Source organism: Cornus florida, unplaced genomic scaffold (assembly GCF_030987335.1).
Source record: "Cornus florida cultivar Cherokee Brave unplaced genomic scaffold, ASM3098733v1 CherokeeBrave_3.0.0_Hap2_Chr09, whole genome shotgun sequence".
NCBI lineage: Eukaryota > Viridiplantae > Streptophyta > Magnoliopsida > Cornales > Cornaceae > Cornus > Cornus florida.
In genome coordinates this window covers 96,727,858-96,838,103 of record NW_026775579.1, presented here as the reverse complement: position 1 = coordinate 96,838,103, position 110,246 = coordinate 96,727,858, and the positions used below count along the sequence as shown (strand labels likewise).

At 38.5% G+C, this 110,246-nt stretch overlaps 4 protein-coding genes and 1 long non-coding RNA gene across 7 annotated transcripts; 3 read left to right on the top strand and 2 right to left on the bottom strand.

Moving 5' to 3' along the window:
- Positions 1–5,016: 5,016 nt before the first annotated feature.
- LOC132275468 (suppressor of mec-8 and unc-52 protein homolog 1) lies at positions 5,017–69,207 on the top strand. Its single transcript, XM_059776972.1, has 16 exons — positions 5,017–5,345; positions 6,313–6,523; positions 7,435–7,587; positions 10,056–10,104; positions 21,415–21,498; positions 40,356–40,459; positions 44,153–44,239; positions 44,334–44,387; positions 47,539–47,634; positions 53,998–54,125; positions 54,332–54,458; positions 54,549–54,608; positions 54,743–54,850; positions 67,365–67,465; positions 68,154–68,205; positions 68,920–69,207. The coding sequence occupies exons 1-16, from the start codon at positions 5,317–5,319 to the stop codon at positions 69,016–69,018; spliced, it is 1,542 nt and encodes a 513-aa protein (XP_059632955.1). The 5' UTR covers positions 5,017–5,316; the 3' UTR covers positions 69,019–69,207.
- LOC132275472 (uncharacterized) lies at positions 65,473–68,952 on the bottom strand. Of its 2 annotated transcripts, XR_009470637.1 has the most exons (3): positions 68,890–68,952; positions 66,542–66,667; positions 65,473–65,685 (listed from the first exon to the last, which is right to left on the bottom strand). It is a non-coding gene; the product is annotated as an uncharacterized LOC132275472 (long non-coding RNA). The 2 variants fall into 2 exon arrangements; XR_009470636.1 differs by lacking the exon at positions 68,890–68,952 and having other exon boundaries at positions 66,542–66,956.
- An 89-nt stretch (positions 69,208–69,296) lies between the features above and the next one.
- LOC132275469 (uncharacterized) lies at positions 69,297–75,402 on the bottom strand. The gene is made up of 8 exons (XM_059776973.1): positions 75,264–75,402; positions 74,942–75,054; positions 73,936–74,009; positions 73,731–73,825; positions 72,209–72,317; positions 70,858–70,871; positions 69,939–70,040; positions 69,297–69,833 (listed from the first exon to the last, which is right to left on the bottom strand). The coding sequence occupies exons 1-8, from the start codon at positions 75,318–75,320 to the stop codon at positions 69,675–69,677; spliced, it is 723 nt and encodes a 240-aa protein (XP_059632956.1). The 5' UTR covers positions 75,321–75,402; the 3' UTR covers positions 69,297–69,674.
- A 150-nt stretch (positions 75,403–75,552) lies between these two features.
- On the top strand, positions 75,553–93,915 carry LOC132275470 (uncharacterized). Of its 2 annotated transcripts, XM_059776974.1 has the most exons (8): positions 75,555–75,753; positions 76,558–76,664; positions 77,517–77,560; positions 77,641–77,726; positions 77,953–78,061; positions 78,293–78,306; positions 91,924–92,025; positions 93,394–93,915. In XM_059776974.1, the coding sequence occupies exons 1-8, from the start codon at positions 75,697–75,699 to the stop codon at positions 93,505–93,507; spliced, it is 633 nt and encodes a 210-aa protein (XP_059632957.1). In that variant the 5' UTR covers positions 75,555–75,696; the 3' UTR covers positions 93,508–93,915. The 2 variants fall into 2 exon arrangements, with proteins under 2 accessions (XP_059632958.1, XP_059632957.1); XM_059776975.1 differs by lacking the exon at positions 91,924–92,025 and having other exon boundaries at positions 75,553–75,753.
- Positions 78,316–83,171, top strand: LOC132275467 (uncharacterized). The gene is made up of 2 exons (XM_059776971.1): positions 78,316–82,034; positions 82,137–83,171. Exons 1-2 carry the CDS (start codon positions 80,700–80,702, stop codon positions 82,950–82,952), a joined length of 2,151 nt encoding a protein of 716 aa, XP_059632954.1. The 5' UTR covers positions 78,316–80,699; the 3' UTR covers positions 82,953–83,171.
- Positions 93,916–110,246: the final 16,331 nt, after the last annotated feature.

Here is a 110,246-nt window from a genome sequence, read left to right as displayed (position 1 = left end):
CACCAATTGGTCCAAATTCTATCCATATCACCACACTGTAGGTCCCAAATGAACCTCATAATCCCTACTTTATTTGCTCCAAGTCAGGGATGCCTAGCCCGCCACCTTCCTTAGGTCTGCACACCTTGTGCTAGGCTATTTTGGAGCAAGTAGATTTCATCTCAGCCCTAGACCAAATGAATGACCTGAAAATTATATTTAGCTCATCAATCACCACTTTTGGAAGTATGGAGATGTTACTCCAGTATATTTGGGTTGAAACTAACACTGATTTGATCAACTATAGCCTGCCAGCATAAGAAATGGACCTTGATGACCAGTGTGTAATTCTGTGTATAATGTTGTTGATGAGTTGGCTGCAATGTGAGACTTTCAAGCAAGTAGTAATGAGTGGCACACCAATATATTTCACTGGGAGCTCAGCTGCATCAATGCCAAGTAGTGAAATGATGGCCTGTTGTGTGTGTTATTCAACTCCTGAAAATAAGACTGAACTTTTGTTGAGATTAATCTCAAGTCCAGACATAGAGCTAAAATGATCAACTGCACATTTAAGTACCGAGACTGAGGAGATGTCTCCATGGTAAAACAAGAACAAATCATCTGCATAAGAGAGGTAGGTGATTTTTTTTATCATTGCATCTCCAGTGAAACTTGAAACTGTGAACTCTGCCCACATAATTCTTGATAATAGATGAGAGTGCATCCATAGCTATGACAAAGAGGAATGGTGAGAGGGGGTCCCCTTGTCTCAGCCCTCTTCTCCCTTTGAAGAACCCTTAGAACTCTCCATTGAGTGCAACAGTGAAAATAGAGGATGTCATGCATGCTTGTATAAGGGAGATGAACTTTTGAGGCCAGTTGTGCAATTTGAGGGAAATGAGGATGAAACCCATTTCATGGAATCAAAGGCTTTCTTTAAGTCAATCTTGATGGCACATCTAGCTGGCCTGGAATATTTATGATAGCCCTTTAGAAGCTCACGAGTGACTAAGATTGGGTCTGTGATTTTTCTCCCATGGATAAAGGCAGCTTGTGATGGATCAATGATCTGTGGTAATGTTCTTTGCAACTTTTGTGCCAGTAATTTAGCAATGCACTTGTAAATGGTATTAACATAGGGAATTGGCCTATAATCATGAAGGGAAGATGGATTTTTGCATTTTGGGACTAGGCAAATGTAGGTATGATTTGCTTCAACCAAAAGCTTCCTATTTCTAAATAACTCTGATATGGCAAGGATTACTGATCTTCCTATTGCATCCCAAGCTTTATGGAAGAATAATGCATTGTAACCATCTGGGCCTGGTGTTTTATTTGTGTTAAGCTTCAGCATACAACTTTGTATTTCAAAGTGCGATGGGGGTTCATCAAGGTAATGATGGAGATCTGAAGGCAACTGCATTGTGATGAATGATGTAAGGTCACTACTATGGTGAGTGCATAAAGGTGTTATTCCAAGCAGGTTCTTGAAGTGAGTCACCACCTCTAGCTTGATAGCTTCATTGTCATGTAGAATATTACCTGAATTAGTGGAAAGCGAAAGTATTTTATTCTTGTTTGTTCTTGAGCAAACAGATTTATGGAATAAATTGGAGTTGCAGTCCCCCAATCTTAACCATGTCATCCTTAACTTTTGTCTCAAGTGGTCCTTCTGAACATTAGCCAATCTTAAATATTTAGTAGTAAGTGCTCTCTCTAGCTGCCTGAGCTTGTGATCCCCAGTGGTATTATCCAGATCAATTTGGCAGGTATCAAGTTCCAACTTTACAGCTTACAGTTTGGCATCAACATCTGAAGAATCCTTCTTGTAATTTGTTCTTAGCACCTTATTCAGCAGTTTTAACTTCTGGACCACCTGGAACATGGTTGTTCATCTGATAAATGTAGACCAAGCTTCATGAACTGAGGAGTGGAATTTGGGGTGAGAGGACTACGTGTTAAAGAATCTGAATGGAACACATCTTATTGGAGTGTTGAGGTCTAATGTTACAAGAATTGGGCTGTGATCTGAAATGTTAGGAGGTAGGAAAGTACATTCTGATAAGGGGAAATTTCCTGTCCACCCTAGGTTAACCAAAGTTCAATCCAGTTTCTTAGCAATGCAGGCATTCCCTGTGCTTTTGTTGCTCCAAGAATACAAAATCCCACAGAATTTGAGTTATTACAATTCAGCTTCTTACAGACATTCACTGAATTCTGTCATGGCACTACTCTACCTCATTGATCCTCCATGTGTTTCCCCAATGTTAAGAAAAACATTGAAATCACCCATAAGTAACCATGGAAAGTGTGAGAATATGTTAGCATGGTAAATTACAGAATCCCACAAAAATTGCCTATCAGTTGCATTGTTGGCAACATAAACAAATGAGGCAAATAAATTAACATTGTGCCCTAAGATTGAAATTGAGCAGTGGATAGCTCGTGAGGTTGTGTTGATGACAAAGAGGTTCGTGATATTGGGTTCCATAACACCCAAATTCTTCCTAAGTCAGAGAATTCGTAATTATGTACCATGTTCCATGATGGAGCCACATAATTGTGAATGGAAGCAATGTTTGTTGGAGACACTTTGGTCTCCACAATTGAGACCATGTCAATTTTATTGTCAGAGATTAGTCTTTTAAGGGGTTGGTTTAACCCCCTAATGTTCCAAGTTAAGAGACTAATCATTTAAAAGGAGGTGAGAAATGACCTCCAGGATGTCTGTGAGACATCAAATCAGTTTCAGTGCAGGGACTCTCCTTCTTCCTTGCAGCTTTCTTCAACACTCTTAATGACTGAATTCCTTGAGAGCCAAGTTGGTGAGAGCTTTCTAGCTCGGAAAGTAAGGAATCAACTCTGTCTTCATTTGTGTTTGCTCTTGGGATAATAGTTGCAGATGATATAAAAGCTGGTATGAGTATCTTTTCATAGCTTGGGCTAAAAACTGAGGTTGTCTGGTGTAATTTCCTGCTGTATTTGTTGTACTGGGGGTGGGTTGTTGGTGTGTATCTTGCTTGCGACAGTGGTGATGTAGGGCAGTATTTTTTTTGGCATGGTTGATTGTGTGGTTATAAGGTTACGTGATATAGCTGGGGAGTTATTTTGGGAAAAACTTAGTTTTCTGCTACAAAAGGGGGAGGCTGGTGTATGGGTTTTGGTGCTGGATAAGGGATTATTAGAGGGGGAGTGGTTTGTGGTTTGATTGTGTCTTTGTTTAGGTGTGTAATGAGAATTTAATAGACATAATTTGACATCACATTGCGTTGGGCTAGTTTTTATTTATTTTTATTTTTTAAATAAATAAATTTGACTAGTTTTATATTACCAAAAGACAATACCCCCTATATTAACAAACGGGCCGGTTTAGATTATTGAGTTTGGGTTTATAAATTGTTAAATTACCTATTATAACAAAAAAATATGAAAATTATACAGGTCTACATATATAGACATTCACACATGGATATAGATGTGTTCACAAACTCAAAACGGGTTTTATTCACGAACGTGTTTACGAACAAATGAGCAGACAAAAGTCACGTTTGAGTTCGGCTCATTTAATAATTGAGTCCAATTATTTGTTTGAGCTCTGCATGTTTAGCAAATAAATAAATACGAATTAAGCTCAACTTGACTCGAGTCAGAGTAGTTCACAAAAGATGCCAGTATGGAAGTTTATTTTGGGAGTATCTGACAGAGTTTATAAAAATCAAGATAACACGTGTTTGCAAGAAAATTGTCAAATTTATGTTTGTTTGTTTGATAAAAATGACGAGGACCGGGTTTGACTCTGATACCGATTCTAACGGGTGAACGATTACCCATTTACTAAAAAAACCTCGAGTTGTTAGGTAATGGAGCATACCCATTTACTTATACACATGTTACTTCCTATCCGGATTCGATGTGGAATAAGTCTCCCCTTGCAACGTAGAGAGTATATAACGTTTGTTTTTTCTTTTAATTAATTTTTTATGTAAAACTCTTTTTTTCACTTTCTTATAATTATACTTTATCAATGTTTTCTCCCATGTTATCTTCTCAGGTCAAAAATTGTAGCATTAACAACAAAACACTGAATTTTTTTCCAACTTTTTTTTTTTTTATTTTCTATTTCGTAAATTCTATTTTGTCTCATTCTAAAAGTAAATAATCTTTTCTATACGTCAAAGTTTCTATTTGAGTAAAATTTTAAAGTTTCTATTAATAAGCTTTTCTATACAACAAAGTTTATATAATTATATGTGATATAGAGTTTGCTTCTAATTCAAGTATGCTTCTTCTAATCAGATACCTTTATTATCTTAATCAGAATCCCAAACTTTTCTATTTTTATTTAAGGATAACACATCTTCCTCATACACGAAGTCTGTTATTCTCATCATGATATCCCAATGAGTAAAATTCATTCTAAAATAAATATTTATAGTTTCATTAAAAAGAAAAAATATTTGCAAATCAACATATTACCATTATAGTGAACATTGATTGATTCAAACATTTTTTGAGATTTCTTCAATACTCATAAATTTTTTAGATTTCTTCAAATAGTAGTCGTCTTAACAAGTTCAACAACCTCATCTGACTCAAACACAGTATCACTTTTAATTTTTGGAGAGAGAAGTATCATTAGTGAGATATTTCATTTTTGGAGTGAAAGAAGGGAAGAGAGAGGATGTGATGGGAAGGTGGGAGAAGTTTTTTTTTTTTTTTTTTAATTATTTTTTTTCCGAGTGGGAGAAGTTCAAGAAACTAGCTTTTGGCCTCATGAATCTAACACGACAATTATGAAATTTTCTGTAAAAAAAAAAAAAAAAAAATTAAAATTATACTATATTTGTCTCATATTAATAATTTATTATTTCATTTTTAGACGTCATTGTCTTTTATATTTTTAAAAAATTTTAAATTTGAGAACTACACATATGACAAATTGATACAGGTAATTTTATAAGACATTGTTCCCTTAAAAACTTTAATTTTTAAACACGGATGGAGTAAAACATAAACTTGGTGTGGGGTGAGAGTCGTAATATAATTTCAATTTAGGATTGAGAAAAAGTGGAGCGCGGTTTGGATTATAATGGAGCGCCAATATGTAAGCTCCCTTTATTTAGTTTTGTTAATAAGCCTGATTTACAATTAAACCGCTGCGCGAAAAGAAAAACCCTAAACTCCCATTTATTCATTCAACCGTACCGTTATCTATCTCTGAATTGGCATACGGAGTGAGTGAATCGTAACAGGAAGGGAAGCATTAGCATTGCTCGTTCAATCGGAGATTAGCATTCTAAGTTTGCTTCGTAGTATTCAGGAGCGTTGCGGACGATGTCTACCCTAGAAATCGAAGCTAGAGAGTAAGATATCTTCCACCACTTTTATTCACTTTTTATATATATATATATATTAGTGTTTTATCTCCCAGAATAACGCAATTGCATCGATTACATATCTTCCTGTATTTTGTATGTTTTTACTTATCAAAAAACATATGTTCTTATATTTTGCTTCCTATGCGAATATGGTTATGCAGCAAGCTGGGGAAAAAGGGAAACGAAAAGAAAGAACATGAATTTAATATTTTTCTGCTGTTTGGTTCACACCCACACACACACACACACACACACACACACACACAAAAAAAAAAAAATCTAACCATGCCAACTCCTTGTATTAGAAGCTTTTGTTTTCTCAGGTTCTAACCTAATCGTACATCTGGATTTTAACAAATTTAATGTTGTTTCCTACATAACTCAACAAAGCTTTTTTCTGAACTGAATTAGTGGTGAGATATATGGAAAGAAAAGAATTTGATAGTCACTGTCTTCTCATAGCTTGTTTGGTTGCATAGCTTTTGAAAAGTAAACTGGATAGCACTGATTCCATGGCATCATGGTACTTAAATTTTACTAGGGCTCTTTTTCCTTTTTTGTTTTAATTCCCCCCTCCCTCCCCCCAAATTTATTTCTTGTTTACAAAAAAATCGTTGAACTCAACAATGCATTGTCCCAACTATTTGAAGTCAGCCGTGTTCCTTTTCCTTGTTTCATAATTCAGTTGAAAAATGCCATTATATATTTCCTTACTATCTCATCCCAGGTTGTTATACTTTTTCTTTTCCACTAGCACTGATAACTTCAATTTATTTTTTCACTAGTATGATTATTGGTCTTTGTTTCACATGGTCAACCATATTATTAGTTAATTATTTATAATTTTGTCTCAAATAGCATGAATTATTTTTCTTAAAGCTACCTTTCCCCCTTTGTAACAGATTTTGTTTGTGATAACAAGAAATCTAATGTAGTTTAATTCATTTTTCAGCGTGATTAAGATCGTTCTTCAGTTTTGCAAAGAAAATTCTTTGCAACAAACTTTCCAGACATTACAGAGTGAGTGCCAAGTTTCACTCAATACAGTAGACAGCCTTGAAACATTTGTTGCTGATATTAATAGTGGAAGGTGGGATGCCATACTGCCTCAAGTAGCACAACTTAAGCTTCCAAGGAAGAAACTAGAGGATTTGTATGAGCAGGTATTTGATACGTGGTTGTCTGAAAAAGGCCTTCTCCTCTTGTTACTTAATAATATTCATTTTGTTTTTTGTTTTGGAACTGTATGATTTATAAGCTTATTCGTCTTAATATTATTATTTCACTAAAACGATAATATGATTTCCATGTTATTGATATATGTATGTTACTCAATGGTAAAAAGTACAACAAAGTTTTGTTTAGTATGCCTTTTCTTGGTGCTAGTAAAGAAACTGTTTGTGTCGAGAATCTTGAATTTAGGCTCCTAGGATGGTTTGGCAATTAGAATGGGATGTGCGTCAGAACAAACATTGATTTTGCTGAGGAGGGCATTGCTACAGTGACATATCCATATGGAGAAAGGTCAATAAGGATGATAATTAAAGCATCAAAAAGTCAGTTAGTCATCACAGGTGTGACAAGAACTTTTTGGTTCAGTTTTTTGAAAACAAATATTAAGAACAACTCAAAAAATAGGAAATATAAAAGATAGTTTTCTAAAACAAGTTCTTTAATTGAGATTTTAAAAAATAATTTCCAGAAAACTGCAATCAAACAAGTTTCTGAAACCAAACAAGCCCAAATGCAATCCTCACGTAACAAAATAAACTAATAAATAGAAAAGATAGATGTTTTTTAATTCTGATTACTCCATTCCAATGTTTTTTAAGAAGACGAAGCAAGAATTAGGCACAGGCCTTAAAAATATGTAGAAAAATTCTTAGCAGCGTTGAGTAAAAAAAGAAATCACAATTTATATGAACATAAATGATGATTGCCTAATCTCAAATGATAATGCACGGTTCTCTTTGTTTAGTGTGTATGAAGTAAATAGATGACGTGTATTGCTGTATGTTGCATTTGCACTTAGAAATGTATTTATGTCTGTATTTGTTCTCTTTTTGTTTTGTAGATTGTTTTAGAAATGATTGAACTTCGGGAGTTGGATACTGCTCGTGCAATTTTGAGGCAGACACAGGCAATGGGCATCATGAAGCAGGAGCAACCTGAAAGATATTTACGACTTGAGCATCTCCTAGTTCGGACTTATTTTGATCCACATGAGGTTTGAATGCTTGCTTTTAGCATAACTGTTTCTAATCTTTGCTTGTTTCTTTACCATGTTTGTGCCCTCAATCGAGAATTTAAGCACCGAAATCGACAAAGCCTCAATTATTGTTCTTTGGAGGAAGAGATCATTGTTCTTTGGAGGAAGTAGTTGATTTTTTAGCCTCTTTGAAGGCTTGAGGCCTTTGTGGTCTTTTGTATTTGCTTGGGTTCCGCTCCCCTTCTGAGCGTTTTTTTATAAAATTTTTACTTATCAAAAAAAAAAAAATGTTTGTGCCATCAATTATTATTGAAGGATCACATGCGTAAGAGTAAGAGTTTGTTTGTTTTCTTATTCTGTGCAAAGAATTTGTGTATTAGTTTCTTACATTGGCTCTTTTCCCATTTAGATCTAGCCTGGGGAAAAATCTAAAAACTTAGGCTTTTTTGAAATATAAAATAAAGTTTCTTCTTTCCTCCTCACAGAGGGGAGGTTGTGATTCTTTAATATCCAGTGATGCTTGAATGGATCCAAAAGTAAATTAGTTTATTGAAGTTTAAAAGGGGTAAATTATACTCACACCTACTGAAGTTAGCTCACGAAAAAAACAGAAAAATATATGAAATGCATATTTGTCCCTTATTTTATAATGCATTTTTAACCAAAAAATCTTACAAGTGAAATAACTAAAAAATCTTCGGTGCATTATGTGATTGCAAAATTTTCCCTCGATTATTCTCTATTGTCTATGGTTTTGGTGTCAAGGACAATTACAATGATGGCTGTGTCCTTTTGAAGCATCCGTTCAAGTGAATCGACCACGACCTTATTAATATGGATTTGGGCGGTGACAATATGGGTCTCATTGCCGGCAATATGGTAGTATTTATGGGGATAGAACTTGGCAAATCGTGCAAGGCACATTGTGGTGAAATCATCATTTAACAATTCAAGGCTTTGAAAACAGAGAAGTTATCTATAAGAGAAATCTTCAATGAAGAAATTAGTGGTTATTTTTCATCCATCAACCTCCCAAATGATAAATAAAGAACGTTTTTCCAATTGAATTCTCCATCTTTTTAGCTTTGTAGTAGTTATCTTTGAACGTTTTTCTATACACAAAGTTTGGTTTTACTTTATTTCATTTAAAATGGCTTCGATTACTAATTCAGCTCAACTTTTACTTATTGTTCTCAATTTTCTTCTTTGCACTTGTCTCTGAATATGGCTTTGCCAAATTTACTACGTGTTTCTAGAACCTCATGCTTGGAGTTGTCACTGTTGCCTGAGAATTATATTTCTCCTGTTGTGGTTGAATACTTCGGTGAACCCTTCAAATTTGCCAGTTGGGGGCAACTTTTGAGGAAGAACATTTTTATTCGTCTCTATCATATATATCATCTGCTGCGGTTGAATTCTCGTCGTTGCCCGAGAATTGTATAACAATTTAATTATGTTATCATTGTAATTTTATGATTCTTAAAAGGCCATCACATCAATTTTTTCTGATTGTTCTAATGACTATTTAAAGCTCCTCGGAAGGGGAGGGGGGGGGGGGGTAAACATGCGTGGAACCTCAGTGGAGTACAATGTTATCGCCAACCGTGTGTAACAAAGGAAAACCCCATGGGGTGTGAGTGTAATTTATCCTTGAAATAAAAAATTAAATTGCGCTCATGCTGGAGAAATAGCTCTGCGAATTTAGTGAAATTCTGAAATAATCAATGAATAGTAATCAACCACAATTTAATGGTCTAAAGTCGGGTATACTATAGCACATGATGCTAGAATTGTTGTGCAGTTGATGGATACTTTACTGTCACAAGGAAAAGCTTTAAGGCGTGGCGGATGAATTACTTATTTTCTTTAGTTCACATTCAGCTTTATTATAGTTTTATATACATTATCCTCATGAGTAGATTCAGTTTCCTTTTTAGTGGATATATGTTTATATGGGTTGTTAAATCTGAAGCTTCAGCTTCGTCAAATATGCAACAAAGCAATTTTTTATTTTTATTTTTTATTGCATCATGTAGCATGCTTACCTAACTGCATATGGTCATTGCTTTTACAATAAGAATTGAACTCTTGCATGTAAGAAGCTTGATTATCTATTTCTCCTTTTCATTCATCAAACTATCTCACCTGAGTTGCCCCTTGTACTTGACACAGAAAATCTGCACTTAAATACACTCCCTCTTTTCAATTTTGTTTTTTTTTGGCATTTTCTTTTAGTTTTTTAATTGTTTTTAGTTGTTACGGTTCCTTCTTGGACTTGGTTGCATTGCTTTCTATAGTAATTGCACGGGCAGGACTCTTGTAATCTACATTCCATATCTCAAGAATAGGGTTAGATTTAGATTTAAAAAAATGATTGTTGTGGAACTAATTGCTTTTAATTTATCACGAATTTGAATGAGAGATAGGTTTTGCTTTAATGAGTTTATGCCTTGTGCTGAAACCACCGTTCTGTGCCTTATGTGCAGGCCTATCAAGATTCAACAAAAGAGAAACGGCGTGCACAAATTGCCCAAGGTTGGTGTCCCCCCTGTTGCTCTGCTAACAAATCAAAATCTTGACACATTTTTATGATTGAAAGTAAAGTTTTTGATTGGGACTAAATAACTGTAATAACTAATTTGGTAAAAGGTCCTATAATAATCAGAACTTGGCACCTCACAATTTATTACTTCTATATTCCAAGATGCGTATGATAAGTGACTTGAAAAGTTGTAACCTAGAAACATGCGCTTTTGTCCAAATTGTATTATTGCTCTCCTTCCAAATTGCTCTAATGAACAGTTGGGACCATCCTCCAAATGTTTTTAGTTTGACATCTGTTGCTGCAGATGTTGGAGTGCCGGGAGGGGAGCACTTTGATAACTGAAGAAAGTGGTGTCCAACTGATCCACATATCACTGTAAAATGGCAGTGGATAAGTGATCCACCGACTTTAGGCCTCGTCTTCACATATCTCTGCTTCTGGACATATGCTATTGTGATGTTGTGGCCCGAATTTGGTGGCAGGTCGCATTGAGACCAGTTGACCTGCTTTTGCTTGCGGGTCGTGGACCCATTTAGTACTCTCTTGTAGCCCGATAATCGATATATAAGGGCATATAGGGTTTGGAGTGGATTATTGAAAGATACTGAAAATCACAGAAAAGAGAGAGAGAGAGCGAGAGCTAGGGTTTGAGGCTGAAACTTATAATCAGCTGATTTTCGCATAGTGAAAACTTTTGCCGGATCTTCACCATGGATGTAGGCTTTGCCGAACCACGCTAAATCTTTGTGTTCTTTGTGTGTTGTGTGTGTATTTTTCTGTCCTGTTTCTTGATTAGTTCTTGGGTTTGTCGTAACAGCTATGAAAGACGATTCTATGGTAAGGACGATTGTGCTTAAATAATGTAAAGAAAATATATGAAGAGGATGAAGAGGAATGGAGGAGAGGCAAAAAAAGAATTAGTTGACAATCATGGTTCTTCTAATACACCCTTCCCAACAAGATTGTGTTTAATTTTTAATAAATTGACCCGAATACCTTTACCTGTGCTTAGAAAAGAAGAGACGGCGTGTAATAGAAAAGAATGGAAAAAGAGAATTCAATTGGCTGACTCCATTTATATGGGATTAAGGCAAGGATGATGATGATCTTTACCCGTGCTTAGAATGATTTGATATAGGTACACACACACACATATATTATATATATATATAAATATATTTTGTGCTTGAAGTACTGTTCTAGTGAGCGCTAATAGTACTGGGACAGCTAATAGTACTGGGACAGTTCGTGGAGTAGTACCATATATACTAGTATTGTTGTATATAGGGTTAGTATGAATTTTAGGCCTTTTGGCTTCTCTTTCTCTCTCTCAGGGAATTGATTTTAGCTAAGCAAGAAATCAAATTGAGGGCTGAGATCATGTTCCTTTTTTGTAGGATACTACATTGAACTAAGAAGATGTGATCTTTTAATGGTTGCCGCTGTTTTCATGTAATTTTGAAGAGGTTACGCACTTTGCATGGCTAACAGTGCATAAGTGCATTCCTGTTGTGTATTTGATCTCAATTCTTCTGCTTTTACTTTCTTTGCCTCGTTAATTTAAATCAGAATTACTTATCAAAAAAAAAAAAAAAAAAAAAAAAAAATTAAGCAGAATTAATTCCCATAATTTAAGTGATCTGCATCACTATATCATTCAATGTGCTTGAAGGGTACAACCTTCACAAGAAATCTGGTAAAATTTCTTGTTTGTCAAGAGTAATTTCTGACTTGCATGGTGATCAGACTATGGTCAACAACTTAACTCAAAAAACCTTATCCCAACTATTTATGGTTGGATACATGAAATCTGTTTTTTCATTCTGCTATAAGGTCCTGACTCTAGTCAAAACACATTCAATCATGTATTTCTTTGTTTTCTCGACTCATGTTAAAACACATTTTATAATATTCTAAAATAATTGTGGTTGGAAGGTTATAAATAATTAAAAAAATTAACGTTTTATAAAATTTACCATTTAACTGTAGAGGTATACATTACATTGTATGGTAGAAAAATTCCTCCATTATTCCCATCCTACACTAAAATTATATGAGGAACATGATCTAAATAATTGTCAATATCTCATTCACTGTGAATAATTGAACCTAGGAACAAAGCTATTTGCCTGTTGATATCTCATAGTTCTCAAATTTTATTGCTTATGTACTCTTGTTTTTCATTCTACTAAATTACATTCTATATATATTTATTTCTAGTCCTACTTATTTTGAATCATTTTTGTTTCTTTAATTTATCTTCTGATCTTTATTTTAGTACTTATCCCTACTTCAGTTTCATCAATTAAAACACAAATATCAATAAATAACATATATCGTGGAACTTTATCTTGAATGAGTTTTTCAGTTCATCCATAGGCAAAATGTTAACATATTGTTGATCCTTGATGTTGGGTTGGGCTATAGTTGAATTGTAATTGTTTCCATTTGATTTTTTCCCACACCAATCCATCATATATGTACTTTATCCTGTCTGTTTATTTGTTTGTTACTATTTCTTTTCTAATGTCCCATCATATTATAAATTTGGGGATCTTATCTAAGTCTTTTCTTATTCTCTTGACATCTTTCATTAGTCTTCTTTCATTAGTCTACTTTTTGTTTCAAGTCTTAGTTGCTACTCAATCAATCCCTCTCGAAGTTTGTAGTTTGACTTATTAATTTAATTTTTTGATAATTTGTACAACTTTGAATACCTCCCTTATTTTTATGTACAGGTACTAAAATATCCTTTCTCCGTTCATAGGGTATTTTCTTAGTTACTACAGTCTTATTTAACAATAGTGATATACCCATCGTCTCCTAAACACTTTCAAAGGTCAATAGGAATGGGAATATGATGCAGCGGATCAATGAATGTATTCTTTAAACACTCGAATTCACGAGAAGAGGTTGAGAGAAACTCTCGATTGTTATTGATAGAAGTAATAATTGATCCCTAAACTATTATAATAGCATGTATTTATAGGCCTAAGCAAACCCTAAACTATATAAGAAATTAAAAGAACGAAAACTTTCTTAGATACTAAACTATTAGGAATTAAAACAATGGAAAAACTTTTCGAAAACAGAAACTAAATTATTAGGGTTCGTTTGGTTAGCGTGGAGTAGGTAGAAAGGAAAAGAAATGGAAAAGAAATTTAATTTTTAGGAGTTTGGTTACTTGGAAAGGGAAATTTTTTGGGAAAGTGAGATTCCCGCATCGATAAATTTTCCCAAAATATTTCCCTGCAAAAAACACAAGAAAGTTAACTTTCTCGCACAAAACTGTCATTTTATTTCCAAAATTCCTATTATGCCTAGTTGTTTCTCCATTTTTTTTCACATAACAAATATAGTGGTTATTAAATTCAGACTTAGAAAATATTCCAACAATTATTATATATTGGGACACATAATTTGATTATATCCAATACATTGTTACCTAAAATTTTTGGAAATAAATTAAGAGTTGAAGGTGGAATATTAAATAATATAACTTTTAATTTTTATCAATATCTTAATAGAAATATGAGAAGAGATTAATTTGAGTCATTATATTATTTATATGACATAACAATTTTACATGAATGGAAATCAATATAATATTTATTTTTTACTATCTACACAACTTTGACTGAATAATGTTTTATACTGTGTAATTTTTGCACAGAAAAATTTGCATAGAAGTGGTTCATATTCATAAAAAATATGAAAGGGGACTGATAAATTATGCATAAACCATAAAATTATTATGCATGAATTATAAAATATGTTACTTTTGCATGACAATTTTTATTCTAGAGTTGCCATTTAATGTTTCTTCGAGAGGGCTTAAAAAAAGATATATTTAATAATTCAATAAAATATGAGTATGTTATCATAAATGAACTATATTCTACATATAAATATAAATAATTATTATTGAAAACACAAAATAAAAAAATCTGGCAACTAAAATGTAGTCGTCCTTAGTTTTTCTAATTTAAATATGAATATAAATAATAATAATAATAATTAATAATCCATTATTTTATGATAAAACATGAATATGTTATGATAAGTGAATTATATTCTACGTATAAATATAAATAATTATTATTGAAAACAGAAAATAAAAAGAATATGACAACTAAAATGTAGTCCTCCTTACTTTGTCTAATTTAAATATGAATATAAATAATAATAATTATTATTATTAATCCATTATTTTACTATTTAATTGCTAAAAATTAATATAAATAATGGGGTATAAAGATGATTCATCCAACACAAAATTAATTTATTTTTTAATATTTTAAATCATGAGGGTAGTTTTGGTAAGTAAATAATTTTCTTTTCCCTTTCATGCTATCCAAACTAATAAAATAATATTTTCCCTAACTTTCTTGAAATTTTTTCTTGCTAACCAAATGCATGCAAGAAACTTGATTTTCCTTTCTTTCACTTCACTTTCTTTCAATTTCACTTTCCATCATAAATTTCTGTCTAATCAAACGGACCCTTAGGAAATAAAAACAATGAAAATAGAAACTAGAAACACAGCACTGTTCATACCGGTTCATTTATGTACTACATCAGGCTCCCCTTCTTTAAAAGAACTTGTCCTCAAGTTTAATTAGCTACGGGTCATATATGAGTATGAAAATATTTTTATATCATTGACGACTTGACCTTGGTGTTTCATAAACTTGCTCCTTACTTGTCCAATCCCAAAAGAACACCAACTGTGACAGATTTCCAATCTCCCTCGGCAACTCAAAAGAAAAGAAATTATTTGAGACATCAAGCCTTTTCAACTTTTGACAATACCCGTTCTCATGAGTAATAAGACCACTGCTAGAGTTGTGAACAGATTTTTCCTTGAACAATAGACAATCGGGAATGCTGAATCCTTTAATGGCAATTCGAGGACGTGCCACTATAGGATTCTGGATATATAATATAAAAAGAAGTTTTTGGAAGGAGTTTGAGAGCGACGGAGAAAGTTTGTCGTGGCAGATATGCGGCTGGAGTCTACTACTCCGACCAGTCACCGGAGTCATTAACTCCGGTGAAATCCTCTGTCATTTTTCTTTTTGAGTCCCCTTTCTCTGTTGGCTCTGTGTGTTCGGTTTACTGTTGTGTGGATCTGCTAATGAAAGTGCTTGAGAGTCAGAAGCAGTCTTATTTGGAGGTTGGTCGTTTACCTCGTCTGGATCTCAAAGGAGAGGTGGAACGGATTCCTTCCTCGAGGGATCATGTGTTTAGAGTGGACAATCGCAGTACTTCCTCTCGAGAACATGTTCTTAGGGCTTGTCTGGTTGGGAGATTTGATAGAGAGGTGGGGTCTTTGGAGAACATTGAAGATTGGGCTACGAAGACTTGGTTGATTTCGGGAGGAGTTAGGGTTAATTCTTTGCCGGACGGACTTCTGTTGTTCCGGTTCCCGTCGGTGTTGGAGGCCCATAAGGTTCTGGATTGAGGCAAGAAATCTTGGGGTGGGGCAAGAAATCTTGGGGTGGGGCAAGAAATCTTGGGGTGAGGCTCAACTTCTTATTGATCCCTGGTACTATAGGGTTGGGTGTTCCGGTTTGAGATTGAGGCACAAATTCCGGCGAGTCATTCTGTATGGTCTGTCGCTGCACCTTTGGTGTCAGAAGCTCTTCGTCACCATTGGTGACGCGTGTGGCGGGTTTAGAGATGTGGAGGCTTTCGAAGTGAGTGATACAAAAAGAATTGTGCTCACTGTGGCTGGGGGTGGTGTGATTCCGGCGAGTGTGGTTGTGGAGGATGGAAGATGGGCGTTCAGAATTTCGCTATCTGAAGAGATTGATCCGACAATGGTTCCGTTGACTAGGACATGTTCCAGAAAAGGGGATTCAGGCTCACCGGCGGCGTTGGCTTACATCTCTCGTTCGGTTTACAGTCATGGAGGTGGGGATGGATCTAAGCCGGATTTCCAACAGATGGAGGTGCAGAGTGACCGGATCCAAGGTCAGGGACGTGTGAACAGCCACGCGCCTAAGGCAAGTGGAAATGGGAAGGCTTCGTCTGGGACACGTGGTTGGAGGAGAAAGGATAACCGTTATGAGTGGAAGACAGCTACCCTTCCTTGTGCCGAGTCACGTGCTTCTCTTGATTTTTTAAACTCAACTTCTTTTAGGCCGGATGGTGTTGGGCCTAGATTACGTGGGACTCATGCAGCGGGATCAAAAGTCACTGGGAAGGATTCTAATGCGTGGGGTGGGCCTGGGTCATCCATTGGGCCGAGGCGGTTCATTAAGTCTATTAAGCGGGATGGACGATCTAAGCAATCTGGGTCTCTCTTTTCCTCTGGACCGGTTCAGGTGAAGACAAGAGTGGATAAAGGAAGATTGGTTAAATGGGGCTCAAACAACCATCTCTCAATTTCCTTCCACAGTGGGCAGCCCATCACATCTTTAGAAGCAGGTCAAAGCCATGGCATTCTAGAACCTGACTTGGTTACGTCACAGAGAGTTTCGACCTCACGTGTTTGGTCGAGGAAGGAGAAGGCGAATTGGGTGAAGGTGAGTTTGAAGGTGTCAAAAGGGGCTGGGGCTTGTTCAAAGAACTTTCGGCATGGGTCGTGCTGTCAGAATCGACTCTTGGGTAACAGATTTGAGATTCTTCAATCTGGATTTTTGGGTGATGACGAGAAAGGCGAATGTGTCTCCATTAAGAAGGATGTTACATCTTGGAGTTTGCTGATAGTTCCCAGTAAGAAATGGACTAGGAAGGACAAACAGAAATGGGTGGCCCGTAAGGTTTCTCATTCGTGCCCAGGTATGTCGAGTTCCTTTCATGCTCGGAAATCTGCATCTTCTTCTATCTTTGCTTCTACTCCCTCTTGCGAGTTGAATAGTAAAGGGGGTAAGATTGTTGATGGGAGGCATCATTTGCTTTCACCTATTGTTGAGGCTGACTTGGTGGAAGGGTTGATCTCTACGGTTGGCTCAGAGTTTGGGATTGTTGGGCCGTCAGAAAGGGATGGGACGGTTTGCTTGTCTGGTGACAGGGATGTGGATCGACACTCTGTAGGGATCGCTGAGACTTGTTTGGAATTTTCCTCAGCCTCTAGGTATGATTCTTCAGGGGAGGAGATGGGTAGGTCGGCTAAACTTCGTTTGGGTGGATCGGAAGGGGTGTGTTCTTCTTTTAAGGGTGATCCAGTGGCTTGTCTGAAGGATCCCGTGCCTGATGTGGTGACTGTTTGTGTGGGTAAAGATATCCGCATTTCCCTCAGCGAGGAATCAGCTTCTATTTTGGTGAAGAAGTTGCAGAAGCACAGATATTCGAACGATGACCATACTGTAGATTGTAACCCGGTCCCGGTCACACAAAATGGTGTGTTGGATTATAGAGAGGATTGGATATCTCTGTTGATGAAGCTGTGGAGGCCAAGGGAGGTATGGCAGATGGGGAGCAGAATGGATCATGGGAGTTCTCTGGATATGATTTTGTGGGAGGAGGGTTTTGCTAATTTGGGGGTGGTGGACCCTTTGGCTGCAGTTCATCCAGAGGAGATGGGCAGCAAGGTGTGTAGGCAGGAAGGTGAGGACACTGGAATGGATTGGGTTAAGGCTAACATTGGGGCTACTAGTGATCTGTTGGGTGTCTCAGGCAAAGGAAAACGTGATCAGGCCTTAGCAATCCTTCAGGCCACGGCAGAGGGGAGAGAAGGGGAGATGATTCAATTTTCCAGAAGGAGGAGTAGGAAGAAGAAGAATCTGACTTAGGGAAAAGGGGAAAGGGAGCTAAGAAATCTGTGCTGTAATGTGAATTATGATAGGGTGGAGGGAGGGGTAGGGGGTGAAGGGGATGATTGTTTCCTTATGAAGTTTCGAATTTTATCGTGGAATGTCCGCGGTCTAAACGATCCGGGCAAGCGAAGGGTGGTGAAGATGGCAGTGAGGAAATGGGGGGTGCACTTGGTGTGTCTTCAAGAAACAAAGATTGATTCTATGTCTGATCGTGTGGTGAAAAGTCTGTGGGGCAACCGCTTTGTTGAATGGTAGGCGTTGATAGATTTTTGATTTCAGGTGAATGGGAGGAGAAATTCCTGGATGTTGTTCAGGCAGTTTTGGCTAGGGTGACGTCGGATCACATTCTCTTGGTTTTGGACTGTGGAGGTTTGAGATCTCGCAGTACTCCTTTCAGATTTGAGAACATGTGGCTTCGTGCGGATAACTTCCAGGAATTTGTCCATTCTTGGTGGGAGGAGAATCTGGTGGTGGGTACATCAAGCCATATTCTTGCAGGAAAGCTTCGAATCCTGAAAACAAATCTTAAAAGGTGGAATAAGGAGGTGTTTGGGAGCTTGGTGTGGAGGAAGAATAGGGCTTTGGCTGATATTGCGGAGATTGATAGATTGGAAGGGGAGGGTGCTATTACGGAATCTCAACGTAGTAGAAGAGCAGCTTGCCAGGCAGAATGTGTGGAGATTGCTCTTTTGGAGGAAATCTCGTGGCGTCAGAAGTCTCGGGCATTATGGCTCAAAGAGGGGGATTGAAATACGAAGTTTTTTCACAGAACTGTTAATGCTAATAGGAGGAGTAATCATATTGGGCGGATGTGTGTGGATGGTGCAGTTTTGCCTTCAGAGGAGGAGGTGCGAAGTGCTATTGTCTCTTTCTATCAAAGACTTTATTCTGAGCCTCTTCGTTGGAGACCTCGTTTAGATGGTCTTCACTTCGATTCTATTTCTGCCTTGGAGAGAGATGGGCTGGAAAATCCTTTTTCGGAGGAGGAAGTGCTGAAAGCTTTAAAGAGTTGCAATGGTGATACGGCCCCAGGTCCTGATGGTTTCACGATGAGATTTTTGTTGGAAAGCTGGGAGGTGGTTCGGTACAAGATTATGGGCACTTTTCATGAGTTCCATTCCACGGGGCAATTTGAGAAATTGCTTAACGCATCTTTTATTGCCCTTATTCCTAAAAAGGGTGGTGCCTCTAATATCAAGGATTTTAGACCCATTAGTCTGATTAGGTGCATTTACAAGATCATTGCAAAAGTCCTTGCCTTTAGATTGAGGGAGGTCCTGGATGGAGTTATCTCTGAGTCTCAGAATGCTTTCGTTGGAGGTAGACAGATTCTGGATTCCGCTCTTATTGCTAGCGAATGTGTGGATTTTAGACTTCGTAGTGGGACTCCTGGTGTTCTGTGCAAGCTGGATATTGAGAAAGCCTATGATCATGTCTGCTGGAATTTCCTGTTCTATCTGTTGGAGATGATGGGTTTTGGTGAGAGATGGAGGAAGTGGATTGTTATGATACTCCTTGATTTCGGAACACGGGTTAATCAAGTCCGCGCACAAAATTAAGGGATATCAAAACAATTAAAGTATTTAAACAAGCACCAAGTACAAAAAAAAATAAAAAGAATAAATAATTCGCTGAATGAAAATCTATTAAATAAAAATTTCATTAATAATTCTCCCAAAAGTTACAATTCGGAAATCCTGTAAATCAAGGATCCCTGATAACATAATCTTTGTCGTCCTTGCTATCCATATGACGTGTACAAATTTTAAGGTTTGGTTCCTCAAGTTTGACTACACTGAAAATTAGCATTTGTATCATTGGGAACTACCTTATCTTCAACAAAAGAAATATTGTTGGCAATAGTCTTGGTCGAATCAGATATACTAGGAGAAGAATTTGCAACACCCACTTTTCGAGTCATGATTGGGCGTTAATTGATGGTTGGAGATGGTGGTAGTTTATTGGAATCGGTTTGTGTAGAAGGAGGACGCCCAAAATTCTGATTACGAACATTCGGTCGATCCAACTGGGCTTCCACTCGAGTGGCCAACTCAACTGCGGCATTGAGGGTGAAAGACGTTTGCAACATCACTCTGTCCTGAATAGCCAGCCGCAAACCGTTATTGAATCGCGCAACTTCTTGTCCTTTTGTGTGTAAAAAATCGTTATGAGATGATAAATGATAAAATTCTTTAGCATAATCACGAATTGAACGATTTCCCTGGCGACAATTTTGGTACTTTTGAAATAAAATTCAATCATAATTAACATGTAAAAACCGCTACTTCATTAGTTGTTTCATTTGAGACCATGATCTAATCGGATTTTTCGTCTGTGAACGTTGTAACTGATCCAGCTGGTACAATAGCCCGGCTGGTACAAAGTACAAACCCACCTCCCCAAAGGAGGGAGGTCGGGGGTTTGAGCCTTGGCGGAGGCATGGGTGTGTAAGTTTGCTTAACCTTCAAAAAAAAAAAAAAAAAAAAAAAAACGTTGTAATTGATCCCACCATGCAGAAGCACCACCCTTAAGACGATAGGAGACTAGTTTAACTTTCTTTTCCTTTGCGATACCGATATAATAAAAAAAATTGTCAACTTTTGAAAGCCAGTCCAGAAACTCTTCGATATCAAGTTGACCATTAAAAGACGGAAGGTTAATTTTCATCCGAAAATCTCGCTGATTTGTTTTGACCACGTGATCTCAATGTGCTAAAACGATACCTTTAATCGCTTGAATCACACCAAACCTCTTGCTGAAACTTGCGTTGATTATTAGCACGTTGAAGATAACCACGTTGATTTTCCAGCCCTTTGTTGATACTGATTCACATCATCAGGTTGGTCCTGATCATGCCTATTACGAACATGCACACGATTCATGGCTTCAATTAGAAGTTCAACTGCCGTTTGAATCTCCTGTTTGAGTTCCTGACGCAATTGTTGGAATTCTCCCATAGTCACCGCACGTTTTCTTTGATCACCGTCCATGGAAAATGGCTCTGATTCCAACTTGACACAGTGGATCAATGAAAGCAATTAAACTAATTAAGAATAACAACGTATTCTTTAAACACTCGAATCCATGAGAAGAGGTTGAGAGAAACTCTCGATATTCTGTTATTGATAAAAGTAATAATTGATCTCTAAACTATTACAATAGCGTGCATTTATAGGCCTAAGCAAACCTTAAACTTTTTAAGAAATTAAAACACTGCAAACTTTCCTAAAACAGACAATAAACTGTTAGGAAATAAAAACAATGAAAAACTTTCCTAAAACAGAAACTAAACTATTAGGAAATTGAAACGATAATAAAAACTAGAAACACAGCGCTTTTCATGTACTTTTCACACGCACTGTTCATACCTGTTCATTCATGTACTACATCAGAATATGCCTAACAATGGTTGAAAACAGCATAATTCTTAATTCATTCTTTGTCTATTAAATGTGTAATTGTGTGTATGTTACATGTGGTTATTTGTTGCCTCTTTGTTTTTCTTTTAATGTATATTTCTTCTATTGCATTATTCAGCTCTTGCTGCAGAAGTTTCCGTGGTTCCACCGTCACGACTAACGGCTCTAATTGGTCAAGCACTCAAGTGGCAGCAGCATCAGGGTTTGTATACTCTATACCGTTATGTTATGCTGACCCTCCTTATGATATTAACTGAATCACTAAATGCCCTATTTCACTAGATCCTTAGTTGAAAAGAAAAAAAGGATAAACTATAATTACACACTATTCATATTTGCCAACTTCTCCAGCACTCTTCCACTACCCATTTTCATGGATTAGAGAAGCTTTGTTTTTTTTTTTTTTTCTTCTCTTCTAAGACCACATTTATCATTCAATGGAAGTCCTTTGAAACAAATGGGAAGAAGTGGGATCAGTTCTGCTTTTGCAGTTATATCTCCTAAATTCTTCGAACTATCAGCTTCTTTTTTTGTTTTTGCTTTGTGGTTTAGTTCTTGTTTTTTGATTGGTTTTACACAAGAAGATGGAGAGGCATTCAACCATTCTATTCAAGTTGCAGAAATGCAACTTTTTTTCATTTTCTTTTTCCTCTTTTCTCTAATTTATTTTTTTATTTTTTGATAAATAAGCAATTCATTAAAAAAGCGTTCAAAAGGGGAACGCGTCCCTACAAAACCACAAAAACCTGGGTACCCTAAGGCACCAGGAAAGCCAAAAACTCAACAGTCTTCTCAGCAGAAGAGTAGAGTCTACCCGAACCCCAAAAACAGAGAGAGCTAATAACAGAAGATTTCAGAACACTGCTTGAAGATTCCTCTCCTTCAAAGGATCTTCTATACCCTTCACACATGGCCTCTTCTATTTCCCTTCACACACTTGTGTCGACATGGCATGACATAGGTATGGCCATATGGGTACAAGATATGTGCCGACATATGAACCCAAATTGGACACCGTGATCCGTCACATGCATGGTTGGAGGAGAAGAAAAAACTCAAACTTAATAGCAGAGATGAGTTTCTGAAAGTACAAAGAATTTCCCCCAATTACAGAGAGAGAATTTCTTCACTCTCAATGCTTTCTAACCTTTTTTCCCTCTCGATTTCCCTTATTTATAGACGGTTACAACCTCCTTTGGCCTTGGCCTTATTTGCTCCCTTTTGTCTGAACTCAACTTCTCTCATTTTAATATGGGCTTCTGTAATGACTTTATGGATCTGGGTCCATCCCGCGTGAACTTGCTCCATCTTGTCTGTCCATACCCGACTAGTCCTTTGCAATACGGATCATACCAAGCCTGGGTCATTTTGGTGTCCTCATCTGCCCCCAATAATCTCTCTCCTCATTAATGAGGGTGAGATTATTGAAAAGACACGATCTTGATCTGACGGCTCGGAGCAATGACACGAGGAATCGAACGGCTGGCACAAAAACCCAAGCTTCGAGATCTGCAGCGCCACTTTTTGTCTTGACCTTTTGAGTTCCATGTTGCCTTTACTTTTCCTCTTTATAAATTCCGGTCTTTCAACCTTCACCCTTCTTCTTATATCTCGCTTCTACTCTCTGCTGCCTTCCTGCACATTCCGGCGATCCTTTTCAGTTTCTCCGGCGAGCTTTTCCTTTTCGATTTTTAGCTACTGTGCCGTTGCTACATTCATCACAAACTTTCAAGGTCAGTTTCTTTTACATCTCTCCTTAAAAAGACGCCTTTACTGCCTAGGACTCTTCCCCTTCTCTATGGCTCCCCCTAATCTGAACGCCATTCGATCCAAGGATTACATTCCTCGCAATGTTTCTCTCAGAGTCTATCCAATAAAATTAGACGGAAGATTTGGTGAGGGTCTCCTTCCTGGGGAAGTTTTATTCTCCGCCGTTCACTTGAACGTCATTAGGTTCCCCCTACACCCATTCTTTTGTTATGCTTTCAACAAATTTGGACTCTGCCCCCTACAAGTTAACCCAAACTTTCTTAGGGTAATTTCAGTCCTCCTGCTCTTGAATCGTGATAGGAGTCTCAATCTTGACATTATTGACCTTCTCCTCTGCTATCGGATTAATAAGATTTCACAAAATGATTTGTACTATCACTTCTTTCCTATTGACAAACGGTCGATCTGCACTGACAAGAACTCATTTGAAAAAGGTTGGAGACGAAACTTAATTATGGTTAGTGGGAATTGGCAGACTTCGCTCGGCCAATCCTTCTCTATCCCGTTTTCCTTTGGTACATGCTCTGTCTCTGGCTACAAAAAGCTGAAATCACATCCTACTGAATGCCACTGCGAAAGTTGTCTTCCCCGTTTTTGCACTTTTCTTTGTAGATGCCTTCAGATCCCCCATGATGAACTGGTTTATAGTGTCTGCAGGGCTAGGCTAGACATCTTGCAAGAAAGTGTGCTGAACAATGTCCCTTCAGCTACTGATTTGCTTACATCTGACAATCTATCTGACATCTCTCTTTTAGGGTCCACAATAGAGAACATTCAGATCCCATCTTTCAGCAGGAGGAGGCGTTCTGCTCCCACCCCTTCTAGCGCTCCTGCTATCACATCATCATCTACACCTGCTTCCACATTGTCTTCCCTTGCTGTCTCTGCCACAGAGCAAGTTGTGATTGTTCCAACTGTGACTCAAGTCACAAACCGTTCTGCTGTTGAGCCTTCTGAGCTCACTCATGCTGAGAACCCTATTGTGGACCACACTGCTGAGATACGTCCTGCTGCTCCCATCATTATGCCTTCCAACATTTCGTCTGATACTTCCTCAGAGAGCACTCAGGATGCTGAAAATTCTCAAGACAATGGAGGGCCAGCTAATGTTGGTCTGTCAGAAAAAAGTTTAGGACAAAGGCCAATGCCTGAGGGCGGTCATGACCGGAGTGATATCCCACCAGCCCGGAGGATCAGGATGGCTTCCTTCAGGGTTACTGAACCATTGCCCCCTGCCCGGTTCTTCATTCTAGAAGGCGAATTGGCCAGAACCTCTGGTCCGACTCCATCTGTTCTTCCATGGCGACCTTTGCTCAGCCGTGAAGATGGATCAACCATTGGCCCCACTGACTCAATATATAAGGACCCCCTCACCTCCTTTGCTTTCTACAAGGGTTTCTGGACCCCCAAGGACCTTTAGATTCAGAACAAGCTATCCTTTGGTGAGATGTTCCAGCGGTTCCCAGTTGCTGCTATGGAGGTAACTCTTCTTTTATTGAAATGCGTTTCCCTTTTGCTATAACTTTTTAGTAACTAGTCTGACCTGAATTTCCCTTCCTTTATGCAGACTCTATTTGGGATGTTCACTTTCCAAAAAACCATTGAGACTTTGAATAAAAAGCTTAAATCCCTCTCTGTGGGCCTTAAACGGTTTGTTGAAGCAAAGAGCCTCCTTAAGGCCAAGGTTGCTGAGCTGGAGTCTAAGCTGAGCGAGTCAGAGAAGGGGGTTGCTGACTTAAAGGCAGAGAAAGACGGTCTGGCAAATAAGAGGGATTCCCTCAGAGCTGAACGGGATACCCTGAAGACCGAACGGGATTCTCTTCAGGATGAGGTTGATGTCTTGAAAACTGAGAAGAGCGTCGCTCTGACAGAAAGGGACTCTCTCAAAGCTGAGAAGGGAGACCTTCAGCGCTCACTCATTGCTGAACGGTTATCTCATGCGAACTCACAGGAGAAGCTCTTAAACGAACGGTCTTCCTTGCTGAACATGATTGGCAAAGTTGAAGGGGGTATGAAAGCTCTCCTTGCTCGCTTCACGAGAACCAGTGCCATCCGGTATGCTGAAGGGTACAGAGACGGTTATATTGACCGTTCGCCCCCTGAAGGCGAATCAAGCTCCTGTGCTGGTCCGGATGAATTAGATGCTTCTCTGGATATCTACCCCCCAAATAATTATCAAAACCCACCCTGCGACCCGGCTGAGAATATCTTCATCGAGTGCATAGAGGTTGCATCCTCAGGAATTGTTCCACCCTTTCATCCCCTGAATATTCTTCAACTTTCTACCATTGTGCCCTCTTCCTCAGTTGTTACTGACAGACCTATGCCTGCTGAGGGAGTGATTCATCTTGACTCCCCTCCTAAGGATGATAGGGCAGCTGAGAATGGAGAAGACCTCCATGGTCCAGAGGATGATGGTGGGGAAAACGACAGGTCACAACCTGGAGAAGATCATCAGAACTGACATCCTGTAGCAGTTTTTTTTTATGTATCAAGCTATGTACCTCAGGACCTTTTTGTAATGAATGATAATGCTTTTGCTCAGCATGACTTCCATTCTTCAAGTTTTCCATTTTTAGCTTTGCTGTGTATCTTCACAAGTATTTGGTGTTCGGCCTCGTCACCGTTCTGGAATTATTTTATTTTATTTTGAGCGGTTTTACTTTATTTTGAGCAAGTGTTTGGCGTTCGGCTCGAAGTGCCAGCTGCCACTAACTTTGCTGAATGCTTGGCGCTCGGCTTGAACGCCTCTTGCCACTCGGCTTTATTTTTATTTTTTGAGCAAGTGTTTGGCGTTTGGCTTAAAGTGCCAGCTGCCACTAACTTTGCTGAATGCCTGGTGCTCGGCTTGAACGCCTCTTGCCACTTGGCTTTCTTTTTTTTTTTGTTTTTTGTTTTTTTTGAGCAAGTGTTTCGCGTTTGGCTTAAAGTGCCAGCTACCACTAACTTTGCTGAATGCCTAGCGCTCGGCTTGAATGCCTCTTGCCACTTGGCTTTATTTTTATTTTTGAGCAAGTGTTTGGCGTTCGGCTCAAAGTGTCAGCTGCCACTAACTTTGCTGAATGCCTGGCGCTCGGCTTGAATGCCTCTTGCCACTTGGCTTTATTTTTATTTTTGAGCAAGTGTTTGGCGTTCGGCTTAAAGTGCCAGCTGCCACTAACTTTGCTGAATGGGAAGGGTGTCAATTAATTTTTTGAGCAAAGAAGAGACTTTCTATAAAACCTGGGAATTTCGTACCCTTGCAAGTATGCAATTTAAAGCGTGCATATTACTCGAAATTAAACTCTACTTCTACTGGTAGTACCTTTTCAGAGACGTAGCATTCCATGGCTTATTGACCACCCTTCCTGCCATAGTTTCTAGGACGTACGCCCCCTTCCCTATGACCTCTACTATTCTGTATGGACCTTCCCATGGGGAGAACATCTTTTTGACTATTCCCACATTCCTTTTCAAAACCAGATCGCCAAGAGCGAAGTCTCTGTGCCTCACCTTCTTGTTATGGCTATTCACAAGCGTCTGTTGATAAGAGGCAAGCCTTACTGCAGCCGCATCTCTTTTTTCCTCCAGCAAATCGAGATTAAACCTTATCATTCTATCATTCTGCTCTTGATCCCACGCCAAGCTCCTTACAATTGGAACCAAGTGCTCGACTGGTATCACCGCCTCGGTGCCGTAGGCCATAGCGAATGGGCTCTCTCCAGTCGGTCGTCTTGGGGTTGTTCTGTAAGCCCACAAGACGTTCGGAAGCTCATTCAACCATTTTCCTTTTTCATTTTCTAGCTTTTTCTTAATGCAAGCAAATATTGTCCTGTTTGTGATTTCGGCTTGACCATTAGCCTGGGGATGATTGACTGCTGCTAACTTCTGGTTGATTCCACATTCTTCCAGCAGCTCTTTCACTTGCTTGCTATCGAGGTTGGTTCCATTGTCCATCACGATTGACCTTGGTACGCCAAAACGACAGATAATATTATTCCAGATGAAGCGTCTTACTTGAGTTTGGGTGACATTAGGGTACGGTTCTGCTTCTACCCATTTGGTGAAGTAATCAGTTGCTAGCAGAACGTACTTATTCTGCGATCTTGCAGTCAGCAAAGGGCCAACCACATCCATCCCCCACTGCGCGAAAGGGCATGGGGTGGCCATTACGTGCAGGTCTTCAGGTGGTTGATATATCAATGACCCGAACCTCTGGCATTTATCGCATCTTCTAGAGAATTCTTCTGCATCTCGTGCCATGTTTGGCTAGAAGTACCCCTGTGTCATTGCTTTGTGTGCTAAAGATCTTCCTGAATGATTTCCGCATACTTCCTCGTGAATGGTTCGCATAATCTGTTTAGCTTCTGTTGGGGTAGCACACTTCAAATATGGACCCGAGAAGGAACGTCTATACAACTGATCATGCACAATGGCATACTTTGCAGCGTTGGACCTAATTTTTCTTGCCTCGTTCTTCTGCTCGGGGAGTGTGATACCCCTCGATTCTAGAGCCACGGGTGATCAAGTCCGAGCACAGATCCGAGGGATATCAGACAATTAATATGTAAACAAGCAGGAATAAAATTTGAATTAAGAATAAAATAACAAAATGCTGAAAGAATTCTAAAATAAAAATCCTCAACTTAAAATAATAAATTAATAACATTTAAATCCTTCAAATCTGTACAACTCGGGAATTCATCTAGTGGACCCCTAATAATTCCAACTGGTAAAACATTTACAGAATTAAAATCAAAAACCAAAATAAGAAAGAAAATCCTATGTAGTCGGAAGAGTGAGTGATTGTATCTGCATCACCACGATCAAACCCTAAGCCTGGTACTCACGAACACCTGAAAAATAAAGGTGGGTTAGGCCCACATGCAAGTTCCATCCTACTACAATCCGTACATAAACCCGATACGCAGATACATCCTATATAGCGCGGCAATATCTACAATAGTCCATAGATATATAAATACACACTATAGGATGCTCACTAGCCTATAACATAGTTCAGCCTAGGTAGAAGGTGACATATAAAACACGCTTTCCAGCGGCCAAGTACCTAGACCTACCAGGGAACATTAGCTATATCCAGCTACTCAACCTTTGCGATATACGCACCCTAACCGTGATAAGGAGACTCAAGCTCGTATCACGGTACCATAAATATATATATATAAATTCCTTCCTAGTGCAGAAAGATAAAACAAATATCCATTATGTCGTTCAACTGTTTTAATTGACAGGACATGCATCCATGTAGGATTTAACTATTATTAATTTATTATTTTAAGTTGAGGATTTTTATTTTAAAATTCTTTTAGCATTTTGTTATTTTATTCTTAATTCAAATTTTATTCCTGCTTGTTTACATATTAATTGTCTGATATCCCTCGGATCTGTGCTCGGACTTGATCACCCGTGGCTCTAGAATCGAGGGGTATCACAGTTGGTATCAGAGCACTCCAGGTTCTAGTGTCCTTAGGAGTGTCTTTTGTTAGAAGTCTTCCGCGTTGCGTTTCTTAAAAACTTAGAGCCATATTAGGATTCGTTGTACTCTTTTACGGTTCATTAGGAGGAGCTCCTGATGTCAATTATATTCCATAATTATGGAATGGTTGACACTAGAAGGAGGATGGGGTCTGCGGCGACAGCAAATCAGACCGAAGGAGTAGAGGAGTACGTTATCGAGTTCTCTATCAGAAGCAGAACTTGGGATTTAAGGTTTAGTTCCGGTTGGCACTACTTTTAGAAGTATAAGCCAATGAGGGATATAGGAGTGTGTTTTAGGTCCCCGTATAAAGGGACTAACACGATTTTAGTTATTCTCATAAAGGAGACAACCGAGGAATAGGAGTCCAAAGAGGATTCTAGTGGAGGAGATTTCAACAAACCCAAGAAAGAGGGTATTAAATGTTGAAAATCAAGGATCATGTGAAAGTGATCTTGTTCGCTAATAGTATAATGAACGATACTCATAGAGTTGAGGTGGATAGTTAACCTTGTGTATTACCTTTAAATGAGGTAGATAAAGGGAACTCTTCAGGGGTTTGGGAATCGGATGAAGTTCTTCTCAGAACGCAGCAAAGATTATATAGCACGTTCCGAGGAGTATGGGGATTAGGTTTTGACGATCTAAGTTGCTTTATACAGCTACATTAGACGGGTTGCATTCCGTGTATAAGGAGGATGAAAGTTAAGCCTTTGGCATTTGCTAAGGCAAATGGATTTTGTTTTGAGCTATGTTTCGAGGTTGGATGATTACCTCCGAAACTGTAGAAAGGAGATTGTGAACCAACCGGGTAAAGTTGATTTCTAGGAGATATTTTTTTTTTTGCTAGGAGGAACGATGTTTTTTCGTAGGATTCTATTGTGTTTTATTGTGTGTGCCTTATGTGTTTATTTTTCGTCAAGTATTCAGGATTGGGAATGCGGTTTAGTTTGGGACACAAGTGTGTGGTCAGCCAACCACCGTTTTGGAGGAATAGCGTTAATTACGCTAGGATTTTGGGCATGTGGTCATAGGATTGGGTACGTATATCTAACTTTAGCCAATCTAATGAACCTAAACATGCGTGGTTATAGTATGTGTTTAGGATGGGATAAGTAAACCAGCAGTTTGAGTCAAATGATATAGATTCATTTGATAAGCTGTAACATCATGCTGGTTTATTGAAGGAACTGGCTTGGCTGAATATCTTCTAGGAAAATTTTAAATAGGTGTTCCTAAGTCAGTAAGAGGATTTTGGTACTGGTTTAAGTACTTGTTGGAATGACACTGACTGAGGATAGTAGACGAATTTACTAGTCATCAGTCAATTCTTAATCAAGAATTTTATTCTCATCAGGGGGTGTCATTAGGAGGAGGTGCTGGCGATGCATATCAAGGAGGAGGCAGAGTCACTCATTTGCACAAATAATATGGAAATTTTTTTTTAGGTTACCGTTTGCAACAAGTAATTGTTGCTCGAAATTTTTTTGACTATTTGGAGGATGAAAAGATTTCCATATGCGGTTGCAGTTAAATGGGATGTCTAATAGACACTTACTTGTGTTAGAAAAGTAAGATGTCAAAGACTTGAAGATGAGATCGAACATCTAATATCTGTCTCAAAGTCTGATGTTTGGTAAATAATCTAGATGGACCGTCAGAGGTCATTAGATCCTTGCGGCCACTTCTCATGCTAGAGCGGGACTGACAGAGTAGTTTCCACGGATTTAGATGAGAGATTACTGATTCTACACAAGGGTCAGGATTCTGGTTGGGAGATCGTTGACTGATAAAATTAAATCAGTTTCATTTTGTCTATTTTGGGAACTAGTAAGATATCAGTTCCTACGAATAGCGCGGATCACGAGACGGCTTAAATGGATAGATGTGGTGATTCACACTTTGCATTAAGCTTCGTCTGGTGGAAGTAATAGGGAAGAGGATGATCTTATCAACCGGTATAGTAATTGAACCTTCGGTGGTTATTGCACAATCCGTTGTGGTTTAACATATGGAAATTATAACACCTGCTATTACCAGGGAAATGGAAGTGGTTAACTTAGAATATTTGAGCTGACCCCACAGGAGGTAGTACCTTACTCAGATGAGTTTAAGGAACTGAAGGAAGATTGGTAGTTATCTTTCTGCTTCTAGGAAGGTCGGGGTGACTGAGCTGTAAAATTCATAAATTTTACGGTGCAGTCAACTGGTTATGGTTTGCATCCCGACATACAATGTTAGTTTTGGTGCGGTACGGATAGGGACATGTACATAACTGTCTCCAAGAGTATCATCTGTTAGTAAGGTGGAAAATTGATACTTGGATATCACTGGAGGTTTTAGTCCTTTCTTATATCGAAATGGGAGTAGGACTAATCAGGAGGGGATAGTTGGTAGAAATTACTGACATTTGTTGGAATTTTAATTCCATATGGTTTAAGAGTAGTGGATAGAGCAAGTTCGCTTGTGGACTACACTTTAGTGGAGTTTACTTTGGCATTTCTTATCAGTTGTACATTGCGCTGATAACGGAGTTATAACATGTGGTTATTCAATATGGAAGATAACCGGTGCTATGTCAAAGGAGCTTTCTGAAGGTGTTGGAGCAACAACTATGCTTCGCATCTCTAGACGGGAAATGGGATCGTGATATTCTATTTAATCATGACATATATGCTTAGGATACATATCCTGAAGGTGTTGGAGCAACAACTATGCTTCGCATCTCTAGACGGGAAATGGGATCGTGATATTCTATTTAATCATGACATATATGCTTAGGATACATATCCTAGGTTGGCATGGGTAATTGAAAGCATTACTTACCGTTTTAGATATTATTTGTGCTATTGTTAGCACAAGGAGGTTCGTGCGACAATGTTTGGGATTTTAGATAGTCGGGTTTTGTCGATCTCTTACTGGTTCGTCCGACATGGAAGCGAGGTTATCTAATAAGACCTTGACTTTATGTAAGGATACATTGGAGAACCATGCTCTCTTTTGGTAATGAGTGCTCACAGTTTGGAGGCGACAGTCGGATTTTGTAGCTAGTTGAACTCGTACATGGGAGTTTTCTATCAGGGAAGGGTTGTTTGAGCGGTTTTCCGTATCGGAAGCAATGTGTTTTGGAAGAAAGTCAGTTTTATGTATCGCACTGACTCTTCACGGGTTTTGGTTATTGGTTTCGACAGTAGCCTATTGTTTAGCGTTACCAACTTGTTAAGCGCTGGATGCATAGGACTTTTATGTGTTAGTTCTATGGAATTGGAAGGACGAGGGATGGTTACCCTTCATTAAATATTGGGTAAGATTGGATCGTTGCTAGATACAATTTAGGAGTTGCACATTTATGCTATTTCTTAAACATAGGAATCTTGTATATGGTTGGATGTGTTGGAATTTGGGTGGCGCTCATCTAAAGGGGCTGTGTCACACGAAAACGGAAATGAATTTTGCAAAGACATTAATTCAGATTTATGTGAATTCCGAGGACGGAATTCCTTTTGTAAGGGGGGAAGAATGTAATACCCCTAGTTTTCAAAAGGCTAATTTGGGAATTTTGATTGAGGATTTTATTGTATTTTTATTTAATTATTTGAATTGTGTGCTTGATTTCTTAATTGATTAAGTGAGTATTTATTTAAGTTGTATTTGTTTATTTATTTTAAAATTAATTGTTTAATTGGTATTTAGTGAATTTATTTTAAATAAATTGTTAGATCGTTATTTGGTTTAATTATTTGATTAATTGGTGATTTAAATGACATGTTTTATTTTACAACTTGTATGGATTATTTGTATTAAGTTTTGTGTACTTAGGTGGACTTGATTGTTTTAAATTATTATGTGTGCCGTATAGTTTAGGTTTATGATTTTGATTAATGAGGTTGGAGTAGCCGATTTACATTGGGTTTAATTAAAGCTTATAGATATATGGTTACAATCAGACTTAAGATTGGGAAGCCTATATATATTCTTATACGTTGCTAGGGTTGGGAAAGACCCTATTCATGTACTTGTGTCTTGAGAGGAGAAAAACAGAGAGAGGCTGGAGAAATAAATAGAGAGGGTCTAGAGAGTTTGGTTAAGGGTGTTGCTCGTGGGTTGAGTCAAGAAGCAACAGAGGAAGAAGAACAGTGAACAGAGGAGGAAGGAACGATCTTAGGATTCGCCAGAATTTAGAGACGATGTGAAAGGTTTCAAGCCGAAACCTTAAAGGCAAGTTTCAGTCTATCTATTTCCTATAAACTTGTGTTCTGTGCATTCTTTATAGACTCCAGGGTTTAATTCAACTCTTAAAACGGATGGTTGATGCATGTTTCACCGGCTGTAACTTGTGTTATATTTATTTAAACTGAAAACAGTTTCTTGCTTAAACTGGTCTGTGTTTGTTTTAAACTTCTGTAAATCAATTAAAAATTAAAATTCAGGTGTTCTAGGACTGTTGGGACTTATCTTGAACCTTAATAACTTTAAGGAAACTTTGGAACAGAGGTTAGAACTTTACCGGAATCAAGGAAGACGACCAGAGGCAACATAAACTGTTTTTGGTTTTGGTTTAGATTTTTGTTGATTAATTCATACTGGAAGGAGAGGAGTTTCTAGGACAATAAGAACTTAAATTGAACCCTAGGTCTGTTAAAAATATTTTGGACAGGGATGTTGAACTTCACCGGAAGCACAGAAGATCACCGGACGAAGCAGAGACGAAGCAGAGGGGGCTCTCAGGGGGAGAGCCGGCTCCCTAAGTGTGGGAGCCGGCTCCCATGAAGAGAGAGCCGGCTCTCCATGGGGGAGAGCCGGCTCTGGAAGTGTTAGAGCCGGCTCCCATGGTGGGGGAGCCGGCTCCCTTGAATAAAACCCCTACGGGGTGTTTTCGGGTAAGTTTCTGAGTTAAGGGGCTTAAATGGAATTTTTGAAAATTGTTGTGGGGTTTTAAATATTTAAAATTAACTTGATAAAACCCTAAAATAGTTGGTTTATGCTAGGGTGCTAATCCTAAGGGGCGTCATGAAACCTAAACATATAATGCGCATGCTGTCCGAGAGGAAGGAGGATTGAGTTGCTATTTGTTTTAGCAAATTAAATGAATTGATATAAAAGGGATTTTTAGGATTTTATATCAATGATATCTAAGACATACTTAAGTCTCAGGAATGTTGGTTAGGTTGTGGTTATGGGCAGCATGAAATCTATACACGAATTGGCATGCTGTCAGGGATTTAGGAGGATTTAATTGCTAGTCTTGTTGTATTAATTCAAGTGAACTAGTATGGAAGGATTGGTTGGAATTTCTAGTATAATGTTGCTCAGTTTATAATTCTGATAATCATTATATCATGCTATGAATGGTAGTTGCTGAACTGTTATAAATTCTTGTTCTGTCAATTATATGGAGATGGATGGATTAAATTGTTTATTGTTTTAACAATTTCAAAAGGAGTTTTCATTATAAATATAGCCATATACTGGATGCATAATAGGATCTTGTCTATAATTGATTTCTATTATGTTTGGTTTTGGATGGATTGGATGTTTGAGTGATTCTGCATTGTACATGAATCATATGCATTATATGTACCGGTATGGGACGGTGACATATCAGGGATGGATTAGATCAAAATGCTAAGTCCTACCCCTTCATACATAAGGAATGGATTAACTAAAACAGTTAAATCCTACATGGATGCATGTCCTGTCAACTAAAACAGTTGAACGACATAATGGATATTTGTTTTATCTTTCTGCATTAGGAAGGAATTTATATATATATATTTATGGTATCGTGATACGAACTTGAGTCTCCTGATCACGGTTAGGGTGCGTATATCGCAAAAGTTGAGTAGCTGGATATAGCTAATGTTCCCTGGTAGGGCTAGGTATTTGGCCGCTGGAAAACGTGTTTTATATGTCACCTTCTACCCAGGCTGAACTATGTTATAGGCTAGTGAGCATCCTATAGTGTGTATTTATATATCTATGGACTATTGTAGATATTGCCGAGCTATCTAGGATATATCTGCGTATCGGGTTTATGTACGGATTGTAGTAGGATGGAACTTGCATGTGGGCCTGACCCACCTTTATTTTTCAGGTGTTCGTGAGTACCAGGCTTAGGGTTTGATCGTGGTGATGCAGATACAGTCACTCACTCTTCCGACTACATAGGATTTTCTTTCTTATTTTGGTTTTGGATTTTAATTCTGTAAATGTTTTACCAGTTGGAATTATTAGGGGTCCACTAGATGGATTCCCGAGTTGTACAGATTTGAAGGATTTAAATGTTATTAATTTATTATTTTAAGTTGAGGATTTTTATTTTAGAATTCTTTCAGCATTTTGTTATTTTATTCTTAATTCAAATTTTATTCCTGCTTGTTTACATATTAATTGTCTGATATCCCTCGGATCTGGGCTCGGACTTGATCACCTGTGACTCTAGAATCGAGGGGTATCACAGGGAGTGCACTATTACGTATGAAAGCTATGATTGGATCAATCCAGGTCGGCTCATATGGTATAACATTAACATGTTGAGCGCTTGGATTAGTCAGCTCATCAAAAATGGAAGGTTGGACCAGCACGTCAACCGGGATAACCCTAGCCAAAGTCTCTCCAGAACTGGATGCACTACAAGCCAAGCGTTCGGCATCTTCGTTATACTCTATCGGCAATTGGATGAACCTGATCTGATCAAAGCCTTTCGTCTCATGCAGAACCGCAGTTCGGTATGCTTCCATGGTCTTATCCTTGGCCCTATATTCCCCATTGACTTGCCGAATGACTAGTTGTGAATCACTATTAGCAATCAGATTCTTGATCTTCAGTTCTTTAGCCAACTTCAGCCCAGCTATCAACGCCTCGTATTCTGTCTCGTTGTTGCTTGCGTTGAACTCAAGTCTTATCGCTTGGCTCAGCGTAGTTCCTTCTGGTGTTCGCAGTTGGATTCCAATCCCTGCCCCCATTTGATTCGAGGAGCCATCCGCGAAGAGCTTCCACAAGGAACAATTATAATCCTCCACCAAATCTTCAGCATCACATTCAAGTAGGAAATCCGCCACCGCTTGACCTTTGATTGCCGTCCTGGGCTCGTATGTAATATCAAATGAACTCAATTCAATGGCCCACTTGGTCATTCTCCCCGATAGGTTCGGTTTGTGTAGAATCATTCTCAAAGGGAAAGTTGTTAAAACGACGATCGGATGAGATTCAAAATAATGTCGAAGCTTCCTTTTTGGGTTGACCTGCGACAAGATCATTCGTTCGGCCCTGGAGTACCTTCTTTCCGGCTCAGACATTGTTTTGCTAACATAAAACACCGGGAACTGCTTTCCTTCTTTGCAACGGATCAGAACGGCACTAGTCGCTATACTGGATACCCCAAGATACAGAAAGAGCTTCTTATTCGGCTCGGGAGCAGACTGAACCGGAGGGTTACGCATGTATTCCTTCAGGCTGGTTAGCGCCTGTCGTTGCTCATCCCCCCAGGTTTGCCTTCCGTGCCCTCGAATTGTATCAAAGAAAGGTTTACAGCGGTCCGAAAGCTTGGAAATGAATCGGCTCAGTGCAGCTGTCCGACCTGTGAGTGCTTGCACCTCCTTAATTGTCTTTGGCGCTGCATTTCTGATCAGGGCTTCTGCCTGCGCTGGGCTGGCCTCAATTCCTCTATGATTGACCACATGTCCCAGAAATTGACCGGAGCTTACGCCGAATGAGCATTTGGCCGGATTAAGCTTCATCCCATACTGGCGCAACACATCGAACGCATCCTGCTGGTGCGCTAAATGATCACTCTTCTTCTTACTCTTGACCACCATATCATCAATATAAGCCTCGACTGTGCTTCCCATTTGGCCCTTAAAAATCTTGTTGATCAGCCTCTGATAAGTAGCTCCAGCGTTTTTTAATCCGAACGGCATGACTTTGTAGCAATAAGTCCCCCGTTCAGTAACAAACGAAGTTTTCTCTTCATCAACTGGATCTATGGGAATTTGATTATAACCGGAATAAGCATCCAGGAAGGTTAACCGCTCGTATCCTGTGGTGGCATCTACCATTTGATTAATCCTTGGCAATGGGAAACTATCCTTTGGGCAAGCTTTATTCAGATTAGTGAAGTCGATACACACTCTCCACTTCCCATTCTTTTTCTGCACTACAACAACATTGGAGAGCCAGGCCGGGTACTGAACTTCTCTGATGAATCCGGCTTCAAGCAGCCGATCAACCTCTTCAGCTATAATCTGATTTCGTTCTGGAGCAAATCTTTTCTGCTTCTGTTTCACTGGCTTTGCATTCGGGCCTACATTGAGGGAATGGCAGGATACAGCAGGATTTATCCCTAGCATGTCTGAATGGCTCCATGCGAATATATCTGCATTCCGAGTCAAGAAATCAGTTAAATCTAGTTTTTCTTCTTCAGTAAGTCTGCTTCCCACCCTTGTTGTTTGGTCCGGTTTCTCACGGTCAATCTTCACTTCATGAAGGGGTTCTGTGGTTAGAACTGGTGGCTCCTCCTCCCCATCTTTGCTGGGAGGAGGGTTCTGTAATTGCTATTTTGGACTGGCAGAACGGATGGGATTTTTTCCTTTTCCAGCATATTTCAAAGTTACTGAATAACATTCTTTAGCTGCAACCTGGTCCCCGTGTATGTCTATCACCTTGGTCCCATCTGGACCCAAACATCACATCACTTGATGCAAGGTTGATGGGACGCCCTGAACTCTGTGAATCCATCCTCTGCCCATCAAGAGGTTGTAGGATGGATGAATTTTCACGACCACAAAACTTTCAGTTAAAACTCGCTCAGCAGCTTGTACTGTCAATTCCACCATTCCAATGGGTTCCGCTCGCTTCCCATCAAATCCGAGCAACGGATTTCCTGTGAGTTTGAGTTTTTCGGGTTCGATCTCTAGTCGGTCGAACGTCACCCTGGGCATGACATTTGCACTACTTCCTGGATCAATCAGAACTCTTCGAACCAGGCATTCTGCAACCGTCAGACTGATGACTAACGGATCTTCATGAGGAATCTGAACGCGTAGCAGGTCCGTTCTATCAAACTTTATCGATGTGGACGCGTTCTGCTGGTGCAAAGCATGCACACTGCCAATCTTTCTTTTCAATTGGGCCTGGCGTAACCACGTTCTGAGTAACTCTTCTGACTCCGTCGTTTGTTCTGGCCAGCCATGAATTGCATTTATAATCCGGATAGGTTGAGAGTTGTGTTGGTTCGGCCTTTGGTTCCGCTTTATCTGCTCAGTCGGGCGGTTCTGCTCTTGCGTCGGACCTTGAACATAGCTTGCAAATTCTCCCTTTGCGATTAGCATCTCTACCTGCCTCCTTAGGTTCCTGCATTCGTTAGTCTGATGTCCAAAATCACTATGGAAAGTACAATGTTTAGTTTGATCCCTCTGTTCAAGAGGTTGCCTGATTGGCAGAGGAGGACGAAACTTATCTTTGTTCTCTTGGTATAGCCTTGCTAAGGTGACTCTAAGTGGAGTGACTGATTCCTCCTCCCTGGGCCTCTTCTCCGCCTTCCATGAGGTGTGACGTTGCGCCTGAGCTTGTTTTTGCCGGATCTTGGCTTTGGACTTCTCTTCCGTCGAAATAATTGACGTCTTCCTCGAATTAGCTGCCTCTTCCTCCTCAAGACGAACAAAACCGTCAGCTCTCTCGTTCAGCTCGTCTATGGTCCTTGGCGTATTAACCACCAGGCTGGTGTGGAATGGCGTCTCACGGTTCATTGCGAGTTTAAATGCCTGGACTGCTGTGGATGGATGACACTCCATTACCATGCTTTTAACGAGGTTGAACCGGGTGAGAAAAGCTTGGAGCCGCTCATCCTCATGCTGCTTCATTGTGAAAAGGCTTGATACATCCTTAGCCGGACGTTTATTCCCATAGTACTGGCTTATGAACTTATCGCATAAGTTCTGGAAATTGGCGATTGAGCCTTGAGCCAGATTCTTGAACCAATTGAGAGCTGGTCCAGCCAAGCTCTTAGGAAAGCATTTGCACATCAAAGGATCATTATTAGTATTCAAAGCCATTTTCAACTGAATATGGTAGATGTGATCGATCGGATCGGTTGTTCCGTCAAACAGAATGAAAACCGGCATGGAGAACTTCTTCGGATTCGGTGCGTTCAGAATTTCATCAGTGAACGGAGATGCAACCGTCCTTGCTGATGAGCGCAATGCTTCGTTTTCCCTTGAAAACCGTGACGGAAACCCCCGATCGGCAGATCTCCTTTCTGAACTGTGGTAATCAACTGTTGCTAATGAAGGTCGGTAAGGCGGATCGAACGACCTGTCCTCCGCAAACTCACTCCGCCACTGTGACGCAACCCTATGTTCATATGCCGGTGCTTCCTCTCTCATAATCCGTTCGTGGTGTGGTTCCAGATGAATAGATCCTTCTCGATTCTCTACTCGACGGACATTCGGAGGCAGATCACCGATTATAACTTCATCACGACGTGGATCAACACGATTGACACTTTCTGGATCACCTTGACGATCAGCTTGGGACGGTAAAGCTCCCTCTCCTTCAGGAGGTGGCCTCGGAATTGCAGGAGCCTCACGACGCTCCATTCTAGCTCGTAGCTCTGCATTTTCTTTCCTCAAAGCGTCGATCATGCTCATCAGCTCATCGAGCTTCGTTTGCTGGCAGTTCTCTAAAGGATTTGAGTTCGCCTCTCCGATCATCATTCCAGATTGGAGCAAAGTCATCAATTGCAGATTTCTTGACCAGATCGGAGTTCCGCTAATGCGCGCACACCAGATCTGAACTCACACTTGCTGAATTCAGTCCGCTACTGGCCAGATTCAGTAATCACAACAGATCGCCATTGTGTAGTTCGCCGGATCATGCACAGATCTGATCTGCTTGGATCGGACGCCAACTTCTCGAAATCAACCGGAGCCTGGACTCATTGAGACGAATCGTTTTATTGCCAATGTTGATTCAACTTTCGCAGATTAATCGTCTTCCTCACAGAGTGCTTTGAATCAATTCGATCTGGAACAATATCAATCAATCCTTCCTGTTCTTCCCACAGATGGCGCCAATTGAAAGTACAAAGAATTTTCCCCAATTACAGAGAGAGAATTTCTTCACTCTCAATGCTTTCTAACCTCTTTTCCCTCTCGATTTCCCTTATTTATAGACGGTTACAACCTCCTTTGGCCTGGGCCTTATCTGCTCCCTTTTGTCTGAACTCAACTTCTCTCATTTTAATATGGGCTTCTGTAACGACTTTATGGATCTGGGCCCATCCCGCGTGAACTTGCTCCATCTTGTCTGTCCATACCTGAACCGTCCTTTGCAATACGGATCATACCAAGCCTGGGTCATTTTGGTGTCCTCAGTTTCCTATCTATGAGATGGATGGAAACCTTTTCTTGCACCATATCCCATTTAGTAGTTATAATTGAGTATGTTTTTGTAAAGGAACATCGTTAAACATTACCATATAATAAAATATATAATATATTTACATGTGTAATACATGTTTATGTACACATCCAACTTTTGGTCTTAAGATTTGGGATTCGAGGAGGTCTTACACTTAGATACACACCCACATCCGATACACTTACCCGAGTCTGGGTAACACTGGTATTAACACTATATGAGTATATAGTATACATTTCTTTTTTTAAATAAGATTAAATAAGAAATTCACTGTCAATGGTAAATTTGGCTAAATGCTTTTGTCTGTTGAGGATATTGATTGCTGGTGCACAGACAAGTTTCTTTTTATAACTCCGCAGAGCATCATTTTTCTTTTGGTTTGGTGCTTTCAGGATTACTCCCGCCTGGTACACAGTTTGACTTATTTCGAGGAACAGCTGCTATGAAACAAGATGTAGATGATACGTATCCAACAACCCTTGGGCACACCATCAAGGTAAGCTGTGGATGTATTTCTTTTTTGACTCCATTTTCATATTTGTTTATGAGCTTTAAACTTTGCAACCACTTGTTATGACATCTCTTCATTTTTTATATGACATCTCCGCATTTTGTAGATGGAAAATTTGTATGATCAGTTGCACTGGTTCTAGTTTTGTTTTGATAAGTAAGATTTCATTAAAAGGCGGTCAAGGGGGAGTGGAGCCCAATACAGCTACACAAGCCGGGAACCTAAAACCTCAAGCAATCCTCAAAAGACAAAAGAATCTCCACAGATTTACATTTCCTCCCATTTACCCAAAATAATAAATAGCTAAGTACAGTGAATTTGACCGCCCATATAGGAGACTTCACCCCATCAAAAGATTTTATATTTCTTTCACTCTGTAAAGCGCACTGGTTCTAATTTTGCAAATATATATGTTTTATGTGGGTTCGAGGTGATGAATAAAAGAGAGTGGAACTCCTAGATGGGCTGGGGCTAGAGTGGAGTTGAGGCTGACTTTGATTGATTTATTTATTTTAATAAGTAAGTTGAGGTGACTAACCAAGAGATTAAAGTGGCAGTCAAAATCACTAGAGAAGTAGAGATGGCTTAGGGTCTGGACCTTGTTAAGGTAACAAATGACATTTCATTAGATAAGGTTAGGGCAAGGTAATCTTGAGGTGTAATTAAAGTGATGGATGGGGTTCGGGTTCAGTTTTTTTCAATCCCTTCTAAATGTTGAACTAGGGATTATATGTGGGAACAAGGCAGTTCTTATTTAGATCTGATGGTCTGGTCAGTTCATTAGGCTCATCTTTACCTTGGGCCAATGGAAGGCTTTCTGGTGCACTGGGGATGTGTGATTTGAACCAAATAGTGGTGGCATCAGGGTTATATGGTAGGTAGCTTCGGTTGTAGTGTGTAGACAAAGCGACAAGCTTCCCTTGTTAGGTTCACTATGGTGCAATGGCATATATTTATGTACTCATTCGAGATCCATTGGATGGTGGCCATGCATGTGGTCTGTCATAGTTGAGACTTTTGATGAGGCAACCTGATGCAGTACAAATAGACTTGCTGTAATTTTGATTAGTAATCAGAAAACATCAATCATTGGGGCGAAGGCCGGGATAGGGGATGCTAGAGAATTTATTAATAGCTTTCAATGTGATAGAAGTGGCCTTGCCCCTCAGCGTGACTGGGAAAAATACTATTTTCACCCCTTACCCATAAAAGGGTGAGCTGACGACAGCCATGCATGCAAGACCTGTATTGCTTTTCTTAACCCCCTTTACAACAATCTACAACGATCAAGATTTTCAAACTTCTAAGCATCCCCATACATAGAGGGTTATTGGTGAAGGTATTACTAGAATTACCATTACTTGAATGCATGAGTTATACCGTCTCCATCACCATTACCATCATCGTCTTTTGTGCCTGTTGGCTTTGTTTTCTGACAAGTAGCTACAAGGGAAGTGGGAGAGAGAGAGAGCGAGGGGGGGGGGGGGGGGGTGTGGGCTGGTAAAAAAGGGGATGCGAATGAGAAGATGAGACGAGACTAGATGAAAGAGGTGAGAAGACAAACAAAGTGGATGAGAAGATAGATTGAAGGAGTTTGGCTGGAGAGACAGGGGGATTGAGAAAAGCAACAGCACGAGGGAGAAGAAAGCATAGAGGGGGAGAATATTCAATATTCCAAAGCTAAAAAACTTAGTTACATAGAAGCCTTTATATAGGCAAAAGTATTACCAAACACAAAAAACCCTAAAACCGGGAAAGTACAAAAATAACCTAAAATTAACATTACCAAAAATAATAATAGACGTAATTAAAAACCCTAATTTGCATCAATTCCTAATCTAATTTATATTGGCCCTTTCCCAAAAGTAGAGGCGGAGCACGTGTGGCTCATTTATGAAAATCATAGCTCGTTCTCCATCAATTCTCGCAGTCTAAGAAGAACTATCCTCCAGAGAGTAAAGCTGGTAATACTGCTCTAAAAAGCTCGGATCAATTTGGCAAAACTCATCTGTACTCCATGTGACATTTGAAGTTGGATAACACGTCCATTGTGAATCACTCTGATGTCCACTAACTCTGATGTCCACTAACATACTCGGCCCAATCTAAGTACCATGGCCGACATGATGGAAGTACAAGTGATTCTGTTGAAGAAAATGTAATTCCACGTGTTGAAATACAAACTAACAACATAAGTGGCTCAAAGGTACTACCTCGGTTAGGCATCAAATACTCCACATGAAAAACTAAACTTATACTGTTATCTGATGGCAAGTCAAATAAATCTGCATTAGGTCTGGATCTATGGATGAATTGAAAAGGTTCCTGGGCATGTAATGTCTGTAAGGAGTTATTAGGAAAAAGTTGTGGGTGTACATGATTTAGAACATAATCTCCTTCCATAAATTAATAATTTCTATGATAAGTACATACAGTAAATTTATAACTTTCGTTATTCAAAACAAATTGTTGTCTCATATCGGCATGAAACTCATGGACAACCTGGACAAAGGAATCTGAAATTTTAAATGAACAAAAATGTGGAGGCAACGGAATAAAGTCAATGGATTTGTAGAGTCGGAGCATGTGCGGCTCATCCATGAAAATCATAGCTCGTTCTCCATCACAACCTCAAAGAACCTTGAATTTAACCCTAGTGGATAGGGCCATTTCTGCATATTCCAGACTAGGCTTTCTCAAGTCGACTGACATTCCACAATCTTCTTTAATTGTATCAGTAGATGCTATTGTAGGCAAGCCAAGAGGTCCTTTTATATGAGGCTTATATGTGGGCAAGTACTTATCAAAAAAAAAAAAAAAATGTGGGCAAGTAAGTTCTTGTGAAGTCAATTCTGGCATCTCGACTTATTTGTAGTGGTCGTCATATGTAATCAGGAAGCTTCACTGGAGATAATGTGCATATGGGGAAAGCTGCAAGGTTTGCAGCCAGATCTGTATGAATAAAGCTAAGGGGTGTTGGTTGGGTGAGACGGATTGTATGGCTTGAGAAGTGTGCAATTGGGCCCCATTGGATGGCGGTACCAAGAGAATTTGATATTCATAAAGCCTGCAAGAAAAATAAACATCTCGCCTCAAAATAAAGGTTTTGTCTCTCGAGGTAAAGATTTTGTTGGTAAAATGTGAACCTACTATTAGAAACGTTTAAAAATTTGTTCATCCATGTATGTCTTTCTCATGAAGAGCTCTGTGCTGGCTAAACAGCTCATCAAGAAAGAAAATCTCTTACCTATCCTTACACGAAGACCAACTAGCTAGAAAATCAGCAACAATAATTGTTTTGCTATATACGCATGCAGTAATCAAAGATTATATTTACCAAGGTTTATGTGCAAAAATTTGCATAATTTTGTTGGCTTCGAGTGATTCGTTGCAACAACCACATTTTATTTTTAATTCTAGTGCCGGCTCCATCTTAATTTTGTTAGCTTCTTGCCATAAAACTGAACAAGGGTTCTTAGTGTGAAAGACACTCCATTGCTCCTCATATTGTTGAATGCAAGTTTGGAATTCATATTCCACATACACACCTAACTTAGAACACTTAGAAAATGTAGGTTTTGCATTTAGTTTCTCCAATTTTATGTTCCATACTTCATAATTTTTAACTATTTAGCAACTTTCTGATGTCATGTTTTTTGGTGGTGTCTCTCACTGCAGTTTGGGAAAAAAAGTCACCCAGAGTGTGCTCGGTTCTCACCAGATGGACAGCTCCTTGTTTCTTGCTCTGTTGATGGATTTATTGAGGCATGCTTGATACTTAATTAGGAAATTAAATAGCTTCATTTAAGTTGTGAATCTGTTTATGTTATTAAATGCTTGCTCACATGGTGCATACCAGGTTTGGGATCACATAAATGGAAAACTCAAGAAGGATCTCCAATATCAGGCTGATGTGAGTATTTTTTTTTCCTTTCTGTCTGTTCTGTTTTTCAGTGATCTCTATATTCTGCTCTACATGAACAGGTAACTTCTGTGATTGGACCCACAATTTATGGTCAATACACCACCTTCTTGTACTTTTTATTTATTTAAAAATAACGTTTGAAGGAAATTTACAAGTTTGCCTTTTTTTTGTTAAATATTTTAATACAACTGTGTAAAATTTTCTAGACATGGTTGGTTATAATTTTCTGATTTATAAGTTGAGAAAGTTGATTATTTCTTAATCATCAAATCTAGATTATTTATTAATCTCTATGTTTTCCTCCTTTTGGGACTTTAAGTAACATAGATGCATAAAGCCTTAAATTTCACTTGGCAATATGAATGTGTTAGCAAAGGCTTGTATTACTGGGAAATATACTTTTGCAGTTATGTTGTTGATTTTTAGTGGGTTCTATAGACATCCATTTTGATTTTGAATTATTTATTTATTTATTTATTTTATTTAAATTATAAGTTGGGTGCTCTTTTATATTTATAATATTTTGAATTGGTTGATTTATTCTCGCTCTGTCTATTTTCTGTTTTCTAAAACTTTTCAGTGTCAATGCATCCGTGTCATGTCGAATCGTATGCTATGCCTGTATTCATGCTTCTTAGATTTGGAGCAAGTATCATTCTATACCATATAATTACATTGTGGGAAGACAAGCTTGGGTTCCCTGCAAAGGTATTTCAAAGGTCATAGTTCATTCTAAGATACCTTTCTTTGGTTGAATCACTACCTTGTAGTGCCGTAATTGAGTTGAGCTGTTCATGATCGGCTTGCTCAAGCTCGATTATTAAATGAGCAGAGCTCAAGCAAGACTGAGCTCGATAAAGTTAGGCTTAGCTAGATTAGTCATCCGCACCCCTCATCCGTTTAAGGTAGTAATTACTAATTACTATTCATTCTTGTTTGAGAACTGATTCCACGATGACCAACCAACACCCCCACCCCCTTCCTCTCTTCTTTTCTTCTCCTGTTGGGTGATGGAACTTATTTTTAATAGTAATAGCTTCAAGCTCCAGCATTTTTGTACAAAATATAATATTCTTAGGGGAAATCTAAAGTACTGAGAAAAAGAGAGGAGAGAGAGTGAGAGTTTGAAGGAGTTGTTAATGGTCTCCGGTGTTCTCTGATGTTAGGCTTCTGGTGTTGCTGTTTAACTTCCACACTCTCACTTTCCTGCTCCCCTCATTCTTCCCTTTTTTTTTTTTTTGTTTTCGTTTGTGGTGGTGGTGGGTGGTTTTTTTTTTTTTTTTTTTGGTGTTGGGGGGAGGGGGGGGTGGTGTTTAAAGGTTTACATTGTGGTGTTTAAAGGTTTACATTTTTTGCCTTATAATTTCTGATCTTCCACAGACCTAATATATCTAGATCTACCTTTATTAAAACTCGGTGATCTTTCAATTCAATATCCTACTTTCTTTTTTAATACATTTGTTGCCTTTTAATGTGCGAACATCTATACATCTAGTGTATCTGTGATCTATTTATAAATCTATGACTGCACTTTCAATTAATGCCCTCTGGAGTTTGTTTTGGATATTTACACATTCTTTGTCTAGGATTTCTTTTTTTTTTGATAAGTAATTTTCGTCTAGGATTTGAACGTGCTCTTTCATGTATTAAGGTTTGGTTCTCATTTTTGAGTTTTCTTTTTATTTTTGGTCTTTATTGTTCTCGGTGAGCTCAAGCTCAGGTGAACAATGGTGAGCCCAACTAGAAAGGTTATGCGAAATTGTCCAAGTTTGAGCAGTCTACCTTGAGCTGCCTAATACTTGGCTTGGTTCTAGTCGGCTCATTCAGACTTACTCCTTGGAGGCGACCTTGACCATGGATAATTTGGGTGAGATTGTAACAGGTAAAAAGTAATTCCAAATTGGTGTTGCATGTGCAAGAATGCTTAAGAAAACACCGATCATCTCCTCCCATTTTGTATGTCCTGTGAATTGTGGTGCTTGCCGATCTTTTTGTGCGGTGAGCTTTGGGTTATGTCTTCATTTGTGGAGGATCTTCTTGGTTTCTGGGCTTCTGGTTGCACTAGCAGTAAAGTTTCTCAGCGCTGGCAGGCATCACCTTTATCTCTCATGAGGAGTATGTCACGGGATGGGATATGTGTTTTTATTGGAGGATATGACTAGGAAAGTGATGTAGGTGTCTGGGTGATTCCTGGATCCTTTACACTAATATAGACTTCTAATTTTTTTTTTTAAAATGTAATCTGAGTTTAATCAATGTTTCAAAACTTGGCCAGTTGGCTTAGTTGAGTCTGAGTAGGCCGAGATGTTGGCCATAACAAAAATAACTCCTATCTTGGCCTGACTTGGTCAGTACGTTCAATTCTCACCAAGACGACCTTGATTTTTGGCTTGGGTTTGAAAACCCTGTTTTTAACTTCTCTTTCTCATTTTCTCCTTAATTCCAAAATAATGAGAATACTAAACCCCCATCTTACTACATTATAGATTTACATATCAAGACAAAGATTTTTTGTAGATTTACGTACTAAGTTTTTCAAACATTTGGCCTTTTTTTTTTTTTTTTTTTTTCCTTTCGAATTTTGGACTTAAAACTTGTCTATCGGCTCGTTTTGATAATTTTTTGTGTTTGAAAACTTTCTATGACTGTCATGGATGATAGTAGTTATGTAATCCCCATTACAGCCTGCAAGTGCGCAACTGCGACTGCTTCGGTGGCCATGACCGTGTTCTAAAACCTTGAATGTTATAAGGTCAAGTTTGCCTCTTACACACTTTGCTTGTGCATGAGTTGAGCCCCCACTGGCATTTTCTTTTATATGATTTAGTACCTAGCGCGTAGAAAACTGTTGATTGTCCAATTCAGGTCGATGCTTTTATACTTGAATTCTTGTTCCACTCCTTATTGCCCGATATTTTTTTCATTTCACACCATTTGAATTATTAAAGCAACTGCTTATAATTATTATTTACATGAGCCAATAAAAAGTAAATGTAGGACATTGTGATGAAGATGGTTTCTAATGTACTTGGTTATTTCAAAGTGAATGTGAATTTGTAACCACCATTTGCGTTTTGTCGAGACTTATATCATCAGAATGCCTTTTTGTGCATTAGTGATATGCTCTAAACTTTTTCAGGAAACATTTATGATGCATGATGATGCTGTCCTTTGTGTTGATTTTAGTAGAGATTCGGAGATGCTTGCATCTGGATCACAAGATGGAAAAATCAAAGTAAGTTTTAACTTGGTATATTTGGTTCTATTGTGAATCCTTTTTTTTTTTTTTCCGAGGATCAGTAGCTGTAACTTCATTTATTTTTTCGGTCAACTAACATGTAGGACATTCAATTGTGCATTTTGGACTCTACAATCGAACATGTTATTATTATTATTTTTTGTTTTTGTCAAAGAATTCAGTTTAAGATTGCGCCAAGATTAACCCCCAAAAGAAAAAAAAAAAACACAAAAGAAAAGAAGAGTTTAGGATTTGGGTTGTCAATCTGGTGGTCCACGTGCTGGGGTTTTATTAGATGACTAATATGTGGAAGTGGACCTCATACGTGTTAAGATATTTACATTTATGATAATTGAGTGCTGATAAATATACATCCCCAATTAGCATAAGGAGAAATAAATGGAAATAGCCAAGTGTTTGGTGGCTTTACAATTAAAGAAATAAAGGATATATATCCTTTTTTTAAAAAAACTTTTCTTAATATTTCATTTTCTATATATATATATTTTTTATAAGTTAATATTTCATTTTATATAATTGTACTTAATTTGACATATTCCTTTACATGTATGTATGTGTGACTGTTTATGGTTTTGGTTTCAAGCTGGAATATTTGAGGCTTTGCTACTGAGAAGAAAAGGGGAGCGATTGTCAAGCTGAGTAGTTTTGTTGAATTTAAGATGTAATCAAATCAAGAGTAAAATATAAGAAGAAGAAGAAAAAGAGAAGAAAGAGGACGAGAGAAAAAGAGAGAGAGACGGGGAAAAAGAGAGAGAGAATGAAAGAATATTTCATCCTTCCACCACATTCTATTTATAGTAACAAGTTTCAGAAATTACACATAAGCCCAATATTATATAAGTAATAACAAATAAGTCCCCGACAACACTCCCCCTCAAGTTGGTGTAAAGATATCTATCATGCCCAGCTTGACTAATATATTGTGCAAGCAAGTCTTGTTCACATGAATCGCACCCTTAGTCAAAGCATCAGCAACCTGATCATGTGTGTTGGCGTATGGAGTACAAATCAACCCAAGTCAAAGCTTTTCCTTGATGAAGTATCCATCGACTTCAATATGCTTTGTCCTGTCATGTTGAACTGGATTGTGGGCAATGCTAATAGCAGCCTTATTGTCATAATACAACTTCATTGATTCGCGAACAGGATAACCCAACTCATCCAACATCGTTCGTAGCCATAACAACTCACAAACTCCACTGTTTCTTGCTTTGCTATGAAACAAGATTACCTCCAACAAATGTGCAACATCCTGAAGTAGATCGTTGATTTGTTACAGGCCCTGCCCAATCAGCAGCAGTATATGCTTCAACATGCAAGTGGCCAAATAATATCCCCTTATCAGGTGAACCCTTGAGGTAACGATGAACTTGATGAGCTGCCTCAAGGTGAGGTGTATGTGGAGCATACTTAAACTGACTAATCACACTAACAGCGTAGGCAATATCCGGGCGTGTGAGAGGGAGGTAAATCAGTTTCCCAACCAATCGCTGAAATCTTCCCACATCATCTAATGGGTCTCATCTACATCATTAAGCCTATGGTTATGCTCAATGGGAATATCAATAGGTTTAGCTCCAAGCCTGCTTATTTCAGCCAACAAATGTAACACATACTTCCGTTGAGAAATAAATCCCCCTTCTTTGTCTTACACCATAACATTGTCCTGTTTGCTGTCCCTCCGAAAGTGTTTGGTTGTGTTTGTTCTGTTCACATTCATCATCTCAAGGACAAAATGGACCCTAAGGTAATCCAATGTGTTTTTCTTGGATACTCCACCACTTAGAAAGGGTATCGGTGTTATAAGCCTGCCACTCGTCGTCGCTTCGTTTCCATGGATGTTACATTCTTTGAGTCTGTTCCTTTTTTTTTTTCCTCTGCTCGGGATTCTCTACAGGGGGAGACTACATACAGGTAGAGAATTTGTTGTCCATTCAGAGGGGATGCCCCCTTCCTTTGCCTTTTCCCATTTAGGGGGAGCTTCTTACTAAGGTGCCTATGTCAAGTCCTCCTAACACTAATGATTTGCAGCATGGAAAACAATTAATTATCTACACTAGGAGGGCAAAACAAGTCATTGACTCACCCCAGGACGAAGAAGTCTTCCTCGATCCAGGTAATACTTTAGTTGACATTGATATTCTTGATTCTTTTCCGAATAGCATTCTCGTTGATGTTGATGTCCCTATTGCCTATCGTAAGGGTGTTCGTATTTGTACAAAACATCCCATATCTCAGTTTGTATCCTATGATGCCTTATCTCCAATATATCGTGCTTTCACTTCGTGTATCTCCTCTGTATCTGTTCCTTCTAGTGTTTTAGATGCTCTCAGTTAAACTCTATGGAAGGAAGCCATGCTTGAAGAGATGAAGGCCCTTAAGAAGAATGGTACTTGGGATATTGTTCCATTACCTAGGGGTAAGAAACCAGTAGGTTGCAAATAGGTCTACACAATAAAGTATCATGCAGACGGAACAATTGAGAGATATAAAGCCTGGTTAGTTGCAAAGGGCTTCACTTAGACCTATGGGATTGATTATCTGGAAACATTTGCTCCAGTTGTCAAGATGAACTCTATACGTGTCTTTCTTTCTTTGACAACTAATTTGAATTGGCCTTTACATTAGTTGGATGTAAAGAATGCTTTCCTTCATGGTGACTTGGAGGAAGAGGTGTATATGACTATGCCACCAGGGTTTAAGCTTGCCAATGGTCAGAATTTAGTGTGTAAGCTAAATAAAGCCTTGTATGGGTTAAAACAGTCACCGCATGATTGGTTTGAGAGGTTCAACACTGCTATGAAAAGAGTAGGGTGCACACAGAGTCAGGTAGATCATACTCTCTTCATCAAGAAGCACCAAGGCTGCACCACTGCCCGTATTGTATATGTTGATGATATTGTTATCACTGGAAATGATCCAGAAGAGATTCATCGAATGAAGTCATTCTTAGGAAAGAGTTTAAGGTTAAAGACCTCGGATTATTGAGATACTTTCTTGGCATCGAGGTGTGCAGATCGAAGAAAGGGGTATTCATTTCTCAACGGAAGTTTGTGTTAGATTTGTTGGCTGAAACAGGCAGGTTTGGAGCTAGACCTATTGATATTCCCATTGAGTAGAAAAATAGGCTTAATGATGTAGATGGAGACCCATTAGATGATGTGGGAAGATATCAGCGATTGGTTGGGAAACTGATTTACCTGTCTCTCATGATAGCCAAGAACTTTAGAAGGCATGCGATTGATAAGGTATGTAGCTGTTAAGGTTGTATCAGCCCGATAACTTTTAGGCATTCCCTTCCAAATTAGAAGAGAAAGGGTAACCTTTGTAATATAACGGTGTTTTCTTTCAGCTACACCGTTTTGTTGTGGTGTATCTAGGCAGGAGGTTTGATAGACAATCCCGTTATCAGCAAAAAAGGAGGCAAGGCCACCATACATAAACTCTCCTCCATTATCAGATCGAAGAATTTTGAGGGTACAACCAAATTTAGTACATACCATCCTATGAAAGGTTTTAAAAATGGAATGAACTTCATCTTTGGTTTTCATAAGATAAAGCCAAGTATATCGACTAAAGTTGTCAAAAAACACAACAAAGTAACGAAAACCAAGTAATGAAGTAGTAGATTTAGGACCCCACACATTAGAATGAACAAGCTGTAAAGGAGTCATACTTTTATTATTACTAGTAGGATAAGAAACACGACATTGTTTGGCAAGAACGCATGTTTCACAATTTAACTTAAAAGATTCAACAAAAGCAAACTGGGCAAGCACATGCTTCAAAACAGGAAGAGATAAATGACCCAGTCTATTATGCCATCGCATTAACATATCTTTATTGATATTACTATTCCTAACACTAGATTGATTTGCAACATAATAAGAAGTTGACCTCGTGTTTAGCAAATACAAGCCATTGTCCTCGCGTCCACTTCCATTCGTCTTCCCCGTGTCCAAGTCCTGAGACACACAATGAGATGGAAAAAAGGTTACACTACAATTCAAGCCTTTTGTAATATGACTGATAGAAAGAAGTTTATTAGTAAACTTTGGGACATGAAGAATAGAGGATAAGTTAGGAGAGGCAGAAACAGTTCCCTTCCCCGCAATGGAGGTGAAGTTGCCATTAACCACTCTAACCTTAACCTTACCAGAACATAAACTGTATGAAGAAAAATCAGATAACATACCAGTCATGTGATTAGTGGCTCCTGAATCAATGATCCAGGGTGGCCCACCAGATAATGTGGGAACTTGATGAGCCGAATGAGGGGTGCCTGTTTGAGCGAAGTTAGAGGTGGAAATGGAGGCATTTTGTGCTAGTAGATGTCGGAGAGCATCAAGTTCAGCCCCGGACAAAGAAGTCGGTGGCCTTGAGGAGGCATGACCAGTAGTAGTCTCACGCTCTGCAGTATGTGCTGTAGATAACCCCTTAAATGGACCAGACCTTGGCCTAGAATTCGAATGAGCAGGAGCTGGAGTAGGGCGACCGTGTAGATTCCAACATGTTTCCCTAGTGTGGCACGTACGCCCACACTGATCACACCTCAACTTGCTCTTGTCATCGTGCTTCCCTCCTTTTGGAGGATTGGGTTTGTTCCATTGTTGTGTGGAAAGAGCAGACCTTTCAGCTAATGGTACTTTTGGCTCAGACTTGGTGTATACAAGTGCAGACATAGCCTTCATTCTACTATCCTCAGCCTGGATATACGAAAACACATCTCTAACAGAAGTAGGGGCTGGATACTTGCCTAACACTTGTACCCTAGCATGCTCGGATCTCGGATGCAGACCACCCAAGAACTCAGATTCGGTTCCTTTCTACCATTGCAAGAAATGCTTTAACATCAGTTGCACGCGCATATATGTAGTCTTGGTAGTGATCTAACTTTTCTCATTTACCACGTAGAGTGTGGTAATATATAGCAAGAGTTTGGTCTTCTTGCTTGAATCTTGAAATCTGTTGTTGGAGTTCATACGGTTTTGTAAAATTACCAACTAAGGAATATGTCTCTTCCACAGCCGTCCATAGCTCTTTAGCTGTTTTCACAAACAGAAACCCTTTGTTGATCTGTGACTGCATTGACTGCAACAACCACGTCATAACTAGTGCTATTTGCACTTCACTCTTTGAATTCCGGATCACTCTTGGAGGGATAAGTGACAGTCCCTTCGATATGGTCGAGCATCCTATGACCAGTGATATGCATACTAGCAAATTGAGCCCAATCCATATAGTTCGTCTCATCCAGCCTAACAGTGGCAATACAAAGGCGTGGATGGTGATTGGTACTACCTCCTAATACTGAAGTCAGACTAGGAGAAGACCCAATTTCTTTTGAAGTCACCTTTGAGCTAGACATTTTATCAAACAGTTTCTAGGTATACAATCATCAGAAACAAAAGTAACAACAAAATACGTAAAGAACCACCTTTCTTATACACAAACTTCAACGAGAAAGATTACCGTCTTCTGAGATGTATAAAAAAAAGACCATCCTGTCACCACACAAACCCTAGAAAATAACAAAGAAGACCATATCAGAATCGTGAACGACAAAGAAAAAGCCGATGTTGCAGAGCCACTCGAGCAGGGGTGCGCTACCCCTTGCGACCCCCAGCCAACTCACTGCAGAGTTGGATCTGCGATACGTGTGGATGTGATATACACTACTTCCTTGCAAACAAATCCCGTCTTGGAATCTCTTCAAAACCCTTCACACCCACTAGGGTTTACATAAACTTGCTCTAGGGTTTCAACTACACACCATGTTTACAAATCATGGTCTGATACCATGTTGACTTTAAGATATAATCAAATCAATAGTAAAGCATAAGAAGAAAGAGAAGAAAGAGGTTGAGAGAAAAAGAGAGAGAGATGGGGAAAAGAGAGAAAGAATGAAAGAATACTTTCATCCTGTCACCACATTCTATTTATACTAACAAGTTTCAGAAATTACACATAAGCCCCAATATTATATAAGTGATAACAAATAAGCACCTGACAACAGTTTTAACCTTTGAAATTTGTCCAGCAGCCTGGTTGACTGTCTAGGGTCTTAAGCTGCCTGGTCCTGTCTGGGATGTTGGCGAGACCCGTTGAAAGGGGTGCTTCATTGTTCTGTTATATGTTCATCGTCATGTAATTGTCTCTGTTGTTGCTGTTTGTTTCTTCTTCTTCTTTTTAAATTTATTTTAACATCGTGCATCTAATTTTCAGATCAGTTTAATTTGTAATCGTGTATTTGTACTTGATAAAATGTGCATCAATGTTGGTTCTCTTAAAATGTAGTAATGAAATTACTAAACATATTTTAATCTGCTTTTGTTTCAGGTTTGGCGCATAAGAACTGGTCAATGCTTGCGCCGTCTTGAGCGTGCACATTCTCAGGGTGTCACTAGCCTGGTCTTCTCTAGAGATGGAAGTCAGATATTAAGTACATCATTTGACAGCACTGCAAGGTTTTGTTTAGTTTTTGGTCATTGCACCATTCAAACTATTCTTGAATCTATATGTTTTACTTTCACATTGATTTTTCTTCTGATTGTGGTTGTGATTAATTAGTAGCTGCTCTTATTTTAAAAAGTAATGCTATTATTTACATATAGAAAAACTTTGCTTTCTTGTTTTCTGATCTCAATATTACCTTGCACTATGTTCAATATAGAATCCATGGCCTGAAATCAGGAAAGTTGTTAAAGGAATTTCGTGGCCATACATCTTATGTGAACGATGCCATCTTTACAAATGATGGAACTCGTGTTATTACTGCCTCCAGTGATTGCACAGTGAAGGTAAGCTACCATGATAACCCATGATACCCATCATAGCTTACTATGAAGTTCTATCTTGTGTGCATAATTGATACTTTATTCCTTATATAGGTCTGGGATTTGAAGACTACAGACTGTCTACAGACATTTAAGCCACCACCTCCTTTAAGGGTATGTCTTGTCTTTATAAAAAGTGCTTGTCGTGGGTTGTAGCTATAGAACTATTTTGGCTTGTTTTGCGTCTTCGTTTTTCTTTAACTAGTTCTCTTGGTCTAACTGTCGTTTATTCCTTTTATGATTGCTAGGGAGGGGATGCATCTGTGAATTCTGTTCATCTTTTCCCCAAAAATCCAGATCACATCATTGTCTGTAACAAGACATCGTCAATATACCTCATGACACTTCAAGGACAGGTACTTGCTCTTATTTTCTCCCATATTAGGGCAATAGAGTTTTCTGGTGGCTTTTCAGTTTCTTATTTGGTCCTTGTAGTATCGTGGTGAGAAATGTACAACTTATATAATTATTTACTTAATTTCCTAATAAATCTGAGCCTTATAGTCAAGATATTTACTAAATCTGGATTTTCTGAAGGTATGTATAATTCTAGAGATTCTGTGACATACCTGAAATTTGCCAATCGATGGAGGCTGGCAGACAAGCAATATCATAATGAGTTTATTACGCCCTACTTTGCGTTTGTTTCACAACATGCTGATGCTCATGTGTGTTGTTTCCCCTTCCTGGTGATCCATATTAGATCTTAGATCTCGTAGAGTTAATCCTATTTAGCATATCAGGGAGACATTAGAAGCTCTGAGAATAATAAAATAGAAAACAGGGTATTTCGTTTGTTTGACATTTTCTAAAATTGTTCCCTAAATATAGAGTTGAAAATATCTGAAAAGTGTATTGTGTCCTTGGAGTTCCTAAAATCTGTTTCCAAGCAGACCCTACGTTTTAAAAGATAGTGATTCGTTTCGTTTTATTTGAAATATTGTTATTTCCATATGATCAAATCTTCATTCGACTCAGGAGCTTAGAAGTGGAAACTATATAGAAACACAATGGAATTGAAGAAAATATTTGGAAATGCATCAGAATGCATGGAAATGTAAACTAGAATCTGTTGTGCTTATAAGTAAACTCAAGAGTTGCACTTATTACTTATCAAAAAAAAAAAAAGTAAACTCAAGAGTTGAATAGTTGACCATATTTGAGGCTAACATATTTACAATAGGACACTAATGTAAAATTAGAAAGGGTAAATTGCACTGACACCCCTTGAGGTCAACGTCACTCAGCCAACGGTCAACGGCTTTGTTTACATTGACACCCCTTGAAGTGTCAAAAGTCTAAAATGCCCCTGATTTTTTAATTCAATTTTATTCTAAAAATATCAGCCCTATGAAATGACTAAATTAGCCAGCTAACTTACCCTAATTGCAAACTGATGAAGAGCCACCACAACCCACTGCCACCAACCTACCCCTTCTTTCTTTCTCTCTCCCTCGCCACCGCAACCTCCACCTCACAACCACCACCCACCATCGCCACCTCCACCCCGTCCACCCCGTTCTTTAGTTTTCTCTCCAATCACTACATCGTCGAAACCCATCCCCAGTTGGCCACATCGTGACTACAACTTGGTGACGCTAATGCTGGCGCGGATTGCGTCGCCACATCTGCACCAGTAGACGCTACAGATGGGTCATTTTGGAAGCAATTGACGAGGGAGGAGGGTGGGGACGATGTACCAGCGCACATATTTCCACGCTCCGACCACTAATCGTGAGACCTTTGCGTCCGTGAACCTTCGATGACCAAAAAGAGACCCAGTTTGTAATCCCTCAACCTCTCCCATATCTTCACCGCCGTTACGATGATTCGTTTGACTGTGAAGCGTTGGATCTATGATGGAATCCTTGGTACTCGGTACGGCGTCGCCGATGATGATGATGATGACGACAGCTGAAGTCTTGGTGCTCGGTACAACGAATGGCTCTGATTAGGTTCTGTTGGTTTTATTTTAGAGTTTCGGGTTAGCAATTGGTGGTTGGTATGGTGGTTGGAGTTAGCAATTGGTGTAGTGATTTGAATTCAATTTATTAGGATTTTAGGCATTCTGAGTTTGTTAAAATCTGAAATTAAATAAGCATGTTTGATCCGAATATGCTGTGATTTTATTCTTAGTTTTAGGGTTTCAAATTAAACCATCTTCATTCTGGAATAGGTGCAGAAAGTTTTAATATTTTCTTCAAAAAGCATGAGATTTACAATTTTATGAAATAAATTGCAGATCTTACCCCTAATTTTTTCGGGTTTTGACCTTGAGGTATTTTTTTTTTTGAGTTTGTTCTGATCTCAATTATAAGTGTTTTAGATTAGGGTTTTCTATAATTTCTCTGAAATCTGAGATAATTTGGAGGTAATGTGTTGTTTTAATAAAGGAGTTATGCTTTGTATTATCAATCTTAGTTGAGTAAAGGACTTAGTTCCCAAAATTAGTAAGCCTAAGACTTGATGTTTTTTTGTTTATGGGACACCTCTTCGAAGTGGGCAGCTACGGATGAGAGAGGTGGTGGTGGTGGTGGTGGTGGTGGTGAGGATAGAGAGAGTGCAGAATTTTTGGAGAGAGAGAGAGAGAATGGGAAATGAAGGTTCTTTTGGTCCTTCAAATTTAGTTTAAAGGGTTATATTAGTAATTTACACTTTTTATGTATTTGTTGATTAAGTCAAAGGGCTAAATTGTCATTTTCTCGTGTGTCAAAGGTCTGGAGGGGGTCTGTATGTAAACTTTTGAAACCTCGGGGGTGTCATTGTAAACAAAGCCGTTGACTGAAACCTCAGGGTGTGTCAGTGCAATTTACGCAATTAGAAATTATGTGAATTAGTAGTTATCAAATTATTGTTGAACTACTTTTTTTAGATCAATTATATTTTAAATTACAATCAACTGCACTGGATTAACTTTTGCATATAGACTAAAGAGTACTCTTAAATTGCAATAAGAGTGCATTATAGGCCATAAAAAATTCTTAGTTTCATTTATTATGTTTGTTTAAATATAACTTGGTAAATTCTTGTACATGGGTATATTTTCGAGAAAAAAAAAATACAATAATTCGTGGTAAAACATTCCGATCTCTCTATCTTTGGTGACCACTGCCAGGTCATAGTATTGGTAGCAGAACAACATTAATATCACTTTACTCTTAGTAAAAAACTTTAATATCACTCTACTTATAGTGATGAAATGCTATGTACTACAGTGGTAAGGTTTTTGTGTGTGTGTGTGCAGCTCCAATAGTTAAGTATCAGTTGATTCGGTCCAACGTATTATTCGCGTGTCCTTACAAACAGCAGATGATATTATTACTACAGTGGTTAGGTTCCGTTAAGTTCACATTTGATGTGTGAACTATGAAGTCACCTACCTGATCATAAGCATATCTAAAAAGTGAACATATTTCATACATAACGATAAGAAAGTTGTGTATAGGCCATGTCTTTTCACACAGCACACTGAATCCACCTCCAACAATGAGGAGGTTTCCAGAGCTTGATCTCGGCCTATTGATCTGAAATCGATCCTAGAAGCTTTAGCAAGGCTTCTGGACTTTTCTATAGCTTTCCTCTCTCTCTCTCTTTTGTAATCTATGCAAGTCTTCAATCCAGTTGTCTGGTTCAAAACCTTCTGAACTCAAATATTACAAATTTTCACTGTGTTTCTCAACTGAAACAAAGTGAAATTTAAATCCTTGGGCTCTAGAATTTTTTAAGAATTCTTTTAGCGACATATTAATTGTGCTAGAGGACATTACTCAATGCTGATTTTTGGAATGGGAAGATTAGAGATGAATCTAACCTTCATCAATATTTTGTACATGTACAAAAAAAAATTCCATTGCTTTTGATCAGAGCATGTAATGTCTTACTACTCTTTACATGCACTAAGTCTGTAACGACCCTAAACTAAAACCATTTATACAAAAATTTCGGCATGACCTCCCCTAAAAGTGGTCCTTCAACAACCTGTCCCAATACACAAAACAAAAAAATATACTCCAGCATCCCATTCATTACACCTCAACATAGTTCCTCTCATGGTAGAACATGCACACACCAATTAATCCAAATTATCATTATTACAGTCCCAAAATACATGGTTAAGATCTAAAGTCCATGTCTTACAACGTTACATGATACAATTACATGGAAATATATACCATGATTCCATTAGTTTCATTTACATTAAACAAAAGATAAGTTCGTTCTTAAATTACAAGGCCATGAATACTAACTTAGTTACATTTCCACAACTATGAATATACATAGAATGGTCAAAATACAAAATAGCAAACAACCTTCTAACAACTTTCAAGTTTGCGGAGGATTGTCATCCGCCGTTTCTTTGCCATGACCTGAAAAAAATAATAAGTATGCAGGGTGAGCTATATGCTCAGTAGGTGATACTTAAGACACGCATCTTGTGTCCCCGTGAATCCAAACATAGAATAGGTCAATGGGAATGGGGATCATACAATATCGGGATAATACAACATTCCAATCAAACTCAAGTACAAACAATGCAATGCCATGAAATGCGAATGCATGCCGATGTCGCTCCCCGTTTTCACATTTAAAATCCATCTCTTTCAAACTGTTAATATAATCCGCCCTTTGGTGACCCCGTAGCGACATGAGAGGAGGATTGGCTAGTGTCCCTGACCCTTGGTAACCCCGCGGCGTCATTATGGGGCCCAGCTAGCTCAACCACGCTAGGGCGACTCCCTAGTCCCCTCTAGGCTATATTAACACTCCGGCCCTTTGGTACCCCCACGGCGACCGGGTTTTCCAAAAACATTTTCATCAAAATACTTTTCCCCAAAACTTCCTATTTTCATTTCAAAAACAATCTTCCCAATCATGTCTCATGGTATGCATGTACATCATGTTCTTAATGCCATGGAAGTGAAGGCTTTCACATTATACAATTGTGCATACATTACAAGTACTCTAGGGAAATTACACATGCCATCCCATATCATTCTAGCAAGTTTTACAACAATATAAGCATGGTAAATCAATTTATCAGACAAGGAAATTAGTCAAATAAACATGTTCTCATACAACTCAAGTAACACATTTAATCATAACCTCACATATAACACTTACATCATCTTTATTACAAGTAATTCAAAAATAAGCATGCTTTTCAACAATTTAGGAGGTATAATTCACAAAAGAGCAAGAACATCATGAGTTAAGGGCCCCTACCTCAAGATTGCACAAAACCCTTAAAATGGGTCTTGAAATTCGAACTCCAAGAAGGGCACCAAATCTGGAATTGTTTGTATGGATGCGTAGAGCTCGTCGTGGGCTTCGTTTTGCCTCAAACGGCGCCTAAATCCGCCAAGAAATGAGGGAGAAATCAAGCTTAATTGTGTAGAAGAAAAAAAAGAAAAGTAAAGCAAGCGGGCAGAGAGGGAGTAAACCGAGAGAAAAGAAGAAAAAAAAAAAACAGTGGGTCTGTAATGACCCATTACCCATTCCATAGACTTAAAATTGGAGTGGGTCCCACCTTTTTTTTTTTTTTTTTTTTTTTTTTTTTTTTTTTTTTTTTTTTTTTTTTACTTTTAAATTGCACCACACACAGACATTACATTCTCCTCAACTTTAAAAGATTTCGTCCCCGAAATCAAGACATACCTGGAGAAGAAAACAACTCTGGATACTTGGAACGAACCTCCTGTTCGAGCTCCCAAGTAGCCTCCTCGACTCCGTGGTGTCTCCAAAGGACTTTCACCATTGGTATCGTCTTGTTTCTCAACACCTTTTGTTGTGTGTCAAGAATCTGAACTGGTCCTTCCTCGTAGGAAACATCCTCATCAATGTCTACATCAACCCAACTCAAAATGTGAGATGGATCTGGCTCGTACTTCCGTAACATCGATACATGGAAAACATTGTGGACCTTATCCAACTGTGGTGGCAAAGCAAGTCTGTAGGCAACCTCTCCTACACGGTCCAAAATCTTAAATGGTCCAATGAATCGTGGAGACAACTTGCCACTTTTCCCGAATCTCATCAATCCCTTCCGTGGAGAAACCCGAAGAAAAACGTGGTCTCCCACCTCAAAGGATAACGACCGTCTCCGCTTATCCGCGTAACTCTTTTGTCGGCTCTGAACTGTAAGTAACCTCCGTCTTATCAACTTAATCTTCTCGGTAGTCTCGAGTACAATGTCAGGTCCTAAGGCGGCTGTCTCGCCTACCTCAGTCCAACAAACAGGAGACCTACAAGGTCTACCATACAACGCCTCAAATGGAGCCATCTGAATGCTCGCCTGATAACTGTTGTTGTAGGCAAATTCAATAAGTGGAAGGTGATCCTCCCAACTACCACACAAGTCAAGCACACATGCCCGAAGCATATCCTCCAAAATCTGGATAGTACGCTCCGACTGACCGTCAGTCTGTGGATGGAATGCCGTACTCAGGTGCAACGCTGAGCCAAACGCTGCTTGAAGTCCTTCCCAAACCTTCGAAGTGAACTTAACATCCCTATCTGAAACAATGGTTACTGGAACTCCATGTAACCTTACAATCTCATTCACATAAAGAACACCAAGCTTCTCTGCATCATCTGTTGCCTTAATAGGCAAAAAGTGAGCCGTCTTGGTCAATCTGTCAATGATGACCCATACGGACTCATTGCTCCTTCGTGACCTTGGAAGACCTGTCACAAAATCCATAGTAATATGCTCCTATTTCCATTGCGCTACAGGTAATGGTTGCAACAAACCGGCTGGTCTCTGATGCTCGGCCTTCACCTGCTGACAGGTAAGGCATCTAGCCACAAACTGTGCAACATCTTTTTTCATCCCGTTCCACCAATACTGACGTTTCAAATTGTGATACATCTTGGTACCACCTGGATGAACTGCAAAGCGGGAAGTGTGAAACTCCCGTAAGACGTCCTCACGACAAACAGTAGGAACCACCAACAAACCCCTGAACCGTAGACCCCCATTTGTATACAAAGCCCAATCTTTCACTGTCTCACCACTGGAGATCAAAGCGTGAATGGCATCTAAATCCGGGTCCTGTCTCTGTGACTCAATCACTCGTACAACAAGAGTAGGCTGAGCCATAAGACTAAACAAGAATGCCGACTCGCTGTCAACATCATCATCAAAACAATACAATCCCATCTCTGCCAAATCCTTAAGCATCTTCCACTTCCGAATAACCAGATAGGCCAAAGTTCCACGAGATTTCCGGCTTAAGGCATCTGCTACCACATTTGCCTTGCCCGGATGATACTGCAAGTCAAAATTATAATCTTCCAAGAATTCAACCCATCTTCTCTGTCTATTGTTTAAGTCCTTTTGGAGAAAAGGTACTTGAGACTTTTATGATCCGAGTACACCTCGAATCTCTCACCATACAAGTAGTGTCTCCAACACTTCAAAGCAAACACAACTGCCGCCAACTCCAAATCATGAGTAGGGTAGTTGTACTCATGAGTCTTCAACTGTCGAGACTCATAAGTCACTACTCTACCATCCTGCATCAACACACACCCTAAACCATCACGTGAAGCATCACAATAGATCACATAACCCAAGCTACGCTCAGGTATCACCAACACTGGAGCCGTAGTCAATCTTGTCTTCAATTCCTAGAAAGATGACTCACAGGCTTCATTCCATGCAAACTTAATCCCTTTTCGGGTTAAACGGGTCATAGACGCTGCCAAACGGGAGAAATCTTTCACAAATCTCCTGTAGGAACCCGCTAGACCAAGAAAACTACGGATCTCAAACACATTCTTGGGTTGCTCCCAATTCAAAACAGCTTCAATCTTTGATGGATCAACTGACACTCCGCCTTCTGAAACAACATGTCCCAAAAACTTCACTTCTTGTAGCCAAAACTCACATTTCTCATATTTGGCATACAACCGGTGCTCCTGCAAAATCTGTAAAACAGTACTTAAATGGATCTCGTGTTCCTCTCGAGATCGTGAATACACAAGAATGTCATCCACAAAAACTACCACAAACTGGTCTAAGTAATCGTGAAAGATGCGGTTCATTAAGTCCATGAATGCCGCTGGAGCATTAGTCAAGCCAAAAGGCATAACAAGGAACTCATAGTGTCCATACCGTGTACGGAATGCTGTCTTCGGGATATCCTCATCCCTAACCCGCAACTGATAATAGCCAGACCTCAAGTCAATCTTGGAGAAACAACTGGCTCCCCTCAACTGATCAAATAAATCATCTATCCTTGGCAAAGGATACTTGTTCTTGATGGTGGCGCGATTAACTTCCGATAATAGATGCACAACCTCAAAGAACCATCTTTCTTCTTAGCAAACTAGACCGGTGCGCCCCATGGTGACACACTCGGTCGGATGAAACCTTTCATCCTCAAATCATCAAGCTGCCTTTTTAATTCCTCCAATTCAACTGGTGCCATACGATACGGTGCCATAGAAATCGGCGCGGTACTTGGCATTAACTCAATAGAGAACTCCACTTCTCGGTGTGGAGGCAACTCTGTCAAATCCTCCGGAAACACATCCAGAAAATCACGAACAATTGCAGGATAATATTCTTCCACAACATCATCCTCTTCGGCTATAAGGGTAGCCAAAAAGTAATCACCACGACTCCGTCCACGAATTCCATAAAACGATGAAATGTGGGAATCACTCCGATCTCCCACGAAAAAGAAACAGTCTCCCTCGGGAGTACAAACTGTAACCCTTTCTCTGAAACAGTCGATCGTGGCATGAAAAGAAGCTAACCAATCCATCCCGGGAATGACATCAAAGCTAGTCATTTCTAGGAGGATAAGGTCAAACACAAAAGTCCGCCCGGCTATCACAATGGAACAGTCCCTCACGACTCGGCTCAAAGATACTGAAACTCCAACTGGCGTATCAACACATAACGCCCGATCCATAAAACTGACCTCTAACCCCGATGCAAGTGCAAATGATGATGAAATGAAAGAATGAGATGCACCAGAATCAAACAAAACACGGGCCCAAGAACCAAACACTGGAAATATACCTCGGAGAACTGAAGATCCAGGAGATGCATCAGTCGATGATGCAAGGGCAAAGACACGCCCCTGCGGTGCCTGTGCCTGTGAACTACTAATCTGAACACCAGACTGTTGTGCCGACACAGTAGGAGTATACCTCCTAACTGGTCGTGAACCCTGAGAAGATAAGGCAGGCTGAGGTGGTGGCGGCGGTGGTCTGAAACCTGATTGAACCGTAGCCGACTGTAACGGCCTCTGCCGTGACCCTCTGCCACTAGTGGTGCCTGCTCTCTGACTCGGACAGTCCCGAATCAAATGGCCCTGCTGGCCACACCCATAACAAGCCTTCGGAGCTGAAGAAACTGAAGTAAATCTCATGGGACAACTGGACTTGTAATGCCCAGGCTGCTGACATTGAAAGCAAACAACTGCACTCCTATCAGACCCAGCTGGCAATGGAGTGGTAGGAGCAAATTGTGCAGACTGCTGTCCTTGAAACTGAGATGGACCGCCCCTGTTCCTTTTCCAAGAAGATCATTCTGAAGATGGCCCTGCACCCCTCTTTTGCTTTAACTGCTCTCTTCTTGCATCCTTCTCTTTATTATCAGCTTCCAGCATCAAAGCCCTTTCCACTGCTTCAGAGTAAACTTTAATGAACTGTGCTGTGATCAACGGCCTCATCCGATCATTAAGATCAGAAACAAACTTCCGAGTCTTGTTAACTTCATCTCTCACCATTTCTGGAGCAAAGCGAGAAAGGGAAGTGAACTTGTTTTCATATTCTGCCACTGACATGCTCCCTTGGATAAGGTTATGAAACTGGTCTTGTAACTCCCATCTTTTGGAAAGCGGAAAGTACTTTTCATAAAACAATTCCTTGAACTTGTCCCAACTCATCTCTTCTACCTTGTATCGGCTCGTAACCGACTTCCACCATAATTTAGCATCCTTAGCAAACTTATAAGTAGCTAGGATGATCTTCAAATGATCCTCTGTCACATCCATAGAAGTCAATTGAGTTTCAACTTGCTCCATGTAGTCATCTGCTATCATTGGATCCGCACCGCCCTCAAACACAACAGGCATCAGCTGAGAAAACCCCTTAATAATCTTGAGATGCTTCTGAGCTGGCGTCTCCTCAACTTGAACTGTAGGTTGTGGTGCCGACTGCGACTGAGCAGCAATCGTTGCCCTCATGACATTTTGCAACAAACGATTAAACTCCAGTGTCACAGAACCTTCACCCACTTCTACGGGTGCTTCAACATTATCCCTCCTTGTGGGGACAGCTCTCGGGGGAATCAAGTCCCTAAGAAGTGTGTCCTCATCATTTAGCTCCTCCGGATTGGAGCTGGAGCTCTCACCAACATCACCCCTAGTCGGTCTAGGGCCAACTTCCCTGATTTCCTCACGCCGTGACATCGTTCTATAAAACAAAGGAAATAATTCAATAAAGTTAACACTAAGGTCCAACCGTGAACAACCCAACGCAAAAACATACTGTACAAACATTTAGCATGTAATACTATGCAATGAACACATTAATGTAAGCATATAAACACATAAGCACGTAAGCAAGTAAGCAGTTAAGCATGTTTTTTCACATAGCAAAACACTTTTCCAAACAAGGAAATAACAATGCAAATGACTTCCCAGACAACCCTAGGCAAGCCTCTACCCGTCGTACTAATGGTATTCGAACCATCGCTCTGATACCAAATTTGTAACGACCCTAAACTAAAACCATTTATACAAAATTTTTGGCATGACCTCCCCTAAAAGTGGTCCTTCAACAACCTGTCCCAATACACAAAACAAAAAAATATACTCCAGCATCCCATTCATTACACCTCAACATAGTTCCTCTCATGGTAGAACATGCACACACCAATTAATCCAAATTATCATAATTACAGTTCCAAAATACATGGTTAAGATCTAAAGTCCATGTCTTACAACGTTACATGATACAATTACATGGAAATATATACCATGATTCCATTAGTTTCATTTACATTAAACAAAAGATAAGTTCGTTCTTAAATTACAAGGCCATGAATACTAACTTAGTTACATTTCCACAACTATGAATATACATAGAATGGTCAAAATACAAAATAGCAAACAACCTTCTAACAACTTTCAAGTTTGCGGAGGATTGTCATCCGCCGTTTCTTTGCCATGACCTGAAAAAAATAATAAGTATGCAGGGTGAGCTATATGCTCAGTAGGTGACACTTAAGACACGCATCTTGTGTCCCCGTGAATCCAAGCATAGAATAGGTCAATGGGAATGGGGATCATACAATATCGGGATAATACAACATTTCAATCAAACTTAAGTACAAACAATGCAATGCCATGAAATGCGAATGCATGCCGATGTCACTCCCCGTTTTCATATTTAAAATCCATCTCTTTCAAACTGTTAATATAACCCGCCCTTTGGTGACCCCGCAACGACACGAGAGGAGGATTGGCTAGTGTCCCTGACCCTTGGTAACCCCGCGGCGTCATTATGGGGCCCAGCTAGCTCAACCACGCTAGGGCGACTCCCTAGTCCCCTCTAGGCTATATTAACACTCCGGCCCTTTGGTACCCCCGCGGCGACCAGGTTTTCCAAAAACACTTTCATCAAAATACTTTTCCCCAAAACTCCCAATTTTCATTTCAAAAACAATCTTCCCAATCATGTCTCATGGTATGCATGTACATCATGTTCTTAATGCCATGGAAGTGAAGGCTTTCACATTATACAATTGTGCATACATTACAAGTACTCTAGGGAAATTACACATGCCATCCCATATCATTCTAGCAAGTTTTACAACAATATAAGCATGGTAAATCAATTTATCAGACAAGGAAATTAGTCAAATAAACATGTTCTTATACAACTCAAGTAACACATTTAATCATAACCTCACATATAACACTTACATCATCTTTAATACAATTAATTCAAAAATAAGCATGCTTTTCAACAATTTAGGAAGTATAATTCACAAAAGAGCAAGAACATCATGAGTTAAGGGCCCCTACCTCAAGATTGCACAAAACCCTTAAAATGGGTCTTGAAATTCGAACTCCAAGAAGGGCACCAAATCTGGAATTGTTCGTATGGATGCGTAGAGCTCGTCGTGGGCTTCGTTTTGCCTCAAACAGCACCTAAATCCGCCAAGAAATGAGGGAGAAATCAAGCTTAATTGTGTAGAAGAAAAAAAAGAAAAGAAAAGCATGCGGGCAGAGAGGGAGTAAACCGAGAGAGGAGAAGAAAAAAAAAAAAACAGTGGGTCAGTAATGACCCATTACCCATTCCATAGACTTAAAATTGGAGTGGGTCCCACCTTTTTTTTTTTTTTTTCTTTTTCTTTTACTTTTAAATTGCACCACACACAGACATTACGAAGTCATATTTACTGACACACATAATTGGTTACCTGTTACAAATTAGGCTTTTGGCGTGCTTGCCTCACCAGATCTGTTATGGTAATGGTGTTGGAATTTCAGTTTCTGTCAATGGACTGGGTAATAATAAAACAAGGTTTTCTTTTGATGAGATTTTTGATGGACTAATCCATCCTGTATTCAAACTACCTGTGTCTCTTCCTTGATTTACTTGGTATACATTGGTAAAATTGGTGTGAAGTTACCTTCGACTTCTCTAGCATCTGACTTATATTGCTTGTAAATTTTACGTTCATGTACCGTTGAGCTTTCACTCTGGTTAAGTCTCTCTTTCCTTCTTTGCTTTCAAGTAGAATCTTGCCTTTTTGAGAAATCCTTTTCTGATTCTGTAGTGAAAAAACCACAACTGAAGTGATTAAAGTTGTGATTTTTTCTTTCCTAATGTTTTTTTGTCCAGGTTGTGAAGAACTTATCATCTGGTAAAAGAGAAGGTGGCGATTTTGTTGCAGCTTGTGTGTCACCAAAAGGGGAATGGATTTACTGTGTTGGTGAAGACAGGTATGGCTTTAAAGATTGTTGTTCTTTAGGTTCACATGGAATATGCTCGTGCTTTAATTCTTTTATCAAGTAAATTAATATTTTTCTAGTTTTATAAAATGAGTAGAAGCAGTAATTTTCCTCATTTTTTATATTAAAATACTTATTTAGAAATGTTTTGTGGCGAAAGTTTTAAAGATGTAATGTCAGCGACAGTGTTCCTAAATTCATTGGCTTTGTATCCGCAATGTAGTTGAAAAGTTCTCGGAAAAATAAAGATGTTATGACAAGTTTAATTTCTAGTATTCATTTTTTATCTCAAATGTTACAAATATGAACCGCCCAAGGAAAATGAAGATTTTATGACAGGGCTTACTTTCAAGTCTTGGTATTTGTAGGTTTTTCTTGTATTTGGGTAAACTTATTGGGGTTTCACGCTCTAGCCTACTTTCTGATTCCTATGTAATATATTTTCAAATCTTTTAGTGGCTAAATTTTGACAATATGGAATTAAGAAATCTTGCAATAATGATAATTTGGTTCATCATCTTTGTCACGATCCTGCTTTTATCCCATATGGATGGGAATGCGACTGTCTTGAATAGTTGCTGCAGAATAAGTGTGAAGTCAACTATCATTGTTAGCATATGTTCACCTTAATCACATACTGATTTTATTATTAACTAAATGATTTGTGGATTATGTGCAGAAATTTGTACTGCTTCAGCCACCAATCTGGTAAACTAGAGCATCTAATGAAGGTAAGCTTCAAATTTCTGGAGGCCAATGGGGTCGGGTGATAAGAGTTACCATTTAAAGATTGCTGTTAATTGGTCCCAAATCTATTATTAAGATAATTAGTCTTTTTGTCGACAACTTAGTTCGAGTTTGTTTGCCATATTTTCAATGATAAACTGCGATTTAAGTTTTTATTTATTTGTTCATTTATTATTATTATTATTATTATTATTTTTAATTTGGGCATTATTTTCAACCATGCAAATTTACATATGTGATTGATTAAGGTGTTTTTGCACTTCCTGTATATAGCCTTATAAGATATAGGTATATTTGGTTTTGTTCCCTTTTTTGGCCTTATGTGGAGGGTGTTACTTGGTGTTAACAGAACCATCCTTATGTATATAGGTATATTTGGTTTTGTTCCCTTTTTAGCCCTTCTGTGGAGTGTGTTACTTGGTGTTATCAGAACCATCCATATGTGTTTTTAGACATGCATGCATGCGAGCAATGCCTCTTTCGGGTAATTAATCATATGGAAAATGCCTAATCCATTATCAAGACATGAATAGCTTGAAGAAAGAATGAGAAAAGATTGCAAGAAGCACAACTGGTTTCTTTAGTGCTAAATGTTTAATCTGCACACTGTAACTTATTTATTTATTTATTTATTTTTTTGTTGATGTTAGAATCCGATATTTGCTTACTGAAGTGCGGTATTTCTCTTATATTTGCAGGTGCATGAGAAGGATGTCATAGGGATCACTCATCATCCCCACAGGAACCTCGTTGCCACGTATAGTGAAGATTGTACCATGAAATTGTGGAAGCCTTGAGAATTCTTTAGCACAGTTGCGTTTCCATTTGCAGTGCAGAATATAATTTAAGCTGCTTCCATTTTTCCTTAGCTGCAATTATGTTTTAACACCAGTTGTTTAGTCCAAAAAAATTATCAGATTTTAAAGTTTAGCATACTATCCCTGACAGTTTAGAATATTCAATATAGCTGTCTTTACTAATTAGAATGGGTACTCTCTCTCTCTCTCTCTCTCACACACACACACACACACACACACACACTCTTTTGAAACGGGTATGCAAAAAACAGTATCCCTTTAACAAAAAACCCACATTCAAGGAGAAACAGGTGTGCAAAAAACAGCACCCCCCTTGGATATCACCTTCTTGGCATAAAAAAGAGAATCTGGACCCCTTTGAACATTTTACAGATAAATGAATTATGCAGAACAGAATCAAATGACATGCCCTTGGTGAAATTGTTCTGTTCCTATCTAAACTTTGAAAGCAAAAATTTCAAGCTAGGAAATAATTATGAAAAGTAAGAAAGAAGAAAGAGGTCTTTCAGGATAATTTTATAAACCCGGGCTCTTCTCCAATGAAAATATCACTGAAAGACATTCCTCCCTTGAATGAGTAGTGAGAATACAATGGGTGAGCAAAATCTATGATCCGAGATGAGAATATTGTTACTTCAAATCTCAGGGGTGCTTGAACTGGTTGTTTCGGTTTCTATTTTTTCAAGTTCTAAAATAGCATTAAATCCAAATTCATTTCCAGGAGCAAACAATAATTTGAGTTCTTCTGCCGTCTGGGTTGTGTTAATCTTCTTGTCCTTTACATTCAGATTTTCCTGGTGGATGGATGATTCTTGAAAAGTTAGTTGAGGGAATGTCACCTACCGGATATATATATATATTAATCGAATGGGCGATTAAGAGTAGTGAAAACGACTTGCCTTCTTTACATAATCAGCCATGGTTGAGCTAACTATTTCTTGTATAACGAACTTGGTAACACGCTCTTCGCCAATAACCTGTAGTAGGAAACTCTTTGGGACCTGCGTAAGTCTCCGAATCAATCATCCAACAGGAGGAATTTCATTGGAAAAAAAAATAAAATAAAATAAAAAATGGTACTTAATTGGTTTCTCCTACAGAATGTGAGAGAGCACTGAATTTAAAGTCATTCAAACACAGAGCTATTAGTAAATTAATCAAGAGGTCGGTGACATGACAAATATAGAGGCAAGGGATAAGCATCACATCCATGTCAACTCTTTGATATGTTCAAACACAATCCACTATTTCAGAGTAAAAATTGAAACAAGTATTATCTTGTACTTCATTTCTGAGTTCACAATTTCTACAGTTTTGAGTGGTTCCATTTTTATCTCACATAATTACTCTACTCAAAAGTTAAAAAACAAACTCCTTGACTTTCTTTGTGGTTACCTTTTAAAATATGATAGCACTTAGGTAAGCTGGATTGATATATACTTGAACTCGGGATTTCGAGAAACAAACACATTTCTTTTGTTCTGTTAAATGAAGGCATTGTAGTTTTCCACATTGACAACCAAGTTGTGGTTTCAAAATGTTACTACGTAAACACAAGTGGCCATTTGATTTCTACACAATGTCTAAAAGCTAATTATACTATCAAGTGAAACCATGGTTGAGATCTTCCTAGCCAGCATTTGACCCAGGAGGATACAAGTTTTTAGATGGCAAAGAAGATATGAAAGGTATACAAACGATCGGCGGCATTTATATTGACAAGAAAAAAGTGATATCAAAAGGCAGACATCTACTAGTGACGGAAACGTAACCAATAAGACGAAACGTAACCAATAAGACGAGACCTGAAGCACTTACCTTTGATGTTTTTCCTGGAGAAGCCATCATGCACATGCAAAACATAAGAAGACGCATGGTGAGATCAATCAGAAAAGCTGTTGGAGCAATTGGTAGTCTAACTAACATGGTATCAAAATTTTAGTTCTGGTGTGCAAGTTTGCATGCATTTATTATGATCTTGGATTGGTTTGTTTGCCCCCTGCCACGTGCAGGACAGAGTTGCACGTGAGAGAGGGCTTTTTGAGCTTGATATACGTTGTTGGGCCCATTCTCTTAACAGCTTAAGCATTTGGAGCAATTAGTAGTATAATAAAAATTCATCCACATCCTCTTGGATCATACACGAAGCAGAGTCAGAAATTGATGATGTAGACTAGAGAAAATTTTAAAACTGAGAATTTTTAGTATATGGGGAAACTTTCACTATGGTTATCCTTCCTATTTTGACCAGAGGATGTAAACGAAATCATCCATTGTTTAGAAAGTTCAGTTTGCCTAGTTTTTGCTGAGAAAAACCACTTTATCCACTGGGTCAAATTTATTTCCTCCTATTTCTCTGCGGAAACCTGTAATGTTCTTAGAAAATTTTAAAGTACCTATATCCTAAAAGAATATGAGAAGGCTACAAACACTATATGCAAGTTGATAATGAACATCATATTGAAGTAAAAGTCCTTTTATATTGCCACTTGAATTTTATATGGACCATTTAACATAGCAATCCAACAATACTTATTCTGCTTAAGAGCAGAAAATAAAAATGGCCAATTAGTCCAAGGCGTTTTTTTTTTTTTCTAGGCAAGAAACACACTCGCACACCCACTTTTGCTCCTATGGAGACTTGAACCCTCAACTTTCTACTTTGGAAGGCAAGGAGGTACCACTAGGCTACACAGCCCTTGGTTAATCAAGGGCGCTTGGAAGACCTGGTTGCTCTCAAGATTCGAGTCCGTGTTCTCACCACAAATTGGCTGCTCTAAGGAGCTTAAAATGCATTTTCTAATTTTTAGTTCTCAAGTCTTTGAACCAAAATAAATACTTCTAAAATATGAACCAAAAAAGTAGGTACATTTTAATTAAGAAAGTAATAGTACTTGAGAGAATAATGATTAACATATAAATTTTAATCATCCCATGGTTATAAATGGATCTAAAGGGGTGGGATGATCTATGGTTCAACTATTACCATTGACAAAAAAGAAACTGTGGATGGATTTTATATGACATTGATAAGTTATCACATCCACCAAGTTGAAAGAAAGTTGTCTACTTTTGACATACATAAAAACAACATATAGTATCCACATTATTTCCACGAAAAGTAAATAAAGAAAGCAAGCTAAGAACTTGACCAACATAAATCTATTACCTCCTTTTTCTCTGCGGAACCCTGGAATTGGTGGTGCGGTGCGAGCCAAATTTGCTAAAACCTTATCAAATACTTTTTGTGTCTCCTTCCCAGTCACGTCCACTCTTATCTGACAGTAAAACATTACGAGAACGTCTCAAAATAACAACTCATAGAAAATGTTAGGACAGAGCCAGTAACAAGAGCACACCCACCGATCAACTGAAAGTTTGCCATTTCACAGTTCCAAGTTCAACCCTATAGACTCCTCAATAGGAAAAGAATTATCTTGGGAAAAACAAACATAAACAGTCTCCAGGGCTTGTTAGTTACTTAGGATAGAGACTGTAATAAAACCATATCCAATGAATAAACTGAAAGTATACCATTTCATAGTACCAAGTTTAACGTAACCCTATGGACTCCCCACTAGGAAAAGTATTATCTTGGGTAAAACAAACATAATTAGTCTCCAGGGCTTGCTAGTTACTTCATCATTTTCTAAACCTCTAGTTCAGCCAAATTGTTAAAAGTGTCTGATTGGATATGGCATAAACTCATGTTCAAAATCTCAACACACCTAGATGTGCATGGACATAGTCATATTGTTTTTAGCCATTGTCATTAACACACATATAACACTACAGAAACTTGATACAGTCGGAGTAGTCAACAAGCCAAGAGACTCTGCTAAGCCAAGGAGAGCGTATCTGCTTCAAGATTGGGGTTATGAATCTATGATATAATTTAACACAATATTTATCAAAAAACATAGTAAAATAATGTTAAGCAAATAGATAAAAAAAGTGATAAATGATTTCTGGACTGACATATCTTCATAGGAGCTGGTAGTACTGTAGTAAAAAGAGTCAAATTGCTATTAAAATTACTTCAATACTACAGTAGATGTGACAAAATCTTAGCTGATTGCCTTAGCTCAAAGAAAACATATCACCTTGTATTGCAGATAATATCACTTATTAGGTTTTGATATCTTATTAAAACATCAAGTATCTATTCCCAAAATGTAAGAAGGAAAAGAAATGGCTTAAAAATGCTCAAAGGGAGAAAAAAGGCAAGAAGTATATGAGGCATTAAAGGGTAGACAAGTAAGAAGAGGAGATACTAGATCTGCTACACTACGATATGCAGATTGATGATGGTATGTTGGACACTCGTCCCATGATACCCCCATTCATTATTTCAGCAATTGTTAGGACAACTACAAAAGTGACCATGTAAACTTTATTCAAGAATGAGCAGCAGAAAAGGCGGTGTGCGAGATTTTGTTTCAGAACTTATTATATAATTATTAATATATTACACACATAGAAAGATAACATGCATAATATTTAATTTACAAAATTGCACGAGTGGCTGAGTCTCTTTGTCTAAAATTTGGCTGTGGCCATCATACAACAACAGGTTTCCGTGTTCCAGAGATTATAGCTTAGGCTGGCAGAAAATAAACCCGTGATCATCCAATACTTCTTTTGATGAAAAGAAATACAAAGTACAAGTCAAGCTTAGCTTGGAATCTCACCTGTATCTTGTCATCATCCTGAGACTCCACTACAATCTTGGCATCTTTCACGGTTATTGCATTGTCCTTTGGATCTGTAATTGAAGCCTCTAAACCTACAAAACCGTATGAAAAAATCACTTGATAGCTGACAACATGAAAAAAAGGCAGAAAGCACGAGACAAACTGGACATACTTATTATTTGTTACTGGAAGTTAGGATCACCTGAACCAACTGCAGATATTCTGTTGGACAAGCATCTGACACCTCTCCCAGGGGTGTTACAGGGGCTTGATAACCTGAAAATTAATCACATACCATAATGCCCTTACATGTGCACTGTATGAAGTATGAATCTGATGAAAAGAGAAGTTCCCTACTTCCATAAAGAGAATGCAAGGCTTGAAGCGAAAAATTTGATGTGGTATTGACAGGCAGAAAATTATACAGACAACTTAATCATGTAAAAAACTGAGTATAAGTCATGATTAAAGCAAGCAGTCAAACAATTAACTTATATATATATATGTAAGGAATATTATAGAAATAATTCAGTATGTTAGCTGTGTAGTCAGTCATAAGAACATGAATCAAGTATTGTTCTAGAGTAAAATGCGTGCCACACCACCACGCAACCAGCAGGCAGCTTTTTTAGAAGTTGCAACATTTCTGATTATATATTAATCTGTGTGACATCTTTTAGGCAGGCAGGTGAGTTTTTTAAGTATCATCACAGAATGTTGGTTACTGAGGTAAAACATCTGCAGTGTAGTGAAACTGGTGAAGAAAAAAGAGGAAGTCCAAGATGTGTATCATTTGAGTTAGTTCTACAGTGAAGTAAATGTGAGGGAATTTTAGCCCAGCCCAGCCCCAAAAAAAAGAAAAAATTACTAGCATTAACTCACCCAAAAAAATATTAGCCGACCCCATTAACAATTCCCGGATCCGCCCTTGTATATAAGTGAGCAAGCGAGTGCTTGTTACCCTTGCATCATGATAATACACACCTCATTTAATTCCTAGATAATATATATTTATTATTGAATCTCGTGTGTCAGTGAAGTAATGAGCATAGGGATAAGGCTGATAAGCATACTCATGTTGAGCTAGCTGGTTAAAGATCCAATAGAGAAAATGACGAGGCAATAAGCTAGCAAGAACAGGTAGAATGTAACATGAAAGCAAAGTTTACAAATAGTAGGTAGTAAAAAGAAGTGTATTAATTAATTACCAGGTGCTGCTGCCAATGCCATATAGATATTTCTTTGGTGGGCTGGTTAGAACATGAGCATGAACATGAACATGCTTGTTATGATTCTGGATGCTTCTTCTAGCAGTAAAATGCTGTAGAAATTAATTAGACCATCATCAAACAAGGAATCAGCAGGTCAAATTAAAGCATATATATGTGTGTGTATATATATAATTGGAGCATACAATACACTACCATATTACTCCATCTCAATTTTAAGTGAAGCAACCAATTAAGCACATATATTATATACAAAAAAGGAATGAATGAGTAGTGAGAATGGAAGCGTTTAGTTTCTTACGTTGGGACCTTGAATTAATAATAGTGAAGGATTTTTTACTATTGTCATCATCGACATGCTTTGGCTTTGGCTCTGGCTCTGGCTCTGCTTTCGATCTCTCTCAGTCGCAAACTTAGCTACAAGGAATGATAGGATGGATGAAAGGAACTTGTAATCCCTTCGTAATTACATCAAAGGGTTATGGGCATTATTGTAACTTTAGGAATATTGTATTAGTGGGCTTGTTTGTCCAAATCACGCCACGTTCAACCCAACCCATGGCATAAGTGAACCTGTATTTTGTAAAAGAAAGGGTGTTAACTTGTACCTTTCAGAAAAAAAGAAAAAAAACGAAAGAAAAGAAAGTGCGTGTGTATATTATTGAGGGAGAGAGAGAGAGAGAGAGTTGCTAATTGCTACTCTGATAGAAGAAGAAATTCCAACCGAAGCGGATATGGAAGTAGTAGCCGTTAAGACAATGTTCGTCCATTTGGGTTTATGCCCCAAGAAGGTACGTAGCAGCAATACCCACCTCTTTCTCTTTCTCTTTCTCTCTCTCTTTCCTTCGTTTTCCATCTAATTCTACCTACCTGTTTGCAACTAATTACAAAACTTAACTAATACCCCTATCTCATAAATTCTGCTTTCTTTGTCAAATTACCATTGTCTTCTGTCATCAATTCTCACTAAGGAATTCTCACATCCATCCAATCCTCCGTTTTCCTCTTTTTTTTTTTTTTTTTTTTGGTTCTTGTTAACTCTATTTATCTCATACAATAATCTAAATGTTAGCTCTATCTAGTATATGCAATCAAAATTTTATTATTATTTTATTAAATTCCTTCTACATGATTTTATTTTGTTGTTACAAATTGTTCATTCATTCTGGTTTCAGTCCTCGTTTAACGCCTTTCCCATTCCTTCTTTTTATTTAATTTTTGTATCTGAGAATTTCAACAACTATCCGACTTTCTTCAGCTTGAGTCCCTCTCTCCTCCTCTTTTTTTTTTAATTAATTATGATCGATTACGAATAAATGCTTCTTGAACAATCTCTGTATGTTTGCAAGTTCCGCACAAACTGATGTTGGAACAGTTCTGAAAATTAGAAGCTCATTATGCTTTTGAATGATAGAGGAGGTCAAGTAGTACTAGTAGTGGCTTCTGCATTGGACTATAGAGACTATCTTAGTATTATTTTATTGGATATTGTTCATGAAATGAGTGCTTCTAAAGTTTTCCCATAGGCCTTGTTTTATAACACTTGCTCAAGTATGATGTATGAATTACGATTTCCCCCCTTTTTTTCTTTGCAGATATTAACAAAGAGGCAAACTGTAGGTGTCCTCATTCCTACTTTTTCTTCCAAAAGAGCGTGCTTTTCCCTTCAGATGAGAGGCACTGCCAAAGATTTTCGTCAAATGTAATGGGTTTAGTCTCTTGAGCTTCTGTTTATTTATAAAGTCCAAATCTTTCTTCCGAAAATATGCTTGTGACTTCAGATTAGGTACAACAGTGCTAATCAGCTCGGGAGAACAAATATCTTCGGATGTCTTCTTAAATGCAACACCCAACATAACCTGGAAAATAAAACATTTAGTTTGTTTTCTTCTTTTCTATAATGCAGCGTCCATATTGGCTGTTCTCTTTTAAATTTTTGTGTTGCATACAGAATTCATGAGGGTCTTTATAAAAGACAAGGGAATGTGGTTTACCAGTTATTTTTCTGAATTTTCATTTTAAGTTATCTATGTTTATTGGTGATCTGAAGAAAGCCTACATAGCAATCGAACATACAAATTGGCAGTTGAACTTGAATATGGAGACATCACTGTTGTTGCTGAAAAAATAGGACTCGGGTCATTTGGTGATACTCTAAAATGCATTTACTAGGATAAAAGAGGTGTTGGGGAGCATAATTAGACCTAAACAATGTAAAGTTATTTATTTAAGTTTGATCAAAAGGTAAACCTTGATATCATTTATACAGGACAACAAAACATGGTAAACACCCATATAATAAGAAGTAACTGAGTGAAACTTACTGTTGATTATGCATAGATATGCCTATCACTGTATTCTGATTGTTTGAGTTTTCATTTAGGTGGTTAAATTGATGGATGGCTTGATTGACTGAGTGCTTAAACTTTCCAAACTGTTTAATTCCCCAGCCATTCTCTGACTATAATTCAATCCATTTCATGGCTTGTATGATAAGTGATTGTGAAGTGAGTACATTTCCTTATGATTTTAGAACTACCTTTTTATTCTACAGGGCTAGTCATAAATATTTTCATGCTGTTCGCGCTGTATCATCAGGTAGAGAAACAAATTCTTATTCTCGTCCAACTGCTGCTCTTAACTTTCTACCTACTGATTCCATTTTATATGGTTATTAGGTTTGGAAGATATTGCAGTTTCTTCCTTTACTCAATTTGAAGACTTCTCGGTTTCTACTAGTACTACCAAGGCTGATGAGCTGAAGGTATGAAAGAAAATTTATTTACAAAAAATAAAAGTTACATGTTGACCGAGAACGTATCAAAGAACAATATACATCAACATGGAAGTTGAAACTAATGATGATATGGGGATCGACTTTTGATTAGGATTACCTTTATATAACAAGATGTCCTCTGATAGATTAGATAGTAAATGTTCAACATGGTTCTGAATTGTGACCACCAACTGACACCATGACTTTTGTACAGATAACCGTAGTGGTTTCTGGTGCCAAAACTCGAGCAATTTTTGATAATGTGTTCTCTAAAATGGTTGCTGATGCTCAGCCAATTCCAGGCTTTCGAAGAGTAAAAGGAGGTAATCTTTTAGAAGACATGATATTTTGGATTTTCTGAAACTAATGATTTTCATCTTCAAGAAATCGTCAAAGTCAAAATTTTATTTTCTTGAACCAAGTATTTCTTATTTTTCTTCATATGGTTATTTAATTACACTGTATCCTTTTCCTCCTCTTGCATATTGCTTAACATGGTTCTTAATGTTTTATTGGGCATCTTTTATATCTGACCAACAACTTGGAGCTACCAGGAAAAACGCCCAATGTAAGTTTTTTGATCCTTTTTTCCACTGTTGTACCCAATATATTCACTTAGTGTAGAAATGTCAGGAAACAGTTTTACAAGTATAACTCAATCATCACTCTTGGGCACACATTGCAGACATGGTTGGTTATTGAACTTGACCAGGACCATCTGCATGATGCATAGCACAGATCAGGAAAATTGGGGAGTCAATCTTGGAACATAATTAATTTCTGAAAAAACCTTGGAATACGACCAATTCATTTTGAAACATAGCTTTTGGTTTCCATTTATTTATTTTCTGTAGAAATTTTCTCTTTGTAAAATATTCTCCTCTATATATTAACATCTTGTACAAGTATATATAGGAAAGAGGAAAGCTATACAAGGAAAAGAATAAAAAATCTTCCTACAAATCTGTTCCTAATTTAAAGCAGTCATTCTATCCTATTTCACTCCCCCTCAAGCGGGAGCATAGATGTCTCGAATGTCCAGCTTGTCAAGTGCCAAATTGAAAGTCATACTTGACACTCCCTTTGTCAAAAAATCTACAAGCTGATGTTCTGTCTTCACAAATGGAGTGCAAATTAATCCACCTATCAACTTCTCCTTGATAAAAGTGTCTATCCACTTCAACTTGTTTAGTACGGTCATGCTGAACTGGATTGTGAGCAATGCTAATGGAAGTTTTGTTATCACATAAAAGCTTAATTTGATCCCTAAAACTTCCTTTAACAAAGCCTTCAGCCACAACATCTCGCATATACCATGAGCCATGGCTCTGAATTCTGCTTCAGCACTGGATCTAGCCACATCATATAAAATGCACTTGAGTGCTCTCTGATCCAGCCTACTCCAATGTTGTTTGTGGATATGAGTATAACAAACACAACCACACACTTTGGGTGGAATGTGAAGAAGAGTTGGAATAATATGTGTTTTGGATAATATCTGAAGAGGAGTTTGAAACTGAAGGACTTTTGAAGGCATTCTATTAATGAGATATGCTGCAGCAAGGACATCATCTCCCCAGAAAGTTTTAGGAACGTTCATAGCAAAGAGTAATGACCTAGCAACCTCTAAGAGATGGCAATTCTTATGCTCTGCTACTCCATTCTGCTAGGGTGTATCAACACACGAAATTTGATGAATGATGCCATGAGCCTGAAAATTGACACTAAGCCCTATCTTAAAATTCTCCCTTCCATTATCTGATCGTATAACCTGTACTTTCATGTTAAACTGGGTCAAAACCATTTGGTGAAAGGATTGGAAGGTGGAAAAAACATAACTTTTTCTTTCAACAAATAGATCCATGAAACACGAGTGCAGTCATCAATAAAGGAAACAAACCATTTAGAACCTAAATGATTAGGAACACGGGATGGCCCCCACAAATCACTGCGAACAATTGAGAAAGACACATAATTTTTATTAAAACTTGAAGGAAAAGAAGTGCTATGCTGTTTGGCTAACACACAACTATCACAATGAAAATTAGAAACATCAATTCTGGAGAATAAAGATAGAAACAACTTATGCAAATAGCTAAATGAGGGGTGTCCTAATCTTTTGTGCCATAACCAAATCTGCTCTTCTGATGTTGACCTGCCAACTATTTGATTTGATTTTCCATTTGAAGCCCAGTTCATATCCAAGTAGCATAGACCACCTCTTTCTCTACAAAGACCAATTTTCGCTCCCGTACGAAGATCCTGAAAGACACTGAAGATGCAAGAAACTCCTTCTATTCTTTCTCTCTCTAGAATTCTTACACCTCAACCCGAAAAGATCCCTCTCCTCTTCATTCCAACTCCTATTTATAGATATTTACAAGATATTTACAAGATATTTACTGATTGCTGGATCTGGGCCTATTCCTCTGTAAGCCCTGGTCACCCTTGATGGGCTTACTCCCGTTCGGCCCATATGGCAGTGTTTTTCTATGGGCTGACCCAGCTGTTCGGACTGAATGTTGTGTTTTGCGAGTCGGACCTGGCCCATGTCATCCGGGGCCTCCTCAACTGCCCCCATAATTGCCCCTTATTTAATAAGGGGTAATTATTGATGGCGTCTCATCATGACGCTGACGGCTCGAGATAACCACGTGGGGGAGCGGACGGTCAGATCCAGAATCAATGTTCCGGGGCTCGAGGGATTTCTCGCCTTCCCGACGCTTCGGCCCTCGGGCCCCCTCGCCTTTATAATGCTCTAGAATTCCTCTTCACTTCCCTTTACCGTCTCCATCATCAGCCAAGTCTCTCTCTTTCTAGAACAGTGCTAAGCTTTTTCCGGTGAAATCCTTCGAGAGTCATTCTTCCAGCGATCTTGCAGTCCTCCGAGGTTAGTTTCGTTCTTTTTACTTTCGGCAGGCTTCCATTTTCCCTCTTTTAGATTCTTCTAGCACTTCCACCATGGTTGTAGATCTGGATGTTCTTCGTATGAGACTTAGACTTCCTGACAACATCGAAGTTAGGGTTTGCCCCCAAGACGTTAATATTACGACCGGCGCCGGCCTCCTGCCCGGCGAAGTCTTATTCACGAACCTTCAATTGAATGTTGTTAGGTTCCCTCTGCACCCTTTCTTTAGTTATGTCTTCAATAGATTGGGGATATCCCCTCTGCAGGTCAACCCCAACTTCTTTAGGATCATATCTGTTATGCTCTTATTGATGCGTGACAGAAATCTGGACCTCGACCTCATAGACCTCCTTCTGTGCTATAAGGTCAGTAAGATCCGTACTAACGAGCCCTTCTACCACCTCTACCCGTTCGAGAAGATGTCCATATGCACTGACACAATAAAATCTGAAAAGGGTTGGAGGGATAGCATAGTGGGCATTAGTGGGGCTTGGTCTTCGCCGGCTGCAGAGGATTACCCAATCCCGAGCGCCTTTGGTGTCTGCTCTGTCTCCTCCTATAAAAAATTCAAATCCCATAAACATGACTGCCCCTGTGAAACATGCGTTCCTCGTTTTTGCACTTACTTATGCCGCTCCTTGGGAATACCTTGTGATGACTTGAGCTATAGTGTTTGCAGGGATAGGAGTAACTACTTGAAGAGATACGTTCTGAACGATATTCCTTCCTGCTCAGATCTCCTCACTTCAGACAACCTCTTTGCGCTCTCATCACTCGGCTACAACATGAGCAGACTTCAGATTCCCTCTTTTGGCAGGAGGAAAAATACTCCCCCAGCCACTCCTGCTGCTGGGGCGACCTCCTCTCCAGCGTCAGCTTCTTCTTCAGCCACCATATCTGACACTGTCCCGAGCGCAGTGGCTACTAACCCTGTTGCCAGCGCCCCTGCTGCCAACCAGAACGCGCCCTCCCCAGCTACCATAGCTCCTGCTGCTGCGGGGGGCGGTCGGGACAAAGAACGAGGCAAAAGGCCTCATCCTGACAGTGAAATCGATCCTGAGGAGGAGCCTCTCATTAGAAGGACCCGGGTCTCTGGGCCGGGTACTCTCTTGCACCGAGCGATCAGAGCTCCTTCTCCCTCTGGGCCTCCCGCAGCTGGTGGCTCTGCTTCTGCTTCAGGCCCCCCTTCTATCCCCAGCTTACCGCCATGGGCCCCTCGGTACACCCGAACGGATGGGACGTTCGTGAAACCGAACGAGACCATGCTGAAGGATGGCCAGACCGCTATGGCCTACTACAGGAGCATGTGGACTCCGAAGGACCTTGAGGCGGCAAAGGGCCTTTCCCAGAAGGACGTGTTCAGTCGCTTTCCCCAATCTGCTATGGAGGTGACTTTTATTTTCTAACTCATGAATTCTCTCATATTACTTGGTCCTGCCTTCGCCCGTTCTGACTATTGGTTTAACCGTTTTTAATGTGCACCTATGCAGACATTGTTCGGGATGATGGCCATGCAGAAGCAGGTGGAGATGGGGAACGCCAGGGCCCGAAAGTATTCTGACAGCCTGGAGGTGGCTAATAAAGAAAACGACCTCCTTGCCATGAAGAATACCGAGGTGCTGGTTCGGCTTGACAAAGCCGAGCAAGAGAGAGATGTCCTGAAGAAGGAGAATGATTCCCTTCAGGATGAGAAGGACGCCCTCCAGCTTGAGAAGAGCGTCTGGCAGACTGAGCGGGAATCAATTAGAGAAGAGAAGGCAGAACTCCAGCGCCTTCTAGCTGATGAACAGTCTGCTCGGATGGCTTTTGAAAAAAGAGCTCTCGACGAGCGTACCGCTCTGATCGACGCGATCAGCAGAGTGGGTGGTGGGATGCTGGCCCTTCACGCTCGGTTCTCCAGGGTCGGTGCTCTTCGGTATGCTCAAGGATTCCGGGAAGGTTTCGCCGACCGGGTTCCGGATGAGGGACAGACCAGCTCCACTCCGGATGAGGTAGACAAGGATCTGGGGATCGAACCTCTGGGGGTCTATGTCGACCCAGAACCCACCGAAGCGGAACGTATATTTGATGAGTGCCAGGACATCGCATCCTCAAGGATCATCACAGCTCCTCCTACTGCTCTGCCACTGACCGCTCCCCAATCGTCAACCGTGGCTCCTTCTATAGCCACTGTTGACGCTGAACCCCAGCCGAACGATTCAGTCATTCACCTGGATTCCCCACCTCATGAGGGTGAGGCGGCTGATGGGGCCGAGGAGGCGAGTCGGCAAGACCAGGATGCTGTTGGTACTGAGGCGTCTAGCTAGGGCTCCTTCGAATTCTTCTAGTTCATATCTTCTTGTAATGATGGACATCTCTCTTTTGTAAACTCAATGTTCAATATTAATGAAATGACAGAACTCTTTTTCCCTATGTGTTGTGCTCTATTCAACTTATCTTCAGTACATACATATCTTTTCTCTCTTTTTCTTTTTATATTAGCTTCGCCGTGTGTTTGTACGGCAGGTGCCTGGCGCTCGGCTAGAATGCCACTTGCCACTTGGCTTTAAATTTTTAGCAAGTGTCTGGCGTTCGGCTTGTAGTGCCAGCTGCCACTTATCTTGCTTAAGTGCCTGGCGCTCGGCTAGAATGCCACTTGCCACTTGGCTTTAGATTTTTAGCAAGTGTCTGGCGTTCGGCTTATAGTGCCAGCTGCCACTTATCTTGCTTAAGTGCCTGGCGCTCGGCTAGAATGCCACTTGCCACTTGGCTTTAAATTTTTAGCAAGTGTCTGGCGTTCGGCTTATAGTGCCAGCTGCCACTTATCTTGCTTAAGTGCCTGGCGCTCGGCTAGAATGCCACTTGCCACTTGGCTTTAAATTTTTAGCAAGTGTCTGGCGTTCGGCTTATAGTGCCAGCTGCCACTTATCTTGCTTAAGTGCCTGGCGCTCGGCTAGAATGCCACTTGCCACTTGGCTTTAGATTTTTAGCAAGTGTCTGGCGTTCGGCTTATAGTGCCAGCTGCCACTTATCTTGCTTAAGTGCCTGGCGCTCGGCTAGAATGCCACTTGCCACTTGGCTTTAAATTTTTAGCAAGTGTCTGGCGTTCGGCTTATAGTGCCAGCTGCCACTTATCTTGCTTAAGTGCCTGGCGCTCGGCTAGAATGCCACTTGCCACTTGGCTTTAAATTTTTATAGTAGACCGTTGGAAAAGAAAATTCTTTTTTTGTAAATTCCAGTAACTTGCTCATTCATACGTATTTGATTGACAACAAATAACATCCAATTAAAGCCAGAACTTAGCTTCTATTGGTAGTACCTCTTCTGAGACGTGGCGTTCCAGGGCTTGCTGACCAACCTTCCCGCCATGGTTTCCAACGTATATGCCCCCTTGCCAATGACTTCCGCAATTCTGTATGGGCCTTCCCAGGGTGGCATCATTTTTTTGACCATCCCCACCTTTCTTTTCAGAACCAGATCGCCAGGGGCAAAATCTCTGTGTTTTACTCTCTTGTTGTGACTATTCGCCAGCACTTGCTGATACGATGCTAGCCTTATAGCCGCTGCGTCTCTCCTTTCGTCTATCATGTCGAGGTTCAATCTTAACATCTTGTCGTTCTGATCCCGACTCCATGCTAAGCTTCTGATAGTGGGGACTAAATGCTCAACCGGTATAACTGCTTCGGTACCATACGCCATTGCGAACGGGCTCTCCCCAGTCGGCCGCCTTGGGGTGGTTCTGTAAGCCCATAGAACGTTCGGGAGTTCATCCAACCACTTCCCCTTATGATCTTCCAGCTTCTTCTTAATGCAGGCGAAAATGGTTCTGTTTGTGATTTCTGCTTGTCCGTTGGCCTGAGGATGACTTACTGCAGCCAACTTCTGGTTGATTCCATACTCCTCCAGCAGCTTTCTTACTTGCCTGCTGTCGAGGTTTGTGCCATTGTCCATGACTATTGTTCTGGGAACACCGAAGCGGCAGATAATGTTGTTCCAGATAAATCGTCTCACCTGAGTCTGAGTCACGCTAGGATACGGTTCTGCCTCCACCCATTTAGTGAAATAATCCGTGGCCAGTAACACATACTTGTTCTGAGCTCTTGCAGTTGGCAGAGGACCGACCACATCCATCCCCCATTGCGCGAAAGGCCACGGCGAGGCCATTACGTGCAATTCCTCAGGTGGTTGGTGGATCATTGGTCCATATCGTTGGCACTTATCGCACCTTCGAGAGAACTCCTCCGCATCTCTTGACATGTTTGGCCAGAAATACCCTTGTGTCATTGCTTTATGCGCTAACGATCTTCCCCCAGAATGATTGCCACACACACCCTCATGAATAGCTCGCAATACCTGCTGCGACTCCGCGGGGGTGACACATTTCAAGTACGGGCCAGAATAGGACCTTCTGTACAGCTGGTTCCGCACGATGGCGTACTTGGCAGCATTCTTTTTGAGTTTCCTAGCGTCATCCCTTTGCATAGGCAAAACGCCATCTCGAATATAGGTAATGATTGGGTCAATCCAACTCGGTTCATACGGTATGACGTTGACTTGCCAAGGGTCCGAGTCCATCGGTTCTTCGAAAATGGACGGCTGGGTCACTATTCCTACTGGAATCACCCTCGCCAATGTTTCACCGCAACTCGAAGCACTGCATGCTAAATGGTCTGCATCTGCATTCTGTTCCCTCGGCAACTGTATGAATTCAATCTTTGCAAAGTCCTTGGCTCTACGCAGAACGGCAGAACGATATGCCCCCATCATGTCATCCTTGGTTGCGTACTCACCATTTACCTGCCGAACAATCAGCTGCGAGTCACTATACACTGTCAAACTTTTGATCTGTAGCTCTCTGGCCAACTTTAATCCATTTAGCAACGCCTCGTATTCCGCTTCATTATTGGTGGCTCGGAACTCAAGTCTGAGTGCTTGGCTCAAGGAAGTACCCTCTGGGGTTTGCAGTTTGATCCCAATCCCAGCCCCCATCTGGTTAGAGGAGCCATCCACAAAAAGTTTCCAAGAGCCGCTTCTAAGGTCCTCTTCCGTATCTTCGGCATCACATTCTAGTAGGAAATCGGCCACCGCTTGCCCTTTAATAGCTGTTCTCGGCTCGTACGTTATGTCAAATGAACTCAACTCTATGGCCCACTTTGTCATTCTGCCCGAGAGCTCTGGCTTGTGCATGAGCGTTCTGATTGGGAAAGTTGTTAGAACAGCTATGGGGTGGGATTCGAAATAATGCCTCAACTTTCTTTTTGCATTTACAAGTGCAAGTACCACCCGTTCGGCCTTTGAGTATCTTTTTTCTGCCTCCATCAATGTTTTGCTTACATAAAATACCGGGTATTGCACCCCTTCCTTGCAACGAATCAGAACGGCACTCGTCGCGACACCAGATACTCCAAGATATAGAAATAACTTTTCTTCCGGTTCTGGGGCTGACAGGACTGGTGGATTCTGCATATATTGCTTCAAATGAGTCAATGCCTGTCGTTGCTCATCCCCCCAGACCTGCCTTCCATGGCTCCGAATCGTGTCAAAGAATGGTTTGCAGTGGTCTGACAATTTTGAAATAAATCGACTTAATGCAGCTATTCGTCCTGTTAGGGCTTGCACCTCTCTGATCGTCTTTGGCTCGGCATTCTTAATCAAAGCCTCTGCTTGAGCGGGGCTAACTTCGATGCCCCTGCGGTTGACCACGTGTCCCAGAAACTGCCCGGAACTCACACCGAACGAGCACTTGGTCGGATTGAGCCTCATCCCATATCGCTTTAGTACATCAAATACCTCTTGCAGATGCTTCAGATGATCATCCTTTTTCCTACTCTTTACCACCATATCATCAATATAGGCTTCGACAGTCTTACCCATTTGATTCTTAAAAACTTTGCTAACAAGTCGTTGATAAGTTGCTCCCGCATTCTTTAGTCCAAAAGGCATAACTTTGTAGCAGTATGTTCCTCGCTCGGTGACAAAAGAAGTTTTTTCTTCATCTGCGGGGTCCATAGGAATCTGATTATAACCTGAATATGCGTCCAGAAAGGTTAAACGCTCATACCCAGTGGTGGCATCCACCATTTGATCAATCTTAGGCAACGGGAAGCTGTCCTTCGGACAGGCTTTGTTCAAATTGGTGAAATCAATGCATACTCGCCATTTCCCATTTTTCTTCTGCACCACAACGACGTTGGACAACCACTCAGGGTAGTGCACCTCTCTGATAAATCCCGCATCAAGCAGCCTATCGACTTCTTCCGCTATGATCTGATTACGTTCTGGAGCAAATCTTCGCTGCTTCTGTTTCACTGGTTTGAAATTGGGATTGACATTCAGGGAATGACAGGATACGGAAGGACTAATTCCAGGCATGTCTAGGTGACTCCATGCAAATACGTCGACATTGTGGGACAAGAAATCCACTAGCTCTTGCTGCTTTTCTCTGGTCAGTCTTATACCTACTCTGGTAGTTCGTTCTGGCCTGGACTGATCGATCTGCACATCCAGAAGGGGCTCCTCGGTCAAGTCGGCTGACTCCTCCACCCTATTCTGCTCGAGTGGAGGTTCCTGTAATTGCTATCTGGGGCTTGTCGAACGGACGGACGCCTTTCCTTTCCCAGCATGCTTTAGTGTGACGGAATAACACTCTTTGGCTGCGACCTGATCCCCCCGAATGTCTATTACTTTATCTCCATCGGGCCCGAGGCACCTCATGACCTGATGCAGAGTTGAGGGTACACCTCGGACTCTGTGAATCCATCCTCTTCCCATCAGGAGATTATACGAGGGGTGAATTTCCACAACCACAAAAGTTTCCATAAGAGCTCGTTCTGCAGCTTGAACTTCTACTTCCACCATCCCGACGGGTTCCACCCTCTTCCCATCGAACCCTAATAAGGGATTTCCGGTGGGCTTGAGCCTTTCTGGTTTAATGTCGAGCCTGTCAAATGTGTCCCTCGGCATAACATTCGCACTGCTCCCAGGATCGATCAGAACTCTGCGCACCAAGCAATCTGCCACTGTCAAACTGACTACCAACGGGTCGTCATGAGGCAGTTGAACACGCTGCAGGTCTGTCCAGTCGAACTTTATCTGCATTGACGGGCTCTGCTGGTGTAGAGTGGTCACATTGCCGACCCTTTTCTTCATCTGCGCCTGCCGCAGGCGCACCCGTAGCAGCTCATCTGACTCTTCACTAGGCTCGGGTCGACCATGGATAGCATTGATTATACGAACTGGTTGCGAATTGTGGGAGCTTTGTTTATGACTCCTTTTTATTTGTTCCACTGGTCGATTCTGCTCCATCGCCGAGCCTTGAACATAACTCGCAAACTCCCCTCTAGCTATCAACATCTCCACTTGCCTCCTCAGGTTCCTGCATTCGTTAGTCTGATGTCCGAAATCAGAATGAAAAGCACAATGTTTAGTTTGATCCCTCTGTTCGAGGGGTTGTCTAATTGGCAGTGGTGGATGAAACTTGTCCTTGTTCTCCTGATACAGCCTCGCCAGAGTGACCTTCAGCGGAGTAATCAACTCTTCCTCCCTGGACCTTTTTTCGGCCTTCCAAGTGGTCTGACGTTGCGGCTGAGCCTGCTTCTGCCTGATCTTTGCCTTGGACTTTTCCTCGGTCGACACAAGCGACGTTGTCCGAGCATTAGCTGCCTCCTCTTCTTCGAGGCGCACAAAGCCATCGGCTCTCTCATTGAGTTCATCCATGGTAGCCGGCGTATTCACTACCAGACTGGTGTGAAACGGAGTTCCGCGTGTCATGGCTAACTTGAAGGCTTGAACTGCCGTAGAAGGGTGGCATTCGATCACCATACTCTTAGTGAGATTAAACCTGGTAAGAAAGGCCTGGAGACGTTCATCCTTGTGCTGCCGCATCGTGAACAGGCTCGAGATGTCCTTCGGCGGGCGTTTGTTTCCATAGTACTGGCTTATGAACCGATCGCACAGGTCCCTGAAACTGCCAATGGAGCTCCTAGGCAAGTTTTTGAACCAGCTGAGCGCCGGTCCGGCCAGGCTTGTAGGGAAACATTTGCACATTAAAGAGTCGTTTTCCGTATTCAGGGCCATTTTCAACTGGATATGATACACATGATCGATCGGATCGGTCGTTCCGTCAAACAGAATAAAGACTGGCATAGCAAACTTCCTTGGATGCGGCGCATTCAAGATCTCGTCGGTGAATGGTGAATCCACCGTCCGGGCTGCGGATCGAAGAGCTTCATTCTCCCTCTGGAGTCCAGCGGTAGCTCTGTGAGTTACGGTTCTGCCCTCCGAACCGTGATGAGTGACAGTAACCATGGAGGGCCGGTAAGACGGATCGAACGACCGTTCCTCTCGACGGCGATCAACCTCCATCACTTCCTCTCGGTCAAACCTTTCCCGCTGCGGATCAACGTGAGTCGATCCTTCGTGATCTTCAACTCGACGAACATTTGGCGGCAAATTGTCGATCATCCTTTCATCACGGTGGTGAGCTGACTGATTGTTCTCGTTCTGATCGCCTTGATGCGCGATATTGGATTGAACACCTCCTTCTCCGACCGGAGGTGGATGCGAGACCGCAGGTATTTGCCGATGTTGCAGTCCAGCTTTCAATTCTGCATTTTCTTTTCTGAGAGCTTCAATCAAGTTCATCAACTCTTCAAGCTTTGTTTGCTGGACAGCTTCCATCGGATTGGAGCTTTCACCTATCATTATTCCCGAACGGAGTAAAGGCATTAATCTCAAGCTCGCGAGTAGATCTGAGCTTCGTGAGTAGGAATTTTTTAGATCTGGCTTCTAATCCTCCGAATTATGCTCACTGTTTACGAGATCTGAATTGTCTGAACTCTAAATCCGTCAGATCCTGCCACAATCAAACAACTCGTAGATCTGAAGTCACTCCAAAGCTTGAAGAATTGTAATTCCTCCAGAGCAGGTCACAATCGCTCAGCTCTGGATTCAAATCCCAAAGATCGAGTCTCGATCAACCGAATTGGTTTGAATCCATTCGATACTCCTCATTGATCAACCAAACTTCCATGCGATTCCCACAGACGGCGCCAATTGAAGATGCAAGAAACTCCTTCTATTCTTTCTCTCTCTAGAATTCTTACACCTCAACCCGAAAAGACCCCTCTCCTCTTCATTCCAACTCCTATTTATAGATATTTACAAGATATTTACAAGATATTTACTGATTGCTGGATCTGGGCCTATTCCTCTGTAAGCCCTGGTCACCCTTGATGGGCTTACTCCCGTTCGGCCCATATGACAGTGTCTTTCTATGGGCTGACCCAGCTGTTCGGACTGAATGTTGTGTTTTGCGAGTCGGACCTGGCCCATGTCATCCGGGGCCTCCTCAGACACAATGAGTATCAAAGAATGTTACGGAACATTTAAGAGACTTAGTAATCTGACTAATGGACAATAGGTTATCAGATAAACATGGAACATGTAAGACACTAGAAAGAGACATGGAAGTCATTGGAATGGAACCTTTCCCGGACACAATAGAAGTAGATCCATTTGCTGTTTTAACACTTTTTGTACTAGGATGACAGCTATAAGAAGAAAAAAATCTAGATTCATGTGTCAGTAGTACCTGAATCAATAATCCAAGACGACTCAATACGACCAGCAGTGTTCAAGGCTAATCCAAAGTTACCTGTATTGGCCGAGTTACAGGAAGCCTCTTTTGAGGATAGCTTCTGAGCATACTCTTTCATCATTTTATCTACCTGGACTTGAGAATATTGTCGCTGGGCTGCAAAAGAAGATTGTGCATCAGATTGCGCATCAAAGGTTGTATGATGTGCTCTAGAATTTGAGTTGTTCCCCTTGTTTCCACCTTTCTTACAGAACTAGTCTGGATAACCTTTCAGCTTAAAACAAGTCTCTCGAGTATGTCCAGCCTTATTACAGTGTGTACAGAACAAAGACTCTTTGTTCTCAGGTTTCCTCGAGCGAGAGGTAACCATTGCAGTTGGAGTTTGCACAGTAGCCAAGGCTGAACTCTCCTGTGGACACCCGTACGCATGGTGGCCTGCCGGAACTCCTCACGTCGAACATAGGCATATGCACCGTGAAGATTGGGAATTATCATGCCTTGAAACCTGTACTCTGATTTGATCAAACCTTGGGTCGAGGCCGGCTAGGAAATCGTAGGTCCTTTCATTCTCAATTCTCTTCTTTAGCTTTGTTGTATCCCCAACACACTCCATATCACACGGATGGAGAAAATCCAGCTCCTGCCAAATGGCCTGCAAAGCAGAAAAATAGCTAGCCAATGTCTTCCCCTGCTGTCGAGTCTCATTTGCCCTGCGCCTCAGTTCATAAATATGAGAATCAGAACTACCATCAAAATAGGTTTGAGCCACAGCTTCTCAAATAGCATGAGTTGTGGGAAGTTGAAGAAAACTGGTGCTAATATCAGGAGCCATTGAGTTAAGAAGCCATGACATCAACATGGCATTCTCCTCCAACGAAGTAGAGAAGGAAGGTTCAGTATCTGCCGGCTATTTCTTCACTCCTGTCAAGTACTCCAACTTTCCCTTTCCTGTGATGTACTACTTCACAAACTGGGACCATACAGAATAATTTGTCCCATTAAGTTTGTAAGAAGTCATCTGCACATTCATGTTATCAAGTTGATTTGTCACAATCGAAGGAATGGGCGGTGCTGTACTAGAATCAGAAGATATAGAGGTAACGACATACATGTTTCGACCTCTATGGTGTTTATAATCAAGGCTTTAGGGTGTTGTCCAAAAGACAATTGCACACCAAGAGAACACGAATAGGAGGACAAGGAGAATAGGTCAGCGGTAATCGCTCAGACCCGTGAAACTTTTCTCTCTTTCTCACACTATTGCTCTGATACCATGTAGAAATTGTCTCTCTGTAAAATATTCTCCTCTATATATTAACATCTTGTAGAAGTATATATAGGAAAGAGGGAAAGCTATACAAGGAAAAGAATAAAAAATCTTCCTACAAATCTGTTCCTAATTTAAAGCAATCAATCTATCCTATTTTACTGCAACCAATATGTCCTGCAATCTTGTCCTAATTTACAATAGTTTGAAATTAATCAAATCCCTAAAATCAAGGGAAAAATATATATATCTACCAACATTTTCTTCCGTTATACTGGTTTGGTTTAGAACTAATGTTATCATGGTTAAGCTGCACGCATGCGCACACACACAGAGTGAGAGAGAGAGGTTAACTATTTACACAAAATAAATAAATAGACAAAATGCTTTGAAAGTGGTTGGAACAATTTTGCTTTATGGATTGTGCTGGCAGATACCCAGAGACGTTCTTTTGGAAGTTCTTGGACCTTCCAAAGTTTACAAACAAGTGATCAAGAAAGTAATCAACTCTACTGTAGCTGAATATGTAGAAAAGGTAATGTTAGTACTTATCTCTTCCTCATTTCAGCCCAGCCCCATAATAAGGTTAATTTCGGAAAATGCTTCTGTTTATTTTGTGTGTTAACATCATTATGCCATATTGTCAGTTGGAAATAATAAGTGATTTGTTTTGAATGGTTTGGATTTCATACATTTTATGGCTATTAACATCAGCCAGGGTTTTAAATTTAAAAAGTAGTTCAAATTTAACATTTATTTTTTATTTGATTGTTTCCAAATCTTGTCAAATGAGATTGTTTCCTAATTCAAGTATTCGATTACATTTTAAAATTTTAGAATGTTTTTTTAGTTTAGAAGAATATCTAACTTTGGCATGTCAAAATAGGAATCATGAATTGAATGTTAAGGAACAATCATCATACCGGATGTTCAGATCATAAAATGGTTTATAAACGGGCGATTAAATCTAATATCATGTTGCATATTTGGATAATAGTTTACTTGCGCGTATGTTTGGCTGCAGAAAAGCCGACCCCAAGTAGTTGGGAAAAAGGCTTGGTTGTTGTTTTTGTTGTATGTTCGGCTCCAGAAGTTGTTGACATAGTATGATCTTTATCTTGCATATTATTAATCTTTATCTTTTTCATTTTAGCACTTTGTTAAGTCATAAGAAATTAACTTCTTCATACTATAAAATCATTCGTTTGTGAGTGACAGGATTTTAACTTAAGAGAAACATTTGGGTTCACATTTCATTTGATTTCCAACCACTTTATAAACTTGGATGATTTTGCAATTTTCCTGTAGGGAATTCCCATATTTCGACAGTATGGATCTTTAAATCTTGCATTGTAGAACTGCATTTTTTAATATTAGGTATTAGTGGGTTACTATCAGCTGATCAATTAGGATCTACATTCATTTGAGTGAGTAGTATTAGCTCCTGATGGGGTTCTGGTGACTATGGAATGTAGTAGTTTCTAACAGATAGCATCATTGAATATTTGATTTTTTTACTACAGTCCACATGCTCTTGTAATTAAAAGCGCCATCTAACTCCAGATATGTGTGCGCCATAAATTTTCTGTCTTACTTTGTTTCCGTTGGGTGTTAAAGGAAAACCACATTTGCAAAATGTTTATGTCATAGTCTCACACTGACATGTGATTAACAGCATGAGATGAATTAGTCTACTTTTACCCAATTGTCCTCCAGAAAAATGGAAGTGGCTTTTCTTTTCTCTTATTTATTTTTTTTCCTTTTATTTTTGGGGTTGCTGACTTATAATTAGCAGAAATTTGGCTTATAAGCATCCCTCTTTCCAGTTTCTCCTTCTTTGTTGCAACATATGGAGTCTAAATTCTCATCTTGATTTTGTGTTTTTTTGGCCGAAATATTACAGGAAGGTATAACAGTGGGTAAAGACTTGAGAGTTGGGCAGAGCTTTGAAGATCTTGAAGCCATGTTTGAACCTGGCAATGAATTCAGCTTTGATGCAGTTGTTCGACGTCAATAATTAAACTGAAGAAAACAATGTGGACTTTGATCATCCATTAAATTCTGTAGTTTCTAGCTTAGTTTTTTTAATTTTTTGCCCCAAGAAATGGTGAATTCCTTAATAGACCAGTTATGATGTGTGCAAAGATTTGGTTTTGACATCCATATTGTGGTTTTGGGAAGCTCTTGCAGTATAAAGATTCACAGGGCGACGAAGGGTTGAGGCAGGGAGTTGAATAGAAGAAGACTTGTTAGCATATAGTGGCAGTACCCCGGCAAAAGAGGCACAAAGAATGATTTAATTAATGTGCTCAAAAAGTAGAATTGGGATACACATGACATGATTTGGTCTTAAATGGTATGTTGTAGACTGTTGTAACGCCACAATTTAATTTAATTTAATATAATTTAGAGTGGAGTTGGTCTACACATACATTCACACACTTTCATGTTTTTATTCGACTGATCCATTCGATCTCTACTTCTTCATCTGCTTGCTGGGCTGGGAGTTTCAATTTCTTACTTGGAATAAAAGACCAAATATGGAAGCAATTATACTGCGGTATATTATATTGTACCATTGACAAATATATATATATACTTTGCAAGAATGATTCATGTAATGTGCTGAAAAAGTATATGCTAGGAGGGTGTTTGGGCTACATAGTTGTATTAAAGAGTGTATAATGGACAATTATTATTTTTTAAAAAAAGAAAAAAGAAAAAAAGTTGGTACAGGAGTTATATATGTCATCGTATAATACTTATCAGCAGCACCTGGGCAGACAAAATACATCTATTATTTGTTGATGGTTTTCCATGCCTCATTTTTCACCATTTCTTTCCTCTTCGTACTTGAAAACTTCACTATTTTTTTGAGTTATAAAATCAATTTTGTCAAAAAACAAAAAATACATAGTTTATTCATTTGTCTGAATAAAATTTTTATGTAACTAACAAAGTTAAGATTTAATATAATTTGATACATTTCTTATTTAATTTTGGTTTTCTTTTGTTTTTGGAAATATTATTGTGATTGTGTTTGAATTACATAATGGGGGAGAGCCGTTGGTGGACTTGGCATTATATGTTTTTCTATTACCTGTATTTGTATTTTAAAGCATGCTTAATTACTAGGCCACATATAACTTCAAAGGCCAATGCTTGACCGAGCAACGTTTTAGTGTCTGCAAATACCCAAGATTTAATCTTTTAGGCACATGGATTAGGTCTCCCAGTTCTTGATTCTTTAGTTATGAAGTAGCTGGTATAAAGGTTCAGATCTTCAAAACCACACTTTGGTGAATGCTGCTAAAGGAGGGAGTGTCAAACTTTTGCCCAGTCAACATTTTTTATTATTAAAAAAAAAAAAAAAAAAATCTTTAACAATTCTTAGATTATACCACATTTTAAGAGGCTTATGTAATATAATTTTGAATTAACTGGCAAAAATTTCTGGTTTCTGGGATGGCTTCTTAGACTTGAACAGGTTTGATGGAAGCATGGACCGGGTTGTATAATCCTCTCTACTTCACATAAACAGTTCTGTGGTGTCTAGTTAAAATATAAGACTCGCATGAAATGATTTCTACCCAATTCAGAAGAGTAATGATATTTTTTTTAGCATAGATCTCCACACTGACATGTGGTTTATACCTCTGGCTTTTCAACAAAGCATTGCCTTATGGGATTATATTAAATGAAGTTGATTTTCATTTTTTGTTATCCAATTTCTTTTGTGATTTTCTTCGTAAGACAGTTGATATTGAAATTATACCACGACAATATATAACAATGAAATCTCTTGAAAAAAATTTGTGGCACTTTTATCCTTTTAACTCCAGCTAAGCTAACGACCTTTAAACACACTATTGACTGAACATAATCAGAATATACATGAACAACATACCTATCATAACTGTTTTCTGTTTTCTCCCCTGGAATACAAGAGAATCGAGCATATATAGATCCTCACATTCATGCATGCCGATGCTCAGAAAGGAGTGAGTTTATTTATTTGTTTGTTTGTTTGTTTGTTGGAAGGAGGAGCAGTTGAGCTCTTCATGAACCAAATATCCTCCCAAAAATCTTTGCTTTAATATATGTACACAAGCATGGGAACGTCGTCTATGATGCAGTTAATTACCTCCAACAATAGTACACTAGTATTGTTTATACGAAAGAGCCGTTCGTAATGGCTGCATGCGTCATATATATATATATATATACAGACGGATTCACCTACACACGCGTACATATATATAAGCAAATATAAACTTTTCACTTTTTATATATATATTTTTACAGCAAATGACCACTCACTGTTGATTTCATCTTTTCTGCATTGCAGTACTCAGTTTTTTTCTTGGAGCTAGTTATTGCGTCTTAAATTTGGAACTGTTTCTGAAAGTATACATGTGATGTGTGGAAATCTTGGAAACAGTAAGTAATACATTGCTGCCATAATATGTATAAATCAATAAAGAATTGATCGGCTTAGTCATTTACATTGTATATCTCTCTTTATCTTGACAAACACAAGTACAACATAATATATATATATATAGTACAGTATATGCTTGCTGGTACATGATCTAGAATGGGCGATTTAGTGACCAGGGCCTCTGGGGCTGGGTCCAGACGCTAACATTTCAAACCAACATGCCATGGTTTGTTTTGCCTTCTCATACATGAAGGGGTACGTTGTGAGGTGATTTGAACCGGCAAAGTCCTCTGATAACAGCCTTGTCGCCTCCAGTACCCTAGCTTGGCTCATTACGGCTACCAAGACCACCAATATCATCATCAAAAGGGTGCTTGTTTGCCTTGGATAAATCATCTTAATTCGGAATGAATATATGTAAGTACGTAGTTGATTGATGGATTGCCGGAAACTAAAAACGGTAGGTACTTTCAGGTGAAGGTTAATTGGAGGGGGGGTTCTACTTCTACTGCAATGCTTTCAAGGAAACTATTTGGTATGTATGTGTTGTGTGTTGAGGAGTTGAGGCTAGAGCTATATAGCTTATATGTGGTATGTATGTGTGGGTTGAGGAGGATATATATGTATGAGAAAGTATGGCTGAGTTTGTGAGTATTTATAGTGGAATTAGATTTGGTTTGTGTAGTTGGAGGGGGCGAAACACTTAATATAAAGTTAGTAGTGGTGTTGAATGGGGTTTCGTGTTGACCAAGCACATTTCATTTGAAGTGGTCATGGTCGTGCATGCGTTTTGAATATAAGGGGGTGGCGGACGATTAATATGTGTGACAATACGTGGGTTCCCACGTTGTTAATTTGAATTTGTCAATGTTCAATATTCCAGGAATATTAAACATTCCAGGAATGCCCCCTTATCCTGAGTGGGTGTGGCTGGATACTGGATGCTATGGAGGGTAGTTTAGGTCTTTTGACTCGGATAAGGGTAATATTGAGTGATTTATAGGAGAAAGCTATGGGCAATTAATTAAACTTGGTGTGAAACTTTTACTTGACTGACAGACAGACAGACTGCCCTTCTTGTATTTGAATGGACTGTTCTTGCTTACTATATTAGCAAGAAATTTTTTGAAATTGAAATATTTTTAAGCGAAAACGTTGCCTTAATGATGGTTTTGAACACGACTACTTGACCTCCTCCTAGTTCTTATGCCAAAGCAGTATATATACTACTATATACATGTATATGCCATATTGCTATGTGTATATATATGTTAGTAGAAAATTTGAACATTGAAATTAACAAATTTGACTACCAAAAGTTACAAATGTACCATTAAAGTTGAACATTGTCATAAATATATGAACTAAAATCATATCAACAAAGATCAATAAATCATAGATCAGAAAGTACTTTTTTTATTATTTAAAAAAAAAAAAAAAATGGTTTTAGAATTGAGGTAAGAAAATGAAACTTAATAATAAATTTATCGTCATTATCCTTATCATGTTCTCATATAAGTTGAATATTATATTAATTATTTGTGTGTGTATTACAAATAAAGCTAGAAAAGTGTTGTGGGTGCACCCAACCTATAACTGCGGTAGTTGCAGTGCGCACACACGCACACATATAGTCAAAAGTCCAGGAGTAGTTAATAAACTGCGATACAAGAATTTTTGTGAAATATTTTTAAGCAAAAATGTTGCTTGAATGATGGTTTTGAACACGACTACTTGACCTCCTCCTTCAAGTTCTTAAGCAAAATCAGTATATATACTACTACATACTATATACATGTATATACCATATTGCCATGTGTATGTATATGTTAGTGGAAAATTTTAACATTGAAATTAACAAATTTGACTACCAAAAGTTTACATTTTTTCTAGTGTACCATTAAAGTTGAACATTGTCATAAATATATGAACTGAAATCATATTAACAAGGATCAAAAATTCATAGATCAAAAATTACTTTTTATTATTATTATTTTTTTTTTATAAAAAAATGGTTTTAGAATTGAGGTAAGAAAATGAAACTGGATAATTAATTTATCATCATTATCCTTACCATGTTCTCATATAAGTCGAACATTACATTAATTATTTATGTGTGTTTATTACAAATAAAGCTAGAAAAATGTTGTGGGTGCATCCTACCTGTGGCTGCAGATAGTTGCAGCCTGCGCGCGCGCAGAGTCAAAAGTCCAAGAGTAGTTAATAAAGAGTGATACAAGAAATTTTTTGAAATATTTTTAAGTGAAAACGTTGCTTGAATGATGGTTTTGAACACGACTACTTCTTGACCTCCTTCAAGTTCTTATGCAAAATTAGTATATATACATGAATATGCCATATTGCCATGTGTATGAATATGTTAGTAGAAAATTGAACGTCGAAATTAACAAATTTGACTAGTAAAAGTTACAACATTTTTTCTAGTGTACTATTAAAGTTGAATATTGTCATAAATATATGAAGTGAAATCATATTAACAAGGATAAAAAAATCGTAGATCAGAAATTACTTTTTATTATTACTTTTTAAAAAAAAGATGGTTTTAGAATTGAGGTAAGAAAATGAAACTGAATAATTAATTTATCATCATTATCCTTACTATGTTCTCATATAAATTGAACATTACATTAATTATTTATGTGTATATTACAAATAAAGCTAGAAAAATGTTGTGGGAGCACCCTACTTATGGCTGCTGTAGTTGCAGCATGTGCATACATACACAATCAAAAGTCTAGGAGTAGTTAATAAACAGGGATACAAGAAATTTTTTGAAACATTTTTAAGCGAAAATGTTCCTTGAATGGTGGTTTTGAACACGAACTTGACCTGCTTTTCTTATGCAAAATCAGTATATATACTACTACGTACTATATACATGTATATACCATATTGCCATGTGTATGTATATGTTAGTGGAAAATTTTAACATTGAAATTAACAAATTTGACTACCAAAAGTTAACATTTTTTTTTAGTGTACCATTAAAGTTGAACATTGTCATAAATATATGAACTGAAATCATATTAACAAGGATCAATAAATCATAGATCAGAAAGTACTTTTTATTATTACTTTTTATTTTTTTTTTAAAATTATTTTAGAATTGAAGTAAGAATATGAAACTGAATAATTAATTTATCATCATTAATCTTTACCATGTTCTCGTATAAGTCAACATTCCATTAATTATTTATGTGTGTGTATTACAAATAAGCTAGAAAAATGTTGTGGGTGCACCCCACCTATGGCTGCAGATAGTTGAAGCCTACACAAACACACACATAGTCAAAAGTCCAGGAGTAATTAATAAAGATTGATACAAGAAATTTTTTGAAATATTTTTAAGCGAAAATGTTGCTTCAATGATGGTTTTGAACACGGCTACTTGACCTCCTTCAAGTTCTTATGCAAAATCAGTACCATATATACATGTATATGCCATTTTGCCATGTGTATATGTTTGTAGAAATTTTGAACATTGAAATTAACAAATTTGGCTAGTAAAAGTTACAACATTTTTTCTAGTGTACCATTAAAATTGAATATTGTCATAAATATATGAAGTGAAATCATAGTAACAAGGATAAAAAAATCACAGATCAGAAAGTACATTTTATTATTATTTTTTTAAAAAAGATGGTTTTAGAATTGAGGTAAGAAAATGAAACTAAATAATTAATTTATCGTTATTATCCTTACCATGTTCTCATATAAGTTTAACATCACATTAATTATTTATGTGTGTATTACAATAAAGCTAGAAAAATGTTGTGAGTTGCTGTGGTATTTGTAGCACGCACACGCACACGCGCACGCGCACGCGCACGCACACGCACACGCATAGTCAAAAGTCCAGGAATAGTTAATAAAATACAAGAAATGTTTAAAAATATTTTTAAGCGAAAATGTTGCTTGAATGATGGTTTTGAACACGACTACTTGACCTCCTTCAAGTTCTTATGCAAAATCCGTATATAGACTATATACATGTATATATACTATTACGTACTATATACATGTATATGCCATATTGCCATATTGTTATTAGAAAATTTGAACATTGAAATTAACAAATTTGACTAGCAAAAGTTACAACATTTTTTCTAGTGTACCATTAAAGTTGAATATTGTCATAAATATATGAAGTGAAATCATATTAACAAGGATAAAAAAAATCATAGATCAGAAAATACTTTTTATTATTATATTTTTAAAAAAGATGGTTTTAGAATTGAGGTAAGAAAATGAAATTGAATAGTTAATTTATCGCCATTATTCTTACCATGTTCTCATATAAGTTGAACATTACATTAATTATTTATGTGTGTATATTACAAATAAAGCTAGAAAAATGTTGTGGGTGCATTCTACCTATGACTACGGTAGTTGCAACATGTACACATGCACATAGTCAAAAATCCAGGAGTAGTTAATAAAATACAAGAAATTTTTTGAAATATTTTTAAACGAAAACGTTGCTCGAATGATAGTTTTGAACAAGATTACTTGACCTCCTTCAAGTTCTTACGCAAAATCAGTATATATATTACTATATACATGTATATGCCATGTGTTGTATATGTTAGTAGAAAATTTGAACATTGAAATTAACAAATTTGACTAACATTTTTCTAATGTACCATTAAAGATGAACATTGTCATAAATATATGAACTGAAATCATATTAACAAGGATTAATAAATCATAGATCAGAAAGTACTTTTTATTAATACTTTTTTAAAAAAAAATGGTTTTAGAATTGAGCTAAGAAAATGAAAATGAAATTGAATAATTAATTTATCGTCATTATCCTTACCATGTTTCTCATATAAGTCGAACGTAACATTATTTATTTATGTGTATTACAAATAAAACTAGAAAAATGTTATGGGTGTATCCTATCTATGGCTGTGGATGTTGCAGCCCATACACACATAGTCAAAAGTAGAGGAGTAATTTCAGTCATAATAAGGTAAGTTATGATAAAACCCAACAAACAAGCATTGATGAAACAGATCCAACTCAAATTTCTCACAGCAAGTAGAAAGAAGAAGATTTATGAAGCATGCAAAATTGAAAGTGCATTATCTCTCTCAAATTTGACAATAAATATATTATTTCTTCTTCGGTATGTCTCTCTGTGTGTGTGTGTGTGTGTGTCAGACTTTCCTGATGAGGATAAACAACATTTGATCTAGCTCAAACTTAGCTGCAATGGATGTGTCCCCTCTCAGCATCATCAAAGGCCCACCAAATGAAACATATATTTCCCTGAACCCCCAAAACACAAACCAATAAGCTGGCATTAGACCTTAGAATAAATAATTATTAACCTTTTTAAACAAAAATCATTTGGACCGAAAAAAAAAAAAAAAAATGCGAGAGAGAGAAAAATAGAAGGCTAATTTGCATATAAAACACATTTTTTCACATGAATATAGAAAATAAATATATATAAAAGAAAAAAAGCTTAAGCTTTGCATGCGTACGCTTTGACTTCAGATCCTTTATGTTTCTCTGCAAACTTAAACAACTTCCCATGCATAACGTATTCGAATTTGTCTGCAAGTGTTTTCCGTGCACCCTGGAATTAAAATTACAATTTAGTAAATTGCTGGTCTTAAGCCTTGTGTAATCTGAGAATTATTATTTTAGAAAAATGAGACAAGACCCGAAAACACACACTTTTGAAATCAAGAAGCAAATAACTCAATCAATAAATAAATAATTATTCAAAGATGGCTTCCTTATCCTCAAGGGTAATAAAAAGGTAATATGGAAATTTTAATTCATTCAATACATGACGTTAGCATAATCTATCATTGACTAACGTTGACTCTAACAGAAGAGAGGTAGAATATTTTCATTGTTATAGGAGGGTCCGAATAAATTCCAAATGACAGAGAAAATTCGTGTAAATTACCCAATTAAAAAGCACGTAACTCAATCAATAAATAAATAATTATTCAAAGATGGCCTGCCTATAGGTATATTGATTGTCCTACTCAGAATAATTTGGTATTAATACAGTGGGGCGGGTTTGCCAATAGGGTGTGTTCAACAAGTGATGGTACTCACTTTTGTTTTTCATTTAATTTCATGTAGGTAGGAGTAGGGACTAATGTTCATGTCGATTTTCAGCTTAGTAATCATTCTTTCTTTTTAAAATATAAAATAGGAAGAAGAAAATTATTTAAAAAATGTACGTTAAAAAGAAGTATTTTAAGAAGTAAAAATAAAAAAAGAAATGAGAACTTTAAAAGGAAAAAGTTATGAGTTTCAATTAAGGAAGAAAAATTTGACTTTTTTTTTTAAAGAATTTTTTAAAGGAATTTGGATAGTGAAAGAGACAATAAAGTAATAATTTTAGAAACTACAAAATTTAAGGACACTATACAAATTTTTTCATATATACGGAAAAAAATAAAATTTACCACATATATTATAAAGTGCGAACCAAGGGGCACATGCCCCAGACCTTCACCGGCTCTGTCTGGACAACTAATAAGTGAAGTTACCATGTCTTTTCTGACATGGAGTGAGCCTCCTAATCATGACAAACTTCTTCTACAACAATGCATGTGTGTTGTTTTTATGCTAATCATTTAGTATATTTATTTTCTAATTATACAATTTCGAGAGACTGTTTAGGTTAAAATGCATAAAGTCTAGTTTATAACCACCCATCATCTTAATTAGTACTATCTAATATCACCATACTGTGTTCCAACAACCTCAATAAATAATCTTTTGTTTGTTTAAACTCTGTATTTGTCAAAGTCACAACTGGTGAAGTGTATGCAAGGTTTTTTTATCATAAAGCCTCGGAGGTTTAAGGATGAGTTACTTAATAACACCTGCAGTGCTCTAAACTTCAGCAAGAGAGACTTTGTTACCATAGTTATAAAGAACTTCAAGATAACTAGAATGTATGTCAAGAAGTCAGACTTAACTTCAGCTCAGAAGGTCAAGGACAAAAGATCATTGGTGAAGACTAAAATGATGTGGATTCCTAAGAAGCTGAACTCTGTGAGTCTTCTTGTGTATACAGCCTTTAATGCTTGTAATACTCAGGACAAATGGTATATTGATAGTGGCTGCTCAAGACACATGACATGTGATGGTTCCAAATTTAATTCGTTGAAACAGTTTGATGGTGGAAATGTTATCTTTGGAGATAATCAAAGAGCTAAGATTGTTGGAATTGGTACTGTGAGTAAGTCTGAAGAGTTTCCAGAAATCCACGAAATTCTATTGGTTGAAGGACTCAAACATAATCTTCTCGGTGTTAGTTCATTGTGTGATAGTGGGAAGGAGGTCTGTTTCAATAAAGAAAGATGCAATGTAATTGATATTGAATCAAAACAAGTTTTGTTCTCAGCTAATAGATCTTCAGGAAATGTGTACACAATCACTAAAGAAAGTCAGGTCACTCAATGTAATTTAACAATCTGTGATGAAGCAAAGTTGTGGCATAAGAGGTTAGGTCATCTTCATTCAAGAAATATGTCCAAGATTCTGAAGCTGAAAGCTGTTGAAGGACTGTCTGACATCAGTTTTAAAGATGATCACCTTTGTAAAACATGTCAACAAGGAAAGCAAACCAAAGTGTCATTCCTTTCCAAGGAAATCAACTCTTCAACAGCTCTGGACTTGATGCACATAGTTTTTGTGGCCCTACCAGAACCACCAGTGTTGGTGGAAGTAAGTATTTCATACTTCTTATTGATGATTTTAGTAGGATGGTGTGGGTTTACTTCTTGAAAGAAAAATCTGAGGCCATTACATACTTCATTAAGTTTGTTAATCTTATTGAAAATGAAAGAAGTAGCACTGTGAAGAGACTTAGGTCTGATTTTGGCTCAGAATTCATCATGAAGGAGTTTGTGCACTACTATGATGAAAAATGTATCAAGAAAGTGTTCTCAGCTGTTGCTACTCCTCAGCAGAATGGGGTTGTAAAAAGAAAGAACAGGACAGTTCAGGAAATGGGTAGAACAATGCTTATTAAAAAAGGTCTAGCAAAGGGTTTTTGGGCTGAAACTGTGAGTATTGCTGTGCACATCATAAATAGTTCTTCTCAGACCTAATTCAACCAAAACACCTTATGAATTGTGGTATGGAAGACTTGCAACTGTTCACTACTTCAAGGTGTTTGGCAGCAAGTGTTATATCCTAAGTCCACACCTCTTGAAGAGTATGACAATACTTTTGGTTCAAATGAAACCAGTTCCTCAATTGCTAAATCTGAAGATCCGAGGGAAATCATTTATCCAATGCTGCAGAAGCAGGTTCAAACTGAGAACATCATTGGTTCATCTCAAGCTAGAGTTCAAATAAGAAACAAGAAAAAGCTAAATGATTTAGAAGCTGAAGATGGTGAAGAATACAGTCACTTTGCTATGCTGTCATCCATTGAACTAAAGTCCTATTATGCAGCTCAAAAAGTAAAGACTGGATAGTTGCCATGCAAGAGGAACTTGATCAAATTCACAAGAATGATACCTGGACACTCGTTCCAAAACCTGAAGACAAAAATGTGATAGGTTCAAAGTGGATTTACAGAAACAAGATGAATGAGAAGGGGTCAGTAATAAGAAATAAGGCAAGATTGGTATGTAAAGGCTATGCTTAGCAAGCTGGAATTGATTATGATGAAACTTTTGCTCCAGTTACTAGAATGGAATCCATTAGAATGCTTTTGTCTTTTGCTTGTCACAAACAAGTCAAAGTATATCAAATGGATGTTAAGTTAGCCTTCCTAAATGGAGACATAAATGAAGAAGTTTACTTGGAACAGCCTGAAGGTTTCAAAGATTCAAAATATCCCTCTCATGTGTTCAAACTAAGTAAGGCCTTGTATGGTCTCAAACAAGCCCCCAAAGCCTGGTATGAGAAGCTGCATCAGTTCTTAGTTGAACAAGGATTTTACAGAGGCAAGGTTGATAATACTCTTTATGTAAAAACTCATCAAGAACAGTTTCTAATTCTGCAAATCTATGTTGATGATATTATGTTTTGTGGCTTGGATACCTCATTAGCTTCAGAATTTGCTAATCTTATGATGAGAAAGTTCGAAATGTCACTCTTAAGGACTCTCAGATACTTTCTTGGCCTCCAAATTACACAAACATCCTTTGGAATCTTCATCTCTTAGCAAAAGTATGCCTCAGAGCTACTTAAAAAGTTCAAAATGGATAATTGTAAGGCTGTCTCAACACCACTTTGTCCTAATACCAAACTTTCACTGGAGTGCACCATTAAAGCTGTTCCTTCAACACTTTACAGGTCAATCATTGGTAGTTTACTGTATCTTCCTGCTTCAAGGCCTGATATAATGTATTCAGTGGGTTTAGTGGCCAGATTTCAAAGTAATCCAAAGGCTTCTTATCTTCAAGCTGCCAAAAGAATCCTCAGATATGTTAAGGGCACCATCTCCTATGGTCTATTCTACATTTACTTACCCTCAATGTCTATTGTAGCCTTCTCAGATGCTGATTAGGGTGGATTTTTACTTGACAGAAAAAGTACCTCTGGTTGTTGCTACACTCTGGGTTCAAATGTTGTCTTGTGGCTGAGTAAAAAGCAGGACACTGTATCTCTTTCAACCTTTGAAGCTGAGTATATAGCTGCCTCACAAGCTGGTTCACAATTACTTTGGATGAAAAATACTCTCTCAGATCTTGGTGTGATACTCCCTAATTTCGATACACGGGTTGATCAAGTCCGTGCACAAAATCAGGGGATATCAGCTAATCAATAATAAGCAAGCAAAGAATACAAGAGGAAAAAAAATAATAAAATAAATAAACAACGCTGAAAGGGAAAACTAAATCAATAATTAAGTAACAAAACCTCTGATAACATAATCTCCAATAAAATCCCATAATAATAATAAATCTTCGGAGTACAACTTGGGAATCCATATCATGTGGACCCCTAATAAAAATCCCAACTAAAGACGAAATAGATAAATGTCTAACAAAAAATAATAAACAATAACAAAAACATAGTGGAGGTCCTACGTTTATGACACCGAAAGAGTTATGAAGTTTGGCCTCTGCTCTGCACAAACTGACTCTACGTCTGGAACTATCGAGGACTTGAAAAGATAACAACAAAGGTGGGTCAAAACCCACGAATAAGCCCTTTCTACTACATCCCAAACAGAGACCCGATAAACGATACATCCTAGTCCGACTCATGCAATATCTACGTAGGTCCATATACATAAGTATACACACTATAGACTCTCACTGGATCATAAGACAACCTTAACCGGATCGTAGGTCTCATGCAAGCGCACACAAAGTGATCACGAGTACCTCTTTTACCAGGGCACACACATCCCTAGATCCAGCTACGCATCTCATTTGGTAATATACGTCGATCCTAACCATCGATCACGAGATCTCAAGCCCGTATCATGGTGCCCAATAAAAATATATATGTAAGTAATTGTAGCCATATCCTGACAATGGCACAATCAAAAGTCATAACTATATCCTAACAATAGTATGACAAAACGTATAGGTCTGGACTTAATAACTAGGCCATATATATGTCAGCAAGCCATATCCTGACAATGGTGCTGTTAAGACCATATCCTGACAATGGTCCTCCAATATACACTCCTATACAAGTATGTATACTAAAAATTAATATACATTATTAATAGAATTTTATCTGAGTATTTTATATGACAGCATAGACTTCTATACTTATCATGCAATTATATTCTAATGCAAGTAAAGTTTTTTTTTTGCATTATCACATGCATGATCAATTATTGTAATAACTGTTGTAGAAACGAATATAACATTTCAACCTATTAACAGTAACATAAAAGAAATTTAAAATACAAGTAAAACTATGTACCTTTGCAATTAAGATTAACATCATACTATTTTTTTTTTTTATTATTATTATTTTTTTTTAAGGATGATTTTATAGAACAGGGAAACCATTAATAAGTATTTAAACCCATAACTGGTAACTTAACCAGTCTTCCATTAGAGTACTTTATATGATTACAGTAGATGGTAATCAAGTATAACATGCTAGTCCACACAAGGTGACACCACCACCTATGAAATAAATAATCTATTTGAGTTCCAAGATTTGATGACCAAACTACCTACCCACAAACTAACCAATTAGTAGTATATACATGGAACTGCCCCAAAATAATGAAGCACTAAATTTCGCCCCCAAAGAATCCACTGAGCCGAACCGACTCATCTCCATGAGTCCTTTTTCCTTTAACCACTTAGCCGAACCGACATAGCTCCGTTCTTAAGTATACGTATATATGTAAATATATATATATCACTTATTTGATCCTCTTAACTTGAATATAATCAAACCCATCTAAAATTTATTCCTTAAAGTCATTCTAGAGATGAATTGAACACGGAATCAAAGAGGATGAATAGAACAAAGACTTGTCTTTTATTTTCGGGTCCAAATTCTACACTGTTCGTCACCAATTTCTTTTGACGCCGGCGACCTTCGGGTCGCCGTTAACTACCTTTGTTGCTCCGGTTAATCCCTACAACAGCTGGCCTCACCAGTCTCCTCCTCCTCCTCCTCTTTCTTTCTCCTTCTTTCTTCCTCTCTTTCTCTCTTTCTTTTCTTCTCTTTTCTCACCTGTTCACGCCGCCCCTTTTTTTTTTTTTTTTTCAATTTCATGCCCCCTTTTGCCAAAACCCAATTACACCCTACTTATATAAACATATAAAATAAAATCTAATTCTACGAACCTAACTAATCCCATACCAACTTAGCTACCACTAGCCACACTCTATTAAAACCAAAACCCACTAATCCTTAAATCTAATAAAGAAAACTAATAAAGAAAAAAAAAAAATAAAAAAAAAAACAAAATGTTACTAATGATCACAATTCCTGTGCACGTAAACAACTATAAACATGTAAGTATGAAAATAATATAATTTACATATATACTTTATAATTTACTAACCATATATATATATATATAATATAATATAATTTACTAACCATATATATATATAACACTTTAATATAGATATAGGTATAATTTTATATATCTATCACCCATCCATTCTACTAACTAAAAATAAATAACATCAATAAACAAAATAAAAATAACATCAATAAATTTTTTTTTCAATTAACTAAAGAATTACAACTAGATAATTACCATTTAAATGCCAAGTAAATAAACTAATTACCATTTAAATGACAACTAAACAAACACCTCACAACAATTCAATTAGTCAAGTACATAAAAAAAAATAACAATAATGAAATAAAATAAATAAACTAATTACCATTTAATTAAATGACAACTAAATAAACACCTCACAACAATTCAATTAGTCAAGTACATAAAAAAAAATAACAATAATGAAATAAAATAAATAAACTAATTACCATTTAAATGACAACTAAATAAACACCTCACAACAATTCAACTAGTCAAGTACATAAAAAAAAAAAAATAACAATAATGAAATAAAATAAACACTAAAAATAAAACACTAAATAATTAATATTTAACTAACAAACAAATAAAATCCTAAAATAAATGCACAAACAATTTAAATAGCCACGTAGATAAATAAAATGAAATAAAAATAAATAAATAAAAACCTTAAAATTTAGGGGTATTACACTTGGCATTCAATTCTCAGGACCTCCCAAGCTTTTCTGTGATAATCAAAGTGCTATTGTTATCAATAAGAATCCCACACTATATTGGAAGAGCAAAAACATTGACATCCGGTATCACTTTCTCCGAGATAAACTTCAAAAATGTCTTATTGAGATTACCTATTTGCCTACTGAAGATTAACTTGCAGACATCATGACCAAACCTCTTATCTTTAGAGATTCTCAACCCTTCGAGCTCTTCTCAAGGTTGTTCCTCCTTCCTCCTGAACTTATATTGTTGGTCCTACTCACTTTTTGACCTTCAATGTCAAAAAGGGGAAGAAATGAACTGAAATAAGGATATTTTCAAGCTATTCGTTTGCATTTGGGTTGTTCTACTTACTGAACCTTTATTTTTAAACGTTATTTAAGGTTATTTGGTTTTTGTTATTAAAGGCAAAAGGGGGAGATTGTTAGTCCTAAGTTACCTTAAGGAATGTTTGCCTTTTAATGACAAAAAATATTAAAATGCTTCAGCCTCGGACAGTGAAGGTTCAGCCTTGGACAGTGAAGGTTCAGCAGCTACAGAGCTCAGCCTCAGACAGTGAAGGTTCAGCATTTCAATTTCAGCTACAGAGCTATAGCCTCGGCTCTGTCACAGTATTGAGTGGAGGGCAGTATGGTCTTTTCTAGCTTTGCTCAAGAATGTGACACGTCTCAGTGGTCCAAGAGAAGAATGTGACACGTCTCAGTGGTCCTAGAGAAGAATATGACACGTATTAGTGGTCCTAGAGAACTAGTTTATGCAAGAATATTCCATTCTTGGAGGCTAAGTTTGGACAAAAATGGAATTCAGTACTCAAACTTGTAACCTGCTATAGCTGGAAGAATTGTGACGAAATTAGCTAAGGTGGCAGGCCTGCATTGGTCTATTGCTCTGAAAATATCTGAATTGCGCTATCCCAATCATTGGTGAAAGGTGACAGGTGTATATCTGTGGTGTATGAGGCTTTGTGAAATTAAGAGTCTCTATAAATACGCTGTTATAAGGCTCCTCAGGGTTTAAGCCTCTAAAATTTACATTGCACATTGAGCTGCTCGTGAGAACCATCAAGTATACTACTATGTCAAGCAAGTTTTTCTATGCTATTTGATGATGATCCATACAAGAAAAACTCATTGAATCAACTTTGAGGCGTGCTCTGTTTGCTGAGATGAGGCCGCTGTTAAATTTGCTGATGCAAGAGCTATATTGAAGAGTGACTTGGTGTTTCAAACTGCTGTAGTTGATTCTGAAGATTGACACAAGTATGATTCATCTTTTTACACTTGTTCAGACTGTGTTTGTGTTAAGAATATGCTGAAAATGAACTTGGACGGTGTGGTCACTAGTTAAGCTTATTTTTCTGAAGAAATCTTGGATTCAAGTGTTATTTGGTTATACTTAGTTATTTCATGATGATCTATGCTGCTAGCTAGTATATTTGATGAATCAAGATTGATAAAGTTGAGTTTGTGACAAAGATATGGCATGCTTTGATTTTAAGTATTCTGTGCCGAAACTATTTTGTACTGAAGTTAATCTATGCTGAAGTTATTCTGTGCCGAAGCTATCTTGTGCCGAAGCTTTTTGTGCTGAAACAGTTATTTTCTGA

Bases quoted from the DNA above. Each gene is read 5' to 3' on its own strand.
- LOC132275468 (XM_059776972.1), top strand. From the start codon at position 5,317: ATGTCTACCCTAGAAATCGAAGCTAGAGA. The intron at 6,524-7,434 runs GTATTTGATACG...TTTGTTTTGTAG, and splicing joins TAGAGGATTTGTATGAGCAG to ATTGTTTTAGAAATGATTGA. The intron at 47,635-53,997 runs GTAAGTTTTAAC...CTTTTGTTTCAG, and splicing joins CACAAGATGGAAAAATCAAA to GTTTGGCGCATAAGAACTGG.
- LOC132275469 (XM_059776973.1), bottom strand. From the start codon at position 75,320: ATGTCGATGATGACAATAGTAAAAAATCCTTCACTATTATTAATTCAA. The intron at 75,055-75,263 runs GTAAGAAACTAA...TAATTTCTACAG, and splicing joins TATTAATTCAAGGTCCCAAC to CATTTTACTGCTAGAAGAAG. The intron at 74,010-74,941 runs GTAATTAATTAA...ATTAATTTTCAG, and splicing joins GGCATTGGCAGCAGCACCTG to GTTATCAAGCCCCTGTAACA.
- LOC132275470 (XM_059776974.1), top strand. From the start codon at position 75,697: ATGGAAGTAGTAGCCGTTAAGACAATGTTCGTCCATTTGGGTTTATGC. The intron at 75,754-76,557 runs GTACGTAGCAGC...TTTTCTTTGCAG, and splicing joins TGGGTTTATGCCCCAAGAAG to ATATTAACAAAGAGGCAAAC. The intron at 76,665-77,516 runs GTAATGGGTTTA...TTTATTCTACAG, and splicing joins GCCAAAGATTTTCGTCAAAT to GGCTAGTCATAAATATTTTC.
- LOC132275467 (XM_059776971.1), top strand. From the start codon at position 80,700: ATGGTTGTAGATCTGGATGTTCTTCGTATGAGACTTAGACTTCCTGAC. The intron at 82,035-82,136 runs GTGACTTTTATT...GCACCTATGCAG, and splicing joins TTCCCCAATCTGCTATGGAG to ACATTGTTCGGGATGATGGC.